Source organism: Danio rerio, chromosome 20 (assembly GCF_049306965.1).
Source record: "Danio rerio strain Tuebingen ecotype United States chromosome 20, GRCz12tu, whole genome shotgun sequence".
In the NCBI taxonomy this organism is placed as follows: domain Eukaryota; kingdom Metazoa; phylum Chordata; class Actinopteri; order Cypriniformes; family Danionidae; genus Danio; species Danio rerio.
Window position 1 is genome coordinate 24,735,001 of NC_133195.1, and position 128,321 is coordinate 24,863,321.

The 128,321-nt window shown below is 36.4% G+C and overlaps 4 protein-coding genes and 2 long non-coding RNA genes across 8 annotated transcripts; 4 read left to right on the forward strand and 2 right to left on the reverse strand.

The window, feature by feature from the left end:
• Positions 1-697: 697 nt before the first annotated feature.
• On the reverse strand, positions 698-7,517 carry tmem165 (transmembrane protein 165). The gene is made up of 6 exons (NM_212683.2): positions 7,246-7,517; positions 5,692-5,923; positions 4,019-4,194; positions 3,761-3,946; positions 1,926-2,031; positions 698-1,814 (listed from the first exon to the last, which is right to left on the reverse strand). Exons 1-6 carry the CDS (start codon positions 7,384-7,386, stop codon positions 1,738-1,740), a joined length of 918 nt encoding a protein of 305 aa, NP_997848.1. The 5' UTR covers positions 7,387-7,517; the 3' UTR covers positions 698-1,737.
• Positions 7,518-7,640: 123 nt separating this feature from the next.
• LOC141379562 (uncharacterized) lies at positions 7,641-12,399 on the forward strand. 2 transcript variants are annotated; one of them, XR_012396416.1, is made up of 3 exons: positions 7,641-7,777; positions 8,772-8,895; positions 10,893-12,399. It is a non-coding gene; the product is annotated as an uncharacterized lncRNA (long non-coding RNA). The 2 variants fall into 2 exon arrangements; XR_012396415.1 differs by having other exon boundaries at positions 7,641-7,676.
• On the reverse strand, positions 8,719-13,383 carry srd5a3 (steroid 5 alpha-reductase 3). The gene is made up of 5 exons (NM_001044939.1): positions 13,146-13,383; positions 12,910-13,061; positions 11,219-11,410; positions 10,919-11,044; positions 8,719-9,025 (listed from the first exon to the last, which is right to left on the reverse strand). Exons 1-5 carry the CDS (start codon positions 13,343-13,345, stop codon positions 8,766-8,768), a joined length of 930 nt encoding a protein of 309 aa, NP_001038404.1. The 5' UTR covers positions 13,346-13,383; the 3' UTR covers positions 8,719-8,765.
• Positions 13,384-17,495: 4,112 nt separating this feature from the next.
• LOC137488642 (uncharacterized) lies at positions 17,496-20,311 on the forward strand. The gene is made up of 6 exons (XR_011007767.2): positions 17,496-17,533; positions 17,854-17,966; positions 18,929-19,055; positions 19,229-19,314; positions 19,630-19,672; positions 19,770-20,311. It is a non-coding gene; the product is annotated as an uncharacterized lncRNA (long non-coding RNA).
• Positions 20,312-35,389: 15,078 nt separating this feature from the next.
• Positions 35,390-92,033, forward strand: kdr (kinase insert domain receptor (a type III receptor tyrosine kinase)). Of its 2 annotated transcripts, NM_001024653.2 has the most exon segments (30): positions 35,390-35,681; positions 46,753-46,849; positions 47,032-47,246; positions 49,339-49,460; positions 49,978-50,146; positions 51,586-51,722; positions 54,016-54,208; positions 54,291-54,408; positions 55,757-55,932; positions 57,276-57,432; positions 64,752-64,863; positions 68,119-68,227; positions 68,323-68,667; positions 70,901-71,047; positions 73,292-73,423; positions 80,164-80,270; positions 80,689-80,824; positions 81,308-81,412; positions 81,489-81,602; positions 83,113-83,201; positions 83,480-83,645; positions 84,923-85,014; positions 85,421-85,543; positions 85,636-85,747; positions 86,462-86,561; positions 86,681-86,786; positions 87,849-87,991; positions 88,125-88,209; positions 90,566-90,651; positions 90,738-92,033. In NM_001024653.2, coding segments are annotated over 30 exon segments (4,074 nt in total). In that variant the 5' UTR covers positions 35,390-35,617; the 3' UTR covers positions 90,955-92,033.
• Positions 40,865-46,011, forward strand: LOC141379561 (uncharacterized). Its single transcript, XM_073934084.1, has 2 exons — positions 40,865-42,715; positions 43,338-46,011. The coding sequence occupies exons 1-2, from the start codon at positions 42,477-42,479 to the stop codon at positions 44,356-44,358; spliced, it is 1,260 nt and encodes a 419-aa protein (XP_073790185.1). The 5' UTR covers positions 40,865-42,476; the 3' UTR covers positions 44,359-46,011.
• Positions 92,034-128,321: the final 36,288 nt, after the last annotated feature.

Genomic DNA, 128,321 nt, shown 5'->3' on the forward strand with positions numbered 1-128,321 from the left:
CCATTGATCATCGTGTAAACCCACAGCCTATCTTAGTATTGCTGCTGACCATGTCAATCTATTTATGATCACAGTGTACCCATCTTCTGATGGCTACTTCCAGCAGGATAATGTGCTATGTCATAAAGCACGCATCATCTCAGACTGGTTTTTTGAACATGACAATAAGTTTACTGTACTCAAATTGCCTCCAGTCACCAGATCTCAAAATGGTGTAACGGGAGATTCGCATCATGGATGTGCAGCAGACAAATCTACTGCAACTGTGTGATGATGTCATGTCAATATGGACCAAAATGTCTCACCTTGTTGAATCTATGCCACAAAGGATTAAGGCAGTTCTGAAAGTAAAAGGGGGTCAAACCCGGCACTAGTGAGGTGTACCTAATAAAGTGGCCAGTGAGCATTTATATTTAACATTTCTGACTTATGTTTAGTCTTAAGTTACTTCTACTTGTAAACGCAAAGCTTAAGAAGAAAAAAAAAAGTAAGATTTCTTAATTGCATTATTAAAGATGTCCCAGCTCAGCAGTAAATTAATCCTAAAAACAATATTAATAATTTTTTTCTGTACTTTTTAGCCAATGGGAATAATGCCAGACATTTTACTGTTGATCTGATAACCCTGAATAATCAATACTACTGTTGCTTGATTTAATAAGGTGCTCGCATTTAAAAAAAACAACATCCATCAAACTGAGATTGACCTTTTAATTCAATATTTACAGGAATAACATTTCTGTAGCTTCTCTATAATAGTTCAGCACACTTTACAAGTTAACCCCTGTCAAATATTGACAAAGTCATCCTGAAAATGTTACAAAAAAAACCCCAAGAACCCTTCTCAACTGTACACGTTCTTCAACCAAGACAAAATAATCAATACCTGTATTCCACACTAGAATAAATAAAAACTATTCAGAGGAAAAGGGGAAAACTCCAGAAATGATCCAGTTACTCTTTCTTGAAAGAGAGACTGCAAATGTACAGTTGTGCTTCCTTCGGAGACGTTTTTGGAAACATTCACACTATGTTATCAGTGGAGTGACATGAATACATTTGTGACGATCAGGACTTGGGTCAAAGGCCACATGTGATGATGTAATCAGATCTCACATCATTTCATTTTACGTTTTGAGCCTTTGGTAATGTGGTAAAGGACAAACCGGTTCCTATAGCATACTCGGTGTTCAATTCAGAGCTGTAGTTCATTACCAATGAAAGAATTACGACTTTATTGCTAAGGCTCTTGCCCATAAAGACTCCTGAGATGCAAGTAGATTTACAACTGTGTAGTGGAAAGATGTCATGACAAGATACAACTTTAGAGCTGTTATACTCAAGTTTTACATTTGAATGAAACCAAACCACCACTTACCCATGGTGCACTGCTCAAACTGAGGTAAAAATCATATGATATTCATGATTTGTTATTTAAAATGTCACTATTTGCCACTATTTATGAACGTCTGGCAGGTTCAAGTAAATTGTTAGCCGGCAAACCAGAGAAATGTAATCATAACCTAAAAACAGAACTAAACAGTAAAGAAAGACAAGAGCAACGGAAGGTTTAAGCCAAAGAAACTGAAATGCTCATTAAGACATGAGCAGATTTTCCATTCACTCACTCAAATATATCTGCAGTTCGTTTTGGCCAGTTTCTCTGTGTTCCTCTAGTTCTGGCCTGTACTGTAGTGACTGTATGTACAAAAATGAGACCAAGAGTCGCTTCGGTCATCAGAATCCAGAGTCAGGCTTGATAAAGAGGGCGGAGAAGGCGAAGGCCAGGAAAACGATCCCACCTATGATTGTAACTGTAGAGATAACAGAAGGAAATATCAGCACATATGTGTGTACAGTACAGACACAGAGTATCAGTACACCCTGTACTCTAGTGTAGTAGTAAAATGAGTGATGCGTCTCACCAGTTCTGACGGAGATCTTCTGAGCCACCATCCTCCCGCCGATAACAGCCAGTCCTGTGCACAGACAGTGTCCCAGAGTCCCCCCGACTGCTACTCCAAATGGATCCTGCAGAACAAAACCAACTGCTTATTCAAAGTTAACTGAAGGGATAGCTGATAGATGATGAGTAGTGCATTTAAAGTAAGAATTTGTTTTCCTCCATGTGCTGGTCATGTTTGAGACTTTGGGCTAATTTCATAAAGTGGAATGTAGTGGTAAGAACAAGTGTTGATTTTAGATATTTACATCTGTATATTTGAATTATGATACACATCTTTAGAGGCAGTTTTTTTAAATAAATGAAAGATGAATGGTAGATTTCTGAAGAAAGAAAAAAAGAAGAAAAATATATATCTGACTTAATTTTGTGATTTATGGAGTCCAAAATCCCCCGTTCAAACCTTCGGAACGAAAAACACTGATCTGACACTGATTTAAAGGATTAGTTCACCCAAAAATGAAAAAGTAATTGCAAAATGTTGTACACCCTTGAGGCCTTAGTCTGTCTTCGGAACAAAAATTAAGATGTTCTGGATGAAATTTGAGAGCCCTATCATCTCCATAAATACTAACTGGTCGAAACCTCATTAAAGTCCAGAAAGATACAAAAATAAATAATTAAATAAATAAATAAAATCAAAAATCAAAAGGTCCATGTGTCAACTGGAATATTAGCTACAAGTGCACACATAAAAACAAAAATAATGACTTTGAGTTTCTTCTCCTTAGTGTCAGTATATTGCGCATCTTCAAGAGCACTGATGTTTACCTCAGCTACTTCCTCTGTTTAAAGCAAAGCAAAGGCACATCTGAGGTATATGTCCGCAGCGCTACATGCTTTTGAGAATGTGTGCCTTATACTGATATTGAGGAGAAGAAACTTTAATCAAGTTGTTTTTTTTTTTATTTAGGTGCACACAAAAAGATACTTGTAGCTTAAAAGCATACGGTCTGTTTTGAGGATTTTATTTCTGGACTTTAAAAGAGTCAATAACCTTGCTGTCTATGGAGGATGAGGAGGCTCTCAAGAGTTATTCTAAAAACACCTTGATTTGTATTCCAATGATGAACAAAGGTATCAGGAAATTACATTTTTTTGGTTGAACTAACCACTTAAACCAATACTCAATTTTTTTTTTCAAATTAGTGCATTTTTCATTAGGCAATGGTTCACATTTGCATAAGAGATACACCAATCTTGATTTTATTATGGCCAAGTATGTTTCAAAAGACACAAATTATTGAAAATACAACTAGTACATTAAATATACGCTTATTTGCTGTATTATAGACTGAACTATCTGTAGCCATTTAAAATAACAATAATAAAAAACAAAGACGCTACCTTATAGCAGATTTTGATTCAATTCAAACTGCTAAATTTCATATTATTTTGGTGTTTCCCAGTACACTGCTGGGTTGTGGCTGGAAAGTCATCCGCTACATAAAATACATGCCAGAGTAGTTGGCAGTTAATTCCACTGGGGCTGCCCTTGATAAATGAGATACTAACCCGAAGGAAAATGAATGAATGAATAATAATAATAATAATAATAATAACAATAAAACCCAAAATGGACCAACTTTAACTTTCTGAAATTGCCTGCATAAAATTAACATGTGATAAATTATTGTATAGATAAAAAAATATTCTTTGTAACTGCTATTAACAAGCAGCCCCATGCTTATTAATGCAATTTTAATATACACTGCCGGGGGGTACAAAAAGGCATTATAATACTCAAACAAGAAACCAAGCTCATCATACATCATTTAAAATAAATCGCTCCTCTACCTCTCTTGCGGCGAGCACAATAGTGGCCAGTTGAGAGCGGTCACCCCACTCTGCGAGGAAAGTGAGCGTCAGTGCCTGAATGAATATAGGTGAAATCAAGCTGGGCCACTTCCTCTGAGGCAACATGTTCGCCGCTGTGCCCGCTTCCACGTCAGGTGCACCATTGGCCAGTTTATAGCGCTGAAGCTGCGGAATCAGTCAGTCAGAGGTCAGATAAGCAGGACAGGTTAGACAGGCACAAGCTGCAAAGATTTTTACCTCCTCATCTTTTTTCTTGATCTCAGCCTGGACCTCCTCCAGCTCCTCTTGCCCTTCGTCAGGACTCATCCTCAATCCCTCCCTCAGCATTCGCACTCCGAAGATGGCAAACAGAGCTGTCGATATGTAGTAGGTGTAGATCCGTGGGATAATGGTGGTGGCGTAACCAAACAAGACTAATGGGAGGACAAACAGAAAAATAGGTCATTCATGCATTCTGAGGATTTTACACAAGAAGCACCGTTAGATAGAACACTTTGTGAATGCATTAGTCATTAGGTATAGCAAGACATGCTCAGCGTTCAATTGCGAGTCATTATCTGTCAGACCAAAAACAACACTAATAATTTTACAAGACACAGATAAAGTGGTCTAGACAAAAACATCTGTTTATCAGAAGTCTGTTAGCCCAGTATCAACTTTTTTGAAAGGATGCACATTTTCTATAAAATTTGCATCATGAATAAAGCAGGTTTTTGCTACTTTGGGGTGTACAAGCAGTAGCTTTTTATTTTTACATAAAAGATATATGTAGATTTTAAAATCTCTACTGACTGACATCCTTAGCCATTAATGTCCCTCTCTTCCCTGATATAACAGAGACTGAACACACTGCATTTACACTAGTGGTTTTTGTTGTGGTTGTGCTTGGCATCAACACTACTGTGGAATACTTGAAAACAAAGACATTTGGAAACACTGATGTTTTAAACCAAGAGTGTCCAAACTCTACACTGGAGGTCTGGTGTCCTGCATAGCTCTTTCTAGGTATACTAGAAACTTCCAGACAGGTGTGTTGAAGGAAGTTGTAGCTAAACTAAGCAGGACACCGGCCCTACAGAGTTTAGACACCCCTGTTTTAAACCTTTCATGTTTAAAAACCTGTAGCTTGTGTTTTAGATGAAACTTAGTGATTCTAATATAAAAAGTATCAAAACGTATGTCTAGAATACAAACATACAAAAAATTATGTTATATCATTACAAATTAATGTTAAACACGTTAACAAATATTGTTTTCAGCATATTAAAGATAAATGAAACTGTCAGTAGGGATTGTCTTGTTTCCGCATATTCATTTTTTTGCCGTTGTTTGCCGTTATTGATAAATAGACCATCACACTTATGATATTTCTATATCATTTTATTTTCTAGATACAACTGAGAAAGTCTAGACCTATGAAGGTGGGTCAGTCAAAAATCTCAGTTAACCTGAGAGAGGTATTTAGTTGGCTAGTTTAATTTCATGCCAGGAAACAGTCAAGATCTTAAGGTAACAACTCCATTGATTTTTTTTCCCTAACAAAAGTGGTTGTTTCCTGAGAGGAGAGTTGTAAGCAATGGGGTTGCAAGTCAATTGTAAATGCTTTTGTTGAACCCATTTATTTGCATTAATTCAACTTATACTTAAGACAATCATGTTCAATAGTGGAATTGTGAAGGAAAAACAACATTACTTAATATTTACATAATTTTTTGATTCAAAAACACTTTAATGACCTTTTTGGAAACCCTTATGAGATAAAATGTGAAACATATTTACATAAAACTGTTGAGAACTGGACGAGCCATAAATCAAAGGATTCTGACATCAGAATATCATTTTATTATCAGCATCTGATTGTGATTTTAAAAAAAAGCACAGACGCTTCAGAACAACTGTATTTCACCTACCTGACAGACAGGTCATGAGACCCAGAGCCAACATGGCACCCGCCAAAACAGTGAGCCGATTGTAGCGCATAGCCATGATGGCTGCAATGAAGAACGTCTTGTCTCCCAGTTCAGAGACAATGATGACAGAGATGGCTGCCGCAAAGGCATGAATAAAGCCCAAATTTCCCTTATTGGGTTCATCGACGCGGATAGCAGGTCCTGGTGCATGATCGGTGGTCCCCTTTTGTACCTGCACAGAAATTATGATTCTGATGTTAGATCAATTCATAGTAACATAATAACTGATGCAAAGTATGAACTAATGAAAAAAACTTAACATTTACTAATTTAAGCATGAATGTGCTAAATCAGTATTAAATGCGTTTAATTAAATAAAGTAAAAATATATGGGTGGCACGGTGGCTCAGTGGGTAGCACGATCGCCTCACAGCATGAAGGTCACTGGTTCGAGCCCCGACTAAGCCAGTTGGCATTTCTGTGTGGAGTTTGCATGTTCTCCCAGTGTTGGTGTGGGTGCAGTTTCCCCCACAGTCCAAAGACATGCACTATAGGTGAATTAAACAAGCTCAATTGGCTATAGTGAATGCGTGTACATGCAAGAGTGTAGGGATGTTTCCCAGTGTTGGGTGGAAGGGGAATACGCTGTGTAAAACATATGCTGTATAAGTTGGTGGTTCATTCTGCTGTGGCGACCTCTGATTAATAAAGGTACTAAGACAAAAAAGAAAATGAATGAATGAATGATTAAAAAATGAGTTGGTACAAACTGAACTGATCATGAAAGTATAGTGTGATTGCTTATTCTTCCACACTGTTTGCCTACTTAATGTTACTTTTTTTTTCTATACATGTGCGATGATTCCCATTTATTCCAGATTGATCGAAACACTGATTCCCCCATAATTAAACCAAATGAAGTCTTATGAGGGAGATATAGATTCATTTGCTCAAACTAAGCTTTAAAAAACTATAAAATTTTATTCAAATTAATTAGATGTAATTAGAGCAATTAAAATTCAAAGAACCTTACATGTAATTTTGTTTAGTTATACATTCAGCATCATGACAGCTATTAACTAATTATTATATAGTATTACGTTCTATTATAGTATTAACAACATTGTCTTGATGTTATATATTTTTGGATCTATTATATGATATTAATGCACCTAATTATCATTAATGTAACATAATATAAGAGTGTCAAAGTTCCATTTCAATGAATCAGTGTATCACTGACTGATAAAACACTGGCAACTTTTCTTGTGCTTCATATTTTTGAAGGCTGAAGAAACACTTGATCCTTTTTAGAGGTTAAATACACATTTATCACAATAAAAATCCTGGATCATGCTAAGTAAATAATGTTTTGAAGGATTTCTGCTTGTCGTTAATTTAATACAACCAAATAAACAAAGACATATTAGAGAGTGTAGTCAAACTAGTTTCCATTGAATGGCACTAACCTATTTACCAGCTCCTCTTTGACACATTTATAGTTTCACAAGACACCTTACATGTTTTTATCAAGCGAATATGATAAACGAGTACCTCTGCGGGCTGCTCCTCATTAATGACTTTCTTCTCTTCTTGAGTTGCTGTAACTCCGGCTGAAAACAGCACGACACTCAGTAAAACAAGGAAGCATATAAACCTGCCGCCGCCATGCCGCTCGCCGGCCCGGAGAGGCATATTAAGGGATGGCTAATACTGCCTCTGCGGTGTTAAAACGCTACAAATTAAGTAAATAAATCCGCTAATTTATTTACATTAACGTTTCGTCGTTACTATCTGATTAGCCCACTGTGGTCATCATCGCTGAGAGACCGATGCCAAGGCAAAGACGAACTTGTCGCTTGAAAACTCAACCAGATTGGTTGGTTGCGAGATAAACGTGTACAGATGAGTGTACGTCATTGAAAATAAGGCTGGCTATTGGTTGAAATGCCAGTCTCGTTGTCGTGTGAAGAAACAACTTCAAGGTAGGTAGAGCTTGCAACGCAAAAGGGAAATAAGAGATTATAGTCGTGTCGTCTCATCAAAGACTGGAATTATTCATAAGCATGAGTTTGGTTTGTCGTTGGTGCGCATATTTGAACATTTCTGACATGTATTTAGATAGTGTAAACGGTTGTCGATACAGGTTGTTGTTAGAAGTGCGAATGACATCATGTTTACATAAAGTTTGGGGTACATAAACTGGGGCAGAGACACCACCTGGGGGTCCGAAGAAAGGTTTGAAAAATATTAAATATGTAAAATATAAATTATTATTAAATGATGTAATTAATAAAATAATAAAGAATCCAATGTGTTATTAATATAAATAATCATATAATTTAAGTATTATAAGTATGAAATGTAGTTATTTATATTAAATAATTATTCGAATATTAATACACAATATTAAATGACTCAAACACATTATTCAAAATTTGATCAAAATTAGAAATAAAACTAATAAAATATATCTGTAAATATGTAAACAATAAAAATAGTCAAAATGAAAACTAAGAATTTACAACTTACTGTAACTTGATAACTTTATACCCATTTATATTTACATTTTACACAGAATAATTTTATTTATTTATTTTTTTGAACTGTTGAAAAAACTAACGCTTAATCATTGACATTTTAACCTTTTTTCTTTGTTTATGTTGTATGGTACATATGTAAATATACATTTGTAAACACAAATAAAGTAAAATATTGGCAGTAGCAAGAAGCAGGTAGAATTATTATTTTTTTATTGATTTTATAAAATGATAAGACTTTAGAGAAGTTGGCTTCAAACAGTTCATATGAGTGTGGTATAAAGGAACCAATTCCACTTTAAGATATCTGCTTGCACGTGACAATAATGTCTCTTTAAAGGAGCAGTTGGTGAACCCTCTGAGATAAGTCTGTGCCAGGGCAACGGTCCATTTCGGTCATGTTGCCCTGGTCATCCTTGCCCTGTTTTTACACATTAAACATGCAGGAGCAATGCGTCAACTGTTCCAGTTAGTAAAAGACTGCAACTGAGATGTTCTTACATTTATTTAGTTCCATATAAAAGGTATTTTTGTTCACAGGACAAAAGGGATGAAAGCTTTTCGGTGATGTGGATATGTCTTAAACTTGCTCCTGTAGTACTCATGACAGAGCTGTGCAGCAAGTGCTTGGTTACAGAGAACGTACAGCACCACCATCCACCAGGTTAGTGAAGCACATCCACAGCAAACACACATGGCAGCATAAATCAGAAGCTCAGCCAGGTAATGTGGACAAGAGACCAGCTCAAACCAACCGCCACACGGCATCTTGTGGGCCAGAGTCTCTACTTTACCTATATCGATGGATGGAGGGAATAAAAAAAAACAAATTTGAAATAAATAAACAATAGTATATATATATATATATATATATATATATATATATATAAACTTTGTACTATTGGTTTGCACTATTTTAAGTGTGCAATATAATTATTGTCTATATAAAAAGTTCAGATGCAAAAACCTCTTAATGCTGTCTGAAATCTTGTCCAAAAATTTGCATTTTTTTCAGCCTCCTGTTTATGTTCAGTTATTTCACTTTAAAGGCAATGAAAAAGACTTATTCTTCACTATGAACGTAAATTTACATAGCATTTTTCTGCAACTCTTGTGTGCAGGCTAATTTTAGAGAAAAATATCAAATTGCATTTAGAGGTTTTCGCATCTCAACTCTTCATATGTGGTTTGATCAAAGCTGACATTTTTCTGCAAAAAAGACAAAAAATCTTAAGAGTCTGAAAGCATTATAATACGACTAGAACAACCTTATTATAGTTCAAATATTACAAAAATCCCAGAAAGTTTTTTTAATAAACTTTTGCTGGTGGCATTTGTTTATATTTTATATGTCACTGTTGGCTACTATATTATTATCAGTTCTATAGACCATTTTGAATATAGACCACAAAAACAATGGTCCCAACATATTTCTTGTTGTACATTTTTCATTTCTATAGCTTCCGAGATTCCAAAAAAAGCCACATATAGATAAATGATGTTATGATAGCTGTTTTAACATGATATTTTCATTGAATTGCCTCTTGTTAGTTCTGAAATAATTTAATAACAAGCAGGAAATGTTCATGGGTCTATAACATCACCACATTAAAAATGGTCTATAGCAAAATGCTGGTTACTATGGTTTAGAACAGAACATTTTCGTTTAAAGGGCCAAAAACCAAATATCATTGAGAGCCATGGGCTGAAAGTTTAAAAATAAATGGGAAACATTGCTTTAAATCATATTAACTAATGCTGTATCATTTTAAACAATAACGTAATATAGTTCAAATAATACAAAAATCCCGGAAAGTCTTTTTTAATAAACTCTGATGTAGTGGAGTAATACCACACATGCAAGAGTGCTGTTTTCTTGAATATCAGTATGTGAGCATGATCTCAAAATAAATGTACCAGTTTTGTGATATCTCAAGGAGTTAATATTTACTGAGTTACAGAGTAAAGAGTATTGTATGATTTTTTCAGTTTCATCAATGGAAATACTTCCAAACAAAGCTGGAGAACATCTGGGCATTGAATAAAGTAGTTTAATATGAATGAGAGTAGTATGAATGGGTAGTAATCGCTTTCCTGCCATTCGAAATTTTCTTCTGTGGTCTGATAGAATGGCATAAGTGTCCAATTGATAATATATCATACATTAGACCTATGTAATATTTTATTTATTAATTATTATATATAATTCACAGACTAAATTGTGTATTTGGTAGTCTAAATAAGATCTATACATGAAACTAAAGATTTGGGGTGCCTAGCTGAACATAAATGGGATTCTGAGGCATTTAAAAGTTTGAAAACTGTCATAGACAAATCTTTTGGTTTATATAGCAAAATGCAAAACTAAAACTGAAAAAAATTGGCCATATTTTCAATTATCATCATTAAAATGAGATAAAAACACTGAGGATTTTTTGAGCTGAAACATTTGTCTGTATCCTAATGAATGTAAAATAAAATGGCAAAACAAGAACATTCATATGTGTTTAGATCACCACTTCTTATATTAACAAAATAAGATAAAGACATCATTTGTTGTAAGTACAACATACACGTAATGCACTACATTCACAGTAGTAGGACTCATTTTAAATGACATTTTCTTTGAATTAGCGAAGATTCTTTTCTCTTTTTTCAAAGGAAATCTCCAACAGCTTTTTTCCTACCTGAGCTGTCAGTCCTCATCTTGGCCAGCAGAGAGAGGGACTGGTGCTGGAGAAATGAGGCCCAGAAGAAGAGAAGAGTCCCGACTACATGATACCATGTTAGCTGATTAAAGAAAGAAACTGACTCTGGAATTGCAAATGCAAATATACAAAAAGTTATTTAAATTCAAGGAAATGTCCGGATGAAATTTTAAGATGCTTTATTCTAAAAGAGTTCATTTAAAAAACTAAACGTGTGCGTGTACAATTTAGTCATAAAACAATTTGACAAAGGGATTGGAATTAGGAAACTGTACTAACCTGACTGTGGAAGAGAATCATTTGTACACAGCACAGTTAGTCCAAGTATGATATAATAACTCAAGCCAAATGCATATTGAACCACATTGATCACACCATCAGAGAATACGCTGACAAACAGGCACTCCAACAGTCGTCTTAGTGTATGAACCCATAGGAGCACTTGTAAAAGCAGAGTGGACAGATGTATCTCTGAAAATGACACACAATTGTTTTTAAGCTTGTTATAACTCAGCAGAACACACTACAAAAGATAAATAATAATAAAAATTATACTAAAAATACAGGGTCTCCCTTAAAAGAATAGTTCATTTGTTAATTTACACCCAGTAGCAATCAGTTGCAAATAAAAACATTATTAAACGTTTACTGAAAAAAAAAAAAACTACACCTTGGATGAGAGGGTGAATAATTACCTTCACATTTTCATCTTGTCAACTGTCTTTTTTCTTTCAGTGAAAACAAGAAGCTTTGCTGGTTCCATTTGTTTATATTTTACAAGTCACTGATGGCTACTATAATATCACTATTCAATAGACCATTTTGAGGGATGTTAACGAAAACAATGGTCCCAACATATTTCTTGTTGTACATTTTTTATTTCTATAGCTTCCGAGATTCCAAAAAAAGCCACATATAGATAAATGATGTTATGATAGCTGTTTTAACATGATATTATCATTGAATTGCCTCTTGTTACAGTTCTGAAATAATTTGATAACAAGCAGGAAATGTTTATGGGTCTATAACATCACCACATTGAAATGGTCTATAGCAGGGGTGTCAAACTCAATTCCTGGAGGGCCGAAGCCCTGCACAGTTTAGTTCCAACCCTGCTCCAACACACTTACCTGTAGGTTTCAAACAAGCCTGAATTACTCAATTAGTTTGATCAGGTGTGTTTAATTAGGGTTGGAACTAAACTGTGCAGAGCTGCGGCCCTTTTGGAACCGAGTTTGACACCTGTGGTCTATAGCAAAATGCTGGTTATTATGGTTTAGAACAGAACTTTTTCGTTTAAAGGGCCAAAAAACAAATATCATTGAGAGCCATGGCCTGAAAGTTTAAAAATAAATGGGAAACAAACATTGTTTCAAATCATATTAACTAATGCTGTATAATTTTTAAATGATAACTTATTACAATAAAAAATAAACATTTATAATCAATGCTGAATACACTAGTCAAGCAGAATCTGTTGCCTTCATTTGCGCACTAATTTAAAAACACTTAAAAAACAAAATTTATTTGTTTACATTTCATTAAAACATTTCATATTTCAGTTAGCTTTTTTTCTGTTTTGTAGCTTAGTAATAAAACAAACAAACAAAAAAGTTACATTAAATTTGAAATTACAGTCTCCAAGGGGTGCCCAAACTCAGTCCTGGAGGGCCAGTGTTCTGCATATTTTAGCTCCAACTTCCGTCAACACACTTGCTTGGAAGTTTCTAGCATGCTAGAAAGAGCTTGATTCGCTCGTTTAGGTGGGGTTGGAACTAAAATATGTAGGACACCGGCTCTCCAGGACTGAGTCTGTGCATCCCTACTCTAAACCATCCTCCCTCTCTTAATTCTCCGTCTTCTCAGATGGGATGGTGGGCCAAATCAAAGATTACCATGAGTCAACTAGTTTGGGCATCTCTGATTTGGAAAGTAAGTAATTAAGAAATTGTGATTGCAATTTGAAGTACCGTTCCAAGCACCCCTTGATCTGCCAGTCAAACTCCCAAGTACGTCAATGATCCAATCAGGGAACGCCTCAGACATTACGACAGACCGTATGGAAAACAGTAGGAGGAGCCCATTCCACATGACAGACACCACATAGAAATGATAGAAATACCTGAAATTAACACAGAAGACAACATCAAACTACGATATAATAACAAACACGCTACTTAAAACGTATTAACTTATCTCAAATCACCTCTTTGATAAGTCAAAAACGAGCTGCCAGCTAGCGCGTTTGATGTTTTCCTTAGTTTTTCCATACCGGATAAAATCCTGGAACACGTGCTCGACTCTGTTAGGCAGTTTCACTGAAAACTTATTGAGGCAAAAGGCTGCACCAAAACATAGCGCTAACAAAAGCCATATTATATTAACTATACTTAAAATATGAAACATCGCAGCAGCATCCTATCGTCCTCTTCTGTGAAGATACCGAAGGAAACAAATGCCGTATCTTTTAGGTTCCGCTCAGGAAGACTGCACACTGTCAAGTAAAATTATAATCCACGATCAAACCCACAATGAAGAAATTTATGTTATTCCCCACTGTAGATATTCAAGTAAACAAACCATAAAACATCTGATAAATTACGTTAAACGTTTTGTCCAACTCCATTTAATGAAAGCATCATTTTCTGTATAGTTTATGCATGTGAACGGACTTGATAACCGGATAAAGGCAATGAACTCTAGTCTCGACTGACTAAACCATCTTTACAATATAGCTTTAAAACAGGAATAAAGTTTTACAATGTACAGTTCTACATATGAACACAAGGGGGCAGCAAGCAAAACAGATTGTGTTAGTCCTCTCAAATACTTGGGTTAAATACTGGGTAAATTCTTTACTTCTTCCTGGGTCTTCCTTACTTCACTTCACTAAAAAGCATTTAGTACAGATAATGGGACCACGTATGTGTCTTGAGATCCAAACAAACCATTGCTTATCCACAAAACCCACCAGTAAGTGCTTTTATACACTTACCGGCCACTTTATTAGGTACACCTGTCCTGTGCAAATTGCTGATCTACTGGGATTTTTACACACAACCATCCCTAGGGTTTACAGAGAATGGGAAAATATATTAAAAAAAGAGAGAAAATCCAATGAGCGGCAGTTTTGTGGGCACAAATGTCTTGTTGATGTCAGAGGAGAATGGCCAGACAGGTTCAAGATGATAGAAAGGCAACAGTAACTTAAATAACCACTTGTTACAATTGAAGTATGCAGAAGAGCATCTCTGAAAGCACAACACGTCCAACCTTTTGCGGATGGGCTACAGCAGCAGAAGACCACACATGTGCCACTCCTCTCAGCTAAGAACAGGAAACAGAGGCTACAGTTGGCACAGACTCATTAAAATTGGACAATAGAAGATTGCCTGGTCTGATGAGTCTCAATTTCTCCTGTGACATTCAGATGGTTGGGTCAGAATTTGGTGTCAACAACATGAAAGCATGGATCCATGCTGCCTTGTATTGATTGTTCAAGCTGGTGGTGGTGTAATGGTGTGTGGTTATTTTCTCGGCACACTTTGGGCCCATTAGTACCAATTGATGATTGTGTCAACGCAACAGCCTACCTGAGTATTGTTGATGACCAAGTTCGTCCCCTTATGGCCACAGTGTACCCATCTTCTGAAGGCTACTTCCATCAGGATAACGCGCCATGTCATAAATTCCTATTAATCTCAGACTGTTTTCTTTAACATGACAATGAGTTCACTATACTCAAAGGGCCTCCAAAGTGACCCAATCTGAATCCAATGGATCACCTTTAAGATGTGGTAAAACAGAAGATTTGCATCATGGATGTGCAGCTAAAAAATCTACAGCGACTGCGTGATGCCACATGTCAGTATGGACCAGAATCTCTAAGGAATATTTCCAGTTCCTTGTTGAATCAATGTCACGAAGGATTAAGGTAGTTCTGAAGGCAAAAGGGGATCCAACTTGGTACAAATAAGGTGTACCCAATAAAGTGTATATAATTCATATATTTAATAAGACATCTTTATACATCTTATGCTTTACACAGCCTTATCAAAATTATGTGTAAAGACAATGCTGATAATAACATTTTTTACCAGCTCTGACCAACTTCAGCTCCTTGTATAAAGGTAGCACAAAGGTAAAGAGTCCTCTAAGAGGTGACATGGTAACACTTTATTTTGATGGTCCATTTCAGTATTAGTAGATTGCCTGCTTAAAATCTGCTGATACTGCTTCGTTAACAGACATTTAACTGACTATTAGAAACTTTGCAAGTACATGTCAATTCACACTAACCCTAACTCCAACCTAACAGTCTTACTTTAGAATTAGTTGGCATGTAGATGTATTCATTTATTAATTTTCTTTATGCTTAGTCCCTTTATTAATCAGGGGTGTATGTTTTATTCAGCATATGTTTTATACAGCAGATGCTCTTCCAACTGCATCCCAGCACTGGAAAACACAATAGTCATTATTTTAGGTAAAAAGAAAATAATAATAACAAATCCACACACTTTTTAATACACAAAATATTGTATAATGATGCTTATAATCAAATACTTATTCATTTTCTTGTCGGCTTAGTCCCTTTATTAATCCAGGGTTTCCACAGCGGATTGAACTGCCAACTTATCCAGCGGATGCCTTTCCAGCTGCCACCCATTTCTGGGACAAATCCATACACACTCATACACTACGAACAATTTAGCCTGTATCCAATTCACCTGTACCGCATGTCTTTGGACTGTGGGGGAAATCGGAGCACCCAGAGGAAACCCACGCGAACGCATGCACATGCAAACTCCACACAGAAACGCCAACTGACCCTGCCAAGGCTCGAACCAGCGACCTTCTTGCTGTAAGGCAACAGCACTACCTACTGCGCCTCTGCGTTGCCTCAAATACTTATCTTACTTATAATTGCAATTCATTATTCAAAAAATAAAACATTTTTAATTACCTTTCAGGTTTAATGGGGTTCTGATTTGCAACATGAAGTAAAGCAATGATCTGGCTAGACAGTGTGTGTTTGTTTGCTTGCACAATTTGTCTGCCAGTGCAAGGAAACCTCAATCTACACTTGAGCCATTAAGTGTGTGTGTGTGTGTGTGTGTTTGTGTGTAAAAGAGTGTGTCAAAGCCTCCAAAGTATTTGACTTCAGGATGCCTCGGAGAAACGGCAGGTTTCCTATCTGAGGATGTGTGCAGTGTTTCCTGCCTCCTCCCAACTCTTCCTCACTGTACCAGAGCAGAACCCTCATTAGGCTCCCTTCTGACACGCTTATTGTCACTCCTCACCTCTTTCCATTCTTTCATCCCCCTGTTCATCCATCCACAGGGCTTCTCCACCCATTTGTTCATGGCCACACACACACACACACACTAATCCATTTTTCACAATACTTTTATTGTGAGTTATCTCTTTTTCACTCCATCCACTCTAAAGCTTAAATTTGTCCATTGCTGCGTCTATGTGAAATGTTGAACAACTGCACCAAACTCAACTGAAGCTTTATGTTTAACTTAAATCTACAATATGATCTAGCTATGATTTCAATAGAATGACACACTGTAGAAATATTCAACTCTCTTCAGTCTCTTGAAATAACCAACCACTAAACCCTCATTCCTTGGCACTATAATCCAGACTATTCCAGACTATGTGTTCAGTTCTTGTCTTTTTGCAATCAAGAAATGAATGTGGCAACATTATGAGAAGGATTATTTTATCAGGGTTTTCACCTTTATTAGATAGGACAGTAAGGATAATTGACAGAAAAGCATGGGGAGCAGAGAGAGGGGAAGGATCGACATAGGACCGTGGGGCAGAATCAAACTCGGGTCGCCGTGAACACCAGAGTGCATGTGTCGACGCACTAACCACTACACCACTGGCGCCAACAGATTTTCCACATTTCTGAAATAACTTATCATTGTGTGGTTTAATTTGAAAAGTGTGCAATCATATTTATGATTTAATAAAATTAGGGATGGGGGAATGCACTGTAAAAAGTAATTATTTACTTTACTTTAAAAAAATGAGATGGTGGCTCAGTGGTTCGCACTATCACCTCACAGCAAGAAGGTTGCCGGTTCGAGTATTGGCTGAGTCAGCTTTGTTGCGTTTGCATGTTCTCCCTGTGTTTCCCCTTGCTCCGGTTTCCCCCAAAGTCTTTATAGGTAAATCGGGTATAAATTGGCCGTAGTGTATGAGTGTGCGAGTGTATGGGTGTTTTCCAGTACTGGGTTGCGGCTGGAAGGGCATCCATTATGTAAAACATATGCTGGATAAGTTGGTGGTTCATTCTGCTGTGGTGACCCCTGATGAATAAAGTGACTACACAGCAAATTCATCAGAGTTAAATTCTCGGTGTTGAAGCATTTCAGAGTAAAGTGTTGACGTTAAAGAGTTAGATTTTGATAAATGAATATAATAAGAGTTAAAATTGATTTTATTCAGTGCGAAATCAAGGAGTTATCTATTCCACACTTGGTGGTGTTATTTCCAACATCCGGGATTTCATGCAGCCCCAGTCACTGAAGAATTTTCCAGACGCCATTTTCCATCTGAGGTTTAGAACAGCAACTGGTGAGTCAAACTACCTAAATGTTGGTATTTTACTGACTTTCTTTAAGGAAATACAGTTGTAAACATATTTTTAAGTTAATAACTTTTGAATGGAGTGACAATTTTAAACTTCTGCGGTTCATTCATGGTCGTTTGCGTATCTAGCTTAACTGCATTACTATTGACTTCTTTTCAAGAATGTTTTTACATATGCTCACGCATACATAGTGCATAAAAACATCAATTGTACATGTTCAACACATTTCTGTCACGCTTAATGCTATTTTGTGCGTTGTTACCCATCTGTAAAATAAAATCGACACTTCTCCTTTAATTCGAAGCAAACTAGCGAGGGAATCCCCGGAGCAGCCTAACGTTAGCCTACTCTGCCCGGATGCTAACGGCAACACAGGACGGTTTCCATGAGCTCTAGAGAGTTTCTAAAACATATCTGGTGAGTAAATGAACATGCTTACTTGTAAAAGGCTTCCTGACTGAAACATGATTGTTTGTTATTCGTGTACGTTAATTTGGTTATTTTAAACACCGCGGCCCTTTTAAACTGGTTCATTCGTGGCCGTCCATATTCCGTTGGTCCATAGACTCGTGTGATAACGTAACAGTTACGCTTGAATTATATTAAGTGTTGACAACCATTAAAGTCGGAATGTTAACATTAATGTCTTTAAATGACCGCGTTTGCACTTTATCAGACATTTGACGTTACAGAAGTCTCCCGGAAGTTGCAGGACTAACGTTAACGTTATCCCGCAAATGCACAGAGACTCCCAGATGCCCAAGTAGATGCCCGCAAATGAATGATAATCTCCTGGAAATCGCGCGTCTCCCGCCCGGTCATTAAACACTTTGTATACCCCTCTCCACCGCATCCCTCCCAGCTCTTCAGGTACGTCGCGCGCAAGTCACCCCCACCGCTCTTTAGGTACGTCGCGCGCAACTCATCTTATTGCTCTTCAGGTTCTCATCTCTCCCGCTACCTCCCGCAAATCAACTCTGTATCCCCCGAAAATGACTTTTCCCAACTCGGGATGTCTGACGTTAGTAAGTTAGGCTATTTCTGTAGTCAGGAACATCTTAGTCAAGCTTTTTCTCCCGCATGATATTGTGCTTAAAACTATAGGCTAAACTTAGCATGTACTTTACACAACATTTCCGTTTTATTAAAGACAATTTAGTGCGTTGTAAACAGCCACCTGTCTGTAAAATTAATCATCTGATTCATATTTGAGCAGCCTAATGATGATACAGGTTTGATTTGTAGATTTATTATCAATAATCAACATCTGAATCAAAAGATATCTGAAAAAGTGTGAGGTATACTTTGTGATGTTTATCTCTTTTATCTGAAGGTTATGCATATGTGTTAGATACTAATTTTTTGTTGTTTTTTAACAGCCACAGTTCTCTTTACAATAACACAAGACCCTGTGACGGTGGCTGATTAGAGATGGATGGTGTATTTCCAGAATTGGTGAAATGACCAAGCACACCTTCTTGGTCATATGTGGTGATAATAATGAAGGTATGTTTGATAAAGTTCTGTATTTGTTTCACATAAGCTGAGAGGGTATTAGAGCATTAGAGAATAACAAATGACATGAAGGTGATAAGTTTTGTATTGTGGGTGAACTGTTACTTAAATAATGTTTTGCTCTGCTTTGCACTTTTTCTCTTCTGCTTATCCTAATATTTTAGATTATATTTGGACCTGAAACATCTGCTAGACTCCAGGAAAGGTGGCGTCAATACTGGACCTGAAAGGGCCTAACAAGTTGAATCTGGTAAAGAAACACGCACGCACACACACACACACACGCACACACACATGCACGCACACGCTTACAGAAAACTGTAAGTTTATGAATATTTTTTACACTGTGGCCAATATTTTGGGGAAGTCAGCATCAATAAATGATATAAAAGATTTTAAGATCCTCTAAATTTTGCTCCAAGTGTTGTGTTAAATTCAGGATTCTGGACAGACAGCTGCCTGTTTTTCCAGTTCTAGTCATAGTGGTTAACCTAATTGTTTTTGGAGATCCAACAGTGATATATGTGTTTTTTTCTACTTTTCCATATCCTGTCACCTCAACCAGCTGGGAGAGTCAAGTTGTGGATCATCATGTAGATTTTCAAAAGGTGAGTTTAGATTTCTTGAATGTTTAATTTACTTTAAATGTTCTTTTAAATATATCATAGAATTTGATTGCAATTTGTTTTCAAACATTTTTCTTAGTCATGCTGGAGTCTTGAAGAGTTCTTAGATGAGCATCACCCTATATCCGTGCATCAAGAACCACCAGACGAGCGATCAGCAGCTACTACATCGTCATGGATAAAAAGGTCATCCTGTGGCTGGGAGGCACTTCATTCACAGGACATGCTTGATGAGATTTCCTAGCTCCAGTTTGTTTTCACACAAGTTTACAGCATTTGTACCTTCATTTAAACTGCTGTGTTTAATATGGATGACCAAGGAAACACCAGAAGTGAAAGATTTGCACGCCAAGTTGTTTAAAATGTAATTTCAGAAGAAAACTATGCGTTCAGAAGAAAACTATGAGTGACGATATATTGAACTTTCAAATGGCTCTGATGAAACATCAAGTTTGGACCAAATGACTGAAACAGCCTTTTTGAGCACTGGTCATACATATTTTGTTGATACTGTCTGTACTAATAAAACATTTAAAGCATATTTGACATTGTTGCATTTTAAAAAATTAATGAATTGTTGAAGTGGTGAATGTTTTCAAATAAAATGTTTTTTATTTATAATTTACAGTCTATTTGACCTTTTTACCATATTTACACTCAAGAGAGTTGAATAAAAAACAATATATTACACCAGGCGGTGTTAAATATAGTTACATATTTTAACTCTGCCCAGAGTTAAAATTAACCCTTACTTCGGTGTCAATGTGCCAACCCTTTTGAAAGTGTTGATTTAACTCTTTTTTGAGTGGACCCCATGAGACACTTTCAAAGGGTTGAAATTAACACCCATAGAGTTGTTTTGGGTCCCCATATTTTGCTGTGTAAGCAGAAGAAAAGAAAAAAACCAACAAGTTGATTTTACTTTAAAAAGTGAGTACACTCATTAACTGTTTAAAGTTAACTAACTTTTAAATAACTCTGTGAATGTCCTTGAGTGGCCCAGAATGACTTTCCCAGAATTCTCTGAATAGCACATCACTTTTTATGCATTTTGTTGACATTAATATGAATCTTTTAAGTTGTTTCCCCATCAGTAATGTACATTAGAGATTTATGTTACTTCTAATGTTGATAAACAATGTTTATTTCATGACTTTAATTTTATGCGTGTTACCATACTGGTGTTTAGTAGCTGTGTGAATGACACTGAGCACCTTCTATACACTGATACACTTCACAAAAACTGTTTGTGATGAGCATTGATTTATTATGTAACTTTCTCATCACCATCTTCATATGGCTGTGTTAACGTGTCTATCTGTGTAACAAAAGGTGTGTAGATATTGGTAATTCCAAATACATATATATTACATCTATAAATTATTGAAATATGGTCGTTTACTGTAAAAATGAGAACTTATTTTTACAGTTTTTATCGTATTTTTAACGGTAAAATACTGGCGACCACAGCTGCCTTTTTTACGGTAAATTTTATGGATTTATTTTTTACAGTGTGTAGTTAATGTACTTAAATATTTTTAGGCAACAGGTTTGCTCACCTTTTTCAAAAACTAATTGTTTTAAAAGCAACAGGTTTATTCGCTTATCGCTTAAGTAATAATTTTTTACAGTGTGAGCATGTCTTGACTGCAGCTTTTCTTGCTTTCTGCGAGACATTCAAAACTCTGTTTAATTTACTCTGTGACAAAGATTAATATTATACACATAATAACAGTTTTAGTATTTACCCTTCTTTACCATTTACAACTTTTTCTAAAAGAAAGTTTTATGTTGAAATGATTCTTTAGAGGGCGACACGGTTCACTGCACTGTCGCCTCACAGCAAGAAGGTTGCTGGTTCTAGTCCCGGCTGTTCTCCCTGTGTTCGTATGGGTTTCCTCCGGGTGCTCCGGTTTCCCCCACAATCCGTATAGGTGAATTGGGTAACCAAAATTGTCCGTAGTTAGCATGTAAATGATTGTGTATGGATGTTTTCTTATACTGGGTTGCAGCTGGAAGGGCATCTGCTGCGTAAAACATATGCTGGAATAGTTGGCGGTTCATTCCGCTGAATAAATACTAATTCCTCTGAAATAGAAACTAAGCTGAATGAAAATGAATGATTTTTTAAATTAAAGCTTAAAGGGATAATTCACCAAAAATGTAAAATTCTGTCATCATTTGCTCACTCTATATGAGTTTCCTTCTACTGTTGAACACAACGGAACATATTAAATCTGAAAAACCACCGACTTCAATAGTATTTGTTCTTTCTACTATGGAAGTCAAAGGTTGCAGGTTTTCAGCTTCTTTTTTTTTTTAGAAGATCTTTGTATTCAACAGAATAAAGAATGTTATATAAAGGTTTGGGACCAGTGAACAAATAGAGCAAATTTTCACATTTTTGGGTGAACAATTCCTTTAATGTTCCTTTTTTTTCTGCCTTCTTGTTTTTCAAATCTTTAACAGTGTCAGAGTCATATCATTAATGATTTATCTTAATTTGTTTTAACTTGTAAAAATAACAATTGTAACTATACTTACCACTAAATAAGTATAACTTTTTCTCTTTTAAGTTTGAGTGTGATCAGCTATTGTGATATTGAGCATATGATTAGTGTTATTATATTTATTGTCAATTATTGCTTGAGTTTATGTGAAAGAGAAAAAAGTAAATAAAATAAGTGTAATTGTTCTTATAGATATACACTGTAACACTAAAGTCGGTGTATTTCAGATGCCGTGCTTTCCCACAACCTAACCCTTGAATAAGTAAAATTTTAAATGGGTATATTGTGCATTGATGTGTTTTCATGTATCCAAGGCTATCTCGCTCTATTGTCTGGTTAACTGTAGGTTCATTTTCCCAATGTTTTCTTTTCCAGCCACCAGCGCTGATGACAGAGCAGGAATTGGCACACTGGTCCATTGGTCCGTTGGGATGTGGTAGGCAATACTGTATTCAATTATTATATCATGGATAAAAATACTTAAAAAAAAGAAAAGAAAGAAAGGTTATAAATTTAACTCCTAAAAAAAAGAGAAAACCTAAAAGAGAAACAGCTTTGCTGCCCATTTCACCCATTTTTCTACTTGCTGGACAAACAAATTGTTCACCTCAAATCAACCGACTTTCTATTTGCACTGCCTGTTTTATAGTTTCTTTTATACATGAAAAACAATTATCTTGGCACAAGCAGTAAAGACTGTTGGGAAGTGTTACATTTATTAAATAAATTCTTTCAAAAACAAGTTAAGCCAAACAAAATACAGTTTTATTCAGTTTATCTTAGTATATTTGCAGAGCCATCATCAAACTAACCACAGGCTCTAATCTTCAGCTAGATAGTAACCTTTCTAAAAAATGCAGACATAACAAACTCCCTTTTAAAACTAATCATAAATGAAACAATAGACACTACCAGACCTCTCCTTATATGAATCTTGTGCACAAAACACATAAAATAAGTGTAAATATTCACTGCTAGATTATAACACAAAGCATGTTGGGAACTTTAAACTATCTTTACAAAATGGTTCTCATACAAATGAGTTGAACTTAACTAGTATTCCTTTTAGAGTTCTTAAAGTGGAGATTATTTATTTCCATCTGTTTTATCCATCATTAATTTGTTTTCTGTTTAATGAACATTGATTATACAAATGAATTACATGCAATGCTTAGAAACAGCATATAAATAAAGAACACAAAGAGTTCTCTATAAGGGCTTTTCCATTCCCGCTGCTAGTACGAGTCCAAAAGATAGGAAGTGCTCTCTTTTTCCTGCTCAAAGGGGGAACAACTCTCAACAGAAATGACCAGGGCAGGAAACATGTGGAGGTTGGAGACTCAATCACTAACCCTTTCAATCAAACCCCCACTAAAACAACCAAGACCTTTCAAAACCCATAATGCATCAGTTCATGTTTCCTACAAACAACCAAAAGAAGAATTGATGGGCAATCAAAAGTCTATATTTGCTGAATAAGAACTTCATCCTCACTGGGACACTATGTAAAATTCAATGAAATCAAGTATCTTTTCTTTGTTCTTCTTTCAAGAATTTTTAAAAATAATTATTAAAGGTGCTGTATGTGAGTTTTTGAGTCGTCTAAAGCATAAAAAAACATAATAAGTTTGCAGATATTTAAGAAACATGCCAAGTGACTATTCTTGTTCATCTGAAAAACAATGCTAAAGTCAGATATTCTGCTTTGAAAATCATTTTAACCCACCCAATGCCAGTTTAGCCAATAATATGTCAGCCCCGGGTTGCCTTGTTGGAGAACAGCATATTTCATTCATCATTTAGAAAAAAGGCTCTCAAAGCATTCGTCCGTGACTGAAATGAGTCCTCCGGTGGACAGTAGCAGACTCCAAAATGATATGCAGAGTTGCAGAGTTCCACATGAGGTTATTAATCAGCAAATAATATAAATATTACGAATGTAAACATTAGATGAGCAGGTAGAGCTGCACAATTAATCGTAAAAAGATTGCAATCTCGATTCGACCCCCTAGACGATCTTAATCCAGCATTTCTACGATTCTGTCAATCATATTTTCAAGTTCAGGACAGAAGCAATGGTGGCCGCACAAGTCTTCACATTGTTTTACATAGGTTGTTCAGCAACGTAAACACCCCCAAATGGCATTGAAAGAGTCACATGCTGTATTTATAAGATACAATTCACCTCAAAAATGTAATTTCTGTCTTCATGTAATGATGTATTTGCGACCGTAAAATCGGACGTGACGTGAGCACGCGTGTGCCTCTGAATGAAGTATACCTAAGTGAACAGAACCTGCATAGGCTGTGAATAACAGGTAATAAAGTTGTAAGTAACATTCAGTTTGTGGTACAGAGTGATTGTTTGGGAGCCGCACGGAAAGTGAACCGCTCTTAGCAGTGAAAATGAAACCGAAAGCGCACACAGTGTTGCCAGATGTAGCTGACAGATTCCAGCCCAAAAAGTATCCAAAACCGCCGAAATGCAAATATCCACCCAGTCTTCTGTATTCACGAAAATCACGTCAGTGACAGATTTTAAGCAGAAAATTACAGATTGTAAGCATATGTCTCAAACACAATAATTCAACATCAGAATTATCATCAGCATTAATGACCAGGACCAATCTAAAGTCTGTTCAAGTCCACCATTCCAAGACTATGCAACATTTAGCATTTGAACCAACAGTACAGCTACACAAAGCCTATTGCTGTTTGGGACATTTTTGAGAATAACAATAATAACAGCCCACTCATATTAACCTTTATTTTACATCTACAGAATCATGAGAAAATCGGGATCTTTATTTTAGGCAAAAAAAAATCGCAATTCTAATTTTAGCCAGAATCATGCAGCTCTATGAGCAGGTTACATTGTAACTCCGTGTCCTAACAACACACTGCGTAATGAGATTTGCAATGATAAGCAATTTGGCTGTTTACACCAGATGAAACACGAAAGAAATTTAAAAAGAGCCATTCAGAAGCGCTGAATATGCATTTACCTCTTTAACATTAGTTAATGTACATGCTGAATCACTGATACAGTACGTGTTGGTTTTGTCACAGTTCAATTTCAAACAGTTTATTTATTGTTTCAAGATCTGCTGCTACTTTCAGTAGTATGTCAATAAATGTTAAGTAAAATGGCATTCAAACTTACATTGTTAAAATTTAACACTGAACAAAGCACATGAGGGGTAACTGAGGTGATTTGTGGCAGTTTTCTGTTGTTCAGCTGCAAAAAATTGAAGCTGTTTCTAATATATCAATTCCAAGGGCCTCATGTATCAACGCTGCGTACGCACAAAAACTTTGCGTACACCAGGTTTCACGCTCAGAATCGCTCACGTTTAGATTTACTAACGATGAACTGAACGTGGGAATGTGCGCAGCTTCACGGCAGCTTTCTGGCTGGCGTACGCACTTTTTTTGTGCGTGTCTGTTTTATTTCCATTGGCGACTCCTAGAGGCAGTTGTATTAAATTCTTTTCTACAAAGTGTCTGAGCCTTGCAATGCCAGCTGTATTAGACGGGTTCATCTAGTACAGTGGTTCTCAAACTGTGGTACGCGTACCACTAGTGGTACGCGGGCTTCCTCCAAGTGGTACGCGGAGGAATCGCTGAATAATGAAAGAAACAATTAACACTTTAATCCTTTAATGCGTAATATAACATTGATGTGATCAGCATTGGCTGTTTTGTGAAGCGTACGATCACAGCGCTGTGCTTAGAGTGTTTATTTTAGTGCATTGTGTCATAAGCTGCTGAAAATCTGTTTCCGAAGTTTAAGAATTGATTCTGAAGCGTGATTTGACTGACATGAAAAGTGGCCAATCACAGTCGACCTTGTCTAGTTGCGTGAAACGTAAGGGCGGGACAAAGGCTTTCTGTGTTGCAGAGACAGAAAAAACAACTTAAAAACAAATGTTTTGTTGGAATAATGCTTCTCGGATGTTTTCACTGCAGAGATGTCTAGCAGAGTAATTAAACCGCGGACATATTTCCTGCCTATTTGATGATCTTCATACACGTTTCGCTCTCCGACAGCCAGTCGACTCGCCTCTGACCTGTCACTCCTCTAAATACAGTCTGAATGGCGGCGCGGGAATGAAGGTATTGCGCAATAACTCATTTCTGCAAATGCGGCGAGTGCTTTATTTTAACACGAGAGCGCATTCATGTACGCAAATCGCTAAAACAGATATGCGAGCTCTTAAATAGGCTTTTTTGAAATGAACTGCAAGACCTCTCATGATCGCGTGTGTGCCCAGATTGAATACAATCGCGATCTTTCCACTATTAAAGTAGACATTATTTATCTTTGCTCCTTAACAAAATTTTGTCAAAAGTATTCAAAGTTATCAAATATTTAGAAATAGATTGATACATGATCGATGACAATGCTAATGGTCTTCTTATTTGGCTGTGTTGTGAAGTGAAACTTACTTTTAGCAAAGCTGGAACATTTTTTATTTCTTTACGACAAAAGAATTATGCTGGAAATGTTTCTGGATGAGGTATTTGTGTGATTTATACATTTAGCTGTATTCTGATCTGTCCTAAAGCATTACAGGTCAAAGCAATCCATTGTTAGCCTACTTATTGTTTATTTATCACAATTTACAATAAGGCTCTTAAAGCACTGCTTTAATAAATGTAGTGTCGTCATATTTCAAATACCTCAAGTAAAATGAAGCCATTTGTTTTATTTTTTTACTGACAGTGTACTTGTATTTTTTTACGTTTCTATTTTAGATTAAGATCAAGTGTAAAATAAAATTTACATGTGATGTACAGCTATTTAAGAAACAAATTTGCCATATTGTAAAGAAAATAGTGTAAAATATGTAAATAAAACGCTAAATTTAAATCTTTTTACCATATACTTTAATTTAACCTTTCAAAGCTTAAAAATATATATTTTTAAAAATGGGCAAAAAGTGTCTCTATGGCCTTAAAGATTATTTGGTAGTTTTACCAGTGCTATTGAAAAAGATTAATTGTCATGAAAGGAAAAATTGACTATACTTCCTTTGTTAGTGCAAATTATACATGTAGCTTTGGGATGTAAGCAATCAAACCATTAAATTAGGTTTACACTTAAAAAAAAGTAATTTCATAATGAAAATCAGATTTTTTTTCAAAAATAACCAACTAGTACTTTTTAAAAGAGTAATTTGTACTTTTACCTAATATTAGTATTATTTACTTAAATTTGTGTTATTTTAGCAGTGTGATAGTATTTTTACTTGAGTACAAAAAAGATTTCACAAGCACTTAGTGCAGATTTATTTTATTATTAATATATGATTAATAAATATTATTATTAATGGTTTTTATTTGTATCTATTCCTATGCAATGTTTTATGGGTTGCTGAGAATACATTTCAGGTCTTCAATACATAGCATGTCAGTCTTCAAAAAAACATAGGTGCTGGAATTGACTTTCATTAGGCTGTGCCTGTGTGAACCCTGTCATATGTACATTTAACATTTATTTCAAGATTTGTCTGAAAGTGTATGAATATGACATATAGCCTATATTTATAAGGTCCAAGCAGCATTTCCAGCTTTTGATGAATAGGCTACTATGAATACTTTATATTTAAGTACAGCAGTTTTCTTTTTACTTTTTAAGAACTTTTAAAAACACATTTTAACTAAAACTTTTTTTTTTTATCTGCAAGCACAGTTAATGTTCAGACTATTTCAAATGTTTAAAGTGACTGACAATAATACATATTCTTAATAATAGGATTTAATCTGCATCGTTTTAAAACTGTGCACACCTGTAGCTGCTTAATTAGGCTTACGACGCTATTTTTTAATACTGGTTAAAAAATAGCGTCGTAAGGTGGTACTTGGAGAGATGATTTTTTTCTAAGGTGGTACTTGGTGAAAAAAGTTTGAGAACCACTGATCTAGTAGGTATGTAAGGTTTCCATACCATACAGTTGACCAGCTAAACATTAAAGCACAATTTGCAGCGGTCGCCTGTTTTCCCAATGTAGTCTGAGCAATCTACCGCACACACATTGCTATAAAGACACTATCTGAAGATGAATTTGCATGTGTGAATCAGAAACATTTCAATTCAATAAATGTGCAAATAAAATATGATGCACAAACTTATTGATGATTCCCACTTGTCTTTCTTGTGATAAATAGTGGGCAAAATCTGATATGTAGCGGGTAAAAAAAAGAAGAAAGAGTTCATCAGACGCTGGATTCGAGCCGAGTTTATGCTCGAATGTGTCAATTCATGATCACATGTGTCTTACGAGGTGCGCCACAGAGACTGATAAAGGTATTGCAACATTTTACAGATATAAACCACACTATTTCCTTTTTTAATGCACTCAGTGCAATGTTCAGACCCAACTGTGTTAACCGCATCAGCTAAACTCTCCCACACTTTTTTTTTCTTTTGTTGTTAATTCCGGAGAACAAACTTGCAAATAACACCGCTTTTCTCCGGTCTACCTCCGAAAGCAGCACCTCCATTTCACATTCTGTTCAAAGTTTCTCTTTTTGCTTGATTTTGCCATTGCTTTTTTGTTGGGTTTTGCCATTAGCATAGTCATTAGCATATTCATACCGGGGAGGAGGCAGGGAGGGGTTTTGCGCTCGTGCATGTTGCGCTCAGTTTCACGTTCATTCGGATGTACAAAAGAATATGCGTGAGATTCGGCGTACGCGGTGTTTCATACATCTGAATTTTTTTCTGCGTACGCACATTTACAGCTTTGTGCATACGCAATGTTTTAGTAAGATTTCCACGCAAGTCTTCGTACATGAGGCCCCAGGTGTTGGTTAGAACAAAAAATCATTTAAACATAGAGAATATTCCTTCTATCACGTGCTGTTGCTTTTATTTAGCACACGACTTAAATCAGCCTTTAGCCTTAATTGTCGCACCTTTTGGTCAATCTGGCAACCTGCGCTTGCATTTGTTTTGATTCAGGAATTTAATACCTAGTTCAACCACTGGATGCCAAACTTACATACTGCACTTTTAAATCACAAATTATTGATTTTGTTGCAATTTACAATTTGGGTTGTATAGTCTTTGCAGAAAAGCATCACATGCGAAATACAAAAGCAACATGTAAAACGAATGGATTTGGAACATTTTCACATTGTTCCCCACCTTTTCATGTTCCATTTGTTTTACCGGACCATAGCCAAGGGGGGTTTGGGTGGCTCGAAAGACTGACAAAGGCTCAGAGTTTGTCCTATACAGAAGCTCATTTGTCCCACTTTGACTGCTAGTAAATTGTTAAAAGAAAAAAAAACTATAAAAATAATCCTGTGTGGGTTGTTTCTTCAGCGTGACTTCCTGCATCCCAAATTCTGATGACTAAGAAAAGTTCAATGTGCTTGCCAGTTTGTTATTTGCCTAATAAATGACAGGCTACAGTTTTTAATTTAAGACTTTAACATATTCATATTTTTTCTAATTATATATAATGTGATAAATTTGTATTTAAAAAATAAGTGGGGTTTTCATATTTGTTTATTCTAAACCTTTGGGAAATGGTTAAATTATCATAACATGGTTATGAGGGAAAGTTGAACAAATGATGTCAAATTACTTCATTATTAACCACTTATGTAAACAATACATAACACTTCTACACACTCAAATATATATATATATATATATATATATATATATATATATATATATATATATATATATATATATATATATATATATATATTTTTTTTTTTTGCTCGTTCAAAATACTTTTTTAAAATAAGTTGAAACAACACAATTCTTGAGATTTCATAGGGATAACTTATTTTTTTATGTTCAATTCACATAAAATCTTTAAAAGTACTTCATTTTACATTAAAAACTTCATTTGTGTTGGGACAACACCCAGCTAGCAAAATTCATGTGGCTCAAATCCGGCCCACACCAGACACTTACATCCGGCCCAGATAGCATGGAATAATGGCACTTGGGCAGTCTGCTTCTGTTTGCCAGATCGGCCACAATTAAGCCATAGCAATATCAGATTTCAGCCAGAATTCAATCAAATGAACCAGAACTGACCCTATTCTGGCCCAGATCTGGCCTACACCTTACACTTGCTGGGTGTGGCAAAGTACAAAAATCCCAGCATGCATAGCAGTATGAATACATTCTACAGCTTATCGATGCTCCGGTTTTCATTATTTGCTGTTGATTCTGCTGTTTATGTTGACGTTGTTGATTTTGTCACTTAGTCTCCTGTTTGTGATGTTTGTGAGTTTTGTTCATATTGTTAATTGACAGTGTTATTGAGGTTCATACACTGATTATTAATGTCTCTGTGAGCAGATGTTGAACCATAGAATTTTTTTAGCTTATAAACCTTCATCATTCTGTGGCATGTGCAAGCATGTTATCAAGTTACTTTTAATAATGGATTAAACATTGGTTAACATCAGTGAATTATATTATTTCATCACAGGTTGTGCCTCACTTGATTTTATAGTTTTTATTTTTATTTTTACTTGGCTTGTTTGCTGTAATGAATAAACTTTTCAAACAAAGTTCTTAAGCAGCCCAAAATAACATTTTTTATTAGGAGGTTCAAGGCTATGAGCCCAAGTAAAGCAAACACTTTTCTCCATGATGGTGACTTTAGTCTATGTGGTCCACATATGTTTTAAGATAAATAGGCAGCATTTGCCATATCTTCTCTGTGGCACTTTAGGCTCATAGCCACATTAGCCAGAACTAACTGTGCCAAATATTTGCCAAAAATGGCCCACATTTGTTTTAGGATAACTGGGCCACATTTGCCATAATTTCTCTGGGGCACTTTAGGCTATATGCTGCATTAGCCAGAGTTTGCTGTGCCGAATATATGCCAAAAGTGGCCCACATATGTTTTAAAATAACTGGGCCACATTTGCCATATTTTCTCTGGGCCACTATAAGCTAACAGCGGCATTAGCCAGAGTTTACTGTGCCAAGTATTTGCCAAAAGTGGCCCACAAATGTTTTAAAATAACTGGGCCACATTTGCTATATTTTCTCTGGGCCACATTAAATTCACAGCCGCAATAGCCAGAGCTTACTATGCCAAATATTTGCCAAAAAGGGCACACATATGTCTTAAGATAACTGGGCCACATTTGCACTTACACATGTGAGTCACTTTATGTTTAGACCCAGATTACCCTTAAATGACTGTGCCACATTTTTGCCAACTGTGGCCCACATTTGTCCTCCATCATTTGGGCCAAATTTACCATTTCCCACATGGGCCACATTAGGCTCACATTCAGATTACATTTAGCCATAAGTGCCAAATATTTGCCTTAAATGCCTCGTATATGAACTTGAATCTTTGGCCCCCCTTTGCCATTGTACAGGTGGACCACTTTAGGCTCGCATTCATTTTGTCTGTGCCGAAGGAAGACCACCAGTGCTGCTTCACTGCCTAAAGTGGCCCACATTTGTATGCTATCTGGGCATGAATTAACTGTGTGGAATCCTTCAGTTTTTACCGTGCATGAGATCAGTCAGATATTCTGTAAGTCATATATTTCTGTAAGGAAAAATCACACATCCAGGTTAACGCAACATTAGAAATGTCTTGTGGTTTATTTCATTCATTCATTTTCTTGTCGGCTTAGCACCTTTATTAATCCGGGGTCGCCACAGCAAGCCGCCAACTTATCCAGCAAGTTTGTACGCAGCAGATGCCCTTCCAGCCGCAACCCATCCCTGGGAAACATCCACACACACACACACACACACACACACACACACACACACACACACACACACACTCATACACTACGGACAATTTAGCCTACCCAATTCACCTGTACCGCATGTCTTTGGACTGTGGGAAACCGGAGCACCCGGAGGAAACCCACGCGAAGGCAGAGAGGACATGCAAACTCCACACAGAAACGCCAACTGAGCCGAGGTTCGAATCAGCGACCCAGCTACCTTTTTGCTGTGAGGCGACAGCACTACCTACTGCGCCACTGCCTCGCCCTTTTGGTTTATTTACTACATTAAAATATCTATTGACCAACCATCACTTGTTTTTTTGTATTACTATGCACATTTAGCTGATCCGTGATTTCAGTTATGTCACGCAGGCAGCAGTGACATAATGATAAAATGTAAGGTTTCCATTTCTGCAAATGTTTTCCTACCACTGTACTCAAGCAATTGTGTAACCACTGTAAACAGCCAACGGTTGACCCTAGACCTGATATTGTCCGTCATTCATACACAATACGTGGCCTTAGTACATTGTTTGCCTGGAGATGTCCTGTGTCATACGGCTTACTGTTACACAACAAAAGCGAGACCCCCCCAGTTTCCAGTTTTATCCTTTGGATCCACCCTTGTCCCACTGGCAGCTTCTCTGGGACATTCTATATCTCGGCTTGCTGGAAAAACAAGGGAGGTTACCGGTACTCCGCCAACCTCTTTACCTCCAGAGAGGAGGGAACAGAAGTACTGGTAATTACTGTGGTCTTGTAACGCTTTATAGTACAGGAAACATGGCCACTCAGATTGTTTACAGACAATGGAATGGTCAAAGTGTCTTCCTCTGCTAAATTAATCTGCTAGTGGTTTACACACAAGCCACAAGGTACAGTTTTTTTAAGTTAATCAGATGGCGCTCCAGGTAAGTTTAAATATGCAGGGAGTTGTAAGCACATTCTCAGTCATTTGCCTTTTGACATAGTAGTATATAGTCATAGTCATTGTAGTAGTTATAGTTTGTATAGTAGTTATCCTGATTAAAGATGATAATATAAAAAAAGAAGCTAATTGTCTCTGAACCGCTCTAAAACTCAACCTTGAATGCAGTCAATGGTAACTAAAACAAAGCAATAATGACTGTTGTTTTCTTGTCAGACTAAGAGACTGAAAAGTTTTTAAAGACTGAAAAGGCATTTTTAAACTGCACTTATTGCTGTCAAAACCCACGGGTTACCTCAAGATATTCCTGGCTTTTGAGAATAAGATTTTTCTCATTTGAGTAAAACAATGTCTGTGGTTTGCACAATTACATTGAGTAAAACAAATGTTAAAGAATGACTTGGCAATATGGCTTGCTTTACACTCTCCCATACTGCTGGTTGAAATGTGAAGCAGTCATTTATTTATTTATTTATTTATTTCATTCATTTTTTTGTCAGCTTAGTCCCTTTATTAATCCGGGGTCGCCACAGCGGAATGAACTGCCAACTTATCCAGCAAGTTTTTACGCAGCGGATGCCCTTCCAGCCGCAACACACATTCACACACACACTCATAACCTACGGACAATTTAGCCTACCCAATTCACCTGTACCGCATGTCTTTGGACTGTGGGGGAAACCGGAGCACCCTGGGGAAACCCACGCAAAGGCAGGGAGAACATGCAAACTCCACACAGAAACGCCAACTGAGCCGAGGTTCGAACCAGTGACCCAGCGATCTTCTTGCTGCGAGGCGACAGCACTGCCTACTGCGCCACTGCCTCGCCCTACTATTTATTTATTTATTTATTTATTTATTTTTTAACGTTTAAAGAATTGTTCAAGATATTTAACAATTCACATTTTAAGACATTTAGATGTGAAATTAAGATTTTTTTGTAATAAGTAACTATATCATTGCCAGACCCTATTTTAGCATAGATTTAAAAAGAAATGACCAGAACAGGAAAGCTGTTGTTGCTGTTGCACTGTACTCATAATAATTTTATTTTTTTGACTAATTGGTAGTGAATGTCCGTGAATTCATGGAACCTTGTTCATATTTTTCATGCTTACACGCCACAGTTTAGTTTAGGGAGTAGGATGAAAGACGTTCATGCTTGTTTTACTAAAAAGTCTTAAGTTATGCAATTTCATACGAATCAAACATCTGACTGATGCGGAAAGAGTTGCCTAAAAAATGAGTTAAAGTATGCAGTATCTGTTGTAAATATTACTCAAAGTATAAGTAAAATGTAGCCCTTTTAAAAGTACTCAAGAGTGAGTAGTGAGTATTACACTGGGAAAGGTTGATGTGTTTACATGTAATTTGTCTGTGTGTGTAAACAAAACATTCTGCATAGTGTATTTATTTATTGTTTAGAGCCATTTCAGTCATCATACATCAAACATCCGTCATCTTCTCATTAGTGACATTTATCTGAACAGTCCCTGGATCTTTGCTTATAAAGTATCTTGTTGGACACTTTTAATGCTTACAAACAGTTTGCTGCATGTCTTGAGGTAGTTCAGTGTGATGCGATTTATTTTCTATGTGTAATTTGACTGGACAGGAATTGCAGGACTGGTTTTCATCCTCAGGAAATAATGAACCAGTGACTGCAAGTATAGGGGTAAAAGTACCAATACTGCACTAAAAATATACTTAAAACATTTTTTATAAATTTTGCTGTTTATTTACATGAAATTGGCATTTGGGAAGCCTGAAGATGGAAACATTTAAAATGTTAAACACGGATAGGTGAATCTGTTTCAACAATGATGTCATGTGCATTTTCCATTTTAATAAGTCTTTATCTATTTTAATTTAACTGATAGACAAGGAAAGTCTATTTTCATTCAACGGAATAATATTCTTTCTTTTATTTATTCAACTTTGAACTTATTTCTTTTAACGATTTACGATTAAGATTTTTTTTTTACAGCAGTACAAAATTATAGCTATTTCATGTTCAAGAACCATTTTTTTAGAAACTGTAAAATTGTGTAAAGAAAATAACTTTAAATTTTTTTATTTAAAAGTTTTAAATTTATATATATATATATATATATATATATATATATATATATATATATATATATATATATATATATATATATATATATATATATATATATTTTTTTTTTTTTTTAAATCAACAATAACACATCTTTATTTGTACTTTATTTAATAGGCTTTAAACTCTTATTTGCACTGGTATGCATGATTTTTACCCTGCATTTGCGGTAGTTTGTTTTGAAGGATTTGTGTATTTTGCGTATCTTCACTTTTTGATTAAATTATAAGGTCCTTATCCTCATTGATATCCGTTAAAGTGACTTTGCCTGTTCCGCCAAGTCCTGGAAGTCTATATTCTTCTGACTTTTGACCTCTCTTAGAATTAAATGAACGATAATGGGTTTGATTAGTCAGTTAGTTGCGCTCCTCCCTCGTCTTCCTCTCCATCAGCGCACTTCAGTCACGCGTCCGGCCAGTGCACGAGTCCAGCACTGAACGCGCAACAGGTCACTATTTCTGTCGGCAAGGAGTTTTGCCCTTTATAGAGTCTGTTTTCATTCGTTCTTACGGGGGTTGAGGATTTTAAACAGGCATCTAATAGAGCATAACTGTGGCCTGTATTCGTTATGAGGAGTTTTTGATTTTTGGTTTCATGTCTGGTCGGTCCAGCACTTCTGTCTGGCGATGGCAAAGACATCTTATGCGCTTTTACTCCTCGACATCCTCCTCACCTTCAACGTGGCTAAAGGTATGGCATAAACATCTCAATATACTTTTATATAAATACTAAACTCGTTTTAGTTAACTTTATCCTTGTTAATTGGTCACTAATTGATGGTGATCAATCATTTTTGTCAGTTTTCATTTCGCGAAAAAACGAGTTAAAATAATAACATGTGATAGCACCTGTTATTGGATTAAAATGACTGTTATTTAGATTTTTACTTACCTTTTCATCTCATTTTGTATAAAAATGTAACCTATATTGAAGTACCTTTATGTAAAGGGGAGGAAACTATGCAATTAAGCAAAGTTAATTACGGCAGGCTAAATAGAAAAACCTATAGGCTAAATTTCTTTACACTTTGTAGATGTAGTTTTAGTCTTTTACAAACTACATTGTGTGTTTGTTTGTTATTTGTTGCAGTTAAGAAGTCAGCTTTGAGAAGTTTGAAATTCTGTAATTTTAGATTATTAAATCGGTTTATAATCGTTAGTGTATTACCTAACATTAGCTGACAACAAGCATATGTATAAACATTTGTTAATAATAATAATAATAATAATTATAATAATAATAATAATAATAAGAAGAAAATCATTATTAGCTCATGTTCAGTAAATAATATTAACTATACAACTTTTAATTTAGATATTTTATTTGTATTTAGCAACCAGATTTTACTGCAAATGTATAAAATAAGTTTAAAAGCCTATTTTTTTATAGTATAAAGTGACCAGAATATGAGTTGTTCCAATATAAAACTCCCTAAAAAATGTTTTTAATGATTGATTTTCATCATGGTATTTACAACAAAATACTTTTTTCTTTTCCAATCAGTTTTATCACACTATTTCATAATTTCAAATGTGACCCAGCGAAGCATTTTTGCTTTTAGAAGAGTTAAAAATAACACCTCTTATTCTTTCTTGCCCTTATCTTGTATTTCCCTCACTTCTCTCTTATTCATCAGATACAATCAAGCCTTCACCACCATTGTTGTTTCAAATGATTTCAGTGCTCGGCAATTTCAATGTTAAAACAAACAGCTGAATAAGTTAGTCTCAGTGGAATGCCTGTGTTAGCACGGGTGTATGTGTGTTACCAGTCCTGATTCCTCTGGAACAGGAATCCCATCTCAGGTTTTGGAGTACGGGGCCATTTAGCCTGGCCCCGGCCCATCTGCCCCTGTTTCCTGTTTTGACACATCCAAGCCCCTGCTCTGTTTTTGCAGTGGAAAAATGTCCCAGAGTTCCACGTCGTGGGCATTGTGCCATGCCTGTATCTCTTGTTTCCAGTGTAAAACCAGGTTTGACTATATGGACAGACATTCATGGTGCAACTAGTCCATGTGAATCCATGCTTTCACAAAGACACAAGCAGTGGTTTGTTTCTGTATTTGTCGTTTAGCAGTGGATACCTTTTTCCAAGCATGATTTGTTGATCAATGAGCCACAGACTTAAAGCTTAAAGTAGCTAAAGTTGTCAGAAAGGCTTTTTATGTGTGTTTACAAGTGTGTACAAGTCCAGGTTTTTCACTGCAGTTTGTGTGTTAAAAAGAGGAATAGGGTCTGCTTTAAGATTGAGTTGGAGATAATGTAAAGTTAAGGATTCAAATAAATTATTGTGGGCTTAAAATTAAGCATCTTGAAAGCAGCTACATGAAGATACTAGTAAAATGTGGATATTGTACCTTTTAACTTTATTTAGTCTTGATGTTAATTTGATATACAAGTCATATTCTCAGTGGTTTATTGCTAAGAGGATGATGATTCTCCTGTCCAGTGTTTAGTTTTATTGTGAAATATTATGATGTTTTATTTCTAGATTAAAATGTAATTTATAAATTGCTTTTTAAGTTTGTTAAACATAAACGACAGGAATCTGGAAACATGTGTTTTTTTTTTTAATATGATTTATTGCATAAAGTTAATGTATTTCTAATCCCCCCAAAAACTAACACAATAAAAAAAAACTCATCCAGACTAAATAATAATTTATTATTATAAACATAATAAATATATTATTATTATTATAGATTATTATAATAATTATTATTATAGACATAATAAAGACTTGTCCAGATAACAAAATAGGTTTATTGGTCACACTATAAAATAAGGCTTGTATATATAAATATAAACAGCGAATGATACCATATAATGCACCATAAATTAACAATGAAAATTTTATTTTTTTAAATAACTAACGTTAACTAACAAAAACCTATACTGTAATAAATGTATTGTTCATTGTTTGTTCGTGTTAGTAAATGCATTAACTCACATGAACTAATTCAACCTTCAACCTTATTGTAAAGTGTTACCGATTTATCAAGTTAGTATTGTTTAATAAACCTTTATAGATGAACTATTCTGTAATTTAGGTTATTAGTCCATAAATATGAAGTTTATATCAAACACTGACACAGCAATAGTGTATGTGATAAAAATGTTAATTTACACATAACAGCACTTCAAAGACTTTCAATCTTTTTGAAAATCCGATGTCAAATTGTGCCTTGTTGGTCAAAAATGTACTTCAAAATGAAGTGAAATGTTCGACACTGTGTGGATCTTTGTTTCATTCACCTTTTCCAAATGAAAAGTGCAAATGAATGAATGTTCCAAGTGAATGTGCAAATACTTTTTTTTTACTTTGTTGTCTTTGGAGCTTCTTTATAATCTGGTTTCTGTAGACCTGAGTTTGCACAAGCTGTTGTTTTAGCAGACCGGCTGCAAAATAAGCTGTTTTTAAACTAAAAAAAACATTTGGAGTTCTGAAACTTACAGGATGATTTTATAGTATAATGACTCTCTTAAAATATCAAGAAAATTTAGATTTTTTAAAAAGTTATTGATCCATTAAATTCTCAAAGTGTTTATTTTTTACAAATAGATACATGTTGTGCCATCTATGGAGGCTTACTTTTTTTCTGTGAATAATTACATGCTGACCGAGATAGCCAACATTGTGATGTGTCTGTAAAGTGTTCAAAATTGGTATCTACAGTATGTGTACATACAGTATCTTAATCTGCAAAATATCAATATTATTGTAAAAACATGATTTCTGAAAACAGCTAATATGCTTATTTTAATAACTTCCAAAAATCATTTTATTGTGCTATTGTACACTTTGATGAAAAACATAACATGGTTTCAAGAGTTCACACTTAGCTGACGATTGATTATAAAGCATGTTTGGCATGCTGTCCCAGGATAGAGCCCTGAGCTCATAAGATCCTCGAGCCTGAGGCTCCCTCCCATATACAGGGTGAGAGGGGAGTTTGAGCTCAGGTAGGTCTCAAGAACTTCCCTGGTTGTTTTTTTTATTTTTATATTTTTTTAGGGGGGGGGTTACCTTTATTATGATAGGACAGTAGAGATTTCAGACAGGAAAGCATTGGGAGCAGAGAGAGGGGAAGGACCAGCAAAGGACCTCGAGCCAGGAATCAAACTCTGGTCCCCGTGAGCATGTCTCTATTGGCGGCGCCGACACTCCCCTGCTTGTTTAGGCAAATGGCGGATTAAGGACTGCTATAAAGATGTACAGCTGATTAAGAGCTCATCTATGGTGTCGATTTGGTTTAGTCAATTTGTCACATGTCTTTGAACAGTGTGAGGATACCGGAGAACCCAGGAGAAACCCACGCAAGCACAGGGAGAACATATAAACTCCGCACAGAAATGTCAACTGGCCAGGCAAAGGCCTGAACCAGAGACATTCTTGCTGTGAGGCAACAGTGCTAACCACTGGGCCAGTGTGCCACCCTGTCAAGGAAAAGGGGAAGAGTAAAGGTAGTAGGGGGATTCTTTAAGACGAAGATGACTAAGGTACAGTAAGACACTTTGTTTATTTTTAGTGAGTTTGGAATCGTCAGATTGGTGAATCATGCATTAGCTAATGCGGGACCGGCCGTGGTCAATCATAAGCACGTGATCCTCTTGAAATTAGTCTATAAATAAACTTCACTTACAGGTGGCGCAGTAGGTAGTGCTGTCGCCTCATAGCAAAAAGGTCGCTGGTTCGAGCCTCGGCTGGGTCAGTTGACATTTCTGTGTGGAGTTTGCATGTTCTCCTCGCGTTCGCGTGAAACACTGCTTACTGCATAGCCAATTGAGCTCCAGCGAGGGGGAGCTTGAGCTCCAACACCTCCTATAAGCTGTTTTAATGCGTACACCCACCCCACCCCTAACCCAAACCCCCTAGTGACATCAGTTATAGAAGAAGTGCAAGGAAGGAGGAGCTGGAACTCAAACTCCCCCTTGGTGGAGCTCAGCTCTGCCCAAGTGGCTCTGCAGTGAGTACCACTTGGTTTGTTTGGGTTTCATCTGGGTGCTCCGGTTTCCCCCACAAGTCCAAAGACATGTGGTACAGGTGAATTGGGCAAGCTGTATGGGTGTTTCCCAGTGATGGGTAGCACCTGGAAGGGAATCCGCTGCGTAAAACATGTGCTGGATAAATTGGCGGTTCATTCTGCTGTGGCGACCCCAGATCAATAAAAGGACTAAGCCGAAAAGAATATGAATTAATGATTGAATAAACTTCACTTCTGAAAATGAATAGAAAATGGAGTTCCCCTTCGGGGGGAACTTCAGCACTATAAGTGGATTTGATTGTTAAAATCCACGTATGGGAGATTCGGTTCAGAAGCTACTCGTCTGAAAGAGTATTGAACGGGCCAATTAAGAATGAATTGGCAGCGCAAGCCTGCGCAGGTGAGCGGCATAAGCAATCAACTGAGTATATAAGCTCACCTGGCGCCAGCAGACGCTATCCTTTTCGCTTCAGAGACTTTTCTGATCGAGCTTCATGAGGGTTCCTCCTGCTGTCTACAGCCACTTCGAGCGAACGAGTGTCTCCCGGTCCAGAGCGAGTCCACGCAGCGGCAGATGGTCGAGCTGGGTTTCTCCCTTGCCTGGCGTCCCTTTGGGTCCGGTCCTCCAGAGCGGTGCGTATTGTTGCAAAGCATCCTAAAAGAGCAACACAGTCGTGCAGCACGTCCTTTTCAGGACGGCGCTCCGACTGTGCGTTTCTGGTTGCGGGGGTTTCCTGGCTCCGGATGATGGGCACGATCACTGCATTACATGTTTGGGGGTCCAGCATGTTAATGTGGTGCTCGGGGGCGGTTCATGTCGTCACTACGATGCCATGACCGTCGCGCAGTTGAGATCGCGGCAAACTCTCGTGAGAGAGCAAGCCGCCCCAGTCGCCTCCTGTTCTGCAGCGGGCGCTCGGGCAGATCTGAGGGTTCCAGCGAGAGATAATCCGCCGCCTAAGGGCTCGCGGACCTCTCGCTCCTCCAAGCGCTCCATCCAAGCTTCGGGCGCTGGGAGTGATCCGTCTAATCAGATGGTAGCTCTCACGCTCGCTGTCACCGGAGATCAGATGTCCTCCGCGGCATCGGAGGGTGGGCTTTCATTGTCCGACGATGATCCGGACCCGCTCGCCCCCTTCGGGCAGGTGAGCGCTGTCAAAACGGATACTGAAACGGACGTGTTAGCCGTGCTTTCCCGGGCTGCTTCGGCCGTGGGTTGGAGATGGTTTATCCCCCAGCTCCGCGGCCGGACCGACTAGAGGGGCGTTCCCTTCTTCCCGGCGACGCACAGTAGGCTCGCGCGGTCTTAAAGAGCACCTTTTTCTGCTCGTGCTGCGTGTCCCTCCACCCTCACCACTCTTGGTGGTGGAGCAGCCAGGGGGTATGTGGCGATTCCTCAGGTTGAGTGTGCTATGGTGGTTAATCCGCACAGCGCCTCTTCTTGGCGGGGTCTGCTTTGTCTCCCATCCAAAGCCTGTGAGTTTTCGGCTCCCTCGGAGCTAGAGCTTACAAAGCTACGGACCAGGCTGCATCCGCCTTGCATGCGATAGCCACCGTCCAGCGCTACCAAGCGCAGGCGCTGGCTGAGCTGCACGAGGGTGGGTCCAACCCAGGCTTATGAGCTTCGCACCGCAGCCGACTAAGCTCTTCGGACTACTAAGTCCGCTGCGTGTGCTCTGGGGAGGACGATGTCCACACTAGTGGTCCAGAAGCCCCACCTCTAACAAAACTTGGTGATATGCGCGAAGTTGACAAAGTCCGCTTTCTTGACTCGCCCATATCCCAAGCTAGTCGGCGACACAGTCTGCGAATTCACCCAGGAATTCGAGGCAGTGAGAGAGCAGTCCGATGGGTGATGTCTAATCGGCGGCCCCGTAAGCCCGCTCCGCCCGCCGTGCCATCCATACCTGCTCCTCGCCGAAGGCGCCCGCCTACGAGAGCTGCACCGCCCCCGCACTCGCCTCTGGCGAAGCGAGCGCGTCGAGCACCTCGGAAGCAGGCCACTCCCCCTGCCCGGGACGCCGCTAAGTCTGGCAACGGACCGCGAAGCGTCCCTGGGACAGGTCATCTGGAGAGGAGGGAACTTGCTCTTTCCCCGCTGGAGGGCGGGGTGCCATTTCCAACGGCACTTTTTACTGCCATGAAATGAAAGGGCACTTTTCCACTTCTCCAGAGGTGACAGCCCGAAACCTGCCAGTTTGAGCTCAGCTCTCTAGCTCGTAGGTTCGGTGCACTCCGCCAGTGGCTCACGGGCACTGCAGGCCCTGCCAGCCTGGGACGCGCCGCCTCTCAGCTCGCAGGGTCTGCATGCTCCGCCAGCGGCTCACGGGCGCTGGGGGGACGGTCTCCCTTCTCCCAGCCCCCAAGCCCCCCCTCCGGAGTCAGGGTGCGGAGCCAGAGCGAATCGCTCTCCTCCAGCTCTTCTGTGGGACCCTCGCGCTCCCCGGATCAGCACACCCGCTCCTCGCTGCCCCTCCGCGGGTACGTCAACGATTGCTGCGATGACGTCATTAGCGAGGGCTCTGCCTGCCTGGTTAGCGCGGGCCAGCCCCTCGCGGTGGCTCATACGCACGATCAGACTCGGCTACGAACTACAGTTCTCCAAACGGCCTCCCAGGTTTACGGGCGTGTATTTCACCAGGGTCTATCCCCTGTCCGCCCTTGTCTTGCGAGAGGAGATTGCTGCCCTCCTGGCGAAAGGTGCAATCGAGCCGGTACCTCCAGCCGAGATGGAGAGCGGGTTTTACAGCCCGTACTTCATCGTACCCAAAAAGAGCGGTGGGTCACGGCCAATCCTAGATCTGCGCGTTTTGAATCGCTGCCTTCACAAGCTGTCGTTCAGAATGCTTACGCAGAGGCGCATCCTCCGATGCGTTCGTCCTCAGGATTGGTTTGCAGCCATAGACCTGAAGGACGCGTATTTCATGTCTCCATTCTTCCACGCCACCGTCAGTTTCTGCGGTTTGCGTTCGAAGGTCGAGCATGGCAGTACAAGGTCCTCCCCTTCGGGCTCTCTCTGTCTCCGCGGGTCTTCACCAAACTCGCGGAGGGTGCCCTAGCGCCTCTGCGGCTTGCGGGCATCCGCGTACTCAATTATCTCGACGACTGGCTGATTTTAGCCCACTCTCGGGAGCAATTGACTGCGCACAGAGACGAGGTGCTCCGGCATCTCCGCCTATTGGGGTTGCAGGTCAACTGGGAAAAGAGCAAACTCGCCCCGGTGCAGAGGATCTCTTTTCTCGGGATGGAGCTGGACTCGGTCACCATGGTAGCGCGCCTCTCCGGAGAGCGCGCTCGCCTGCTGCTGAACTGTCTGAGGGAGCTCGACAGCAAGTTAGTGGTCCCACTGAAATATTTCAGAGGCTCCTGGGGCATATGGCTTCCGCTGCGGCCGTCACGCCGCTCGGATTGCTCCATATGAGACCACTTCAGCACTGGCTTCAAGATCGAGTTCCGAGACGCGCATGGCATGCGGGCACACACCGAGTCTCTGTTACTGCGCTGTGTCGCCGCACCCTCAGCCCCTGGAACGACCCCTCGTTCCTGCAGGCCGGTGTGCCTCTGGGACAGGCGTCCAGTCATGTTGTTGTTTCGACAGATGCTTCCAGCACAGGCTGGGGAGCCGTGTGTCGCGGGCATGCAGCTGCGGGCCTGTGGGTAGGTGCCCAGCTGCATTGGCACATCAATCGCCTAGAGCTGTTGGCAGTGTTCCTTGCTCTCCGCCGTTTTTCTCCGGTGCTGGGGCAGCAACACGTGCTGGTCAGGACGGACAGTACGGCGGCGGCGGCGTATATCAACCGCATGGGGGGTATGCGCTCTCGCCGCATGTCTCAGCTCGCCCGCCGTCTGCTCCTCTGGAGTCACGCGCGGCTGAAGTCGCTGCGCGCCATTCACATCCCAGGTATGCTCAACCGTGCAGCCGATGTGCTCTCACGGCAGCAGATTCACTCTGGAGAATGGAGACTCCACCCCGAGTCTGTCCAGCTGATATGGGCGCGATTCGGGGAGGCCCAGATTGATCTGTTTGCTTCCCCCGAGAACGCTCATGGCCAGTTGTTTTATTCCCTGACCGAGGGCTCTCTCGGCACGGATGCACTGGCCCACAGCTGGCCTCGGGGCATACGCAAGTATGCGTTTCCCCCAGTGAGCCTGATCGCGCAGTTAATGTGCAAGGTCAGGGAGGACGAGGAGCAGGTTTTGTTAGTTGCGCCCCTCTGGCCCAACCGAACCTGGATATCAGAGCTCTCCCTCCTCGCGACGGCCCTCCCTTGGCAGATCCCTTTGAGAGAGGACCTACTTTCTCAGGGACAAGGCACCGTCTGGCACCCTCGTCCCGATCTCTGGAACCTCCACGTGTGGTCCATAGACGCGAGGAAGACTTAGGTAACCTGCCGCCCGCGGTGGTTGATACCATCACTCAGGCTAGAGCCCCCTCCACGAGGCGCGCCTACGCCCTGAAGTGGAGTCTATTCACTGAGTGGTGTGTCTCTCGCAGAGAAGACCCCCGATCTTGCCAGATCAGTGTTGTGCTCTCTTTCCTTCAAGAGAAGCTGGACAGCAGGCTGTCGCCCTCCACTCTCAAGGTTTACGTTGCTGCCATCTCCGCTCACCATGACGCGGTGGCTGGCGGCACCGTGGGAAAGCATAACCTCATCATCCGGTTCCTCAGAGGCGCTAGGCGAATTAATCCAACTCGCCCCCCTCTCACGCCCTCTTGGGATCTCGCCCTCGTTCTCACGAGCCTGCGATTTGATCCCTTCGAGCCACTCGATACAGTATCTTTAAGATTTCTGTCCCTGAAGACAGCTCTGCTGGTCGCGTTGGCCTCCATTAAGAGGGTCGGGGACCTGGAGGCATTTTCGGTCAGTGACTCGTGCCTGGAATTCGGGCCGGGATTTTCTCACGTTATTCTGAGACCCCGCCCGGGTTATGTGCCCAAAGTTCCTACCACTCCTTTTAGAGATCAGGTAGTAACCCTGCAAGCGCTGCCCCCGGAGGAGGCAGACCCAGCCCTGTCCTTACTTTGTCCAGTTCGCGCTCTGCGCATTTATGTGGACCGTACTCAGAACTTTAGATCTTCTGAGCAGCTCTTTGTCTGTTATGGCGGACGGCAGCAGGGAAGTGCCGTGTCTAAACAACGTTTATCCCACTGGATTGTGGAGGCCATTTCATGTGCTTATTTGAGCAGAGGCCAGCCGCGCCCCCCAGGAGTGCATGCGCACTCCACTCGGAGCGTTGCATCCTCTTGGGCGTGTGCGCGTGGCGCCTCTTTAGCAGACATTTGTAGAGCTGCGGGCTGGGCGACACCCAACACATTTGCAAGATTTTATAATCTGCGAGTGGAGCCGGTTTCCTCAAGGGTGTTAGGTACCTTTGGTGATTGAGGAAACAACTCGGTAGGTGTTGTACACGCTTGCGGTGCCTTTTTTCCCTAACACGGAGAGATGTGCACCCTCCTGTCTGTCAGTAAAGTTCCCCATTCGGTGAGCCCTGCAGATTCCTTCGAGGCCCCCAGCACTGACTCAGCGGAGGAGTCACTTGCCGGCCCATTACGTAGTAGGTCTGCCCGCTGGTCAGCCAGCGTTTTGGGTATAGGTGCCTGCTATGGCCGATCCCCGCTGGTGATCCCCATATGCTTTTCCGCCACGGTTAAGTTCCCCCCCTGGGCGGACCCGTGCTTTCCCTATCTGCTAACCACCTTCTTATGCACACTCCCCCTTTTCAGGGTTAGTCCATATGTAATTCCATTTGTTTCCCCCTATTGGGTGCGGATGGTCTCCGCAGCGTCCTCCCTACTGGGATGGCACGCTTCCCAACGTACTGTCGTGTATTCCTAGAATTATCTAGACGCTAGCGACTCCCAAAAAAGATACCTATTCCGTAAAACTTCTTTTGAAGTAGGATAAGTTAGGGCCATGGGCACGTTGGAGGACCACGCCTCTCGTGATCTGGGTGCGTCACGCTTGCCTGACCGCTCTCTCATGGTGGGTGTTGGTAAGGTGCAGTCATTATGGCGCTTTCAATGGGCTCCCATACGTGGATTTTAACAATCAAATCCACTTATAGTGCTGAAGTTCCCCCCGAAGGGGAACGTTCGAGGTTACTAAAGTAACCCTTCGTTCCCCGAGGAGGGGAACGGAAGCACTATACTCCGTCGCCATAATGACTGTCCCTTAGCTGTTAAAAGTCTCTTCAGCTTAAAAAGGATAGCGTCTGCTGGCGCCAGGTGAGCTTATATACTCAGTTGATTGCTTATGCCGCTCACCTGCGCAGGCTTGCGCTGCCAATTCATTCTTAATTGGCCCGTTCAATACTCTTTCAGACGAGTAGCTTCTGAACCGAATCTCCCATACGTGGATTTTAACAATCAAATCCACTTATAGTGCTTCCGTTCCCCTCCTCGGGGAACGAAGGGTTACTTTAGTAACCTCGAACGTTTCTGTTCTTGCAAATACAGCACATACTGCCGTTTTGCTTATGTCATCATAAATGTTCTTGCAGTGCTATTTTAGGCAAGATAAACAGTAAATGTTGAATTCTTCAGATGGAATGTGTTTTGAAAGTCAATACACCAATATCGTTCCTCTGGTATCGTTATGAATGTGATGCTCTTTTGAATTTAAAATAACTGGTGTGAACCGGGCTAGACTTTATAAATATTGTATCTGATAAAGTCCTCAGTTAGAACACTCAGTAATTGTTTTAAATATTTTATGTGAGAAATTGTGTGAATTTTAGCAGCTTTTCCTTAATCTTCGATATGTTTTATTCTTGCAGCGATAGAGCTCAGGTTTGTACCTGATCCTCCAACCTTGAACATCACTGAGAAGACTATCAAAATCAATGCTTCAGATACACTTCAAATCACATGCAGGTAAACTTTCCATCAGTTGTTTAATCCTTATTATAACAAAGTTACTTTGTCTCATATTCTGAATAAGGGATACTGATTTTGTTTATTGCTTTGTTTGGTTTACAATAATAACATATAGTAAACAATGTAATTTTGTTATCAATTTTCTCTATTAATAGTCTTTTTTTAAATCTGTTTCTCAGGGGTCGTCAAATTCTGGAGTGGTCCACACCTCACAACCGGACCAGCTCTGAAACCCGGCTCACTATATCCGACTGTAGTGGCGATGGACTATTCTGCAGCACTCTGACACTTTCCAAAGCTGTAGCCAATGAGACAGGCGAATACCGCTGCTTCTATAAGAGCCTGCCAAAAGAGGATGGGAAAACATCTGTAGCTGTATATGTCTTCATACAAGGTATCATTGTCATGTCGGAAAAGTTTTAAGACAATTTTTAAAATACTCCTACTTTCTCTCTTAAGTAAAGTGGGAAAGAGAGTTGGAATGTTGCAAAAAATGTGTCCATCACATACTTCCTTTGTTATCCTTCTGGATAACCCTTTGACCTCTTCATCCTTCATAACCTCTTCACCACTACATTTTACCTCCCATTTCAGCCAGCTGTAAACTCCTCCCTTGTCCAGACAGACAAAATATAGGAAATAGCTTGTTTCGAGTTTTAAATGTGGTTGTGTAAACCTGCATTGCTTTCTGTGCCTGCAGATCCGGACTGGTACATTTGTTGTCCATAAGAAGTGTCATGTCTCTTATACAAGCTAAAAAGAATAGTTTTTGCAAAAATCATTCACCCTGGGTTTTTTTTTTTAATAAAACCTATTTGAATTTCTTTCGTTTGTTGCACCTAAAGGGAAAAAAGCATATTAGGTTTAGTTCCTATAGTACTATGGTTATCAGTGGCTGCTTTTTTCAACCTTTTTTCAGAATATCTTGTCTTGTATAATGAATGAAATTCTTAAAAGTTTAGAACCACTTTAGTGTGAGTAAATTACGAGGTAATGTTTATTTTTAGATTAACTTTTCCTTTAGGAGCAGTGTAAGAGGTAACAAATTATAAGTTGAGTTACATAAAAATATAACTTTTTTAAGTAGCGAGTAAAGTAACATTACTTTCAAAAAAAGTAATGTAATGCGAGTGACTTTTTAGTTTAATTAATTAACTGTTTAAAAAAAATAAATTGCTGAATTAAAATTAAATTAGTCACAATGAATCACACAATGAGAGAATGTTTATTATTTTGAACGCACATCGAAGATGAGGAAAAGGGGATTGTCTTAATGGACGGTGATTTTATTTGAGACGAATAGCACAAAAGAAGCAAACACATTGCTTTAAACATTATCCTAAAATTTGATTTTTTGTTGTGTTTTTTAAAGGTAAATGAAGGTGTAGGTTATATAGTGCGTTGTTAATTGCAGAAAAAAGTTCTAAAAGAGATCAAGCCATAGCCAGGTCAGAAAAAGTCATGCGAAAGTAACTCAAAAGTCACGTAACGCAATACTTACTGTAAAAAGTACTTAAGAAAGGCAACTAGTTACTTTTTGGGGGAGTAGTTCAATACTGCAATGCCTACATTATAAAGTAACTTTCTCTAACACTGTTTAGGTCTCCACCCAGTATTTAATTTCCTACGAAAATTAACTATTGTATTACTGCAGGAACATTTCAGTGAAGTATAAGTGTAAAGTTTTATAAATACCGTTTTAGAACTAGTGCATAAAAAACATGACCGATTTATTGTTAACATCCCAGCATGCTCCTTGATGTTAAAAGGACATCAAAAACATGTCAAAAATGTAAATTGATTTGGAGTCACTTGATTACTCCATTTAACATTGGCAGTTATGTTAGCTTAGTAGTAGTTTTTACAAATTTAAGTGGATTGAACATAACATTCCTTCATTCATTTTTAACTGGCTTAGTCCCTTATTTATCAATGGTCGCCATAGTGAATTGAATCGCCAACTATTCCAGCATATTTTTTACACAGTGGATGCCCTTCCTGCAGCAACCCAGTACTGGGAAACACCCATACACTTTCATTCATACACACACTCATACACTTTGGCCAATTTTGTTTACCCAAGTCACCTATAGCGCATGCCTTTGGACTGTGGGGAAACTGGAGCACCTAAAGGAAACCCATGCCAACATGGGAAGAACATTCAAACACCCCACAGTCATGCCAACTGGCCCAGCCGGGACTCGAACCAGCAACCATCTTGCTGTGAGGTGACAGTGTTTAACACTGAGCCACTGTGTTGCATTATTATAACAAAAAATATATATAATTTTAAGAAATTATAAAGTCATTTTAACAGGCTTGAGGCTTCATCACACATTTTTGGATTCTCAAGGAAATTATTTATTTATTTTTTGAAATAATAATTGGCAGCTTGCAAGATTGGTAAAAAAAGCAATCATTGTTGATAATAAATATCCCAGACCTATGATAAAAATATCATATCTGTTGTTTTTATGTTTTTTTAGATTACCGTACACCATTTGTCCGAATTGCTCAAGATTATGATGTGGTATTCATTCGAGAGGGGGAACAGGTGGTCATTCCCTGTCTGGTGTCTGTGGAGGACCTGAATGTTACACTTTACACAGTGAGTTTTCATATATGCTCACACATATTCTCTTACTCCACGTTTGAAATAAGGGATTACTTGCAGATTTAGCCCTACTCTAAATTAATTTAAGATTTTTTTGTAATGTTGAAATATATTTTTTATGAGAGAGAGAGAGAGATTTGATTTATTTTAGTGTCCTTAAGGAGCTAATGCAATTATTTATGCAATAACTTTTATTTGAAATGCAGAAAATGTTATTGTAATTATTTTTTTATTTTTTGCTAAATATATCTATACAGAATTTTTTTTTTAGTCAACATTTATTTTGTTTCAAGTAATTCATTTTAAGTTAAGTGTTAGGTATATAACTCTGAATCTTAATACTTTTGAACAGCTATGTTGTAAAACACTGTCACATGGCAACATGAGCAATCTATAACAAATGTAACATGTAACAATATGAAATATTTAGCTGTTAACTCATCAAGATTCCTATCTATTGGTGTTGATGATATGATGTGAAAAGTATGTTTCTGGTGGTTGTCTTTGACAGAAGTATCCAGTAAAAGAACTGTCCACTGATGGGAAAGAGGTGATCTGGGATAGCAGGAGGGGCTTCATCTTGCCCAGTCGTGTGGTCAGCTATGCTGGAGTCGTCTACTGCCAAACCACTATTCGAAACGAGACCTTTCAGTCCTCACCTTACATTGTGGCTGTTGTAGGTAAGAAAACAAGACAGTTAATTTATTTGTGTAGGTAAACAGTGCATGAAAAAGTTCCATAGTCGGAAATAAGAACATGTACACTACCGTCATTGAAATATTTTTTAATGTTTGGAACACGTCTTTTCTGCTCACCAGGACTGTATTTATTTGAACAAAAAACACAATAAAACAGTAACATTGTGAAATATTATGCTTAATACTCATATTATATTTACTCTCGAAGTGCAGTACAGACGTGTAAACACCTTAATCAAACTATTACTGTTGTGTAGGATTTACGCTGCATTTTGTGACAGGATAGTCAATACACACATGGCTGTTTGAAACTTTTCTCTGCACCTCCCGAGTCAGTGAAGGATCACAGTAACCTGCATTAGGAAATGCAGAGTTTTACTTCCTCCTTACAGCATGCTGTATCAAATTCCATTTAATCAACACTCTTTCAGCAGTTCACAGTCGCATCCAATATCTGGTTTGTCGAGCGGGGGATGTATAAAATGTTCCTGAATGAAAGTGAAAGTGCCAAACTGCTGTTAAATGTAAATTGTGAATACGCTGGTGACGCAATGATGTTAATCGAAGTATGTACTATAACATGTAAAACGGGATCATGAAAGGAACATTCAAAAAGCAACTCATGTAAAAACCTTAATCATGTTATTGTCTTATTCAGATTAAGGCAAATAATTTGATTAATGATGTCCATGTAAATGTAGTCAATGTTAATTAGTCATTAATGATTGACTTTCAAACTGTCAGGATTAAAACAATATTTTTCTGCTTCGCATTTTGTGAGAACCACTGTACTGTCTATTTCTGGATTCAGGGATGGATGGGAGTAAAAAACTAAATAATATAGTTTTGTAATATATTAAGTTGTCAAATTCTAAATGTTTTTACTGTCACATTGGTATAAACTTTTTTAAAGATTTTTTGAATGCTATTTTTATAAAATGTGTTATTTTATGAATCTACAAAAGCAGCACAAACGTTTATTTCTCAAAGATCATGTGGATCATGAATACTATATGAAGCAATTTTTTTTTTTTACTTTAAACCACAATAATAAACTACCTTATAAAATATATCAAAATAAAAAACAGTTGTTTTAAATTGAAATAATATTTCACAATACTACTCATTTTATTTTTGAAGAGACTTTTTGAAGAAACATTCCTACTGATCCCAAAGTCTTACTTATAAACTTTTTGATGGTGGTGTAAGCATCTGACATACAGTATGCATTGATTATGCTTACTCAATATCATGTCAAAAGCATGTCAAAAAGTGATAAAGCTTTTGTTTTTGAGGAGACTTGCTTGTTTCAGAATGTTTTGTTGATACTGAGAACAGTGTGGTGTGAGATCAGCTGCCTGGGTCTCAAGAGAACAATGCTCCTCCCGGCACGTCTCTCACACCCCTTCCCTCTTCCGCAGGATACAAGATCTATGACCTCACCCTGAGTCCACAGCATGAGAGGCTGACGGTCGGAGAGAGACTCATACTCAACTGCACCGCGCACACAGAGCTCAATGTTGGAATCGACTTCCAGTGGACCTTCCCTCATGAGAAGGTCAGTAATGGAGAGAAATGCCCAGAGTTCAGTCATTTTTACCTCTGATTGGTGACATTTGTCACAATTGTGATTACCTCAACATAAAAAGACCAGCCCTTGGAGATTTTTTTTCTGTGGTCTTTTTCCTGTTCCCCTTCAGTATGTGCTGTAAGTTTGCAATGTACGGCGATGAAAAACAGCCAGAAATAGTCTAAACAAAAGCAGTCTGCTTCTTTTTTCTGATTGCAGGTGTCTGACTGCTTATGTCTAAGATACAGTTTCAAATACAATTTCACTAGTGCCGTTTAATGGGGTCAAAATTTTCAAATTGTTTTAATAACTGATTTCTAATAACTATTTTATTCTGTCTTTGACATGATGACAATACACATAATGGGCCCTATAATACACCTGTTGCAATAAGGCGCAAGATGTGTTTGGCGCGATTGGTTGCTATTTTCAGACCAGCACCACCATAATTTACAAGTTTTGCACCACGCAAATCCATTTGCGCCACTTTGTTGGCTTATGGGTATGCTGGTCTATTTTGAGGAACTGAAATATACTGCACCATTGACCGACTTAAAGCTTAACTTAAATGTTAGAAAATTATTATTTTCTACATAAATATGAAAACCACTGCCTCCAAGCGTTTTTCATGTCAGGGGTCTTTTTTTCAGTTTATTCATGACAAATTGCTTTTGTATAATGTTATTATTATTAGCAGTATTATTTTATTTTATGCATATTTATATATATTTTTTAATATAAAACAAGTTTAGATTTGTCCACCTGTCGGGTTTTGGAGACGTCTACATCACCATATGGCGCATGTGTTTGTATATAACTCAAAAAAGAAAGTTTTTTGACCACACTTTGTTATTATTGTTCAATTATTTATTTGCTGGAAAATAGAAATGAATTTAGTAATAGTTTTGAATCAAATCCTACAAAATAAAATTAGTAGGCTACTAGATGTCTTCAGTGGAGTGCGTGCAACACCGTTTCCTTATCCACGAACGTAAGAAGTAAAAAGAAGGGTAAAATTAAAGCAAAGAGAAAGTAAAGAGGCTGAATGGAGGAGGCTTGTTCTTTATCCTTGCACTGCAGATGGTCTGTTTAACTGTTTTCTTGCTACCAATGTCTGTAGTTTTTTCACTTTCAGAGTCTGCCATGTCAATAGCAAAAGCACCATGGCGCAACGCAACTAACTCTTAACTCTCAGAGCTGAAACTCTGATTGGTTTAATTCACATTATGTTAAAAACCCACCCCTAATTCATTAAGACAATAAGTACATCCCTGTTAGACTATGCACATGGGCGCAGAGCACATTTTTCTGTCCTTAAAAAAATCTAAAGTGGATTTGGACACACCCTTAATGCTTTTGCACCATGCGCTGTAGACTTTCCGCCTAAATTGTTAAAATAGAGCCCGATATATTACTTTTTTTTTTGCAAAATACTAGTATTCAGCTTAGATTAATTAGGTTAAGTAGAAAAATTTGGTTATTTAGACAAGTCATTAGGTAAAGGGTGGTTTGGTATGTAGTCGATCAAAAAGAAAATCATGGGGTCGCCACAGCGGAATGAACCGCCAACTTATCCAGCACATTTTTACGCAGCGGATGCACTTCCAGCCACAACCCATCTCTGGAAAAAAAAAAATATATATATAAATAAAATTATAAATTATAAAATTATATATATATATATTCCTATTTTTTAGACCAAACTAAAAGAAATAAGACTTTTTCTGAAATAGAAATTGGGAAAAATTTGGAAAATATTTCACATTTCACAGAAGGGCTAATAATTTAAGTCTTGGGTGCAGACGTAGTCAGTATCAATCAAATAATAGACTAAAATCAGTAATATAGTGAAAATTATTGTTATTAAATGTATGTGTTTTCTATTTTAATTTATTTAATTGGATTTTTATTATATACAGTTGGAGTGTGCTTTGCATTGATTGCTTTGTATTGATCTCCATACAATATATAGCCTCTACACCTTTCCAGTGTTTTTTTACCTTTAAAACACAAGCTGTGATGTGTGTATTGTTGTAATCTGAAACATGAAATCTGAACATCACTGTATGACCAGTTGATAAACTAACTGCATTTATTGGCTAGACAAAAGCAAACCAGTCATCTTGCTTGTGATTGTAAATTCTTCAGCAAACTCCACACATCTATGTTCAAACCAAGAGTTTTCTGTCTTAATCTTAGTTTAATAACTTCAATCCAGTTTATCTGAGTTGGTTGGACTACGATTCCATAACTAACACAAATAATTCCTCTCCGCCTGCAGAGAAGTGTCAACGGCTCAATGTCGACCTCACGCTACAAGACCAGCTCCAACAAGAAAAAGCTGTGGAACTCATTGGAGCTGTCCAATACCCTCACTGTGGAGAATGTGACTTTAAATGACACTGGAGAGTATATTTGTACTGCTTCTAGTGGTCAGATGCAGAAGATTGCCCAAGCATCCCTCATAGTCTATGGTATGCACTTTTAGAATAACCTCAATTTAGCAATGACAAAAATTGTGTTAACACCACTAACATACTTATTGATTTATTTCAGAAAAGCCATTTATAGCACTCAGTGATCAATTGTGGCAGACTGTGGAGGCAAAGGCTGGCGATGCAGAGGCAAAAATCCTTGTTAAATATTACGCTTATCCAGAGCCCGCTGTCAGATGGTAAGTGATCAGTTGTGACTATTGTTATATTATATTATATAATATTATATAATATTATATAACATTATATTATATTATATTATATTATATTATATTATATTATATTATATTATATTATATTATATTATATTATATTATATTATATTATATTATATTATATTATATTATATTATATTATATCATTTTATTTTATATTATATTATAATATATGATATTATATTACATTATATTATATTATATTATATTATATTATATTATATCATTTTATATTATATTATAATATATTATATTATATTATATTATATTATATTATATTATATTATATTATATTATATTATATTATATTATATTATATTATATTATATTATATTATATCATTTTATATTATATTATATCATATTATATTATATCATATCATATCATTTTATATCATTTTATATTATATTATATTATATTATATTATATCATTTTATATTATATTACATTACATTACATTATATTATATCATATCATTTTATATGATATTATATGATATTATATTATATTATATTATATTATATTATATCATTTTATATTATATAATATTATATTATATTATATTATATTATATTATATTATATTATATTATATTATATTATATTATATTATATTATATCATATCATTTTATATTATATTATATTATATTATATTATATTATATTATATTATATTATATTATATTATATTATATTATATTATATTATATCATATTATATTATATCATATCATATCATATCATTTTATATTATATTATATTATATTATATTATATTATATTATATTATATTATATTATATTATATTATATTATATTATATTATATTATATCATTTTATATTATATTATATTATATTATATTATATTATATTATATTATATTATATTATATCATTTTATACTATATCATATCATTTTATATTATATTATATTATGTTGTATTATATTATATTATATTATATTATATTATATTATATTATCTTATATTATATTATATTATATTATATTATATTATATTATATTATATTATATTATATTATATTATATTATATTATATTATATCATTTTATACTATATCATATCATTTTATATTATATTATATTATGTTGTATTATATTATATTATATTATATCATATTATATTATATTATATTATATTATATTATATTATATTATATTATATTATATTATATTATATTATATTATATTATATTATATTATATTATATTATATTATATTATAAATAGATAAGGTTTGTTTGTCAAAGTCAGAAACTTACTAAACATAGTTTTATTAATGTTTCATCACCTTTTCAGGTATAAGAATGATCAGCTGATCGTCTTGAGGGACGAGTACAGGATGAAGTTCTACAGAGGAGTCCATCTCACTATATATGGAGTAACAGAGAAAGATGCTGGGAATTACACTGTTGTCATGACAAATAAGATTACCAAAGAGGAGCAGAGAAGAACATTTCAGCTCGTGGTTAATGGTAGTGAATTGCTTATTTTTCTCTTGTCTTGATTTACCTTGTCTTGTGTTTACTCCCTTACTATTGTTCTTGTCTCCCTTGTCCTGTTGTGTCTTCTCTTCTCTTCTCTTCTCTTCTCTTCTCTTCTCTTCTCTTCTCTTCTCTTCTCTTCTCTTCTCTTCTCTTCTCTTCTCTTCTCTTCTCTTCTCTTCTCATTTTCTCTACTCTACTCTACTCTACTGTACTCTACTCTACTCTATTCTACTCTACTCTGCTCATCTCACCTCATCTCTCTTCTCTTCTCTTCTCTTCTCTTCTCTTCTCTTCTCTTCTCTTCTCTTCTCTTCTCTTCTCTTCTCTTCTCTTCTCTTCTCAATTCCTCATCTGCTCTGCTCTTCTCTTCTCTTCTCTTCTCTTCTCATCTCATCACCTTTCCTCTCCCCTCATCTTTGCTCATCTCCTCATCTCCTCTCCTGTCATCTCATCTTCTCTCATTTTTTCTGATCTCATCTCCTTTCCTATCCTCTCATCTCATATTCTCTTACTTATCTCCTCTCCTTTCTTATCCTCTCATCTCATCTTCTCTCGTCTCATCTTCTTTCATCTCCTCATCTTTCATCCTCTCCTATCCTCTCATCTTCTCTCATCTCCTCTCCTTTCATCTCCTCTCATCTCCTCTTATGTCATCTCATCTCATCTTCTGTCCTGTCATTTCATCTTCTATCTCATCTCCTTGTCATTACTCTTCTTATCTCACATCTCTTATAAATCTTGTCATCTCAAACTCATTTCTTTTCTCGTCATGTCTGAGCTTCTTTCATTTTATCTCTTGTCTTCTTTTCTCTTGTATCCTCAACTCTTCTCTTGTTGTCTTAATTAGTCCCTGTCTCATAATGTCTCCATGTCTCTTGTCTTCTCATCTCTTCTCTGGTCATCTAATTGATTGTGTTCTTGTCTCATGACATTTTTTGCCTTCTTGCCTCTTGCTTTGTTGCCTCGGCTCAATTTCTCTTATTGACACATCCTTTGTGTTTTCATCTGATCTGATCTAATTTCTTGTCTCATATCTTCTCTTGTCATTTCTTGTGTCATTTTTACATCTTTTTTTATTGTCTTTTGTCTTGAGTCACCACTTGTCTTATCTCACCTTATCTATTTTTACTTTTTCTTAATTCGACTCATTTTGTCTCATCTTCTGATCTCTTGTTTCTTTCCTCTCTTCTCATGTCTTCTGTTTTCGCCACCTATATTTTTTGTCTTATATCTTATTGTCTTTTGTCCCCATTTTTTGTATTGCCATCACCTCTTCTCATTCTCTCTTCTCTTGATTCAGGCTGTATTAACTTGAGTGTTTGTATGTTCAGATCTACCCAGGATCTTTGAGAAGGATGTGTCGTTGGATCGTGATGTCCACATGTACGGCAGTAGCCCTACACTGACCTGCACCGCTAGTGGAGGATCCAGCCCTGTCACAATCAAATGGCAATGGATGCCCAGAGAAGACTGTCCAGTCAGATTTCTGTAAGTGATATTGACACATAACTAATTTTCCCATTTTAATGCGCTACTTTTGCATTGTTTTTCTATGTAAACATACACTTTGTTTGGTTGACCATTACACTTGCATATTTTGCATATTTTGCCCACACATGAGTGGCACATTTTTATGACACCATGTCAAAAGAGTATACTTTTACGCGCAATGCACCACACCGGTGTCAGTTTCAAAGCAGTGAGCCAATCAGATAAACTCAGAGGCGGGCCAAGCTTTCCAAGCTTCTGCTTACAGTGTCAAGTTGGCATGGCAGCTGTTTATTTGACAGCAACGTAGTGGAGAATTCCTGAGGACATTCCTGAGGACATTTTTATAGCAAAGACTCATTTTGTGTGAGTGTGTCAGAAATTTTATTAAATTCTAGGTAACCCTTTAAAATAATGTCTTATTTGTTAACATGCTTTAGCTAACATGAACTATGAATGTTTTTACAGCATTTATTTTACTGTATTTATTAAATAATGGACAATATCTAGCTGGTTGGTATTATCACTATTATTTTTACCCAGCTTTCTAGAATACATGATTCAGATTGGTCAGTCACAATAAAACAACTGGCTAGGTGTACATGATGCCACTTATTACACCACTACTTGGCACAAAAGTAAACAATTAGGCCTAAATCATTAAAGGGAAGTGAAGTGAGCTTTGTCAAGTGTGGTTTTACCCATACTCAAAGTTGGTCCACTCCTTTTAACCCATCCAATTTCACACACATTTTGAGTGAGGAATAAGAGCACACACATACTGTACACACACATTGAGCATACACCCAGAGCAGTGGGCAACTATTAATATTTTATTAGCTCTTTACTTAAATGAGAGGCATGCATAAATGAAAATTGCAGATGGAAAATGGCAGCCTGCACTAAACTGATTATTATTATTATTATTATTATTATTATTATTATTATTATTATTATTATTATTATTATTATTATTATTGTCATTCAGTCACAGGATGGCACCAAACAGTCAAGAACAATGGAGTGACACATATGATGCTCTACAAAATGATTTAAACCAATTCATCTTTATATCTATAGCACTTTTACAATGTAGATTGTGTCAAAGCAGCTTAACATAAACTTTCTAGTTGATGTTCAGTTTAGTTTATTTCAGTGTGGTTTAATTTTCATTGCAGGAAGTCCAAAGACTAAAGAGCAAATCCATCGATGCTTAGCTTCACAAGTCCCAAACCAAGCAAGTCAGTGGCCACAGTGGCGAGGAACAAAACGTCACCGATTGACGAAAGTAAAGTAAAGCTGGGAGCTGTGGGGGCTATTGCCCCTGTCGTATTGCCAAAAACCCCTGATCTTTTGGAATATGTTGCACTTAAATAAAAATAGGTCTTATAAGATAAGATAAGAAGTACTTAAAGGCTCACGAAACACCAAAACACATTTTTTGAGCTGTTGACAGACGTATATGTGTCTCACACTGCTAAGAACACTATTAGGACAAATATATCTCACTAAAAAGTGAAAATTGGTTGTTTTTGCCTTATTTCGAGCAAATTTGTACTTCCAGTTTGAAACAAATTTTTGAAGCTGTGTCACGGCCATGAGATCTTAGCATCTGTTCCAGCGTGTAGACTGGACGTCTGTGCCTTGGAGTGCCTTATTACGTCTCCGAGTGCGCTGCATTAATGCATGAGTAAAACTTGTTTCAAACCAATCAGCGCACTCTATTGTGCAACTTCATTAATATTCATTACTGTCAAAATCAAAAAACAAGCAAAACAAGCGTGATGTGTTGCTTTTATAGTTTGCTGCAGTTAAGTTTTGTTTTCATTTTCTCTCTGTGAGAGTGCACAGTGTACGCGACGCTCAACAACAATAACTTGCGTGTCTAAGGAGGAACATTGTTTACCTGAGAGCTGTTCTCATCTGCAAATGCTGAGATCCGGATTCGCTTGTAGTCTCCTCTTAATAAAGACGTGGCTCTAGTTGCTGGTGATTGTCCTGTCTCTACAGATTTGGTCAGTGAGCGACCAGTGTTCTTTGTTTATTCAGTTAGTTCGTATAGAACTATTACACCGAGTGTAACATGTTAGCACCACAACCAAACTTTAACCTCGTGTAGGATTTTCACCGCATTTTGTGACCGGAATAACACATGCAGCTTTCTGACACTACCTGCCGTGTGCATCGACGTTTCCGGAAAATGCTGAGGGTTTTTTTCTCTCATTCGCCGTGCGGTATCAAACATTGCATGAAAAATACACGCTTAGAGCAGTTCCTCGAATCAAATATCTCGTTTGTCGCGAGGGGCAAGAATGAATTCCTTGAATGAAAGAGCCAAACTGCAGTTAAAGTCCACCATTTAATAATTTGGCAAATAATTCGACTACAGATGTCCATGTAAACACAGTCACTTTCTCCTCTGTGTGTGTGTGTGTGTGTGTGTGTGTGTGTGTGTGTGTGTGTGTGTGTGTGTGTGTGTTTTGCCTCTGAAACTCAGCGCATGCCCAAATAGACACTCCCACACCTTCCCACTTTTGTTCCTCCGACACTCCCCCCTAAACAGAGCTGGACACGCCCACTTTTCTGAAATGAGGGGGTTTCATGGCCCTTTAAAATGACTACATACATCACGCGCATTCCACTTAACACAGCATTTGTGTCCCGTAATTAAATAGTCAGCTGTTCAGCAGTACCTGTTTCTACCGGCATGTGGGAGTGGCACTGTTGTCAGAAGCTGTTAAAAAATTCCCGCCACTGCACTGTCATCCTTCATTCATTATTTTGAGTAGCTGAAGCTGATGAGGTAATAATACAACTGTTTCGCTAAACTTCTTCGCTAAACTAAGCATAAAAGGTGGGCGAGGCAGTGGCGCAGTTGGGTAGGCTAAATTGTCCGTAGTGTATGAGTGTGTTTGTGTGTGTGAATGTGTGTTTGTGGATGTTTCCCAGAGATGGGTTGCGGTTGGAAGGGCATCCGCTGCGTAAAAACTTGCTGGATAAGTTGGTGGTTCATTCTGCTGTGGCGACCCCGGATTAATAAAGGGACTAAGCCGACAAGAAAATGAATGAATGAGTATAAAATGTGTATAGTTTTGGTAAAATAAAATAACTGTAATCAATAAACTGTACATCATATCAATGGAAATTCATGCAAATTAGTCAGAAAAACGTACATTGTATTAGCTTTCTAGATATGATATAGATATCTAGGCATATTTATCTAGATATGATATAGCCAGTCACATCTGTTTCTGTAATAGTTCAATCGCAGTCAGTCAAGCGTATTATTTTAAAGCTATATTCTACTGTAACATGCTATGTCAGTTAGCATCAGATTATAAATCAGATCTTTTTTTCATTCAACTACAGCATTTGCTGGATGCCTTTATCCATATTAGGGATTTCCTGGAATGTTCTACTACTTTTGTGAGGCATATATGGAATTTCTGCTTAAGTATGAATGAATATGTCATTAAATGCATTTAAAGTGCTACAATGCCCACATGACCCTTTTTTGAGGAAAATTAAAAAGAAACTCTAAAGAAATTTGAAGTAAACATTTCTAGCATATACATTTTTTTGTACTATTTTTGACACAATTGATATTATATAAAAAAGTAGTGTATTGAATATCAATATTTTGCAAGGTATTGGATTTAGGGTGCTTTCACACCTATGAATCGATTCAGTTGTTCCGAAACAGAGATTACAAATGTTACATTGTTGCTCTTTGGTCTTGGAGCGATTCGCTTTCTCACTGCAATCGAACCGCTCTAGGGTTCGTTTCAATCGAGCCGAGACCACCTCATTGAAGCGTTCTCGGAGCGATTACTTTGGCGCAAAACAGAGCGCGATTGCCCTGTTCACATATGCCAAACGAACCGCGCTAACTGGGCAAACGAGACACGTTCCGAAACAAAAGTGTAGATGTGAAAGCACCCTTAGAAATTCCAGTATAATGACAACACTACACTTTAGTTAATCACTCTGTCCAAATGAACATGTTTGTAGCTTCACTTTGGATAACAACTCACACTATAAAATAAATCATATTTTCAGATTTGAAGACATGCAGAAAATTACATTTACAAAAAACAAACAGAAACTGCAAATCAGGAGGAGATTGGAGGCTCAAGAGTTATGATATGACTCATAACAGACTAGTAAATGAGAAGTGGGTTCATTTATCAATGTTTTTTCCTTGTTGGTGTTACAAGTCACAAATTTTCACAATTTATTGTTAAAATTCTGTCCAATCAAAAACGCTTTATTTATTATTAAACCATTCATAATCATGTTATTAAGATAAGAGTAGATCACCTTTTGAAAGTGGGGGTATTTTAGCACAGTGAATTAGAATTATTATTTTTTTGGGTTGGGTTGGGTGGGGAGGTGGACTTCTTTGGGGCTAAGCCCCTTATCCCTTTCGACCCTAGCAATGCCCCTGAAATTGCCATCATCTAAACAAAGAGGTATTTAAATTTCTTATGATTTTAAAAGTAAGATGAAACAAAGAAAACCTGTTTCAGAACGGCTTAGGTCTAGCGACTAAGTTACCATGTTATTGTAACTGATTTTCAGAAACAGGATCTCCCTCATTTCAGGGTTAACATACTCTGAGTTTACACTTAACCTTGTTTCTGAAACAGCCATAGTTTGCTGTAGGATTTGTTGAGTTTGTTTAGCTCTCCATTTCAAGAGATGACAACTCTGTTAGCATATTTTTCCCTGGTGTTTAAGTCTTTCCCACTGTGCAGTTCAGTAGCATGTTGTGCTCTAATTGGGCATTCATCCTGAAACTGCTGCTGAGATTGAGCCAACCAGCCTGTTTTCTTCAGCAAGACTCTGTGAGCTCAGGTTTATGCTGATTTTCAGCCTCCATTCACAGAACGTCACTTTCAAGGATGTTGTGACCATGTAATGAACGTTGAGTCTTATCTCCAGATTGCACCTCCTCATCTACTTCCTCGGTCCTCATCACAACTTCCTGTTGTTCTAAAAACAGACGAGCATTCAAATCCGTGTCCTTGATCAGACATGGAAATAACACAAACTCTGTCTCTGTGTCCGGCTAACCAGAGTTCACCTTCATTCTCACCTTTGAGTACAGATTTTCTGCGTGCTTTTTTTGTGTTTACCATCTTTTTCCCCCCTCTTTCCCTTTTGCTCATCTCTGACCTACATGAGGTGCTTAAATGATGAACACAAGTTTGTTGACATTTATGATTATTGTGCTTGCTCATAAATCTTTGCATGGCAATCGGTTACAGGATATTTAAATTTAGATTGTTAATAATAGATGCATTGTTGTTGTTGATTCAGTCTGTTGTTTTCTGTTCCTCCTCAAGAAGGGGAGATAGATACAAGAGTTTATTTCTGTGTGCATGCTGTCTTTTGAGATGAATATGTATGTTAATATATTACCAGATAATATATTATTTATTAAATAATACATGCAATTTAATATTCATAGTATTGAATGTTGACATGGAGAATTTTTTTTACATGTAATGCTTTTTAAATTTTTCTGTATTATTAATACAAAAATAATAACAATAAAATGATGATGATAATAATAATAATAATAATAAATAATAATTATTATTGTTGATGTTAATATTATTATAGTTATTATTTAATTGTGTATTATTGTCACATTTTGATATAGTTATTATTATTGTACTGAAGAACAAAATGAATACATTATGTTTTTTTTAAATAGTAATAATAATAATAGCATAAATTCTGGAAGAAATTTTATATTACATTGTACTATATGAGCAATATCTACTATTGTTGTAAAACAACATAAAAATAAATTACTGGAAAATATAATAATAATAATAATAATAATAATAATAATAATAATAATTATTATTATTATTATTGTTTTTGTTGTTGTTGTTATCATTATTATTTAATTTTGCATTGTCACATTTAGATATAGTTATTATTATTGTACTAGAGAACAAAATGAATACATTATGTTTTTTAAAGAATAGTAAAAATAATAATAATAACGTAAATTCTGGAAGAAAATTTATATTACATTGTATTTTATATGCAATATCTATTATTGTTTTAAAACAGCATAAAAATAAATTACTTGAAAAATATAATAATAATAATAATAATAATTATTATTATTATTCTATTAATATTATTATTATTATTATTATTATTATTATTATTTATTGTTATTGTTGTATTAATTATTATCATTATTCTTTAATTTTGTATTATTGTCACATTTTGATATTGTAATTATCATAGTACTAAATAACAAAATGAATGCAATATGTTTTTAACAGTAATAATAATAATAATAATAATAATAATAATAATAATAATAAAATAATAACAACAATAATGATAGTAATAATATTTTTTATTATTATTACTACCATGATTTTGATTATTATTATTATTACTAATATTATTATTATTATCATTGTTATTATGATGATGATTATTATTATTATGTAATGATTATTATTATTATTGCTATGATTAGTATTATTATTATTATTAATAATAATATTATAATTATTATTATTATTTATTATTATTAATATTATTACTATTTTATTATGTATTATTGTCACATTTTGACATTGTTACTATTGTATTAAATAAAATGAATACAATATGTTTTAATAATAATATTAATAATAATATAATAAGAAAAATTTTATTTTACATCGTACTGTCGCCACTGCCTCGCATGGTTCAGGATTGGTAGAGCTACGCATCGATGAATTTGCTCTTCGGTGTTTGAACTCTCAGTAATGATTAAATCACACTGAACTGAGCTAAACTGAACTGAACTGAACTTAAACACTAAAACCTGAACCACACTGTTCCAGTTACTATGACCATTTATGTGAAGCTGCTTTGACACAATCTACATTGTAAAAGCGCTATACAAATAAAGCTGAATTGAATTGAATTGAATACTGTCTGTACAAATTGTATTGTTGTTATAGCACAATTTAATTCAAATTAACATTAATTATTTAATTATTAAATTAATTATTATAATAATAAATAATTATAATTATAATAATAATATACATAACATATAAATAGTATATAATAAATTAATTGTATATTACTATATAATATTTATGTATGGTATATGGTAATATACCACATATAAATAGTATATAGTCATATATAATAAATAAAAAATGCTATTATTATTAATATTATTATGAAAATTATTATTATTAGTATTTAACATAATTAATTATAATACAATTTATTTTTGAGTTTTTCAAAAATTGTCAAATTATCATATTGTTGTGTGTTATTTACAGACCAAAATCAGATACGAGGATGGCAAAGTGTGACAAATGGAGGGAGATGTCAAACAACACAGGAAAGAATCCCCTCATCAGCCAGACATCTGTTGATGAACGCACTCTCAAGGTAGATAACCTACTATTACTTTTGAACAAACATAGAGTTGTCACCATGGAAATAAACTGCTGGGTCCAAATATCTGAGACTGGCGTTCAAAATCCAATTTTAACTTGTTAATAAACTTAAAACAATGACGTGTTCGGATGTATCATTTATAAGAAATATTTAAGATTCTGGGTTGCTAATCAAATAAGCAAGTGTATCAGCTGCTTTGTACATACAGTCATATGATCTTGATTTTACTGAAGTTTAAAGGAATAGTTTACACAAAAATAAAAATTCTGTCTTCATTTGCTCACCCTTTGCTTGTTCCAAACCTGTTTGAGTTTCTTTCTTCTGTTGAACTTAAAACAAGACTTTTTGAAGAATGCTGGAAAGCAGTAGTCACTGACTTCTATAACATTTTCCCCTCATATGGCATGAGCTCTGTTGGTGTCATGTCTATGCTGTCGCAATATGCAAAAATGATGTATAGAAAACACATTTAGACACATAATTTAATCAGACTACAATGAGTACATGTAAACAGATCTGGCAATTGGATTCAATTCATTCATATTGACGAAAGTTGGTGCATGTAAATGTAGCTGGGATAACCTGGGAAAAGTCTGTAAAATAAGTGTTTTTCTGTAAACATTTAATGAAAAAATCTGTAGATTTATTATCTTTTGCACTTTATTTCAACAAAGAAATTTAACAGTATTATGTCTTTTGTTTGGCAGCCCTAGCTGCCAGTCACTTTTTGTACGAATTTTTTTTTTTTTTTTTACAGAGCAAGTAATTACACTTGATTACTTTAATTTTACATCGTTTTAAATGTACTTAAAAAAAAAACAAAAAAAAAAACAGGAAAAAACACTGTGTAAATAATACGACAAATTTATTGTATAATTTGCTGTAATTTGTCATTAATTATATAGTACGTAAAATAACAGTCAAGCTGTTAATTTACAAACATTGTTTGTAATTTTTACAGACTTTTGAATATAATTTAAAATAACAGAAAAAATACTCTATAAATAATACTGTAATTTCCCTGTATAATAAATAAAATTGTCTGTAATTTGTCTTTAATGATAAAGTACCTAAAATGAAAGTCACATTGTTCATTTGGAGAGATTGTTTGTCATTTTACGAAGTTTTGAATAAAATTTTAAATGACAAAAAAATTACTGTAAAAAATTTTACGATATTTTCTGTAAAATTAGTTTTTTTCTTTACAGTGTATGCTAAGATCATTTAAGTTTTTTTTTTTTTTTTGCATAAATATTAATTTCATTAGAATGAAATTCTATAGACAATTGTATAGAACACAAAAAAAATATGTTTTATAGAATTATCTGTTGTGTGTTGTCTTAGACCTGACTCATGGCCGAGAATTAGGTTTATTAAGTCTAAACTCCAAATTGTCCCTAGTGTATGTGTGTGAATGAGATTGTATGGATGTTTCCCAGTGATGGGTTGCAGCTGGAAGGGCATCCGCTGCGTAAAACATATGCTGGATAAGTTGGCGGTTCATTCCACTGTGGCGACCCAAGATTAATAAAGAGACCAAAAAGAAAATGAATGAAGGAATGAAGTCTAAACTCCCTGACCTCATCCCTCCTTTCTGCTTTATAAAAAAACAATCTATCAGGAGCCATTAGTCAAAAATAAGACCATATTGTTTAAACTTTAGACTTGCAAACTCACTGCAGCCTTCATGAAAGGCTGTTATTCCTGCCATAAAATGCATAAGTGGCGTGTGAGCTGCGCATATTTTTTTGACATGAATGTTTACAACTAGGATTCATACATGGAGCAGGAACGCGAGCAGCGTGTCAGCGCAAGCAGGAGAGGGGTGAGAGGCGTGCGGACATGCCATCTGCAAGCATGCGTCAGTTTGTTTTTGATTACATGGCTTTCACCAGCCTTGATTCGGTTTCAAACAGAGAATAAAGTCTTTATATAACGAAAAAAAGTCTTTAAAACTCTTTATTAAAGCAAAAAAAAAATTTCACTGAGATGATTTTTCTGCATGAGAAAATGGATGTGTGGCATGAGAGAGTTAGAATACTGTCAATTGCGTGACTCTCACGCCAAATGCGTGAGAGTTGGCAGCTATGTTAAAGTTATAATTTGCCTTCAATGGGTTATGATCACACTACCAATGCCTATTTCTCCAGCATTAACCTACAATCTAAATATACTGAAGTATGCACATGTGCCCCAAAGACTTCTGAAAATGATTGAAGTAGTCAGATTAAAGTGATTACACACACACACACACACATATATATATATATATATTTTTTTTTTGCGATTGGATTGGATTAGAAAAGGAAGAGCTCAATCTGATAGATTAAGGTATTTATATAAATGTTGTTTAATTGAACATTTCAATTGAACTGTAAATCTGATTACAAATGGATTATTTGGGTGCATGTAAACAGCCAATAGGGGTGTGAACCTACGCTGCTCTCACAGTTCGGTTTGGTTACAGTTATCATGCCATCGATTTGGGTTCAGTTTTTTGGTGCATCATGATGCATTGACAATGCTTTCATTTCCACAAGTATCGCTTTAACCACCGAGAGGAGAGGAAAATTGACCTTACAAATATGCCAATAATTCAAAGGTGCAATGTGAGAGAGATGGAGTTTTAAAGCATTCCTTTTCTCCCTAGCAGTGAAATGGCAGCTCCTGGCTTCTACTGTACTTCAATGTTAGTGAAAGAAAAATTGCAAGCAGTCAATTGTGCACAGTTGTCTGTTTTTAAATAGTTGGAGCATTTTATTTATTAACCCTCGCCAGCTTTGCCATAGTATTCTAGCATGACATATAGCGCATATGACAGAAATGATGGCAGTACGTAGTAACCGGTTATTTTGACACCCTTTATAGCCAGCGTTTATCAGTTACCAGCATTTTTAGATATATCATTTTGTGTTCAAAAAAGAAAGAAACTAATAAACTTGGATCCCCATGTTGATTAAATTGGTGATTATTTTACTTTTTGGGTAAACTATTCTTTTAACATATTAACTGAATCAGCGAATGTCATCCTAGATCATCATTTTACGGTATTTATCTCATTAAATCAAAGTGGATAAACCAGATTCAAAGACTTTCTTGAAATTCATGTACTTTTTTTATCCTAACATTTAATTTTGAAAATGCAAAAGATGAGCTTTTTAATTTATGCACCAAGTTTCTGTATTGAGGGTTAATCTTGATAAATCTGGTAAAAATGCATTTTATACACAATGTGCCTTTCTGCAGACCATCAGCACTCTGAAGATCCAGAAAGCAGTGGATCATGCCCTATACAGGTGCATCGCTACCAATAAGATGGGTCAAGATCAGCGAGTCATTGTGTTTCAAGTAACTCGTAAGTGCCTCCAAACCTATGACAATCCCAAATTAAATTGGATTTAAGTAAAGATATAATCAAGTTCAACCTTCATATATTTGTCTTATTCACAGGTTTTCTCAACCTAAGCGTCCTCCCCTCCAGCAGCCCTATTGAAGGACAGGATGTTATAATGCGTTGTGTAGCAGACCGGCTGCTGTACTATAACTTGCGCTGGTATCGGGTAGCAAATGTAGCCAACCATGATCCACCTCCAGCAGCTGTGCCGTGTGATACTCTCACACTGTCACACTTACACCAGCCCAACGTCACTGTTTCAGGCCTGCAGGGGACCAATGTCACACTGGACATGCCCATACCCAATGCCACAATGATGGACCAAGGCTTGTACGCTTGCCAGGTGGAGATTGTGGGCACCAATGAGAAAACCTGCTTACTTCACAATCTCAGACTCAGAGGTAGGTCCTTAGTTTACATTGAGTGGAAACCTGTTTGAAAACAGTCATTATTTTTAGTATTTCAATTGTTGGAGATGCTAAAGTGTGGTATGTGTGGTGGATACACTAGGGTATGGCTAATTTCAGACTTGACTGTAATTATCTCAGTGTGCTTTCACATCTGTTGTTCAATTCATTTGGTCCAGCCCAAGGGCAACATTGTCGCAATTTTCTGCCATTTTGGGTCCTTTTCACACCACACTGATTGCTTTGGTCCGAACCAGTTGAAAAGAACCAAAATGCAGTCATGTGATAAAATCCACATCACTTATTGGCCAGATGTTATTGAACGTATTTCCTTAACTGGTTTTCGATTTGTCAAAATTAACATGTGGGGAAAAGCCAATGGAATTACCGCAATTAAATAAACTGACATAAAATGTCGCTTTTTACTATGAAGAGACGACTGCACTGGCTGATTGTATCCCTGGTCATAGTGTACTATATAGTTAGCATACATCACTTTGGACAAACTACACATTTTCTACTATACATCGGACTACAGCAGCTGTATTAATCCAAAAAGGCGCAGTACTTTTTGCGGTTGGGTCTGTTCTAGTTCGGATCATGTTTTCTCCACAAACAAACCACTCCGGGGTTTGTTTGAAAGCATATCGAGACCACCTCTTTAAGGAGGTCTCGGTATGCTTTTTTGGTCCTCTTTTGGAGCACACTTCAGTCCGATTGCTACATTAACACCTGCCCAAATGAACTGCACCAAGATTCAACTGAACTAAATAAGGCAAGTGTGAAAACACCCTCATACTAACTTTTAATTTTGGAAATGTTTCATTCGCATTTGTGTCATCTTGCATTGGTAACAAGTATCACATGGTTTCGAAAGATTTTACTGTTGTATTTCTCACAAACATTACATGAGATCTGCTTCTTTCAAGTCTGTCCATGTGCTTTTTATCTGATGCAGCCAAGGCAGAGATTGAGGCACACTCTGAAAGGCACGTGGGAACGGTGGGCCGGGAAAACTTGCATTAAAGGCACAGGCCACTAAAACAGCTACAGTGTGTTCAGAGCAGAAAATCCCAATATTCTGAAAGCTATAATAAATAATCTGATGGGTGTTTTGAGCTGAAACTTTACAGACACATTCTGGAGACACAAAAGACTTCTCTTAACCCTTGAAAAAGGGGTAAAATAGGTGTTTTATAAAGATTAAGTAAATTACTTTAATTACTTACTCAAGTAACTTACTTTTGGGGTGCTTTCACACCTGTGAATCGATTCAGTTGTTCCGAAACAGGGATTAAAATTGTTACATTGTTGCTCTTTGTTCTTGGTGCGGTTCGCTTTCACATGGCAAAGTTTCTAAATGGACCAAAAGAGCTAAAACAAGTCACGTGTGAGTAAACTCTACTCTCATTGGTCAGAGTTTCATGGTTAATTTTTGTCCCGCTCAGCTGTCTGGGCGATGGTAGTGGTTTGGTAGTGTTTGACAAGATGCGCGCGACTTGTCTGAAGAGCGAGGAGGGATGCAGTGGGGAGGGGTGAGACTAGGGATGTCTATTGAATGACCTCCCGGCTCCCGCCCTACTCATAATTCTCTTTTATATAGACGTATGCCTATTACAAATACATAAAACACTGTGATATAACCGGGCTAGGATCGTATCGCTTTCTCATTACAATCGATCCGCTCCAGTGTTCGTATCAATCGAGCTGAGACCACCTCATTCAAGCAATCTCGGATCTGAGAGCGATTTGTGTTTTCACATATGCCAAACGAACCGCGCTAACTGGGCAAACGAGACAGGTTCCGAAACAAAAGTCTAGGTGTGAACACACCCTTAGTCAGAGCCTGCTGTACTTTAACTTGTGCTGCTATTGGTAGTTAGTAAAGTAGCTATTTGCTTTTGACAGGGTATGCCTGTCAAGTCACAAATGTAATTTGATACAGACACCAAAATCTTACATCTCATCATAACCAGTGATTAATATAATAGATCAGGAATCTAAATGTAAAATTATTCATCACAAAATGAAAGTGTTTTTAATTTCATTTTATTGAAATAAAATTGAGTAGTTATTAGTCTAATTAGTCATTAGCAGTTTAAACATTACCCTGCAGCCCTATAGTGGTGCACAAACCATACATGTAATAGAATTACCTTGCTTAGTTTGCTAATGTTCAGGTTTGATATATTTAGTCGGTTTCTAATTAGTTTTTATGTTTTTGCAGCTCTTGAGATGTCCAGAATTGTGACTAATCTGACGGACCAGAGAGTGAACGTAAGCGACTCCACCACTCTAGTGTGTGAAGTGTCCGGCACACCGACCCCTACTATAGTCTGGACTAAAGACAACCAGACTGTTATGGAGGGTTCAGGTGAGATCAAGAAAACATCTGTAGAAGTGTAAAGAAGCAACAACAATAACACCTCTCTTCAGATCCTCAGTGACAGCTCCATTAAGGCTGGAATAAACTACACAGGTTTCTGAAGTATAGACAAGTAGTGCTGTTTAAAGGGGTGGTCCAGAGTGTGTTTTTAAGGCTTGGTTGTATGTATAAGATGCAAAGCAATGTGTGATCATGCTTCATTTGTAAAAAAAATCACATAATTTTTTAAAATAAATTTTACTTTGATTATATACAGCTACTCAGCTAACATGAAAACCATTCTCATATTTCCTAGTTCTTCTGAAAGGCCGGCCCTCAGGAGGCTCTGATTAGTCAGCTAACATAATGTTCTATGATTCAGGCATCAGCTCCAGGAAAAGCGTCACGCCCCTACAAGCACACGCTTTTGCATTGTGTAAACACTATCAGCCAGAGTATCAGTTTGTGCCTGAATCAAACAGAAAATCACATAGAGGACAGAGCTGAACCTCACGCCTGCTCTCTAAAATAAAATTTGACACGTGTCTTTCACATATATTTGGGTTCTAAGCATGTGTAAGTAATATGAAACGTTCACATATCTTTTGCAAGTTTGTTATTTGAGATGTAATGCACGGAAAGCAGCTGCATAGAGAGACACTGCAGTGCTGCTGAAGATTGTGGGTGTTTTTACCGGTTTGGCAGATAAATATGAATTTGTAGCTAAATTGTTAACAGTGCCAAACAGCATTTCCCGTTGTTTACATCCTTGTTTACATCCTCGCTACAACACACCAATAATGCTAGAAACTGCATGTCATAGGTCAATTTTAACAAATAGAAATACTTACAAGTTGTGTCTCACAATCCACAGCTTCGTCGGTTGAAGGAGTTTTTAGCTGAATCCAGCACTGAAATGGGAGAGATTCTGGAAGCTGTCCTTTGTCAAATGCTATCTATCTATTTTTTTATAATTGCTGGAACATAATTAAAATTAAATTGTAAGCAGAAACAAAACAAGCTCTGTGGAAATAGCAGCATTTGGACACCATTTTAGCTTTCTCTGCTATTACATTACATCGCCTCTGGCCATGCCCCTTTGCTGCACGGGGTGTATGCGTGTAATGAATGGGCACAATCTGAAGCGTTTGTGATCTCACTAGCCTGGATGTTGATTTTTGTAGTCCCCAAACTTTGTTCGCTGTTGGCTTCGCTAAGCTAAATCTGTATAAGCCAATGTTTCCCTTTGCATTTAACTTTGAGCATTTTACATTCAGAGATGTTGTTTATGTTCACGCAGCTACATTACACACCAACTAAAGCTTAAAATATGATATCGTAGTGGACCACCCCTTTAAATTTACTAAAACTAATTATAGTAAACTTAGTTTTACTTGAGCAGTTAAACAACTTTTTTGTTTAAACAACTAACTTAAAAAACAAACTAAAGTCAAATAAAAATACCAAAATAAAAGATCATTAAAAATAATAATATACAACGTACTACCAACATTGCTGATGAGTGAACATTATTTGCTAAACAGTTCATCTGCAGACTAACTGTCTTAGATACATATTTAATGATAGACGCATATACAGATTATTTTTTTTTGCTTCATAAAATGAATGGATACAGTACTTTTAGAGGTTTAATTGTGTGTTTTTGTTTAATTGTGTGTAAAGAACATGTATTTCTGTATTTGTTTAAATTTGTATAGGTTGTTTCAGTACCAAAAATTATTTTTAACTATTTTTATGAGTTTACTCCTTCATTGCTAATTAAATAATACAATAATTATTCTGATTTATATATATATATATATATATATATATATATATATATATATATATATATATATATATATATATATATATATATATATATATATAWATATATATATATATATATATATATATATATATATATATATATATATATATATATATATATATATATATATATATATATATATAATACTGTTTTTTATCTGTTAAAATTATTTTGCAACACAGGTTACTCTTCCTCTGTCTTAGAAAGTGAATTATGTACAAAAGTGTATGATGAATAGTTTCTTTTACTTTGCTGCACTGCTGGAGGTGAATCTGTTTTTTTTTTTTGGAATAATTCTTTTTGTTTGTATACTTCTAAAATGACTTAAGTCAGTTTAAACAAGTGTATCTTTTGATATAGTGAGTTTAATTGTTTTTCTACAATAAACAGTAATGCTCATGTTGATGCTTTTCTGTTGTCAGGTGTAATTCTGAAACGCTCAAATCGTGTCTTGACCATCCAGAGGGTGAAAAAAGAGGACAGTGGTCTGTACATTTGTACAGCATGCAACCAGCAGGGCTGTGAATCCAGTGAGGCTCGTATCTCTGTGGACGGTGAGTGTGTGTTTAAGCAGTACTGCTTGATATATCTTTAAAAAGATTATCACAATTTGTAATAGCTGGTTTATGTTTCATTACATTTCTTCCTGTGATCACAACATCAGAATGTTCCTCAACCGTTGTACCAGCTTTCACACATTTCTTTCATGATATTTCTGAAATTACTCTCATTTGGGTAACGCTTTCTTTTACAACCCACAAAGTACCACGTAAGTACAGTGAAATAGCATTGTACTTTGCTGTACATATAGTATAAGTATAAAGAACATATGTGTAGGCAAAAGGGAACAAACTGTAATGCTTGGGTAGTAAGAGGTTAACAATCAGAAATGCATTACGCAAAGTATTGTGAAAGTATATGGAAATGAAATTATGAAACCATATTGTATACTGTATGTATTTTAAATCTGCAATTCAATATAAAAATATATTTCCATACACTACTTACCTTATGAAAGTGTAGTTGTCGGTCTCACCACCACCAGCAGTGTCTCAACATCACTTGCAACATATAGGCTAACTCTGCATGATGTACAGTAGGCCTACTGTCAGGGTTCAATGCAGATTAAAACAGGCTGGCACCTTTACTGCTGTTTGTTTGGTGTGGAAGGGACCAACTGTTGCATTTGAGTGAATGTATAGCTGATTTTTTTATAGAAAAATGTAGTGTGTAATTCTTCAATTAATTAAAGCCGCTGCTGTAGTTTTCTCTGTTCTTACTGTTCAAATATGCACTTATGCATTGAAGTTCAGCTCCTTCCCTCTTTGTTCCCTGTAGTTAAAGGGTAATTACAGTATTTCTTCCCCCCTTGTTCCCTGTGGTTAAAAGGTAAAAACAGCAATTGTAGGTTGTAAATTAAAGTGAAGAATTGCTCCCCCCTTGTTCCCTGTAGTTAAATGGTAAATACAGAATTTGCAGGTGGTAAATTAAAGTGAAGCATTGTTCCCATCTTGTTCCTTGTAGTTAAAATGTAATTACATCATGGTAAGGTCTTGAAGGTAGTGAAATAAATATACAAAAACACAATATATTTCTTTATTTTGTAACCTTTATTTTAATAAAAAGGCATTTTAAAACACTTAATCTTAATCAAACATTGTCTTGAGTATCATTGCCTGTAATCAAACAACAAAACAACACATTATTTCCTTCCCACTTTTTTTTTTTTGGCATCTCTTGCTTGGTTTCTTTTTTTCTGCTCTTCTTCTTCTTAACTTCCACTGAGGACTCTGATGAGTACCGATGAGTAGCTGATGGAATCCCATGGGTCTTGCTGCTCTGCATTTTATATAAAAAATACGAACAGACATAAAGGTTTTTAGCAAGCTATACATGTTCCTTTTGCTGTTTAATATGCGTGTGTGTTGGTTGTCCAACAATTTCACATTTAGAGATACCATATGGATACTATACATTACTATCAACCAAAACCATAGATATATACACTAGATGTCGCCTGGCCTATTGTTGTCTATTGGACGGAATGCGTCAATAGCGCCGCCATCTTGCTACAGGGTAGCGCTCCTTTGAAATGAATGCGGGACCAAGGTACAGTGGAGGACTGTGGCCATCCAAAGCCAGAGATATACACATATACACATATATCTAGGATCGGGAGTTTTCCTGGATGTTAGTATGTAATTTTTTTTTTCTAATTACGAAAATTATAATTTTACATCACTTTTCTACACTGATGGATCAGTGACCGCACGGGCATTCCTGACAAAAAGCTTGTGTTTGTGTGGACAGAAATGTACTATCCTTCCTCCCTGTTAAATTTGATCTAATCCTGTCCTGCAACACATCTCCTCTCCTGCTTTCACTCCTTATACTGACGGAGGGAGCGATTCGTTTGTGAATGAATCCCCCGAACGACTCGTTCACTAACGTTAGCCGACAATAATACAAGTTTCTGGCAGCGCAGCATCTGGTTGTCATATTTCTTTTGCATTGTTTGCTGATTTTATTCAACAAAACTAGCATAAGCCGAGTGTTTAGTGCGAGTTGGTGCTGCTTTGCCGTATGGTGAATGCACCCATAGGCAGCGCTGAAGTCCCGCATCTTCACGTAATAACACTGTCTTGACTAGTGCGGTTGAATGACTCTTGTCCTGGGAGCACTGTACCAATGTGGCGGCGCTATTGACGCATGCTCAGGGTCCCTATGCGATATCTAGAGTATATATCTATGAACCAAAACTACTATCATCAGATCATATGGGAGATTGTAATAATTTATAGTAATAATAATTAAAGCGAAATGAGAAAAAGTTTAAGTATAAGTGCAGGCATTACAAACTTTGAATTAAAGTATTTGCAGTTTTATATATCAAATTCTGTGTCACTTGGAAATAGTAAGTATATTACAGGTACTTTGCATGTTGCATATCTAGTTGTTACCCCCTTATTACCCAAGCATTACAGTTTGTTCCCTTATACCTACACATACGTTCTCGTTCTTTATACTTATACTATACATACAGAAAAGTACACCGTTATTTCACTGTACTTACGCGACACTTTGCGGGTTGTAAAAGAAAGCATTACCCAAAATTGTAGGCATCCAATGACTTGTAGGCCTTTAACTTCTCTCTTGTAAAATCACTTGGAGTTTCAATGAGATTGTATATTTGGGGCTGGATGCTTGGCCATTTCTTCTTATCCAATATACATTGGGAGGGTGATATTACAAATGGACCTGTCAGATGAACGCCGCTCACTTTAACTTTAATTTTGCAGAATAACTGGGTGAGAATCTGTTATAATATGCTGAAAGCATTATGTAAATAATATACTGTATATAATAAGTAATCAATACAACTTATCTTTAATACAACAACAAACTCTGTACATCATCGGATGTCATTCCCTCGCTGTAAATGCTAGCGCTCTCAGTTTTTTTTTCTGCAACCTCAATGCATGAGCATTTTGAATGTTTATGAACTGGTACAGTAATCCACCTATAATTCATTTTATTAATAATTGATTAATAAAAGTTTAAAAGATTAGGGATTAGAAATCTTTTATGACATTTTTCATTGTCTTCACTTCTAATTAATTAAATGTACACATGCTGAATAAAAGAATTGTTAAACAATTATTTTATTTAAAAACTAATTCAAATAAAAAACAATAATAATAAGTTATTTTACTTTCTTTTTTATTGTAACATTTATATATAAATATATATATATATATATATATATATATATATAGTTGAAGTCAGAATTATAATGTTTAATGTTTAACAGAGCAAGGACATTTTCAAATTTTCACAGTATGTCTGATAATATTTTTCTTCTGGAGAAAGTCTTTTTTTGTTTTAACATCATTTTAAAGACAAAAGTCGTTAACCTAATTAACCTAGTTAAGCCTTTGAATGTCACTTTAAGCCAGGGGTCTCAAACTCAATTTACCTGGGGGCCGCAGGAGGCAAAGTCTGGGTGAGGCTGGGCAGCATAAGGGATTTCACAAAAAAAAAAGTCCTCAAATGTCATTATTAACAGTTTTAATTATTTCTTCTGGACATGAAGTGTCCTGAACATTAATAGAACATTGAGTGAAGATTATGAACAGTTCTTCTGAACATGGCATCTTTTGCCTACTCCTTGCTGCCAGAGACTTCACAGCGCTTCATCTCACAAATCTGAACCACATTTGGCTTTAGAGCGGAAGCAGTTGAGACCCTCAGTATGGCTTGAAGATGATCATCATTAAGTCTAGACCTGTACTTTGACTTATTGAAGTTCAAGGTGGAGAATAACTTCTCACACAGAAAAAAGTGGGGGAACTCACTCAAAACTTCCATTCCCTCACCTAAAAAAAGGCGTATATATGTATAAATAAAACACCCCCACCCCACTCCAGTCACATCAGTCTGTACCAGTCTGTATCTCTCTATAATATATATAAGATGCAGGCTGTAGCTAGGTAGGTGGCAGGCTGCAGATAGGTAGCTAAGTGGCAGGCAGGGGCGGGAACAGCTTACCTTGGTTCTGGCCGGCGCGAGTTCCCTCCTAACACTTCCCGCCCGTCACAGCGTCTAACAAAGGGGCGGGGTGCGTGGTAACGTCACCGTCATCCCCGCCCCTTTGTTAACATGGCAGGCGGGGAATGCCAGTGACCGCTGTGTATGGATAGAATCAGCGGAGCGGGGAGCGCTCTCTCTCCCCGCTCCGCTGATTCTGTCAGTGTGCAGCGGTCGGCGCGGGCCACAAAATATTGCACTGAGGGCCGCAAATGGCCCGCGGGCCGCGAGTTTGAGACCCCTGCTTTAAGCTGTATAGAAGTGTCTTGAAAAATATATATTCAAACATTATTTACTGTCATCATGGCAAAGGTATATAAATCAGTTATTAGAAATGAGTTATTTAAACTATTTTGTTTAGAAATGTGTTGAAAAAAAACTTCTCTCTGTTTAACTGAAATTGGGGAAAAATAAACAGGGGGGCTAATAATTCAGGAGGGCCAATAATTCTGACTTCAAGTGTATATAATATTTCTTTTTAACTGTAAAATCATAATAATTTACAGTGTGATATTAATGTTTCTTGAGTAAGAGCATGTAGATTTGTAGTAGTTTTATCAGTAAATGTAAAAGATCACGTAGTAGTTTCACTAAAGGATCCTATTTTAAGAGGAGACGCTCTCTATCAATGGGTGTGAGGCGAGCTCAGACTTCCACTGGCTTTTATCCTCAGCGAGATTTTGTTTTAATCAAGGCCTTGTGGCAAAAATAGCTCTCTTTTCAGTCAGTCAGGAAGAGGGCTCTGTTATTGCACATCCTTTCGGGAGTGCTAAAAAGAAAACAAAGAAAAATCCCAGAATACAAAGATGAGAGCGGCGTTCCAACCTCTCTCGCTCTCTCTCTCTCTCTCTCTCTCCTCTCTCTCTCTGTCACATATTTTCCTTCATGACTTACAACTTGATATGTTTCCGTCTCTTTCTCACATTTAGAAAGGACTGGACGAGCATAGGCACACAAATAACAGAGACTGAGTGTGTACGTGACTCTTCCCTCGATTTTACTGTTTCTACATCACTTCGACTACTGAAAAAAATAATAGTGAGGAACAGAGAAATGAATTGGAACATCTGGCATGTAGTGTTTTGCTGACTGGTGGCATGTTCTGATACAGAAAAGAAAATATGCAAAAGAAAAGGAAAAATGTCATGTTGGTTAACCCTGGTTGACTTTGTCCTTGGCTTCATGTTGCTGTAGAGTATACTCTTTGTAGGCTTATTTTGATTAGATATAATGTCAGGGCAGCAAACAATTCATATCTATCTATCTATCTATCTATCTATCTATCTATCTGTCTGTCTGTCTGTCTGTCTGTCTGTCTGTCTGTCTGTCTGTCTGTCTGTCTGTCTGTCTGTCTGTCTGTCTTTCTGATTTATCTGTCTATCTATCTGTCTGTCTGTCTGTCTGTCTGTCTGTCTGTCTGTCTGTCTATTTGTGTCAGCATATCTGTTTTTTCTTCTGTCCTTCCCTCCCTCCCTCCGTCCGTCCCTCCCTCCCTCCCTTTGTCCCTCCATCCGTCCATCTGTCTGTCATATTTGTGTCTGCATGTCTGTTTTTTCTTCTATATGTCTGTTTATCATCTGTCCACCTGTTTATTGATCTGTCTCTCTCTCTGTCTCTGTTTATTAGTCTGTCTGTCTGCCTATTGGTCTGTCTGTATATCGGTCTGTCCAACTGTCTGCCTGTTTATTGGTCTGTCTTTCAGTCTCTTTATCTTTCTGTCTGTTTATTGGTCTCTTTTTCTGTCCTTTGGTCTGTCTGAATACTGATCTGTCCATTTGTCTGTATCTCTGTTTTTCATCTGTCTATCTTTCTGTCTATTGGTCTGTATTTCTGTTTGTTTTTCATCTGTCTATCTATCATCTGTCTATCTGTTTATTGTAAATCGGTATGTCTGTCTGTCTGCCCATCTGTCATCTATCTTCTGTCTGTCTGTCTGTCTGCCTGCCTGTCTGTCTGTCTGCCTGCCTGTCTGTCTGTCTGTCTGCCTGTCTGTCTGTCTGTCTGTCTGCCTGCCTGTCTGTCTGTCTGTCTGCCTGCCTGTCTGTCTGTCTGTCTGTCTGTCTGTCTGCCTGCCTGCCTGTCTGTCTGTCTGTCTGCTTATTTGTGTGTCAGCATGTCTGTTTTTCTTCTATATGTCTGTTTGTCATCTGTCTGTCTGTTTATTGCCCTGACTTTCTGTTTGTTTATCATCTGTCTGTCTGTTAATTGGTTTGTCTGGATATTAGTCTGTCCAACTGTCTGTTTATTAGTTTGTCTTTCTGTAAATTGTTCTGTCTTTCTATTTATTGGTCTATCTTTCAGTCTTTTGGTCTGTCTGTATATCGGTCTCTCCAACTGTCTGTTTATTGATCTGGCTTTCTGTCTGTCTATCAGTCTGTCCAACTGTCTGTTTATTGGTCTGTCTATATATTGTTATGTCAGTCTGTCTGCCTATCTATCATTTAACCTCTGTCTGTCTGTTTGTCTGTCTGTCTCTGCCTGTTTATTTGCCTGTCTTTCTGTCTGTCTGCTTATTTGTGTGTCAACATGTCTGTTTTTTTCTATATGTCTTTTTATCATCTGTCTGTCTTTCTGTCTGTCTATCACTCTGTTTAATGGTCTGGTTGTTTATTGTCTTTCTGCTTATTTTTTTTAATTTATTTGTGTTTAAGCATAAAAATATCTCAAATTTTTGCATTTCTGATCAATTACATACTCCATCCCACAGGTGCAGAAGAAAAGATGAATGTTGAGCTGATCATGCCTATTGGTGCCGTGGTCATTGCCATGTTCCTCTGGCTCCTCATCGTCTTCGTCATCCGCAACAGGAAGCGGGTAACATTCCACCTCTTTCCCTTTTCCTCTGTTTTCCTTCTCTCTCTCTCTCTCTCTAACTGACCTGCACAGGCACATACACTCAGAATCATCTGATCTGACCACCCAGACTTTGCTTACGCTGTCTCTATTGTACACCCGTCCCACATTCTGCTGCGGTGTGTCACGTACACCCGTCAGTCGTGGGCCTCCGTCCTGCTGTACCCTGGCTATAAATCTGCCTCTGAGCCTGATAGTGGCTTCCAGTAACTCATTAGTGGGTGTCTTTATAATGAGGGCTTGATTGTGAGAGGCTCAAGCTGGACAAAACCGGTGGTCTTGTGCAGTTAGTCATTCTCTTTCTCTCCTTTTGACCCTCATTGACCCTCATTTGTCATAAACTCACTCTTTCTATGCCTTCTTCTTCTTTCCCTCACAGCCTAATGATGGAGATCTGAAAACTGGCTACCTGTCAATTATTCTGGACTCAGATGATATGCCAATGGACGAGCACTGCGAGAGACTGACCTATGATGCAAGCAAGTGGGAATTCCCACGAGATAGACTGAAGCTGGGTGAGACTTGGCTAAATATTAAAAATGAAATAAAAAGCAATCATAAAAATACCACAAGATGTCAACAGACCAGGACTGTTCCAGCTTTCTAGTTCATTCAATATAAGAAAGACAAAATCTTTTTTTTATTTTTTATTTAAAAGTAACACCCTGTCTTGTTTTAGAGAGTTAACTTACTCATTACAATCTTTAATGTTAGCTACATTTAAGTCTAGCTGCGTCCCAAATCGCATACTTATGCACTATTCTACGCCATTATGTAGTATGAACAGTGTAAGTAGTGCATTTACACTGAAAACTCGATGCACTCATTCAGCCAGTAAAATGAAGTGTGTGATGATGGACACTTCACGCACTCAACGACCGCAGGTTTGCTCACGTAGCGGAAGGGGCGGAGCTATCGGGTGCACATGTTGAATAACTTTATTTATTTTGGATGGTGAAAACAAAATTTCTAAAAAATTATAATGTCATGATTTCCAGGAGAGCCACTGGGCAGAGGGGCATTTGGTCAAGTTGTGGAGGCGACTGCATATGGCATCGAGAAGGCCACCACCTGCACCACAGTAGCAGTGAAGATGCTCAAGGGTACGAGGCATCTGTTCACAGACTTCAAAACCTGTCATAGTGCACAACTGACAGCACTTTTCTCAATCTCCAACAGAGGGTGCTACCTCCAGTGAGTACCGCGCTCTGATGTCTGAGCTGAAGATCCTCATCCATATAGGTCACCATCTCAATGTGGTCAACCTTCTAGGGGCCTGCACCAAACAAGGAGGTGAGTTCTGTTTTTTGAAGTCACAATCAAATCAAAATTAAATGGAATATTGTCTTATATGTTTTATAAAACATATGTGCATGTCTTTTTTTAGTTCATGTTCCCTCATAATCTTTCAATATAAAGTTTCCCCTCCTTCTTGCAATGACATTTCTCTTATAGTGATTGTTGCGTTCGTAAAGATGACACGAAATGTCATAGAACTTTTATACTTTTATTGGTGTCCTTCACTTTTCTGTTTCCTACACTCACACTCACCAAAACTCGTGATCCTGTCTAACATCAACGTCATCATACCTTTTCCGAGCTCTCAAAGTGACCTGCCCTCTTTAATTATTATTTATATCGATGAGCACATTACTCTAGTTAAACTCAACATAATGATTAACTAACTATGCAACAGTGATGTTTACTAGTTCAGTGCTGTCTTATCACATAAGATTGGCCAATAGCAAACCTTGATGGACCAAATCAAGCCTGCATTAGATTTTTTTTATGCTTAAAGCAAAACACAGCAGGTGAACAGGGTGAAAATGAACTAATAGTTATCATCATACTTTTATAGATAATTAATTACATTAAACTATTGCAAGTATTTTTATTACAAGGTTTCTCATATTAAGTATGTACACATTTGCACATAATTCTAGCCCTAAACCTGAACAGGTTAAGTAAATCTATTCTGTTTGTCATACTAGAATCTGGCTCAATGGAACTTGGCATATGCTTGAATCACTCAGTTTATACTGTGTAAAAAGAAAAAAAATGAAAGAAAAAAAACACGCATTTTTGTATAATGAAAGGTTATAATATTACGCAAATTACAAGCAAAGTCCTCTTTAAAACTTCTTTAAAAACAACTTGGCTCGGTCAGTTGGCATTTCTGTGTGGGGAGTTGGCATGTTCTTTCCATAATTGCGCAAGTTTCCTCTTGGTGATCAGGTTTACCCTACAGTCCATGCTGTACAGATGAATTAAATAAACTAAATTGGCTGTAGTGAATGTGTGTGAATGAGAGTGTATGGGTGTTTCCCAGTACTGGGTTGCAGCTGGAAGACCATCCGCTGTGTAAACAATATGCTTGATAAGTTGGCGGATAAGTATGCCAACCCCTGATGAATAAAGGGTCTAAGCCAAAGGAAAATGAATACATGAATGAATGATGAAACAAAACATCTTATGAGTATCAAGGAAGACTCAAAATGTCAAAATTCACAGAAAGTTTAAGTTTTAACCTACAGTGTCTCACCTGAAGAAATCATTTATGCTAATAGAAAAACATACTATCACAACTTCCACTTTTTTGCAGACTTAAAACCTTTTCTTCCTACCCTTCCCTTTCTATGATGTTCACAGCTGCTCACTAGCAACTGTGTAAATGTTTTTATGTACATAGTAAAAAATGTACATAGCGTCATAGTAAAAAAAAGACCACAAAGTGATTGTGTACTGTTGGGAAAAAACACAGTGTGCCAACTTTAAATCCTCTCTCTATTTCTCACTCTTCCAGGACCCTTGATGGTGATTGTAGAGTACTGTAAACATGGTAACCTCTCCAGCTATTTGAAAAGCAAAAGAGGAGAGTACAGTCCATACAAGGTAATTTCTATTAAAACGACATTTCAACTAGTTAAGTTAGACAGTTGTGTGATTTTGAAGATCTTCATTTTACCAGTATTCTCTAATGTGGTCTGATTGATCCAGTAGTCTAGTATAAATCATTGGGCATCAGCCAAAAAACTGTAAGGCCTATAGATGTTGTTCAAGGTTAAAGGTGTTTGACATGTTGATACAGTACTTCATGTCTAAAGCATCTCTATTAACTTAACAGCCACACCGACAGCAGTGTAAACAGATCCTCATGTCTTATTTTTCAGAAACGGACACCACGAATGCCAAACAGGAGGGAGGTTCAGCAGGATGAGGATCCACGTGAGGGGGATCTGGGTCTGGGAACCAGCACTAGACTGGATATCTGCACCGGGACAGCTGTGTGCACCAGGACGGGGGAACAGACCTACAAAACGCTGCAGGATGAGCAGGGTCAGTATATTCGTCTGCTGGATTATCTGTGTTGTTTAATGGGACTTTAATGGCGGTATTTATCAAAGATTTGGAAAGTGATATGATTAAGTTCATTTAGATGTAACCATATGAAGCATAATTTTAAAGTTATGCGATCGGTCAGAAGTTTTTGTCTCCTATCTCCTGCCCTAGATTGTTTGTTGAAGTAGTGGTGTGATTGACTGATTTCGTTAGCTGACAATTTATTTCTTTTCTAAACTGCTCGCCATATTAGATCTGAGCCTGTGTGCTTTGTTTTCACTTATTAAATTTTAAAAAATTAAAAAATTTGTAAAAATTGATTTCACTTATTAAAACTATATTTTATTTTTACTTAAATTAAAGCTGTAGGTTGGGAATCGCCATTTCCTTTAAAACGTTTTCTCCTGGTTTGTGGCAGCGAGAGAGAAAGGAAAGTTTGTTGTCATTTTATTTGGGGTACTTTTTATTTTAGCAGGTAATTTAGGATTATTTCCCCGCAAGTTAGCTGTCTTTTTGTTTGTTATTTTGGCCTGGATTCCCTTTCGAAGAGATGATTCTGAGATCTTTATTGTTTTAAAGAATGAACCTTGTTATTTCTCAATAAACTGGTTGTGATCATGTTGTGAGCTGGGACAGGAGAAGGGGAAAACCCTAAATTGAGTATTTAAAAGTTTTATTTCATTATTTATTTATTTCATTATTTATTTATTTATTTGTACTTTTGTTATTATTCCCACTGACCCTAGACTGGTCCGGACATAACAATGTTTTTAAAAAGTTTGTTGTGCATTTATTTGTTAAAATATTATAGAAAAATAAGTATTATTGTGGAATATTACTTTTAATTTGAAGGGATAGTTCACCCCAAAATTAAAAAAAAAAGCTATTTAGTCAGCTTCAAGTTTCTTTTTTCATTAAACACAATGAAGATATTCTAAAGAATGTTTGAAAACTATTCACATACACATTAGTAAAAAAAAATAAATTCATGATACTATCTTTTGTGTTCTGTTGTTTTGAATAAAACTATCCTTTCATACTAAATTCTTTAATCTTTTAATATATTTTAGATGTAAAATATTTCTATGATTCAAAGCTGAATTGTTCATGCATCATTACTTCAGTCTTGACTCTCATAAAAATGATCAAACAAATACAAACGGCATTTAAAGCTTTTATAGGGCCCAAGATATTCACGATGCTTTTTAAATCTAGTGTTTTTACAGTAAATGCTAGTCTTGAATCTGTATTTGGTGTCGTCTGCTCATGTATAGAGAGTTCAGACTGGGATCATCTGACAATGGAGGACCTTATCAGCTATAGCTTCCAGGTGGCCAAAGGCATGGAGTTTCTGGCCTCTCGAAAGGTAAAAATGACAGTCATCGTCTTTGACTGTGTTTACATTGCAACTACAAAAAAAACTTTAGCATTTACTGTAATTAAAGCGATAGCTCATTCCAAAAATGAATATTCTGGCATCATTTACTAACTATTGTCTTGTTTCAAACCATTTTTTTTCTGTTAAACTTAAAGTAATATGTCTTGAAGAATGTTGAAAACCAGTAACCATAGACATTCATAGCATGTTGTAACTTATGACTTTTCTTGGCATCCCTACTTGAGTTTTTTACTTCATCTTAAAAAAAACTAATTCTAACTGGTTTGAAACAAGTGGAGAATGCATAAATGATGCCAAAATATATATTTTTTGTTTGAACTGCCCCTTTAAATACAATTACATCAGTCTAAATGCCACTTTGTATCCATTTTAGTGTATCCATCGTGACTTGGCAGCCAGAAATATCCTACTCTCTGAAAACAGTGTGGTGAAAATCTGTGACTTTGGGCTTGCCAGAGACGTGTATAAAGACCCTGATTACGTTCGTAAAGGAGATGTAAGGACCCTTACTATACACATAAACTTAATTTTGGTTATTGAGCAAAATACACCAACCCACACTTGAATATTTTCTCTCCATCGCCACAGGCTCGTCTTCCTCTCAAATGGATGGCTCCTGAGACCATCTTTGACCGCGTGTACACAACACAGAGTGACGTCTGGTCTTTCGGCGTGCTGCTCTGGGAGATCTTCTCACTTGGTATCATAATATTGATTTTAACATAGCATAATATTATAACAGAGCTTACAGAGTTCTTATTGACTTTTTCCCACATATAACTACTGCATTTCAGCTTCCTGTTTGGGGAACTTTCATTAAAAAGAAATCATTTAAAATAATATTGTTAAGCTATAGTTCATATACATAGGGAAAGCTGAGGGAGTGGCACATTTGATTTTGTGCTTTAAGTTTATATGTCATAAAAATAAAGTTTAAATAAAGGTGGCCAAAGCTTTTTGTTTTTTTTCTCACAGATTATTTTCTCTTTATTTTTCAATACTTGGAATACAGTACTAATAAACTCATCCATAATATTACAGTGGAAAGACTCTTTTCAAGTTTTTTTTTTTGGTTATTCTAGGTCTGCTGAAAGTAATTTGTTCATTCTAATAAGTCGACTTTTAATATCCAATAGGTAAACTGTAAGGAGAATAATGACACCTCATAGTATGTTGTTTTTTATAGCACATTACTGATTGATTATAATTTAATAGAAGCTCCTTAATAATTCACGCAAAAGCATTGTGGTTGGAAAAGGGCAGATTCTGTGCTCTAACAAAGATCCATAGAAGGATCTTTACTGAACCATTAATATCAGTAAAGAAGCTTTATATAAACAATACTACTGGAAATAGTTTAAACCTACAGTATTTGCTTGACATGTCCCGTTGACCATTTTTTTCTTTGGTGCAGGTGCATCTCCATATCCAGGTGTGTGCATTGATGAGTCTTTCTGCAGGCGACTTAAAGAGGGAACCAGAATGAGAGCTCCAGATTACGCCACGCCTGAAATGTACATAAATATATTTCACATTTTTAAAATGTCCCCATTATTCTACATTTTTAAGGTTTCTAGATTTGTTTAGTAGGTCTCCTACAGTGACTTTGATGTGATTTCTTTTTTTTTGTCAGATACCAGACCATGCTGGACTGCTGGCTTGATCGACCTTTAGACAGGCCAACTTTTACTCAGTTAGTTGAGCATCTGGGTAATCTGCTACAAGCTAGTGCTCAACAGGTTAGACTTCATTCCAAGTATATTTTTCTTGCAATTTTTAATTTTATTTATTATTTTATTTAATTTTATTTTATTTTATTTTATTTTATTTTATTTTATTTCATTTTTTAGAAGTAGAAATTGATTCTTGATATAGATAAAATTGACCAGGGTTTAAAAAAACATATATATTTTTTTATTTAATTTAGTAATTTTTTCATGTTTTGGTGAGCCTAAATGACTGTTGTTTAAATATAATTGATATATTTTTAAGATATGATTAATATTTGTAATCTGTTTAATCTAGTTATGTAATCTAAAAAAGGGTGGGCCATTTATATGGATACACCTTAATAAAATGGGAATGATTGGTGACATTAAGGTCCTGTTTGTGGCACATTAGTATATGTGAGGGGGCTTGTAAATAACTCATGAAAGAATAAAGTTACGTTAAAATTAAGCACACCATTGTTTTTTCTTGTGAAATTCCCAAAAAGTTTATTAGGGTGTACCCATATAAATGGCCCACCCTGTATTTTGTAGTCTATCCACTTGTTAAACAATATTTGACAACATTAGTTAGCACGAATTTGAAATAAACAGTTCTTCATCAACTTTAGTTCATGTTAGTTTTAGCCCTTATTGAAAGATATTATTATTAATATTATTATTATTATTATTTTATAATTTTTTTTTTACTAATGTTATCAGTGATTTTTGTTTTTCTTCCATATTTTAAAGTAGATGGTTCCTCTCATTTTGTTTACTTCAGTTCAAGTAGTAAGTTTAGGTACTTTTGTCATTTTATTTCTATTTTTTATTAGTTTTTCATCCATATATTACAATTATATACATTTTTAATATTCCTATTTACTTTTAGTTAGTTCTAATGTTACACTTTAGTAAGGTTGTAGTCATCTATTTATTTATTTTTTACACAGAAAATGTATGTTGTTGTGAGGATGGTTAGATATGTTTTGTAACAGTGTTACATTTTTGCAGCCAAAAATGAATGATTTTATCATTCATATGATGAAATGTACATCTTTGTATTTTACATGTATTCTGTGTCTCCACTGATAGGATGGAAAAGACTACATCCCGCTGACAAACGGAGAGATGGAGGAGGAACTGGTGGCTCCTCACCTAAATGTGACGTCTAAAAGATCTTTCTACGCCGGCAACACAGAGGCACAGCTCCACTATGATAACGCTCCGCCTCTCGGGTTAGTTGTAATGACTACTCTCTCTGCTGATTAGACAGCCTTTGATAGAATCATCAACCTGAAATATTGCAGATTTTATTACATTTGAAAAAAGAGAATATTAACAGTGGTCCACCTCTGCATCTCCTGACAGGTTTCCTCAGCAGATGAATAGCAGTGGTGTGCCAGTGAATATGACAGGTTTTGTGGACATTCCCCTGGAGCATACCACTGTAATGGTGAATACACTTCCACAGACCTTATCCACTTTACGAATATTCAAGGATATAATAAAGCTAGTTCATTTAGATGTTATGATGTTATTAATTAGGTAATATCAGTTATATTTCTGCTTTAAGGGTGAGACACAGGTGTATATCTCAATAGAATATATAAAACTGTTTGATAGAAAGGTACAGTACAGTTGAAATCTGAATTATTAGCCCACCTTTGATTTTTTTTTTCTTTTTTTTTATATATTTCTCAAATGATATTTAACAGAGCAAGAAAATGTTCAAAGTATGTCTGATAATATTATTCTTTTGGAGAAAGTTACCCTAACCTGCCTAACCTAATTAACCTAGTTAAGCCTTTAAATGTCACTTTAGGCTGTATAGAAGTGTCTTGCAAAATATCTAGTCAAATATTATTTACTGTCATCCTGGCAAATAAAATAAAATAAAATAAAATAAAATAAAATAAAATAAAATAAAAAAGTTATTTTGAAATTAGTTGTTAAAACTATTATGTTTGGAAATGTGTTGAAGAAATCTCTCTGTTAAACAGAAATTGAGGAAAAAGATAAACAGGGTGGCTAATAATTCAGGTAGGCTAATAATTCTGACTTCAACTGTATGTGACAGATTACTGTCAACCAAAAATAATTCAGCCAACCGTTAGTATGATCTATCAATACTTTGTTGTCCACCCTTACATGTGTCCTAACTACACTCTGCAACACATTATAAAATGTATCTTTTCCATTTTAAAAGAGTTTTTTTTGTCCTAACCATCTGCAACAGCAACTTGTTAACTGTATTTTATAAAAAATTTACTATTTCAGTGACTTTGCAGCTAGCACATTAGTAAAAAGTGTTATGAAAATGATTATGCACTCTATTAATTGTTAAACACTACCAATGTAAGTTTAAATACCAATTTAAGTGATGTTTATAATGTAATAAAATAGAATAAAATATGCAAACAGATAATTTAAACATGAAGATCTCAGACAAACCAACCACATCTGTAAAGTATCATGTACTTTTAATCATGATAATGATGTTTAATATTTATTATATTTAAGATCTCAAAAGTATTTTGGTAGTACCTATAATAGCAAAGTCAGGTAAAGGAGGTTGAGCCTTCTTATTTATGTTTCCTAAACTCTGGAATAGCCTTCCTGATAATGTTCCAGGCTCAGACACACTCTGAGACTCATTATCCTGTAGTCTCCACATCGATGGATTTGCTCTACAGTGTTTGGACTCTCAGCAGTAAATAATAAACCACGCTGAACTGAACTGAACTTAAACTCTGAAAATTCTTCTCAGTCTTCTAAGTGAAGCTGCTTTGACACAATCTAAATTGTAAAAGTGCTTTACAAATAAAGGTGAATTGAATTGAATTGCATTGCATTGATTATAAACCTGTCCATTTTGTTGAGAGTGCAGTGTATGATTCTGTGCTTCCTAATAGCTCTGAATGCCTTTAAATAGTTTTGCCATGTTGCATCTGGTACAGACAGCAAGCTTGCCAAGTCATGTGTTGTTAGTACGCAGTGTCAGATTCATTAGCCTGTCTCCCTGCTGTCCGTCAGATTCACGCAAACCAGGACTTTGTAATTTAAAAAATTATATTTTAGAAAATAAAAAATTATATCTGAAGTATGAATCATTTTTGGTTTAATATATTAGGTTTTACTTTGGGATGTCCCAATCAGGTTTTTTTGCCCTCGAATCCGAGTTCGAATAGTTTTTGGAGTATCATTATTTAGAGTATCTACCGATACCGAAACCCGATCTGATAATTCTATAATACATAAAAAAAGACTAATAAAGAGTGATCAAATAGATCCAGTATGTTCCATATTTTTAATTTAATTCACCTTATTTTAACGTTCAACAACTCCGTTAACAAACAGAGCACTTCTGTGAGGTAGCTTGAACAATCAAGTAATAAATAACATAAATTCTTCACTTTTGGACTTTAGTGCAACAGTAAATATAAAAAATTCTAATATAAAAACAAATAGCACCTCAACTTAAAATACCTGGCAGGCAATCCCAAGTTTACATATCTCACAGTTTGCTATGGCAATGTTATCGTTATCAACTTTATAATACATCCAGACCACAGACATACTCACGCTTTCCACTTCAAGTTGCTTCCGTGTTGTGTTCTTTGCCGGCATTGAACCAATAGCGTCTCTGTAACAAAGTGATGTCATACCGATTCTGATCGAGTCTGAAACCGCATGATCTTGTCCGCTTTCCAATCACATGATCAGATCTGGACATCCCTGGAAATCAGCTATTTGATTTGGAACCCCGAAAAACTTATAATGATTAAAACAAATGACATTTCTCTCTACAGGATGGCCACGTGGACTGTGGAGTGGGTTTATCACGTGAACAGATGAAAGCTTTGGATCGTCAGGCACAAAGGCCACTCAATTTCAGGTAACACATTCATCCTGACTACAGTACAGCTACAAACTAACGCAGTTTCACTAACATTAAAAACATGTTCATGCTTTTGTCCACAGCCCATTACTGCGCTGCAAGAGTAAAGAGTCTTTAGCTTCTGAATCGTCCAATCAGACCAGCGGCTATCAGTCTGGCTACCATTCTGACGATGCAGAAGCCCCGATATACGCCAACGAGGAGATGATCCTGAAGAGAGACATTCGTAAGAAACCACCTCTGCCTAAGAGAAACGACAAGTTCAGTGCAGAGGTCCGTTATAGTGCACCTCCAGTTTAACATCTACAGAGCTTCAAACCGTCTTCCTCTGTTTGGTGTTTACAACTGTAATGTATCAGTTCAGCCAACTATGACAATTCAGACATCATTTACTTACCCTTGTGTTTAAAAACAATGCAGAGCTGCACAACTTTGCTTTTATTTTTTTAATTTATTTTTTTATTTTATTTTTTTTAACTACAATGATAACAATTCCTCAACAAACCTAAATGGCTAGCTAACAAAGCAGCATCATGAAATGAACTATTCTTTAATTTGAATGACATATGTTAAACAAATTGGCTGAGTAAATAATTCAAGACGCACTCAGGTCCTGTTTGCACTTGGTTTTAGGATGCGTTTTTATTAGTTTGATTACAAATGGACGATGCTAAATGCAGGACTAAATGGGGTCTAAAAGGATTTAAAGAATCTAAAAATGAAATAGTAATTATTGAAATTTTTTGAGTAATATGCTAATGGTCTAACCTGATTCAATGGAGTCAAAAAAAGTGTTCCTGCCCACATGGAGCTGCTAGCAATTTTGGACGATATGAAAAAAGTTGAGTTTGAGCAGCCTGCTAGTAATGTTTGTACTAATAAAGCAGATCTCTGGGGCCCACAAAGTTTGTGGGCCCTTAGAATCATCCTAACTTACCACCGCTTAACCAGAACCAGCAATAGGCTGAATGGATTAAAAAAAATGGCAAACTCAATCTGTTAACTCTAGGGGACTTATAAAATGAGCCTATTTCCAAAAAAGGCTTATCCACTTTCAAAACACATATTGACTAAATTGCTCTGGTGTAAATGCTCATGTGGTTGAATGTGCCACAAAAGAGCCCTCTGAACTAATACTCAAACATTGTGGAATGTGCTGTGTAAGTGCACCAGACAGACAAGATTTTAACTTTGCTGTCTGAAATCATGGGTCTCTTCTTGTTATCTAATATGCAGTACATAAATACTTCACTTCTTTTATCACTGGATGAATCATCGTTTTTGAATGAATCATTTAAACAAATGTTTCAGTGACTAATAGATAAAGTTATTGGTTTGACATTTTTTTAAACATTATTGTTTTATAAATCAGTTTTATTGATATATAGCTACATTGCTGTCATTTAATAATGACATTGCATTAGTATTTTAATTAAGATTGCAACTTTTAATCAATTAAACGTGCAGCTCTGGAACTGTTTGACTAGACTCTTTCCGATTTTCTTCTGTGCAACACAAATGAATTATTTATTTAAACAAAAAATGTGTAAATTGCTTGAATTTATTCAGTGAAACTGGATGGTGATCATGACAATAAAATGTTTTGTTAATGACTTCAAATTAGATTGGCTTTGCATATAAAAGTATTGGATTATTAAAATATCATTTTATGTTATGACAAGTTCTGACTAAAATGTATGATTTTTAGAATAAAGAAAGCAAATTCTTCAACAAAACTGTTAATGGGACCTCCCCTAAGCCCCCACAGCAACATTAGCAAACAGTATAAACATTAACAACAGATTTGCCAAAATGTAACATACGAAAATCTGCCATAATTTTTTGTTCAAAACAAAACGAAAGAGACAGATCAGAGCACATTATTTTCTATTGTCTCTTTTTGCATTGACATGTAATTGGCACTTTTTGGCACTTTTAGGCTGAAAAAAAACACACACACACACACATGCACATCCTTTAGCTTGTCACATCAAATAAATCAGAAAAAGTGTTTACATTTGTACAATCTAATTTGAAAATGTATGATTTTCATTTAAAAGCATGAAGGCTCTAAACATTATTGTCACATGGGCGTGAACGGATTGTATAAAATTTGACCACTTAAAAATAAAACCAACCCAGGCTCATTCTGAATATACACTTATATACATTTTTGGTGAGCGCCAAATAGGTCCCAGGAGGAATTTGTGAATCCACCAGAAGCTGCTGTGTACGCTTTTCAGTTTTTTCTTGCGAGTGCCATTTCCTTCGCTGTTCTCAGGTAAATCCACCAGAGGCCGCTGTTGATTGACTGACCAACCACCCGATACCCTTCCCCTTTCCTAAACCCAACCAATAGTGTTTTCAAAAGCACAGCCTGACCCGCCCACCCATTTCCCTAAACCCAACAGCAGTGTTTTGAAAAGTAATCCAGAAAAAGAAAAGCCCTCGTCTAATTTTTTACCACATTTTCAGATTTTACTACATTCTCACCCTGTTATTTACTTGTTAATTTTATTTTTTGGATCCTGTTTTTGTCTTATCTGTTTTCTGGAACTGTTCTTCACCAGATTCAAACCTAGTTGTCGTGGTCAACTCCACTCTGCATCTCAAGCCCAATATGGAAACAGTGGAAATCCGTCCACACTGAGGTAATCGGTCAGCTTGCAAACGTGAGAAGAAACGGCGTCATACCGCCCTGTAGCATTCGTTTTAAAGATGAAATACAGCCATACATAGCTCTGGCTACATAATTAACGATTTCCAAAAATGTAGGGTTACGTTTTCAGAATGAGCCTGTATTCAATAAAACTGTCATGACAATATTTTTTTTTGCCAGCAAGATATGCGTTTAGCATGTTGTAAGCCCTTGGTCACTATCCACTATCATTGTATAGTAGATTGCAACTTCACATTCAACAGAACAATCATAGAGTCATAGAGCTTTTGAACAACATAAAGGTGCGTAAATGATGACTAATTGTTAACCTTCCTTTAATACTCATAATAGATCATCTCAGCTGACAGAACAACCAAAATGCAACCTTTTAATTTTTCATCAAATGTTACCTTCTTCCCACTATTAGTCACAATGACTTTAGGCACAACTACATGATCCAAAAACAACAAAACCGTTTAAATGACCCTCGAGCTTCATTTGAGGTGCTCCGTCATCACTTCTTTCATAACTGTATGCGTAAAGGAGCCACTGGCTCATTCCAGCTGTTAACTGTTTCTTCAATCACACTCACTTCTTTAAAAATAAATGTAATATATTGTGTCGGAGCGGACTGTTTTGGAGCAGATAAGATGTATGTTTTAGTTTTATTCTTCTAAATGTCAGAGCGAGAAAGCCTTCGCAATACAATCATGTTTACTCAGACTGCGGAGCTTGAGTGGTCTCTCGGTGCGTCCACGCCATATCCTGCATACAGACACGCCCAATTCCTGCCACACAGGAAATAGCAACTGGAATGTCAGACAATCAAGTGTGTGAATATTTTTCTTTCTTTCTTTGGTCTTCATCTGTTACATTGTCTTGCGTTTGACTTGCTTTTGTGTTCTCTCCACGCAACGAACAGTCTGATGTTTCTCAGCTTTGATTGTACAGTTTATGAGGGCCTTTTTTGTCTTTAAAAGAGAAATATCAGTATTTTTTTTTTTGCAATTATGATTAATATTATTTTTAGTAGCACATCTAATGATGTAATTAGTTTTTTAATAAACACTCTTGTCAGTTAAAATCAGTATATCCATGTGCGTGTTTTCTTTCCTGACCCGTGTCTTCCTGTATCTGTTTCTCAGCGACCCTGACGGGACAATGAACTCATTTCTCTAGTTGTTTTGTGTGCGTCTGAGAGAGAACAGGACAATGCGTGCTGGCCCCTGTGTACAAGACGTGCTTTTTTTTTTTTTCAACATTTTAGGTTTCATGAGTTTGTATTTTTGTGCATTTGTGAGTGTGAACAATCAGGCCTGAGGAAACAATGCTCACGCAGCCTTGGGTGTTTTCCTAGGGGTGTTGCTCTCAAAATGGCTGCCCAGAATAGACCGCACAAGGCCATCAAAGCACAGCCAGTTTACGCTCTGGGCTTGACTCTTTTACCCAGCTATTGTTTGCATTTATTATTGTAATGATGATAATAAAAACTAGGTCAGTTGGATTTATATCATGTGCCTCTTCTCACATGATGAACACAAACAGTGGATGAACATGTTTTTCATTTATTTCACCTTTTTTAATCAAGTAATCACCAGTGGTGGAAAGAGTTCTGAAAAAACATACTTACATTAAGTAAAAGTACCATTACTTGCCTAAAAATGTAGTGCAAGCAGTAAAAATATCTGTTGTAAAGAGTATAAGTAAAAAGTAGAACTTTCAAAAGTACTCAAGAGTAAAGAGTAGTGAGTATTATGCTGTAAAAAAAACTGATGCATTTACATGTAGTTTGTGGATGTGTGTAAACGTAACATTCTGTTGTGAATTTAGAGATTGCCCAGCAGGCACACAACATCATGTGACGTCAGGTGATCAAAATTCAATGTCTAGCCAGCATCTAAGGAGAATGTCATGCCATGAGTTTACACTTTGCTGATTGATTATAAGCAAGTTTGGCATGCTGTCCCGGGAGATAGCCCTGAGCTCAATAGTACCTTGAGCCCTGGGCTCCCTCCCGTTTGCAGGGCGAAAGCGGAGCTTTGAGCTCAGGTAGATCTCGACAACTCCCCCTTTTTGATAAAAGCTGATGACTAAAATGATTGCTATGAAGAGATATACTGCTGGATGAGAGTTTGTCTGTAGTGCTAACTTTAGATTGATTAATTCTCCTGTAGTGCATGTTTTCGGAATGTTGGAGGAAACTGGAGAACCCAAGGGAAACCTACGCGAGCACGGGAAGAACATGCAAACCTCGCACAGAAACGACAGACGGCCTCTTAAAGGACTAGAACCGGTGACGTTCTTGCTGTGAGGCAACAGTTTTAATCACTGGGCCACTGTGCCGCCCTATGAAGCTAAAGGTGGAGGAGTAGGGGTGGAAAGGGGGATTCTTCAAATCGAAGATGACTGTAGTGAGAAACCCTGGCTCTTTATAGTGGGTTAGGAATGGCCTGATTGGTGGGTCATACATAGTTAATACAGAACCAGCCGTGTTCAATCATAATCACGCGATCCTCTCGAAATTTGTTTATAAATAAACTTCACTTTGATGTCCAATAACAACGTCAATTGATGTTGATAATTGGTTGATTTTAGGTTGTGTTAGAAAATGACCAAAATCCAACTTCGAGACAACATCTTAAACCAACACCTTATTGACGTCAGGTATGCCAACTAAAATCCAACATCTGATAGACGAAGTGGTAACGTCCACACAATGTCAAGCTGTAACATCATTAGATGTTGATATTTAATTGATTTTAGGTTGGACGTTGGGCATTGATTTAGATATTTATTTCCAAACAAAATGCAATGTCCCCACAACGTTGGGGTACAATGCCAATCTGACATCACGTTGTCTTCTTGTGCCTGCTGGCTGTTTAAGACTATTTCGGTCATCATACAGTAAACATCCTTCATCTTCTCATCAGTGACATGCATCTAAAAGGTCTCTGGGTCAATGCATGTAAAGATTTTGAACATCTTCCTGGAATCACAGGACAGATTTTTCTAATCCCCATAGAAAAGAAAAAATAAAGGTATTGACAGCAGTTTAAAGGAAAGCAGTGGAGTAAAAGAACCGATACAGCACTAGAAATGTACTCAATGGAATTTAAAAGTACACATTTTTAAATGTACTTAGTAAATAACAATTCCTGAGAAAAACTACTCAATTACAGTAATTTGAGAATTCGTAATTTGTTACTTTACATCACTGGTAATAATATTACTTGTGAAATCTACTTTGTTTTAAAAAGCATCAAGTTTTGATTAAGTGCAAAAAAAGGTAAGAATGAAAGTCAGTACAACACTCCTAAAGCATTTCACAGATATTGGAAGAAGTCTAAATTGACACAGCAGTCATTTTGATGGTGTAAAGTCCATCAACAGTTGTGTGTCATATGTTTGTATGGCATTTCTACAAAATTGCACATGCTCAAAACATTTCAGTTGAAGTTTTTCAATCCAGTTGAGTGTTTACAAGTGTTATTGATCGAATTAGAAACCCTTACAATCTGAATCACTTTTAATCAGATTTGGCTAATTACAAGTCTTTTTTTTAATCCAATGGGGTAAATGCATACAGACTTTTAATTTCAGTCAGCCAGCATCAGGGCTTCCGGTTAATTGTCATGCCATACAAAATTGCTGCGTTTAAGATCTGATTTCTTTAAAGAAAACAGTGATTTTCACTGTCTGACTGAGATACGATGTAAATTGTGTATCAGACCAAACAAGAAGCACAGCATTAAATGATGTTTTCCCCTGCCATGTCTTTAAAATAAGGAAATTAATTTTACCCCAGTATTTCAATAGAAATTCTAAGATAGTCTGCTGCTAATGATGGCGCCTGTGTTTAAACAGTCTTCCATCTCTTTTGATCCTTTAACAACCAAATGAATGCTTAAATATATTAAACTGAATATATTTAAATTACATCATAACATGGATGCTGTAAAAGAAACCTTAAGAAATTGAAAAAAGTCACATAAACCTTTCACCGGAAGTTAAAAAAAACACATAAAGCATAAAGCTTATTGGTGAAGTTTGTTCCTTGCCACTGTCATCATTGACTTGGTTGGTTTTAGAATTGTGGAGCTGTGCATCGTTGGATTTGCTCTTCAGTGTATGTTTTGAAAATATCATATCTACCTACCTCAATGGACTATATGCACAGCTAAATGCCGCTTATGTGACTTATCTGTCATTGCTTTGGCACAAACATGTACTCCCTAGTTGAGATTTATTTAAATACATTGTACCTATTTGTTTTGATGAAAGTACATAGTATTTATGTGATTTAGTAGTTACAAAATATTCTGATTTAAAAAATAACTTGTTTAAGAATAAAAATGAGCCTTTAGAGTTCTTAGGATTTTTTAGGTCACCGTAAGTGGAGTGGATGATTAAATAAATTTGAAATTATAATATTGGTGTAAGGCGGCACGTGAGTAGCACTGTCGCCTCACGGCATAAGGTCGCTGATTCAAGTTTCAAGTCCCAGCTGGGCCAGTTGGCATTTCTGTGTGGAGTTTGCATGTTCTCCCCGTGTTAGCTTGAGTTTCCTCTGGGTGCTTCGCTTTCCCCCACAGTCCAAAGATTTTGCTTTAGTTGAATTGAATAAACAAAATAGTTCTTAGTGTATGAGTGTGTGTGTGTGTGTGTGTGTGTGCGTGTGTGTGTGTGTGTGTGTGTGTGTGTGTGTGTGTGTGTGTGTGTGTGTGTGTGTGTGTGTGTGTGTGTGTGTGTGTGTGTGTGTGTGTGTGAATGTGACAGTGTATGGGTGTTTGCCAGTACTGGGCTGCGACTGGAAGGGCATCCGCTGCATAAAACATATGCTGGAATACTTGATGGTTCATTCCACTGTGGCGACCTCTGAAATAGAGACTACACTGAAAGTAAAATGTATGAATAGATGAATATTGGTGTACATTTACAAAATATCTTTTTTGTTATGACTTGTCAGGTTTAATCCAATCTGAATTTGCCATTACTTGTTACTTATTCAGCGTACTTTACAAACTAGTTTATACACCAGTACTTCACTGTGTCAATGTTTTAATAGATATAGATTATATATTTCATAGTTGTTTTGAAATTGAAGAGTTTGATTAAAAAGTAAACCAAATATTGGAAATGGGTCATAATAACTGTAAACAACAACAGCTAACACCCACACACACACACACAAAACAAAAACAGTAACAACAAAAAATCAACACAAGAGTAAGGCAGTTTGCTATGTTGATTCTAATAGATCACACTTTACAATATGATCTCATTAGTTGATGTTAAAGTACTTAACAAGAGATTGTAAACAATACTTGTACAGCATTTATTAATCATTGACTAATGCATTATTAAAATCCAAATGCATACTGTTAACATTAGTTAATGCACCGTGAGTTAACATGAATTAACAAGGAACAACTGTATTTTCATTAGCTAGTGTTAACTAACATGAACAAATACTGTAATAAATTATTTGTTCGTTGTGTGTTTATGTTAGTAAATGCATTAACTCACATTAACTAATACAACCATATTGTAAAGTGTTACCATCAAATCCTAGTATTTGTAGAAAAAAAGGGTTACACACAATCGATTTGTTGAGACAACATGAAGGAATTAATTTAACTTTTTTTTTTTTTTTTTTACAGATTTAAGTTCATTAAACATAAAAAAACAATTAAGTTATTAAAAAAAAACTCAAGAATTGTGTAGTTTCAGCTTATTTTAAATAAGCAGTTTAAACAAACAGTAACCGCTATGTTGGTTTTTGAGGGTATATTATGAAATATTTTGTGTAAAATTGCTTAAGAATATATTTAATGGTCATAATTTCTAGCCTGATTTGACATTATTCAAGAAGCATATGATTTTTATTAATTTCGCACAGCATTTGCATTCATCTTTTTAGAATCTTAAACATTTTTAGAACTCAATGAACATTATATTCTCATAAATTATTTCAACTATGTCCCCAACAACCCTTGTGTGTGCCTCATAACCCCTGTGTGCACTTGATAACTGTTGTTTGTGCGTCTGAATAGGAGGCTGTACCCCTGTTCTGTTTCCCACTGCGTGAGGAAGCTCTGCTTACATTAATTTACCCTTTACTGGTGCCTGCAGCTCCTGAGAACATCAACATCAAAGAACAAACCAAAGTCCCCCTGCCAAACACACACACACTTAGACATGTGATTTTACACTGGCTGCCCTGAGCCATGCACACACACACACAAAGCAAGATTTGTTCTACAGCAAAATGATCAGTCACACATTTTACAACTGTTTGGAGGCTTAATAAATGCCATACTGCAAAGAAAAAAAAAGTCATACTGTATGTGATTTTGGAGGCAGAAAACAAATTAATACATCCATTTTTGCTTAAAATGGTTAAAAACACCTATTAATAGATGGGAGCGTTCAGCTTTCCAGTACTCTCAGTTCTGGTCTTCTCAGCAGCACCATCTAGTGATTAGAAATGGCTCGACATGCTGCTGCAAATGAAATCTTTACGAATTGTAACCAGTCATGTCAGATGCTTTTTCTTTTCTTTTACTGACTGTTTTTGGCTTTTCAGCTTTAATGAAGTGTTTTTTTATATAATAAATAAAACAACACAGGCTCATTCTGTAAAGGTAGTCCTATACACATTTCTGGAGATCACAAAATAATGTAGTCATGGCTGCATTTCATCTTAAAAACAAACACTCCTTTTTGTGCTTACCTCACTAGTCCAAAGGCACAAGTTAACATGAGTCTACAACTATAAGAAACATTATTTGACCAACTGTGATAAAACATCGTTTTGTCATTTAGAGCTATTCTGAGAAAATATTAGCGTGAAAGTTTGTAGAAACATGTAAACGCGAGTACAAATTACCTTGAGACAAGTAATACAAGTCCACAATCACAGCAAAACATGTGCTGACTGATAAAAATATCAAAACTGACCCTGACAAGTAGACCTTAATAGCTTATGCCGAGTTCAGACTGCATGACTTTTAGAGTAGTGTCACGGATGTTTTCACACTGCATGACTATCTGGGTTAGCATTCTGTCGTTGTGTTTACACTGTAGGATGGATCAGTGACAGGAGAGTTCACATTGCATAACTTTAAAATAGGAAGAATCAAAGACGACTTTGTCCAAACTCTAACAACCAAACAAACGCCAGAAGTGACATGGAAACAACACAAGGTCATGTAATAGTAGCTTTCGTTATTAACTATCAGTGGTTCTTAAACTTTTTTTCACCAAGTACCACCTCAAAAAAAAAAAAAAAAAAAAAAAAAAGTCTCTCTAAGTACCACCATAATGACTGGTATTGAAATACATGGTAAGCCTAAATAAGTGGCTACAGCTCTACACAGTTCACAAACGTGGCAGATAAAATCTTATTATTACGAAAACTTATTATTGTCAGCCACTTTAAAAATAACACATAGTTTGAACAATAACACACTTACAGGTACAAAATAAAGATAAATAAAACGTCAACATTTAAATTAAACTGTGATTTAAAAAATGTATGAAAAATGGCACTGTTCTTAAAAAGTAAAAAAAAAAACTGCTGTAATTAAATGTAAAGTATTATCATAAATAATAATACTGGCCAACACAGGTGGGCCCCACACGGGCTAGCCCTGGTGGGCCCCACTCGAGCCTGCCCAGGTGGGCCCCACGCAGGCAAGCCCATGTGGGCCCCAAGCGGGCCAGTACAGGTGGGCCCCACGCGGGCAGACCCAGGTGGACCCCACGCGGGAAAGCCCATGTGGACTCTACACGGGCCAGCCCAGGTGGGAAGTTTAATTTAAGGTATGCACTAATTGTGAATTAACTTTAACTACAACATGAGTCACATGAGTTCATGTGTAAATAACGACTACCTTAATTACTTGTTAGTACATGTTGTTAATTAATGTATTAATTAACATTTAAGTTTAAGCTAAATGTAAACAACATGAACTCATGAGCTGTTAATGTATGTAAGGACTTTACTTGGAGGGGCACATCACTATTAACTCATCCTTAACTACTCATGAACTCCTGTTCATGTTGATGTTGACAGAACACTTTTCTATTGTTATTCAATGTAAACGCTCTAGATGGACGTGCATAAGGAGTTCGTGGGGAGTTAAGAATGGGTTAATGATGATGTGCCCCTACAAGTAAAGTCACAATATAATTATAAATTAACATATCATGAGTTCATCATGGTTAAATTAAGCATAAACTAATGTGGTAATTAATACATTATTTAACAAACAATCATGTACTAAAAAGTAATTAAGGTAGCTGTCATTCACATGAACTCATGTGAATCATGTTGTAGTTTTTAGTTAATTCATGATAAGTACATACCTTAACTCATCATTAATTTAAAATAAACTAATGTTTAGTTTACATATTAATACATCATTATTCATGTACTGTTATTGTAAAGTGTTATCATTAAATCAGACTAGACCATTAGCAGCTATACTCTTCTGTAGTTACATTGTGTGCTTAGACCATATGTTTATTGACAGTGATTACAATATCATTTTTTTCATTTGTTTTATAAGTCATAAAAGTTCAAAGCCTTGAAATAACCCTCAGGTTTTTTTTTCTCTGATGCGTATTTCATTGAGTGTCTTATAAATGGTTAAAACCTAGTTTATATTCAAGATGATTGAAAAATAGCTGGAGATAATCAAAAATTAGCATTATCTGTTTATATTTCATGACAAATCATATCCTTCTTTGTCTCAGGAACTCCATCTCATTTCCTCTGGAATGGGGGAAATGTCCTGCAATGATATGCAATGCACGGAAATATCTTTAAACACAAACTCTGGCACACTGGCACACCTGGGGAATGTGGAAAGAGTGAATGCGGGCACACAATTTTTGTGACAATGAGCCATTGATAGAAAATATATTTAATGGAGATTCATTATGAGGAATAACACAGTGACATACTATAAAACTAGCCCAGTGTTTTTTCCATTACTGAAAATAAATTGGCCCAAAACAAACTAAATCACTGAACCTCGTCAGAAAAACTGCGGATAAGCGGATGTGAACAGATGAAGCACTTGATTCAGATTCAAATTTGATTCGCAAGCTCGTGTTTATATTAAATTTTTGATTTGGTTCTATGAATGCAGATTTACCACAAAATGCTACTGATGTTTCTGAAAACAAACACGCAAATATTAGTTTACAGATCAGGCATTATTGGAAATAAGATTTCAGCCACAGACATGTATATTAAACTCTTTATATTAGGTGCATCGGAGCACTGATCAGTCAGAATATAATGTAGAAAATCAGTTTAGAAAATATTTTGACTCTAGATATTTTGATACTGAAAATGATCAATCAAAAATTATCATAAAATATTAATTTAAAGAATCTCTCTTTCTTGCTCACAGTTCCATGATGAACCTTTGACACTCAAAGAATCTTTACATTTCACAAAAAAAAGGTTCTTCTATGACATCACGTCACTGTGGAAACTGTGCGATGTTTAAATTTGCTTTTATAGGATAAAAATTATTACATTTCCAAATTCACCTCATGTCAAAACTTTTGACGTATTTTGAATTGTGTAAGTAGGCTACAACAAAAAATCTCCAAATATTGGTCACACTTTATTTTATGGTACAATTCTCACTATAAATAAACCCCGGCTTAAATGTGACTTTTGCTTGAATAAACTTCTAATTTAGTGCTAATTTAGACTACTAGTTCTGTAACATCTTTATTTCAGTAACACATGGCTAATTTTAAATGCATTATACATTATTTGCTTTAAATTTATTGCTAAAATATTACATAAAGATCATATTCTTTTTCAGATTAAACAATGTTCTTATTTCATATTAGATATAAATCTTCATTTTCTATTTTTTTTTTTTAATTACAAGATTTTTTTTTTTTGTAGTTAAACCTAACCTTAGTTCATTTTCATAAGGGCCGGGTTTTAAGACGATTATGTGGACTGAAAATATTTGAAGGTCTCACTGATGAAAGCTCAGGTTTAATGTATGCAAAGTTTGGATTAGTTTTGTTCATCTTTAATGTGAAGAACCAATACTTTTATTTTAATATTTTATAGAACATTAAGGAAAACCTTTGTTAAATTTCTAAAGGGTTAGTGGACTCATGAATTCTGGGGGGAAATAGACAAATTAAGTTCTGCCGCCACCAAGTGGTAGAATGGGTGAGTAACAAAGTTAAATGACCACAAGCATATTAACAATTATAATAAATTACAATAAAAGTAGTTCAAAAGGAACTATCTACATCTACTATCTACATTCAATAATTTGCCTTCGGGTTAGTGCCTTATTTATAATGGGTTGCCACAGCGGAATGAACCACCAACTATTTCAGCATTTGTTGTATGCAGTGGAAGCCCTTCCAGCTGCAACCCAGTACTAAAAAAACACTGATACACTCTCACATTCACACACAAGGTCAATTTAGTTTATTCAGTTCATTAATATTGCATGTCTTTGAAAACTCACGAGAACATGCAAACTCCACACAGAAATGCTAACTAGCCCAGCTTCGCACCATCTTGCTGTGAGGTGACATTGCTAACCTCTGAGCTTCTACTTAACATTTTATTTTTAAATACAGCTGTACACATAAATTCACGTGCAACATAACTAATTCTGCCTAGCAACATGATGTCAGTTAACCAAAGACACAGAAACATCTAAAACTGCACGATAAGAATATCTGAGTTTCTGGAAAATAAACAAATGAGAGAATCGTTTAAGCAAAAGCCAGCAACACATGACAAAACAACGGTAGATGCAGTTAGTTTCTTTGGAAAAGACTAGGATTCTAATCTCAATGTTCGACAGGGGTAGCCATAATACATCCATTCAGGTGTTCAAGACAACGTGCCTGTGTTTATGCAGGCATCTTCCAATGGGCGTAGTTCTTGCATCTTAAATCTTCATGAAAATCTGATGTTGGTTTAAGATTAGATGTTCTAAAGTATGTTGAAATCTGGCCAGTTGAAAGTTTAATAAGGGCCTTTTAAAGTTCTATTTGAAATGTGAATCATTTAGTTTCAATTCAAGCACATTGTCAATTATTTGCACGGATGAGTTCTGAAACGGCTATAGAACATATTCAGGGGTGGACTTAGTGATTTGGGAGCCCTTAGCAATTCCAGGTATGGTGCCCTAGCTCTAAAACTCAAAACATTCTCTTTCTCTATTCATTCATTTTCTTTTTGGCTTAGTCTTAGTCTTAATCATCAGGGGTCGCCACAGCGGAATAAACTGCCAACTTATCCAGCATATGTTTTTACGCAGCGGATGCCCTTCCAGCTGCAACCCATCACTGGGAAACAACCATATACTCTCATTTACACACACACTACAGAAAATTTAGCTTACCCAATTCACCTATAGTGCATGTTGTTGGACTTGTGGGGAAAACAGCAGCATCCAGAGGTGACCCACATGAACTACGTGAGAACATGCAAATTCCACACAGAAATGCCAACTGACCCAGCCGAGCCAATAAACATTTAAAATCAAAAAACATTTAAACAAATTTAATTTGCAATCCATCAAACTAATCTTGTTACCATGTTTCATATTGAATAATTGCTGTGTGTGAATTGGCGGCCATTACTTTTCATTGGGAAATGACATTTTATCTGAAGAGATCCTCTCTTAACAAGCTCACAGTGCTCATCATCTGATAGGTGTTTTGGCCAGAAAGCATGATCATTGTCTCATTTTTCCTTTTGTCCCCCAAATGCTCTCAACTTTTTCACTCTTGCGCTCTACTTAGATTTCTGACAGGCTGAAATTGTCTTTAAACTGATCACACCTCGCCTATGTGCAGTATGTTCCACTAGTCATTGTAGCTCCTGTAAAAACCTTAAAATATAAGGTTATAGATAATTTTTACAACATATGATAGAAAATTTACAAGAGAGTTATGTTTAATATAGGGTTCTTGGCATAGGTCGGGCCCCTAATTCCTTATGTATAAACATTGTCCCTTCGTACCATTGCTTGGCCAAAAATGTCTTGCAAGTAGAGCAAAAGTATCTGGTGTAAATATTACTCAAAATATGAGCCCTTTTAAAAGTACTCTTGAATAGTGAGTATTACACTGTGAAAACTTAATGCATTTACATGCAGTTTGTGGATGTATAAACGTAACATTCTGTAGTGCATTTAGAGATCTTCCTTCTTTCTCTTCTTCCCTCTATTGTTTGTTTATTCTGTCTTTCCTTCCTTCCTTCTTTCCTTTCATCCTTCCGTCTTTCATTCATTTGTTTAATCTTTCCTTCCTTCATTCATTCGTTTGTTTAATCTTTCCTTCCTTTATTCATTCATTTGTTCGTTTGTTCTATCATTCATTTGTTCCTTCCTTCGTTCCTCTCTTCATTCTTTTGTTCCTTCCTTCATTAGGTCGTTCGTTCATTCATTCATTCATTCATTCATTCCCCCCTTGTTTAGTCCTTGAATACTTCTGTTTTTTATTTGGTCCTTCCTTCCTTCCTACCTTTGTAATCATACAGTCAACATCCTTCCTTTTCTCATCAGTGACATTCAATTTAGCCTCTATTACATGATTTACCTCCTATATGTGATTTGATATATATTCGTGAGATGAAGTACAATGAGCAATTGACATAATCTATCTCTTTAAGGGCATAAATAAAAATTAAATATTTGATGAAATCAGTATAAGATAAAGCCTGCATGATAACAAATCTACCAAAATGTGTATACTATGAACAATCGTTGCGTTAGGAATAAAAACAAGTTTTTTTTTTTTTTTTTTTTGTGGAGAAAAGAGACGTCACTGGTTTTGTTCCTACGTAATTCATTTAGGTGCATTTAATTTCGTCTTCCATTCAAAACATAAGCTACAATAGAAAGACTTTGGCATGTCATGCCTTAAGGACAAACACAAATCCTGCTTTCTTTCACTTACTTTTATCTCTATTGTACATGAAAAGAATGAATGACTGAAAGCAGAGAGGTACATGTGCACCTGATGACAGCTGTAGCCTATCTTAAAGAAACAAACAAGAACGTTACTGGTAAGTTTGCTACACTTTCATCAGAGCAAATCTTTATGCTTAACCTGTTTTTATCCCTGAAAAACGGAAAATTATATGTTGGGTAATATGTGTTTATGCACATCTAAACAAATTTGTGTGCATGTATAAAGGTCAATTCCCACTGCACCGAGACGCCTACCAAACAATTACCAGATTATAAATTACATCACTCAGACAATCCATGCCCTGACAAACAAAAATATGCCAACGGATGCCAACAGACACTGAAAGGTGGAACAAATTGGTCTGACAAAACCTGACAATGTGTCTGTCTGTTGCCGGTGGTTGGCGCCAATTGTTGCAATGTGAAGTGAAAAAAGTGAAAGTGATATTGTGAATTAGCCTTGTGAAAAGAGATAATCTTCATTAAACTAACAAACACAAAAATGTCACCAAAGTAATCTCTAACACATGAGTTGTGTATTCCAAGTGTTCTGAGAACAATATTGGATAAAAATAATTACGATTAAGCTTATCTCACACGTTAAAAACAACAAACAACTGAAAAAACACAAACAACAGCACATATGTTCACATTATTTTCTTTAAAAAGTAATAAACAAATTTAGTTAAATTTTATATGACTTTAGAATGTATATAAACTGGAGCTCTTGTGTATGGACTTTTAGTAAATAAATTTATACATGAATTTGAAAAACAGCTAGACGTGGCAGTGGCGCAGTAGGTAGTGCTGTCGCCTCACAGCAAGAAGGTCGCTGGGTTGCTGGTTCGAACCTTGGGTCAGTTGGCGTTTCTGCGTGGAGTTTGCATGTTCTCCCTGCCTTCGCGTGGGTTTCCTCCGGGTGCTCTGGTTTCCCCCACAGTCCAAAGACATGCGGTACAGGTGAATTGAGTAGGCTAAATTGTCCGTAGTGTATGAGTATGAGTGTGTGTGTGAATGTGTGTGTGGATGGGTTGCGGCTGGAAGGGCATTTGATGCATAAAAACTTGCTGGATAAGTTGGCGGTTCATTCTGCTGTGGCGACCCCAGATTAATAAAGGGACTAAGCCGACAAGAAAATGAATGAATGAATAAATGAAAGATAGCTAAATGGTATAGAGAGCCGCAGGTTTCACCATTACAGTTCTAATAGGCTACCTGCAGAACTAAAGACTGTGGGTTGAATTATAATCAGGATTGGAAAGTGAGTGAGTTTTTTTGCCATCATACCAAATGAGTAGGAAGTTTTGTGTTGCTTTTAAAAGGCATTTGAGTGTTTACGCAGTCTGGCGAAAAGCAAATGGGTAATTTGTGTCGTCAACCACATGCACTGGCCTAATTTTGATATACAGGTAAAAGAAATGCATCAACAAATGAGAATATCAATATGTTTAATATCATGGATGGGGGTCAAAATAACATGAGAAAAATGTCAATATATTTATATTTATACAACAGTTCTGTCTGGTTCTTGAATCTAATTGGCTGATAGCCGTGCAATATTCTGCAAATTACAGCACTTGTATTGCCTCTTCACCCTTCACCTTTGTGTATTACTCTACCCACATACAGCGACAAGCAGATGACACTCTATACAGTTTGACAAATATTGCTGCTGTTAGACAACATAATGTACTTTTGAGGCTTTTTCAATCGAGAATGTAGTTGTTTAGATTACAACTATGCAGTTTAATTATAAGGATTGTGCCTATTATAAAATAGAATTTTGGAGCATCGGATTCAGCGCATCAGCCACCATCAGCCTGTTTGAGCAGACCAAAGAAAGTGACGGTTTACGTTTTGCCACAAGATGGTAAAAAAGACCGCATAATACGTCCTTAAAAGAGAAAAACAGCATTTTCTGCTGCAAAAGTGCATTTTCCATACCTGAAGTGTCCCCAATGGAATGCAATGCTTCAAAACATGCGAAATACAACAGATTTTATTAATTGTAGGTCTACCAATAATATATTTCCCTCCAAAATGTGCATGCCTAGAGGTATACAATAACAATAATACAACAATAATACAATAGCAATATCTCAATATCTCGCTTTGTCTTGTTTCAAGAGTTCACACTTAGCTGTTGATTGGTAATAAGCGGCATACTGTCCCGGGAGAAAGCCCTGAGCGCATGAGATCCTCAAGCCCGGGGCTCCCTCCCGTTTGCAGGGCGAGAAGGGAGTTTGAGCTTAGGTAAATCTTAAGAACACAGAGAGAATCTCATAATTCCAAGGTGACGATATTTCATTCTATGAAAATAATTGCACAGATCATACCTGTGTGGTGAAAGCATTATCTTTTCCAAAGAAAGTCTGTTTATATTCACATAAAAACAAAGATGTCTCTGTCCTGAATCAAACAATGTTTGAATAAAGTACAAATAAGTACAAATGTATTCACATAATGCGATTTCCCTAAAACACTGCATGATCTGCCTTTTTGTTTGATGCAAGTCCATGTATAAGATGTATGATTTTATCCATAAGAAGCTCTGTCCTTTCCATGTTCTCAAATATTTTTTTAAAAACATGTTTAAATGTTAATCAATCAATCAATCAATCAATCAATCAATCAATCAATCAATCAATCAATCAATCAATCTATCTATCTATCTATCTATCTATCTATCTATCTATCTATCTATCTATCTATCTATCTATCTATCTATATATCTATCTATCTATCTATCTATCTATCTATCTATCTATCTATCTATCTATCTATCTATCTATCTATCTATCTATCTATCTATCTATCTGTCAGTATCTGTTTGTCTACAGTATCTAGTGGCCTGAAAAAGAAGAGCATACAGTACATCCGCATATATAAAATGATATATTATGATTTAAATGAAAATTACATTTTAGTTGTAATTGTTATATCTACGTGGAGAAGTTGAAAAAAGTTCGTAAAAGGTTATCTTTCTTATTTTTTTTTTTTGTATTAATAAAAAAGTGTACCTAGAGATTCCATGGTGAAGTCGGAGCTAAGCTTGCTGAAACGGCCCCTAGAGGGAGTATGTATCTCACTTTCCAGATCAGTTAACCGTTTGTTAGAGAACTTTTACAGTGCATGAAGCTCGCTCCTAAATTCCTTTGAGGCCTAAATGATCAGAGAAAAGAGGACACACCAAAACCTTCAGGCAAGCCTTGTTAAACACTACTGAACACAAGAACATGTGAATTATGTAGAGCTTTTAATGGTGTGCATATAATCAGACTTGCTCTACCTTCCACGTCAAGAGCACAGCATTTTATATGCATTCCGAAATAAATCATCATTTTACCTTAAGCAATGTTCTTTTTATACACTGTAATGCCCTGGGACCATCTATGAAACAGTTTTGAAAATATGTAGACGTCAAAATTTAAATTTTTAACCTGTTCAACAACAGTGGCTTTTTAAAAAGTGACATTGTCACAGTGAATTTGTATTTATTTGGGATTATTCACATTCAAGCATGCAAACTGAATTCCTTTCCCAAGTAAATAGAGGCGCTATGCATCATTCACCACTGCACTTAGTCTCAGTTTTGTTATGGTTTCGCATTGTGATGGTCTGTTTAGAGTTCAGCTCAGTGTTAAAAGGTGATGTTTTGAGGTGTTTAAGACGGTATCTCTTTCCGATGAGTTCTTTATTGTCAGAAACATGTCATGGAAAACATGAACAGTGTTCAATCTTTTATTTTACATTTTCAACAACAAATTGAAAACTTAAAGGGACAGTTCACTCAAATGGAAAATTCTGTCATCGTTTAATCACCCTTCACTTGTTCAAAACATGTCTGAGTTTCTTTCTTCCGTTGAATGCAAAACAAGAAATTTAGAAAAATGTTGAAAACTGTTCACCACTGACTTCCATAGTATTTGTTTTTCTTCGGTGGAAACTGATGGGTAGCATTACTTAAAATATGTTGAGTAACTCAAAAGATTTTAAAAAGTAAACTCAAAGATTTCACTTTTGGGTGAACTATCCCTTTAAAAGCTGCATTCAAGTGTAGGCATAAGGAAATCTGCTGTATTTTTGAGCTGTTTTTAACCCTTGTGCACTGTTCAAATTTACTACCCTTTGTTATTTTAATAATGAAAACACCCACTAAATGTAACTGCTGTAAAAATGTGTTAAATAAATGTTTTTGTAATTTTTTTTCAGATTTTAGGTTGATTAACAGATTTATGCAAATTAAATGTAAAACAAAAATCAAAAAGAGGGTAGTAAATTTGTCCAGAGTGTATCTTTTAGTTAAAAAAATGCAATATATATATATTTTTAAATATGTGTCAAAATGAGGTTTGTCACCAAAATCATTCTGCTAGTTGAAACAGAAAAAGTTATGTCCAAATTAACACTCAAAATCACCCCACGATAGATGAAAACATCCCAGTACATAAGGGTTAACCATGTTGACCAAATACCTTTCATTTTATATAATCAAAGTAAGATAAAAAAAAAAAAATTACAAATGAATACAAATTCTACAAATGAAGCATGATCACGTATTGCTTGGCATATTTTAAACACAACTAAGCCTTAAAAATACACTTTGGACCACCCCTTTAAAGAGCACTGAATTTCCACAGTAGCTTTTTAAAATAAAAATATGCAAAACTTTGCTAAACCTTTAAAATCAACAAGTGCAATAGAGCAATGAAGTCGGCTTTTAATAAAAAAATAAGGGCTAACCTGTGTGGACGATTTTGTGTCATGGAAAAAAGAAGAAACAGTATCTATGTTGTAACATACAATATGATGCAGTGGGAATACATTTAAAATTAGATCTTGACATTAGTTTGCTAGGGCAGCATAAATCAGACAATAATTGAATGAAGCTTAAAAGCCAAACTGGATCAGATATTAAATTGGAAATGCAACATCGAACAAATGGTTTCACATTACTATAAGAAAGAAAAATTAAATAGGGTTTTTTTCTTTATGCTGTTACTCATTGTGATGTTAACTCAGATTGTAACCTTTTGTTCACAGAATTAAACGAAAACTGATTGTTAAAATTTTAATATCCATAAACCACAATTAACAACTTAATTTAGCCAACTTGGTTCATACAGTAAGTAATATCTTAAAATTGTAATTTTTCTGCTTGATAGTCAGTTTTAACATTTGTACTCCATCAGCTTCGCCAGAACTATTTTTTATATAAAACAAATAATATTTAATACTTTTTCTTTATCATAAATTTAGTTTTAAGTTTACCTATTTTTTACTCTTTTGTTTTTAATAATAATAAAAATAATCAATATTAATCAGCTGAATGTCTTCCAACAACTAAGACAAACATTATGTTTAAATATCACTGCATTGCAAACATTTAAGATGCATAGTGCATTTTCTCATCTATGTTCAAAATGGGGTGGCACGGTGGCTCATCTCATAGCAAGAAGGTCACTGGTTCAAATCCTGGCAGGGCCAATTGGCGTTTCTGTGTGGAGTTTGCATGTTCTCCCTGTGTTCATGTGGGTTTCCTTTGGGTGCTCCAGTTTAAACCACAGTTCAAAGACATGTAGCATAGGTGAATTGGGTAAATAAAATTGGCTGTAGTGTATATTTGTGTGTGTATGTGTGTGAGAGTGTAGGGGTGTTTCCTAGAACTGGGTTGTGGCTGGAAGGGCATCCGCTGTGTAAAACATTTGATGGAATATAGGTGGTTCATTCTGCTGTGGCGACCCCTGATGTATAAGGGACTAAACCGAAGGAAATAAATAAATGAATGCATTTGCCGTAGGGTATGTGTGTTTAAATGCGAGAGTGTATGGGTGTTTCCCAGTAATGGGATGCGGCTGGAAGGGAATCCGCTGCATAAAACATGGGCCAGAATAGTTGCTGGGTCATTCTGCTGTGGAGAACACTGATTAATAAAGGACTAAAGGCTGATTTAGGCCGATGCGGTAGCACAGTAGGTGCTGTCGCCTCACAGCAAGAAGGTTGCTGGTTTGAGCCTTAGCTGGGTCAGTTGCCGTTTCTGTGTGGAGTTTGCATGTTCTCCCCATGATCGAGTGGGTTTCCTACGGGTGCTCCAGTTCCCCCCATAGTCCAAAGACATGCAGTACAAGGGAACTGGGTAGGCTAAATTGGTCGTAGTGTATGAGTGTGAATGAGTGTGTATGGATGTTTCCCAGAGTTGGGTTACAGCTAGAAGGGCATCTGCTGTGTAAAACATGTGTTGGATAAGTTGGCGGTTCATTCAACCCTGGATTAAATAAGGGACTAAGCCAAAAAGAAAATGAATGAATGAAAAAAGACTGATTTACTTCTGCGGCACGAGTATGGTCTGGTGCAGCCTTCACAGGGTTGCATAGCCCAAAAATTTAACTACACATTGCAACAACGCATAGCGCAAGCTCTCTGATAGGTGGGCTTGGTACAGTGACGAGTGTGGGCTGTGCTGAGAGCCGTGAGCCTGATGTAGTGAGTGTTTGCAAATGTCGAGTCCTGTGAAGGAGCTCCAAATATAAACTTGCTTTGTGTTCACCTTATGAATAAAGTTGGTGCACATTCGCCGGTTCCAGTCTCTGAATGAGCGAGTTTTAGCTATTTGTAGCATTCAGCAAAAACAAAATACCTGCAAAGAAACTCGACACAGAGGAACATAATATATAACATGCTATAGAAAACACCATGACATCACACTCAATATCTCTCACAGCACTAAACAAATTAGGCTTTTTGCAAACAATTAGTGTTTTTCCAGCTATCAGCAGCTGTGATCTGGGGATTACCTCAATCAGACTGATGCAATTATGCTCCACAAACAATACAAATCCACAGGTTATAGTAAATGCAGTGAGCGGCACAGGATGTGTCCTCTCTCTCTCTGATTTAAGAGAATGTGTTTCCACAGCTGGTCTTAGGACGTCTGCAGGGAGTGATAAGACCGGTCAGTGATAAGATGATCTCAAACCTTGATTATGATATCATACATGTGGGAAAAAAGTTGCTGGACTTCAACATGCTTGCTTTTTAAAAAAAATCATAAATGTATAGTTTATCATCGAGGACAAATGGATAAGATGAATGGAGCTTGTACCTGTGTGTGTGTGTGTATGTGCGTGCACTTGTCCAGCTGCACAGGAAGTAGTGGCTCTAAGGTTGTCAGTTCCAAGAGTGTGAGACTCCCACGTCATATTCCACTCGTCCACACAGCTGTGACTGAGAAAAACAATTGTGAACGGAAAAGACAAGCAAACTAATGAAGAGACAATAGCCCGCCTCCACAGTCCCACTCACACACACACACACACACACACACACACACACACACACACACACACACACACACACACACACACACACACACACTTTTGAACTTCTGTGTGGACAACTCAGTAAATAGTCTGGTTTAATTCGGCATTTCAGATCCACCACTTTGACTAAAAAAACAAAACAAAGAGTTCATCACAGAAGTTTTAATCATGAAGATCAGCACATTTATATGGTTTCTAATGTGTTTGTGTGATGTATATGATTGTTTGCTTATGTAAAGTATAAGATATGATTACATGATTACAGTTAAAGGGCATTACTGAAAATTTACTCGCTGTTTCCTTCCCAAGTTGGTGCATAACTTCCTGAAAATCAGTTTTCTGTTGAACGCAAAAGACGATATTTTGAAAGATGTTAGAAACCTGCAACCACTGACTTCCATAGTAATAATAGTTTGTTACATTTTATATAGAGCTTTTCTGGGCACTCAAAGCACTTTACACATAGGGGGAATCTCCTCATCCATCACCAGTGTGCAGCATCCACCTGGATGACGCAACGGCAGCCATTTTGAGCTAGACCGCACACCACACACCAGCTGATTAGTGGAGAGGATACAGAGGGATGAAGCCAATTATGATATGGGAAGGGTTAGGAGGTCATGATGGACGCCAGTGGGCAAATTTGGCCAGGATGCCGGTGTGAAACCCTACACTTTTTTTGAAGGTCATCCTGGGATTTTTAAAGACCACAGAGAGCCAGGACCTCAGTTTAACGTCTCATCCGAAAGACAGCGCTCACTGAGCAGCATAGAGTCCCCGTCACTATATTGGGGCATTAGACTGCAGACTGCAGGTTGGGCACCCCCTACTGGCCTCACTAACACCACTTCCGGCAGCAACCTAGCTTTCGCACGCAGTCTCCTATCCAGGTATTGACCGGACAAATATTTATATATAGTGTTTTCAGAATGTGTCTGAAGTTTCAAGTTAAAACACCCATCAAATGATTAATTATACCCAGTTGAAAGTGCCAATTTTTGGGTCAGGATGAATCGTAGCTGCTTTGGCTGTTTTTGCTAAATGTAACAGGATGCCCACCAAACGCAACATGTTCTTTTTGGCTTAGTCCCCTAATAATCAGGAGTCGCCACAGTGAAATGAACCAACAACATATCTAGCATGTGTTTTACGCAGAGGATGCCCGTCCACGCAGCCACAACCCAGCACTAGGAAACATCCACACACACTCTTTCATAGCACCCTCATAACAAACTCGACACAGAAATGCCAACTGGCCCAGCCGAGACTCGAACCAGCAACTTTTTCTTGCTGTGAGGCGACAGTGCTAACCACAGAGCCACAAATAAGCTAATAATAATACCAATTATTATGTTGTTAAATCTTACACTCCTCTGATGTTGAAGGCTTGAGTTTTCTCTCTGTATGATGACGTTGTTGGTGGCTCATTTTGAGGTGAGCTTCAATGGAAATCCCATGCTCAGAGAATAGGGAGTAGTGGTGACCACTGCATAGTGACCCTATTTCTGTGTGTTAGTCAGGACCTGGCATTGAGTGGCCGTTGTCAGTGTGTGAAAGGTGTTGGTGAGGTAATCGCCGTCAAGCACAATTTCTTTTATCATTAAGACTAATTACATATGTGGATTAACAAAAAAAGAGTGTATTGTTTGAGACTGACATTTTTATGATGTGTTCAGAAGTCGTGAGTTGAGCAACAAGATCTATTTGAGCGTAAATGGGTTAGATAACAATACGACTTTTTTGTTGTTCTGCTTTTGCGAAGGCTGTGACAGCTAGGAATTTGATTGTGAAGTGAGTGTGAGAGTATTATATTGAGTTCTTTGGATTAGCTTTGTTATGGATGAGCGCTTCAATTGTTTATGACAAAAACACGGGCTGCCAGAGTTTTCCAGGAAAATTAGACCCTCATAGACTGCAGCCCTGCAATTTATGTGAATGTCTTTTTACTGTTTGAAGCATAAGTGATGTGTGCGTGCACGATTTTTCTTCCGATGTTTATTTGTGTGCTCTCTTGTTAGCGTCTGTGATGGTTTTTGGTTGTTGCGAGCTTGTGAATAGATTGTGGAGGAAGGAAAGTTGATTTCCTTGTCCTGTGCGGATCTAGAGAAACAGGATGTTTGTATGCTGTCCATAAGAATGCTCAGAGATATGATAAAAGGTGACACTTTTCTTTTGAGTGCGTCTAATGACTCTACAACTGTATGTAGCCAGGATGCAGGATGTTTTTTTGCTGCGTGCGTATTTTCTTTATCTCATTTGAAGAGTGTAATTTAGGCCGTGAACATACGTCATGAGTGTATTTTGAATTGATACATTTCTGTTGGCCTACTATACATGAATGGACAAGTGTGTGTTTTATAAATAGTGCAAATTAACATGCATAACTGAAAGGAAGAACTTGGGGTATAATGTTTAACCAAAAATAAGGCATCCTGTGCTAATATTCAAATGTTTTTTTCCCTATTACTTATTAATGCAAATATTTTTTCTTAGGTTAAATATTCCTCAAACCTTCATGTATAACTACTTTCCTGAAATAAGTATGCACTATTCCAGTTTTCAGTGCTAACCGGTTGGCTTTTACATTTTTTATGGCTACTTTTATTTTCTCTTTTTGCAACATTAAAGGGAAAGTTTGCTAAAGAATAAAACAGGTTTATGATTTGTGTTAGCATAGTGTTAAAATATTCAAATGTTAATTTAAATATTATAAACACTTTAAAGTTTAAAAAAGGCATTTAAAACTAAAGTACTTTTAAATGAACAATTAAGTTTAAACTACACTGTAAAAATAAATTAAGAGAAAAAAAACAATGTGTACGCATTAAAACAGCTTATAGGAGGAGGAGTTGGAGCTCAAGCTCCCCCTTGCTGGAGCTCAAGTGGCTCAGCAGTGTCTCTGAGATGGGGAGCGATGATTGGTGCTGAGGGAACGGGATGGTGAGAGAGAGTGGTAGGTGCAGTAGGAACGAGCCGGGGATGTGACAAGTTTATTCATGCAAAATTGATTATTGTATTTTACTAATAACGACATTCTTGTCACATCAACTGAAGCAACAGTTACTGCTATTGAGTAAATTAATTTTTTTCTGTTTAGTTGATGATTTTTTCAAATTTGCAATTTAAATAATTAGTACTAGCATATCATTCTGTTTTGAATCATTATTCCTAAAAATGATAAACACAAACTAACTACTTCATTTATTCATTCATTTTCTTTTGGCTTAGTCCCTTTATTCATAAGGGGTCGCCACAGCGGAATGAACCACCAACTTCCATGCCCTTCCAGCAACAACTCAGCACTGGGAAATGCCCACAAACTCTTTCATTCACACTCACACATACACTACGGCCAATTTTGTTTATCAAACTCACCTATAGCGCATGTCTTTGGACTGTGGGGGAAACCAGAGCACCCGAGGAAAAACCAAGTGAACACGGGAAGAACATTGCTGTGAGGAGACAGCACTACCCACTGCGTCATTGTGTCATCTGTATAGAGATCCATTGTACAATTTACAGTACAAAAAAAATAGCTTATGTAACATCCACAATCTGTGACTTGTTGTGTGTTTGAAGCTTACTTATTTATAGTTGCGTGTGTTGTAAAGTTAGCTCAGAAAGTATTTCAAAATGCTATAAAATACAAATGTGTATCACTTACTGCTTCTTAAAGTGTTGGATCACATATAGTTGGAACAGCTTTTTATGCCATATTTTTAGTAAATCCTGTTTGGTGGACATGTTTACACGCGTTAATACTGAACACTGGTAATATGCACCTATCAATCAATATTGGTGGGAGTTCAAAACTGCACATGAAAACAGCATATGTTTTACACAGCAGATGTCATTCCAGCTGCAACCCAGTACTTGGAAACACCCATTCACACTCAGACTCCTTTACCACATGTCTTTGGACTGTGGGGGAAACCGGAGCATCCAGAGGAAACCCACGTGAACACAGGGATGCCAACTGACCCAGCCGGGGCTCGAACCAGCAACTTTCTTGCTGTGAGGCGACTGTGCTACCAACTGTGCCACTGTGTCACCCCTCTAATAAGCAACAGATAAACAAGCTTAGTTTTTGATTAGCACGTCACGCATGAGCGAATTATTTGAGTATCAACATTCCTGTTCAACACAAAAATGTTTGTCCAGAAAACTCAGTTAAGCATGTAGACATAACATTTTAGCCAATATTGTTGACATAACATATATTTTTATGTAGATCAATAATTATTCACAATTCTTAGTATATATGACAGAAAAAGTTCAGTGTGCTGAACAAATGGTTATTTTATTTTTTACAGTGTATAACCAGCCCTATAAAGCCTTACTGGGTTTTCACACTGAAGGTGGCGAGAGTGTCAAAGTTCACTCTTGCCTACCTGGTGACAACGTTGTCTGCCTTCACAGTTCAGAGCGTCAAAGTTCTCTACATTGATCTCATATTTAAAGGAGCCCTTGCAGCATATCAGCAAATCAGTTACATTTCTGCATAAAATGTGCTTTTTAGCATGAAAATGTCACACACTTTTTTCTATCAAATTCATTTTAACTGTGGAAGATAAAGTTGTTGAGTGTGGTGTGGCTTTGCTCCACATATCCAATATGTTTCCATATGTCTGAAATATTCTGAAGCAGCAATACTGTTTTGTACTTTCAAAATAGTTGGCGTTAGATTCTCACTGTCTTTAAGAAATAAATATAACATTAATGCACATTTTAAATGTATGTCCCAGTAAGAAAACATCATAAATAACTGAAAATTCAGCGACCGAAATAATAAAACCTTTGGGAACAACTGTTCACAAGTTCACAGGACTGTGTTCTCTGCACTCCTCTCAAGCGGTGGACTTCTACATTACGATTGCGGTAAAGTGTAAATAGGATAAAGGTCCGACTGAATGTGCATCAATATAGCAAACTTTTTTATGACACTGTATAACAATAATTAATATAATAGACTTAGGGTTGGTGTTGGGGCAGACGTTAAAAAAATGAATAGGCAATTTAATAAATAAATCATTTCCGTTAACTTTCCCAGAAATGGGTTGCAGCTGGAAGGGCGACCCTGGATTAATGAAGGGACTAATCCGAAAAGAAAATTAATGAATGAATTTTTGTTAACTGGTGAAAACGCACCGAGCCGCTCCTCATCGCCCATTGTTGCCAACTCCCATTGAAAACAAATGACTTCTAGCAACTTGGATGCTCTCGCCATTCATTCATTTTCTTTTCGGCTTATTAATATTGGGTTGCCACAGCGGAATGAACTGCCAACTTATCCGGCATATGTTTTACGTAGCGGATGCCCTTCCAGCTGCAACCCATCTCTGGGAAACATCCATACTCACTCAAACACTACGGACAATTTAGCCTACCCAATTCACCTGTACCGCATGTCTTTGGACTGTAGGGTAAAAATGCAGAAATGCACTGCAAATAGCACAGACCACAACAAAAATGTGTCGAAAGACCACAAAAATTTTAAATATTATTAGATTTTATGGAGATGCATTCCCACTGCAGAATCATCCCAACCGATCTACATTATAAATTCTTTCCAAATAGAGATATTAAATGATCAGATGAAACTGTATTCATTTCACATTATATATCGCAAAATAAAAAAATTATTGCAAAGTTACATTTTTCCAATATTGTGCAGCCCTAGCACATATGTAAACATATTGACCCAAACATCACTGGCAGCAGTGTGGATGACGTCTGTTTTTTGGATGACATTTGTTTTTTGTTTTTTTTTCAATTCTAATCAAAGAACAAAAAATTGAATTTCACTGTGAGTACATCAAAAATAGTCAGACTGTCCTAAATTTTGTGTACAGTGTGAGCACAAACAGCTCAGTTAAAAACTACCATTTAGTTCAGTTAAACTACTAATAACAAATGTCAACGCTAATGACCTTATTTTTTCATATTTGAGCATGTGCAGTCATTAAAAGATTATTTGCTCAAAATAATTCACTTCCATTGACTTTTAGACATAAAAAGTGTTTATGTATTGTCATAAACACAATTGTTTATAGAGCAAGTAGTTTATTATTCCTAGTCATTTCCACATAGGCAAATCAATCGGAAATTATAAAACAATCGCAGAAAAAGTTACTTCCACTTTGTAGCATATGGCCAGTATTCAATATATTCATGTTTTGAAAACCGTTTTTCCAGTCATTGTGTTTACTATCTCCTTATTTAACTACAATGAAATGCACAGATGCCCCTGTATGTGGGAAAAGAAAATATGGTAACACTTTATATTAACTATACACACTATAAATCATTTGTTAAGCATTAGCATATAGGGAATTCATTATTTGTTAAGCATTAACAAGTACAGTCAAGACGTTAGTATGCAGTTTGCTACAAATGCTCTATTCTTGACTTATAAGCACAGTTATAATGTGCTTAATAATTGTACTTTCATACTTTAATGATTGATTTTTCATGAACTAAAAAAAAATCGCATTATTTTCAAACTATTTGTATTTAAGAGTACTTGGTGTTTTATGATCATTCAGAATGACTAAGTAATTGATTAATAAACTATTGAAATCAACAATCATATATCTTAATATTCAGGCATGTAGTAATGGTTACTATGTATGTTAATGAATGCTTTGTTAACACAACTATATGCAGTTTTGTGACCTAATCTAAAGTGAGCACTATTTATGCTTCGTAAATCCCTTATAAATGACGATTAAAGGCTCAGTATCAAATGAACAATATTCTTTGCAATCTTATCTAAAGTAAAATTACTGTAAAGTTTAAACATTGCGGAATAACAGGAGTGTCAACATACAACATAAAATTAGATAAAAAAAACAACAATATAATAATTTAACAATATAACATGATGTAACATTTCAATGTTATTTAGCAATGTTTAAACTGCACATTAATTTTATTTTTGCATAAGTTTGCAAAGTTTGATTTATCATTTGATACAGTTTAATTTGTGTATCTTCAAATGAATAAAAATGAATTAGGTCATTTATTTTCTTTTTTTCCTGTTTAGAATATAACTGAGCCTTTAATTCTCATTTATATGGGATTTGTAAAGCATAAATAGTCCCTGCTTTAGATTAGGTTAAAAAACTGAATAAAGTTGAGTTATTAGCTATTACTAACATACAAATGAAGTATTAGTATATGCCTAAATAATAAGAATCAAAAATGTTAATAAGTATAGCTTATAAATTATTTACTTACGCATTCTAAAAAATCCACCAACTATTCCAAAATAACTGGTTTGTATGCAATATTTAATTTAGTAATGAAAATTAAATCATTAACGAAGTATGAAAACACAGCTATAGGCACATTACACGTGTGCTTGTAATTCCACAATAGAGCATTTGTAGCTGCAGTTATAAACAGCTTACTAACGTTTGTTAATGTAGAGTTAATGCTTAACAGATAATGAATTCACTATTTGCAAGTGCTTAATAAATGGTTCATAGTGTGTAGTTACTATACACCGTAAAACTTAACAGTCAACTTTATCAAATGAAATGAGTTTAGTTAAATTAAAATTGACTGAAAGTTAATTTTAATCATTTGATAAAACGTTTTGAACTCAGTGTTGAAGGTAATGAATTCATTAAATACCTCATTACTACAACTTAAATGGAGTAAGTTTACAGAACCAATAAAGATTAGATTTTAACTCAAATGGTTTGTAGCAATCAATTTATTTTAACTTATTGGGTTTCAAAGTACTCGGTTGGTTTGAGTTCTCTCCATTTATTAGGTTTTACTGTGCTCATATTTTTTCGTTTACTCAAATGGATCAAGTTCAAAGTAATCATTAGTTTTTGAACTTAAATGGTTTGTTGCAATCAGTTTCCTCAATAACATAATATTATAATATCTAGATTTATGCTGAATATATTGGAGTGAGAATCTATTTCTCAACAGCCATTTTTAATTGGTGTTCGCCAATGCCAAAAAACAGCCAGAATAGATCTCTTGCAGCGCAGACCGAGTTTCCAGATAAAGTGGCAAATCGTGCTCTTTAGATCATCTTAACTTACCCTTGTTCATTATTTAATGGTGCAGTTACACCTGTTTCCCAGCAAGCTCTTTATTTAGCAGAAGCTACGTGCGTCATCTCAGGACCTGTGTGGTCAAGAAGTGTAGACAAAATATCTCTTGTAGTCTGTGAAAACACACAAATATTTCAAATAATCTGCCTCCAACCCCTCACGTATGCCCCTATCTAAAGCTGTTCTGAAGATGAATCAAATCCGCAGCTCATTTAACCTGTCTTAATAGGATCTTAAGGTAAAGTCTTATGAATAAATTACCTTGAATGAGAGGGCTGGACTTGATAAAGCATGGCAGCACTTGTGCACAGTCTTGAGCCTGAGAGCATCCCAAGTGGCCTCTGAAGCTCTAGAGAGCATTCCTGACTTAATCTTGTTTTAATAATATGGCCTTGCAAGGCTCAGGAGGCAACTTCCTTTTTACCCACGTCTTATTATTGGACAAACCATGAAGGTGAAAGCCCTCGGCAGAAAAGTAATAAAGGAAGAGATTTCATGGATTCAACTAAAAAGCAAAGAAAATGTTTGGAAAGATTATCGGAAAGGAAATTCTTAAAAGACAAAAGATGAAGAAGAAAAGAACCCTGATGTGTTAGCCATGACATATTCAAGAAGTCGGAGAAATTGCAAAAATGGTATTTGAGTAAACAAATGTAAGTTCACCGAGTGTATGATGACAGTGGGAAGAAAAACTCAAGACTGTGGCAAACTTATTGTTCGACTGAATCCATGTTAACGGCGAAACAATTGTCATTCTGCGGCCTAGAAAAAGACACAAAGACAGGAAATATAAACAGTTAGAATCTGAAAACTTGTTCATTTGTAAAAGTACAGCAGAGTATAAAATGATTTATAGTTCAGCAGCATTTCTTTTGTTTGCCCAGACATACTATTTGTCTGAGGCAATTATTTATTTTATAATGGGCCCTGCCATGAACAATTAAATGTTCCTTCTATTGGAGTTTTAAAACCTTGAAAACAACTTCTGACGCTAACTGTTAGATGTATTCTAGAAATGCTAAGTTATTTCAACCCATTTTGTGTAAAATATGAACAAAATATACAGCTGGGTTCATTTTTTTCTACACTGCATAAATGATTGTCTTATTTAGAGTATTTGTCTTGTTTTTGGTTCAAATATATAAACTAGTTGAAACCAAGAAGCATTTTCTAGCAAAAATATTGTTTGTTTTTAGAAATAATAAATCAAAATCGAGTTTGTAAAACAAGCAAAGTAATCTTACAGTCAGCTAAGTAAAATAATCGTATGTCACACCAAGAACTGTATTATTTTGCGTAGCCCATTGACAGATTATTTAGCTTGTTTTAAATAAAAACCCACTTAGTTTTGACTAATTATTTAGGAAATCAAAACGATATTTTTGCTTATCTAGAAAATTCTTCTTGATTAAAGAATGTTAGATATTTAGACTAGAAACAAGACCAAAACTCAAAGTACGAAAACCAGTTTTTGCAGTCTATATAATTTACAGCTGTAATTTCACCTGATTTTTGAGTCTGTCCATATTGTACCCAAATATGGTTTAAAAAAATATTGTGTCATTTTTACTGTGTTGACATAAATGGATGGATGGATGGACAGATGGGTGTTTTATTAATAATGCACAACATATTGAAGCAAAGTTCATAAATGTATGCAACTTCATTTGCAGTGATTTTGTTTATTACTAAAAATCTTGAAAGGATAGCTCAGCCCACTGAAAATGTCCTCACCATTCACTCAAGTGGTTCTTAACTTTTAGGAATGATTTTTGTCTTTCTTCTGAAAAAGTCAGCCGTTGACATCCTTAGTAGAAACAAAAAATACTGTATAAGTCAATGGCTATTTTCCCCTAACAGTCTTGAGTTTATCTTCATTTGTGTTCAACAAGTGTTTTAATGCTTATAATAGCATTTTTTTATAGCTAAATATATCTGAAATGGGAAGAAATATAGAAAAAAAATAATTTTTAGGCAGATGAAGACAAATTTAACAATGTCAGTAATACAACTTGAATTCTGAATTCAAGCATGTGATGAGACAATGTTTGATTAAACATTACATTTTCTTTTTATCTCTTTTGTATTATAATCTCTCAGATCTGATGTAGCCTTATAATGCCTGACAGAACAAAAAGCAACTCTCCAACTAGTCAAGAAAGAGATCATTTTGAAGAAATGTGCAGCTTTTAAGTAGCAGTGGATAAATCCGTGTGTATTTTCTCATGACATGCTCACAAGCACATAAAATTAGGCACACACAAAGTCTTTGGAAAACTTTGTTTTACTAAGCTTCTGCTATGCATGGCCCATTGGAAAGCAATCCTGCTTTGCAGAACCATACAAATCTTGACACTTTCCATGATTAAGCCCTCAAGATCCTCCCTGTGCATTTGGATAGATGGTATAATAGTAGCCTGTCATTATAGAGCTATGTGCCATCTTGTGTAAACCTGCATGCAATTGATCATCACTTTGTTTTAAACAGGGAGAATGTGGCATCTGTGTGCATTTGAAAAGGTGATTAAGACAGCATTGACTTTTAGGGCATTCTTAAAGTCAGTTTCTGTCAGCATGGTAATCACTTTTCATTGAGATGCTTCAAAATCTGTATGTCCTTCTGCTTGAATACTTTCTGACCTGAGGCCTGTTGCACAAAACAAGTTGAGCAAACTTTGGGTTGCAGAGTTAGTTTCAAAATCCAAATCCAAAGAGATGTAAGCTGGTTAAGATCAGGTTAAGTTGTTTTACAAGACTTGATATAAACCTTCTTTGATAATTCAGGGTTAATCCTAGAATAGTGAGTAAATCTGGAGCATGAGCACATAAAAGTGTGACACGTGCAGCAAACAGCCAATCACACAACACATGGGAGAGTCATTGTGATTTAGTTTTCTGAATAGAGTTAGAACAATTCACTTATCAATGGTCCATCAATATAAAAAAAGAGATTCTAATGGTCTAATCCGATTCAATGGTTTATGCTAAGCTTGCTCCTGTCATACCTGAAGATTTGCTGAATAGATTCAAAAATGGTAAAACTCCAAAAATTGAGTTTTTTTTAAAGCAACACTGTGGTCCTTACAGGGTGGCATAATGGCTCAGTGATTGGTACTGTCACCTCACGGCAAGAAGGTTGCTGGTTCGAGTCCCGGCTTGGACAGTTGGCATTTTCAACATTAACGTGGGTTTCCTCTGGGTGCTCTGGTTTCCCGCACAGTCCAAAGACATGTGGTGCAAGTGAATTAGATTCAATAAATTGGCCGTAGTGTATGAGTGTGTGTGAAGGCGAGAATATATGGGTGTTTCCCAGTACTGGGTTGCGACTGGAAGGGGGTCTGCTACAATAAAACATATGCTGGAATAGTTGGTGGTTCATTCTGCTGAAATGAATGAATGAATGAATGAATGAATGAATGGATTCCTTACACATGAAAACTAAATATTAATACTACTACTACTGTATGTGTTAGTATTGCTATGCACTACTACTGTACTGTATGTATGTTTGTTAGACTTATTTATCCCAAAGAGAAATTCACATTACAGCAGAGCTCTCCTTACTAAAGATAGATAAAAAAATAAAATAAAATTACATTTATACTGTGCACCTTAGTTTCAAACAACGAGTAGACATTTGTCCACATCTAATACTATTAAAATTCAGCATAATTCATCAATTTAATCACTGTTAAAACTGGTAAAATAACTTTCTGTATCTTTTCTGTAACACCAGGGCTGAATTATTCTTGCACTAAAAGAGCTTGCACATGTTTGGTCTATATCAAAAAGGGAATGATTATCGTTTTTCATCATACTGACAAATTTGTCAATCATTTGATCATGTGTAGTCTCTTCTATAGTGAGTAGTATACCCCCTACAACAAAACCTGCCCTTTTTATAAGATAATTAAATTTATTTTAAAGTATTCATAGTGCTTCACTTTTTCCACAGTTTTCATGTTACAGCCTTATTCCGAAAATTAATTAAATTAATTTATTTCCTCAAAATTCTACACACAATAGCCCATAATGACAATGTAAAAGATAAGATTTTTTTAAATTGTTGCAAATTTATTAAAAATAAAAAAAATCACATGAACATAAGTATACACAGCGTTTGCCATGAGGCTCTAAATTGAGCTCAGGAACATTCTGTTTCCACTGATCATTCTTGAGATGTTTCAGCAGCTTAATTGGAGTTCACCTGGTAAATTCAGTTGATTTGACATGATTTGAAAAGACATACACCTGTCTATATAAGGTCCCAGGGTTGACAGTGCATGTCAAAGCACAAACCAAGCATGAAGACACAAGAACTGTCTGTAGACCCCCAAGACAGGGTTGTCTCAAGGCACAAGGCTGGGGAAGGTTACTGAAAAAAATTCTGCTGCTCTGAAAGTTTCAATGAGCACTGTGGCCTCCGTAAGTGAAAGATGTTTGGAACCACCAAGACTCTTCCTAGAGCTGGCAGCCCATCTAAGCTGAGTGATAGGGGGAGAAGGGCCCTGGCCAGGGAGGTGATCAATAACCCAATTGTCACTCTGTCTGAGCTCCAGCGTTCTTCTGTGGAGAGAGGAGAACCTTACAGAAGGACCACCATCTGTGCAGCAATCCACCAATCAGGCTCGTATGGTAGAGTGGCCAGACAGAAGCCACTCCTCGCCTGGAATTTGCCAAAAGGAATCTGAAAGACTCTTAGACCATAAGAAACTAAATTCTTTGGTTTGATGAGACTAAAATTGAACTCTTTGGAGTGAATGCCAGGCGTTACGTTTGGAGAAAACCAGGCACCGCTCATCACCAGGCTAATACCATCCCTAAAGTGAGGCATGGTGGTGGCAGCATCATGCTGTGGGGATGTTTTTCAGCAGCAGGAACTGGAAGACTAGTCAGAATAGAGGGAAAGATGAATGCAGCAATGTACAGGGACATCCTGAATGATCCTGCTTTAGAGTGCTCTTGAGTGCTTTGGGGTGATGGTTCATCTTCCAGCAGGACAATGACCCAAAGCACAATGCCAAAATATCAATGGAGTGTCTTCACAACCAAACGGTGAATGTTCTTGAGTGGCCTAGCCAGAGCCCAGACCTAAATTCTATTGAACATCTCTGGAGAGATCTGAAATCGGCTGTACACTATAGCTTGAGAGGTACTGCAAAGAATAATGGGCAAAAATTCCCAAAGACAGGTGTGCCAAGCTTGTGGCATCATATTCAAAAAGACTTGACGCTGTAATTACTGCCAAAGGTGCATCAACAAAGTATTGAGCAAAGGCTGTGAATTCTTATGTACAGTACATGTGTACATTTAAGTTTTATTTTTTATAAATTTGCAACAATTACATTTTTTTTCACTTTGTCATTATGGGGTGTTGTGTGTAGAATTTTGAGGAAATAAATCAATTTAATCCATTGTAGAATAAGGCTGTAACATAAAATATCAAATAAGTATGGATGAATACTTTCTGGATGCACTGTATAATCAACAATTGCCATCAAAAAACATCTGTAGATGAAAATTTTTGGAGTTGTATTAAAATCTGTATTGAATCTAATGTATAGAATGTAAATAAATATGGAGCTAAAACTGTTCCTTGAGGAACATGTGGAATGGATGAAAAGACAAGGAAGTACATCTTGAATCATTAATGTTGCTTTTTATGATGCTTTTTAAAAACTCAAAAAAGAACAAGCCCAAAGTAGACACATCCAATCTCTTATAACCTGGTTATATAACTAATTCCATTAACCAGATTGCTTAAACTAGAAGATTCTTAATAAGGTTGCTTATTTCCAGTTTGAATATGTATACATTACATGCTAGAAGTGTGTCACCTGAAGCATTTATTGGTTCTGAAGAATCTAAGAATGTTTCATAAAGAACCATAAAGCTCAATTTACTTGATGCTGTTTTTGTCCTGCATGATGGAGTACTTTGGTTATACCATGCTTTCACCCAGACACCATCTGTGCATAACATGAAACCCAGATGGAAGGACACATTTGTGTCCATCAAACTGTAAATAAATAAAAAAAATACATGATGACACATCCAGACCACCATCATTTTCCCCCTTTTTTCACTTAAAATTGGTACATTTGAGCAAGTCAAATGTTGCACAAGAGTAATTTGTCATGCATTTATTTACACATGCCTCATGAATAGATTGATTTTTATCTATTCATTGATAGATAATTCCTAAGGGGAGTTTGTGGCATGTAATAAATTTACACCAAAGACCTGAGACAACCCTAGATTATTCTGACAAACATCATAGTCAGGGAAGGTGAGCATGATTATCCAGCTATATCCAGTGCTGAAAGCCAGCTCCTTCCTTTTGCTAAATGTAGCTGTGCAGTGTTGTTGATTGAGGCACAGAATATTTAACTAGTGCAGTCTTGTTCAAGTGTCAGCAACTGGTCAAGCACAAGACAGCCAAACAAAGGAAATGGACTAGGACAACAAAAATGAAACATAATAGTGTGTCCTTTGTGACCCCTCACACCTCCCGCTGCATATTTAATGAGCAGTTAGCTGATAGTCCCACACCCGGAATGTTCCGGGACTGAATTCTTGTCTGTTGCACTAAGATTCCAGTGCATCCAGCCTTTTGTTTTGTGTGGTG

What these genes read in the sequence shown, in the direction of transcription:
- LOC141379561 (XM_073934084.1), top strand. Translation starts at nt 42,477, where the DNA reads ATGACGTCATTAGCGAGGGCTCTGCCTGCCTGGTTAGCGCGGGCCAGC. An exon ending in CCAGCCGAGATGGAGAGCGG is followed by an intron (nt 42,716 to 43,337) that starts GTTTTACAGCCC and finishes AATATTTCAGAG; the next exon opens with GCTCCTGGGGCATATGGCTT.
- srd5a3 (NM_001044939.1), bottom strand. Translation starts at nt 13,345, where the DNA reads ATGTTTCATATTTTAAGTATAGTTAATATAATATGGCTTTTGTTAGCG. An exon ending in ATCAAGGGGTGCTTGGAACG is followed by an intron (nt 11,411 to 12,909) that starts GTACTTCAAATT and finishes TGTCATTTTCAG; the next exon opens with AGATACATCTGTCCACTCTG. An exon ending in TGATTCTCTTCCACAGTCAG is followed by an intron (nt 11,045 to 11,218) that starts GTTAGTACAGTT and finishes TTGCAATTCCAG; the next exon opens with AGTCAGTTTCTTTCTTTAAT.
- tmem165 (NM_212683.2), bottom strand. Translation starts at nt 7,386, where the DNA reads ATGCCTCTCCGGGCCGGCGAGCGGCATGGCGGCGGCAGGTTTATATGC. An exon ending in TCAAGAAAAAAGATGAGGAG is followed by an intron (nt 3,947 to 4,018) that starts GTAAAAATCTTT and finishes CTGATTCCGCAG; the next exon opens with CTTCAGCGCTATAAACTGGC. An exon ending in GAAGATCTCCGTCAGAACTG is followed by an intron (nt 1,815 to 1,925) that starts GTGAGACGCATC and finishes TTATCTCTACAG; the next exon opens with TTACAATCATAGGTGGGATC.